Genomic DNA, 121,905 nt, shown 5'->3' with positions numbered 1-121,905 from the left:
AGATATTTATATTGATAACTTTGTGAAATAGTTTACGGTGTTATCAGTCTTATTTTTTTTTCCCTCCTACCATATATATTATATATTTATATTATATACTATATATATATATATATATATATATAATATATTAGTATATATATATATCTATATATATATATATATATATATATGTATATTTATATATTTGTCTTTGTCTGTCTGCCTGCATCATATCATAAGCTGTTCATGGCTTTACATTCGGACCGACTTTTCAAAATGGAACCTTTTCATTTTGTAAATTCAACTCCGCTGGCTCCACGATAAATAATAAGAAGTAGGCATATATTTAAAAAAAAAAATTGAGGCTTGACGAAGATATGAATGAAGTGACATAACGAGAAAACCTGCAGAGGACAAGAAAGAAAAATACAAAAAAAAAGAAGAAGAAATAAGGACAAGTAGAACTATTTTTTTAGTGCGAAAAATATGCAGACCAGTGTCACCGGAGATAAAAAAAAAGAAATATATTTTTCCATTTTCCCCGGAGCATTGCTTTAGACTGCATGAATGTATAATGACGATCAGTTACGGAATGGAAATAAAAAAAGTTTTTTTTCGGTTCTCCCGAAACAGAAGAGAGAGAGAAAAAAAATCCTTCTTTCATGCAAGGACGTTGGTTGGTCTGTCTTTTCTAAAAACCTTATTGTGAATCATATTGAGACTCCTATGGTCCGTTGCAAGGTAACCTTCTACCCTTCTCTTTTATCCGGTCATGGGGCCTGCAATAGGAGTGCAAAATGGTTCACGTGTTGATTTAGACACCTGTTGTAAACCCTTTCAACCACTTCCATCCTATTTGCATCACAAACAATGTTTAGAACACTTCTGATGATATTTTCAACAGCCACATTTCACTCCCGTAAAGGAGAGATAGTTCAACAATTTCTTCGCATAACTCACAATCACTCCCTTTTTTTCATGCACGTTTAATTTCAGTGGAAAAGACTTCGGTTGACATTTCCTCCATCGATTCAGCCTTTTTCCCCTTTAAGTGGTCTTTGTTACATTGAGTGCCTTTGATTTCATGGCAGAGCGTTTAATACATCCTGCAGTTTGAAACTGAGTTTAGAATTTTTTCCTGGTTGCCTTCAGCATAAACTTATCAATGCAAAAGCGACATCTTCGTATTTAAATTCTTCTTTCGTCATTTGCGTCACCTCACCGAGAAAGCTCGAAGCATTGGGGGCTGAATGACAAAAGCGCAGCCACCTTCAATAAACGCTCAGATAATATCATTCACCGAACATTCATTCATTCCTCAGTATAGCCGCCGAGCTAGTCAGAATTTAATGGGAGCCGCGAGGTCGGATGAGATAATCTGCAGGAAACGTTTCGGTGGTAAAGTGAAATGACACAAAACAGCTCGCGAGCCTTTTGCTCGCACAACATTCCTCTGGGTCGTTTATTCCAAGGTCATCTCATTGGAAAACCAGGGTCAACTTAGCAGAGATTTTCAAGAAGAAGGACCAGGAAGAAATTCGAGGTCTATATTGGGGGTGTTTCTGATCTGCATATTGGTTCAGCGAGTGGAAGATACTTTAGTTTTTTTCCACCTTCTAGTGAGTTTTTAAAACGAGTCGATTACAACGTACTGATGCGTGACGTAGCAGCGACTTCTGTGAACGGTGCACATGCGCACAGGCATGCTCAGGGTCGCCAGAACTTTCCTGAAAACCGCGAATATACTGGAGGTTAAAATGTAAGGAGATTGTTTTCTTGATGGAAGATGCGGCGCACGCTGAGATAACTAGATAAATAAACAGATAACGCCTAAGGAAATGCAAATGCCGCACTCGATGACGATTGTGTTGAATGAAAATCAGAGAGAGAGAGAGAGAGAGAGAGAGAGATGCCATTCCACGCAATAAACCCAGCCGATAGGATAGCAGTCTAATCCATCTCTTTTGCATTATGCAAAACTGTATCTTATATCTTAGACTTGAATTGCGGCTTTATGCGAAACTTGGAAATTCCTGAGGTTCCCCTTGTTACTGAGAAGAAGAAGAAGAAGAGGAGGAAAAAAATAGGAGGAGGTGGTGGTGGTTCGAAGCCATCATACTAAAATTCCTCAGTAGGACCAGGTTTGCAAAATAATGGTGGAAATATTGCCAGAGATGAACATTTTTATTTTTGTTTTGGAGAGCGATGGGTTGGACCAATAGGTAAGCCATCAGATTGGGAGGTACTCAAATAAATAAATCTGTATAATAAAACCCTTAACACACTGTGCTAGAGAGAGAGAGAGAGAGAGAGAGAGAGAGAGAGAGAGAGAGAGAATGTTAAGAGGCAACAAGCGCCGTGTTTGTGGGAGTGTGGATACGCTGCTGATGAGCCGTTTTTATAGAACTTTGGTTGCTTCGGCAGTTTATAAGGGTGACGTGCCAGTGGTTATTATAACCTCTCTCTCTCTATGGTTATATATATATATATATATATATATATATATTAAGCTATACATACATTTATGTATACATATTATATATATATATATATATATATATATATTATATATATATATATATATATATATATATATATATATATATATATATATATATATATATATATATATATATATAATATATATATATATATATATATATATATATATATATATATATATATATATATATCTATCTATATATATATATACATACATAAACGAACGTATAAATCAGTTTACAATTCCTTCTCCTTGTCCTCCCATCTAACATCTATGAAGTTTCTCCCAGCCGCGCCCATGAGCTTATCCTCTTTAAATTCACTCGTATCTTTATTTTCTTCTCCTTCTCCTTCTCCTCTCTCTCTCTCTCTCTCTCTCTCTCTCTCTCTCTCTCTCTGCGCCAATCTTTGTTCGTCTTCTTCTTCTTCTTCTGTCTTCCCCGTTAGCCCTTTTCCTCTTACCTTCCCCTTTTCTTGCCCTAATCGCGTTCATTCCTCCCTCATCACTTCCATTTTTCTATTTCTCTTGTATTTCCTTCCAGGGCGCTTTATTTTTTGGACTTTTTTTTTCTTGTGCAGCTTCGCGCGAAGGAAGGGGAGGAGTAAGTTTCTGAAAATCTAAGGGTTTGCGAATCCACGTTTCAGTTAAATGTTTGTTGTCGTCGACGTTGTTACAGCAGCTTATTCCTGAAACCGAAACAAGAAGAAGAAGAGGAAGAGGGAAGTGAGAAGAAGAGAATATAAGAGGTAAAGGATAGAGGAAGGGGAAGGGAAGGGAATGGGGGTAGCGGTGGGGTTGGGGGGGGGGGGAAGGAGAAGAAGAAGGAGAGGCTTTCTAAAGGTTAGGTATCGATGTTGCCGCTTATTCCTGAAATTGAATAAAAAGAAGAGGAAAGTGAAAAGTGAGAAGAGAATAAGAGGTAAAGGATAGAGGGGGAAGGGACGGGAGTTGGAGTGGTGTTTTGGGGGAAGAAGAAGAATAGGAAGAAGAAGGAGAAGGAGAGGTTTTCTAAAGGTTAGGTATCAACGTTGCCGCTTATTCCTGAAACCGAATAAAAACAAAGAAGAAGAAAGTGGAAAGAAGAGACCAAGACGTAAAGGATAGAAGGGGAAAAGGAAGGGAAGCAGAAGAAAGAGGTTTTCTTAAAGGTTAGGTAATTGCGATACATTGAATCAGATACATCTCAGAGTCATTCAGGGTAAAGTTTCAAAATAGCGCAGCGGCGGGAGCGAGAATGGAGAGAGATCGTGAAATACCTAATCTTCTCCCTCCCTCTCCTCTGATTTCTTTTACATTAAATGAGAGAGGAAAATTAATCTCTCTCTCTCTCTCTCTCCCTCCGCATTTTGAAATGCTGGAGGTTTGCTTGTATATAGTGAATAATGATATCAAATATTATTATTGCTATTATTATTATTCGAAGAAGTAGTGGTTATTGAGTTACTGCTGTTCTTCTCACCTTATGAAATATTAATAATAATAATATTTTTTGTTTGCATATAGCAAATAATAATATGAAATATTATTATTGTTATTATTCGAAGAACTAGTGGTTATTGAGTTACTGCTGTTCTTCTCACCTTATAATAATAATAATAATAATAATAATAATAATAATAATAATAATAATAATAATAAGAAAGTATCACTCATTGATGTCGCAATACCATGGGACACCAGAGTTGAAGAGAAAGAGAGGGAAAAATTGAATAAGTATCAAGATCTGAAAATAGAAATAAGAAGGATATGGGATATGCCAGTGGAAATCGTACCCATAATCATAGGAGCACTAGGCACGATCCCAAGATCCCTGAAAAGGAACCTAGAAAAACTAGAGGCTGAAGTAGCTCCAGGACTCTTGCAGAGGAGTGTGATCCTAGAAACGGCACACATAGTAAGAAGAGTGATGGACTCCTAAGGAGGCAGGATGCAACCCGGAACCCCACACTATAAATACCACCCAGTCGAATTGGAGGACTGTGATAGAGCAAAAAAAAAAAAAAAAAAAAAAAAAAAAAAAAAAAAAAAAAAAATGAATAATAATAGAATAATCGTTCATGTTATCTGATATAAATATTAATTGTTTCCAGACTGTATTTCCATACCAGTTGTGCGTTGGTGTTCTCTTAGACTTATATATGTGTCTATTCTTTATTTTTTCATTCGGGTTCGATAACCTAACGTTTGTCGTAATTTACTGGTCTTGTCTTCTTTGCACGTATACACCCTTCTCTCTTTTGTTTAAAGAGCAAAGGATCTCTCTCTCTCTCTCTCTCCTCTTCTTCTGTCCGTGTGCATGCAGAATCCAGCCACCCGTCTATCCAGTAGTAATCTAACTTGCCATCCTTCAGTTTTAATTTTCTCTAAAGCCGAATCGTTTGTCTCTTTATTAATAACATAGATTCGAGTCAGCCCCAATACCCTCTCTCTCTCTCTCTCTCACTCGCGAGCGAGCGCGCTCATCCACACAGAAATGGAACGCCTGTAAACACAACAGCCTTCAGTGACCCTTTTCGCGTCAACGTTTGAGCATGAAATCACCTCGGTGATGTAACATCAGACTCCACCTACCCGTCCCCATCTTCTTCCTTTCTCCCCCGTGCTGGAGACTTCGCCGTGTTGGGGAAAATGGACTGTAATTCGACGTAACATTCATTCTCCCCTTGCCTTTATTTACCGCGAGAAACAAAGAGGGCATAACAGTAACGTTAAGTTAAGCCTGGTTTTAAAAAATCTATAGTACCAAGAAGAAGAAGAAGGGGAAAACGAATAGGTACACTGGCAAGTTAAGACCAAAACAAAGAAGCATGCGCTCTGACAGTGATTCGTTACATTCTGCGTTCGTAGATTTCCTTCTGCGGGACCTTCGGTTTTAAATGAACTTCTCTAGCTTTTAAAGTACTACGTACGTTAGTCTCAGTCTCACCACCACCACCATGACCTGCTTCACAGCGGCGCTGCGGCTTGAGGGATCTTACGGGCGTCATTCGAACGGAGTTGCGTAATGCCGCGTTCATTCATGGGATTGCGTTGACAGTTTGTTATCTGGTCTAGCAATGAGGCATCGCGAGATTTCGGAATCCGATTAGTGGACGCACAAGGTATGCGATGCGAGACGATTAAGAGGTTATAAAAGGTGTTCTTCATACTACAGACACTTCTTCATCCTATGGAGTATACAGCCTAATTATCCTCGCGGTAGCATAATTCCCTCTTCCCCCTGTCGCATGACACTATTCATCACCCCACTTCAAATTCTCTCTTCTTTCTTGTCTTCTCCTTCTTCTCTGTTACTCATTTTCCGTCGGCATTTACTGTAACCTATAATGTCTCTCGCCCTCGCTCTGTATCAACACACACACAGCACACACACACACTCACTCAGTCTCTCTCTCTCTCTCTCTCACTTGCTCGCTCGCTCGCTCACTCTCTCACTCTATCTTTGTATGTGTGTGTGTCTGTCTGTGTGTGTGTCTCTCTCTCTCACACACACACTCCCTCCTTCCCTTACCCCCCAGGCACCCCCTTTCCTCCCATCCTCCTTCTGCTTCTCCCTCTATCTCTCCCTCCCTCAGCAGTCTGCTTCTCTCCCTCTCCCTTACTCCTTTCTCCTGCTTCGCTCTCCCTCCCCTCCTACAACCCTCCCTCGCTCCCTTCCCCCTCGACTCTCTCTCTCTCCTCTCTCTCTCTCTCTCTCTCTCTCTCTCTGTGGCTGCTGTATGTGTTTGCGTTTGTCTTCTTTTAACTAAAGGCTGCTGATGCTCTCATACGTGAATTTGACGTTCGAGTTTCTGTATGGAAAGTGAAATGTGTTAGACGAACTAAAAGGTGATTTTGCTTTATAGTGGTGAGAGCAAGTTTTAATTTTGCCCCAGGGCCTTCTTTCCACTGGGGGAAATGTCGTTCCCGAAGCCAGTCACAACGAGGAAATAAGTATTATAGTAGATCGTGTTGTTTATCTTGAGTTTCTCCGGAGCGAAAGAAGACGGGGCGATAGATATTACGTTACGAGTTTGGTAATGCAATTGGCAAAGGGAGATCAGTTATGTAATAGTTCCCACCACTTGTTGTCAATGAATTCCAGTGCCATTCGAGTTGACACTAAATGCTGACTGCAATACTTGGGTTTTGGGCACCAGCGTTCTTCCTCGTCAGTAATCCTCGTAGATATGCCCCCTTCAGAAGCCCTTGTGGGAATGTTATCTTGGTGTCAGTCTGTGTAATGGTTGGGTCACTTGAGGTCAACGTTGTTTGAGGTCATGGGTCAAGATGTGAGGGCAAAGCTTCGGAATATGAGGCCAAAAACCACGTGTACTTTTCTCCTGCAGAAGGCACTGAAGGGGTGGGTGGGGGAGCCCAATGGAAGAGCGGGGGGTTCAGGGGAATAGGGGCATATAAGTCAGTATCCTTGCACGTTGATTGGTCGAAGCGGCACTGTAGGTCACGTGACGTAGAAAACCCCTGCTGATTGGCTAATGTATAGTGACGTCACTGTTTTCCGTCACGTGACCAGTCGCCGCCATATTGAGAGCTGACTTACACCAGCTGAGTAGATGGCTCGCTAAATTCTCGCCTTTTCCCGGGCACTTTCGGATTAATCGTGATTGTAAAGTGGTAGTGGTCGAGTGATAAGTGGTAGCCGATGTGGTGATATCAGTGAAAAGTGTGCAAGTGCGTCTTTCCTCCAATTATCGGAAGCTGAAGTTGGATGTGACAGATCCATCGGACGACTGCCTCCCTCCGACCGACCCGCCAAACACCAACAGGATTTTAGCGCGCAACTTTGAATCTAGATATGGCTTAGTGCAACCAGCAACACTGGTTGCAGCCTCTTGTTTTAACCTCATTAAGTGAGTTTCTGGTGAGATATGTAGATTTCGGATCAATTATTGGAGTTAACTTGTATGATGGAAAACTCGTCGGGTAGAATCACCCCGCCGGTGGAGTGTGGGGCGCCGGGCTAGGCATAAGGACGCAAGCCACATGCTATGGAGGAGGGGGAATAGGTCTGTTTGTTATCGTCAAAAGGGAAGTTGCTTACGCTTTAGGACTACGATTTCGTCAATACGGAATGGGTCATCGTTGGGACTCGCCTTTTTCATAGGAATTGATTCTAAAGTTGTGGTTATGATGATTAGGAAGAGGTACTGAGGAAAGGGGAGGGGGTAGAAAATGGAGTGGGCTGCGGGTTACGTCCCTTCTACTGCGTGGAACAAAGCGGAGCGCGGCGGGGCGGGGGAGAGGATTGGGGATTGGACAGAGGGAGTAAGGGAGAGGGGGTTATTTGGGGGAGATACAGGGGGACGCATAAGTTGTACACACACCGCCACGCACGTACACACACATACACGCACACACATACATAGGCGGGGTGAGGGAGGGGCGCAGTTTGGGGTGGTGAGGGAGATCTTTCTCCCTCCCTCCCTCTCTCTCTCTCTCTTCAGTTTTTCATGCACGTCCATGGGTGTACATACGTACACGGCTGGCTCTGTGTGTGAGGACGAGAGAGAGAGAGGAGAGGGAGAGAAATTCATAGGTGAGTGTACGTGGATTGCGACCTTAAAACATACATGTGTTGGTGGATGGGTGGGGGTTTATTTATGACTGACACAAACGCACATACAGATACGGATCCAACTTGTACTTTCTTTGAAACGGACTGACGGGTGACATTGATCACGCTCTGAAGGTTAAGTATATATTCAATTACATTAAATTTCATTGTGATTTGCCACCATGGATGATGATGATGATGATGGGCCATCTCGGGAAATATTTCAGGTCTGTCGATCGACCTTTCCTCTGTAAACACGTGCTTCTGGTCTTTGGGAAGGAACGTGTTTGTTTTTTAGCCTCGCCGTTTGCGCGCACACACAACTGAGGTTCTTAGAACTGCGCTACTAGGCCTACTATTGTGTACAGAATTGCTTAGGCCTACGCATACCAAGACAAGGCCAACGCATATACTAGGAGTAATGGCAGGTGTACCTCTGGGTTATCTGTTGTTCCCACATAGCGTAGCTATGGTGGGAGTTGCTACTATTACTTAGATTAACCCGGGGTTTAACAAATAAGCAAAAAATCATAATTTACATAAAAGTAATCACTGGTTGGTTATGTCAGTCAGTCATCTACATATAGTAAACAAAGTCCGGTTAAGCTAGTCATATTCTAGCCAAATCTGTTCCAGTGGCTCATAATAAATACAAATAAAAATACAATACGCAAGAGTAGGCTCCCATAACAATAATACACCGGAATAGGCCTGAATGAGGTCTAGGCCCCCTTTTACTTTTAAAAAGCAATGTTCTTTAAGATATTGTTTATTATATGAAATAGATTTCACAAAGTATCTAATGTCATTAGCCTGGAATTTGTAGTGAAAGCTTATAGCCTCCAATTTTCAGTGGGCATTAGCCATGTGTAAGATGAGTTGACCTCGGAAATAGCCAGTTGCTTTTTGTAAACACAACTCGGTACTGGTTACTGAAGGACACATTTACACTCGACATGTACTGTAGGTTGCTTGGGGAGTGTGGGTCTTCTTTTATTGTTTACTGTCTTATTATTGTTTAAACATGAAGATTATGTAGCTGTAGCTTTGGGGAGGAGGGTAGGAAGCCATGTTCCATACAGATTAGGCCTAATGTTTTATAATAGGCCTAATTATTTTTCTTTGTCAGGTCTTGGGTATCCAAGGTATGTGTATATTGAGATTCATTGGATCTGGATTGGGCTGCGATTGGGTGATTTAGGAATTTGTTCATTGTAATTATTCATATTTTTATGTATTATAACTACCTAACATACAGTACTTTATGCATTTAGCTTAAGGGCATTAAAAGTAGAGTACTGTTTTGTTCCTTTGGCAAGTTTGTATGGAATATTGAAATGCTAAGCAGTATGCTACTCAACTGTTCATGCAACATGTAATTCTATGAAGCTTCCTCATTGAGATTTATTACACATGAATTATTATCCACCTCTTAAATGTCTTAAGAATTTATTCAAGGTAACATCCTTCCATTTGCCAGACTGTAGTTTGGTAGTAGTTCAACTTGAAATTATTGGTGAATTGGTAGAATGCATCTGTTCAATTAATCCATATGTGATGCACATGATAAGCTCATAATTGAGTTATCATCTCATATAAGGGGTCTTAAATGTGTTGTGTAAATTTTTAATGTGATGCAGAACTGAGTTGCCAGAATCTGAAATCTAACAGTAAATGTTTAATGAAGAGAGGCTGAAGGGCAAAGAGTTTCTGAATTTTAATTGAAATGGCTGATTAACTCCCATGGACAGGAATTGAATTGTAAGTGTATGCAGTGTGTATAGGATGAAGGATGACAGAGAAAATGATCCACAAGACTGAATAAATCTATTAAATCTTATGGTCTGCGAACTGGCAAGCTCTTTAGAGATAACCATTGCACCTTGGAGGCCTAAGAGGCAAATGACACTTGAACCCAATGGGCAGTTTACAGTTTATATGAACATAAATATCAAAATTGCCTCATGCATAGCTCCTCAAAATACCATAAATTGATTTTACTGATTTTAGTTTCAAATTTAAGCTAAAAGCTACCTCTATGTCCTGAAATATAGTTTGCCCTGACAATTTCTTGTTGTCGCCTATTACAACTGTTATTTCTTTGCATTTTCAACTAGTATACTATCACAGAATGTTTTATCTCATTTTTTTCATGATCATATTTGACAAAGAATAAATTGCATCATAGCTTTAGAAAAACCTTGTCATGATGGATTTAAGACAGCGAAACTCCAACCCCTCGAAAGTGTGAATGATTTTATTGAAATCTTGAGCAAAATTCTACCTCTTCCTCTACTATGTCTGAAACAAAAATAAGATTAAAACTGTTACAAAAAGTATATCTTCAGAGTGCATTGTTGGATATAAATGTGCAGTCATAACATTGATAAAAAGATTAATATTTCTGGGTGCAGTCTTAAGTTTATTGATTTTTTTTTTTTTTTTTTTTTTTTGTGATTTCACTTCCAAACAAAGCAATTTAGAAAAATGGCCAGATGAATTTCTCATGGATGACCTTGATGAGGTGTGGTAGTTGTTTATATCATGCACAGATTCTTGAAATCTCTTTGGTGGCTTATATAGATATATACTCAAAGGGATTTGTTGTTGATAAACGAAGCCAGAATGTTGATTAGCCAAGCATGTCATTGTGTAAGTACGTAGCACCGTATGTAATGATTTTGATTATTTGACAGTGATTGGTTAACCTTCTCACACACTTCTTTTGCTGTACTTAAAAACTACTGCACTTCTTGAAAAATGAAAATTATGAGTGACTCAGTTGTAAATAAATAGTCTAGATGTATGGGAAAGCAGGTGGTGAAATGACGAAGAATATCTCATGTACGTAGCCAAATCAGTAACACAAAAATAAGTAAGATCTGTACTTAGCTATGCACTGGCAGCATGGACATAAATAAATATACCATTAGAACTTTGAGATGTCATTATAAAGTAATGAGATTCAAGGTTGCATTGCATCAGGAAAGTCACTTGTACAGACGAGGAATGCTGAGAGATTTAGTGCCCTAGACTGGAAAATTAGTTGAAATAGTTTGTGCATGTGATTAAAAGTAGATGAAAACCTGTACTAAATGGCAAGTCAAGCAGAATGTGCGTAAGACAGGAAAGTGACAAAAAGACACCAATGGTGCTGACTAGAGTCATTAGTGATGACTAGAGTCATTAGTGATGACTAGTATGTATACATTATTATTGATGACATGTAATATGAAGTACTTGACCTTGTTCCACTTGACACAAAGTAGCTGCAGTTATAATTAGTACACCTATGTTTTCAACAGTGATCTTAAATTGGGGAAAATATCTAGATTTAACCCACATTACCCATATCAGGGGTTTGTTAGTGTCATAATTAGGTAATCATTTGTATTTATGAATTCTTTATGGAAGTACACATTATCAACTCTTATGTACCCTAATAATTTTAGTGTTGAGAAGTACGTAATAGTTGTTTGCTTCACATCAGGGGATAATTTTTGCTTCTGAAATCAGTCAGACTTAAAGTTGAAGTTACTTTACCATTTTTTTTTTTCCCTCTTAAATGTGGTAACCTTATTTTAAGGGGTGGGGGGTGGGGGTGGGTTGGTTATTGCCAATAACCACTTGCCTTTTTCTTTTCTGCTGTAATCATTTTGAAATCCTCATCTTTACCCTATTTTTCATAATCTTGGCTATTCCGCTTGCTGGCAGTCTGCTAAATTTCCGTGTTTACTTCATGTTTACCTGATCCCCTCCCGTTTCAGTCATCACTTGCACAAACCATATTAGGCTTTGAGATCTGGTGTACACTAGTGTGGCTCAAAACACCGGTACAACATTGCGGAGCAATTATCCTTACATGAAGCAGTCACAAAACAATTCACTACATAGTGTTTTATTCATTAAATTTGTTGTTTCTCACTTTTTTTTTTTTCAACCAGACTTGGTGTTAATTTGGTTTTTTATTTCATAATACTGGCTTTGCAATCCATCAAGTTTTCATGAAATATAGAGTGGGCCACCTTTCCATGGTCTTCGCTTCTTCCTTTGCATAATCCTTCTCACCTATTCCCCTTATATTTACTCAAACATGAAATATCCCATACCCCATTTATAGTTTTGAGGATAAATTATTTGGAATGATTCTTACCTACTGTTATTAGATGGGACAATTTAGCTATTTGTAACTGCATGTAAGTAACAAAATTATAGAATTTATTATGTAAATATACAGATGCTCTAATAATGTGAAGATTAAACCTTATTTGATATTCACTGAAAAGAGTTAGGACTTGTTACAAAAAAAAAAAAAAAAAAAAAAAAAAGAAAAAAAAAAAAAAAAAAAAAAAAAAAAAAAAGAGGAGGCAAAGTAGGAAAAACTGTGAAAATGATATTTACAGAATATTGAAAATGATAATGACAGAATTTTTTTATGTCCAGTGTAAAAGCTAACGTTTTTATAAGAAATGTGCTATTGCATACATTATTTTGTATGTAAAGTTATTTATTTCTTAATGTCCTCTTGGGTGAGAATGTAAAAAATGAAATATATTCAGTAACTTCCTTAAGTAACTGTGGATGTCTTTTCTTCTTAGTAATAAAGTTTGTACGGTTACTTCAACAACACATAATTGAGATATCCTAACAGTTGCTTTTTATGCTTCATATAAATGAGAAAGAATCTGGCATCATAAAACCTAATAGTAAAGGGAAGTTGCTCTCAGAACATTGTTGTGTTACTAATAGAGGAATGGACGATGTTTATTTTGAATTGGGCATTTAATGACCATTTTTCTTGTGGTTGAATTAGAGGCTTTTTAGGCTTTGTTTGCATTGCCTGTCTTTGAAATATTGCTCTCTCTTTGCTTTCTATCTCAATGACCTAGATATCTATAGGTATAGGATCCATGACATCAGTGGAGCCATTTACAGATTTACGGTTACCATGGTGTCAAATCTGCTTACATAATTATTCTGTTAGATGACTGTTTCCCCTATTTCTGACATGTAGCAAGTGTATATATAATTTAATAACTCACAGTCACTGTCAAGTGTATAATAATTTATTAACAGTTTTTTTCTATTTTTCTAAAGTGTAATTAATGGGAAATTGGTTAAAAACAGTTCTATTGTTCTCAAATAGCCTGCTGTGTGGTGTGCTTTTAATGAGCAAACCACCTCTGATTGTTTGTAGTTTTTATCTTTCTCAGTTGTGAATTTTGACAAGTAGTACAGCATTGTCAAATTTATCCTTGTAGAAATTAATTTCCCATGTAAGATTGATGGGTCTCAACTTTTATTTACTGAATTTGAAGAAATCTGTACAGTATATTGTGAACAATCAGCAATCATGTTGCTAGTTATTACAAGCAGAATTAATTAATGATTACAACATGTTTCCCAGAGAATCAGTTTCTGTTCTTCAGTGAATACTAAATCTTTACATAACAAACATGGAGATTTATACCTTCTTTTTGAATCTTGGAAAAGTACAAGAGATTTACTTTACGATGTTAGTTATACATACATATATTAATGCCATTTGTCTTGTAGTAATATTACAAATAAGGAACTGGCAAAATGTTTATGTGAAATTATTCTTTTTGAACACCCCTTACTGGCATTCCCCAACACGTTCCACACATCATCTTAAGGCCACCTGAGGTCAAAATATTTTTTAATAATTTTCGTTTGTTAATTGGAATTGCAAGGTATAAAATTTGTTTGCATCATCAGAATTTTAAATGTTGAAATGGGAAAACTTCTGTGAGAAGTGAGTGTAGATAGGTGTATTTCATTATGTATATAACTACGTATAGTTAACACTATGGCCCATTTTAGTGTTTTAATTAGGTTATACTGAAAGAAAGGTTTTTGTTCCTTATGACACAACTTTCTAGTAATAATGCAACAGTCATACATATGAATGTTGTGTGATCTATTTTACACTTGTGGGGGGGGGGGGGGGGATCTCTATGCTCTATGGGATGTGGTTGAAGATTTGTCTATGAACAAAAGTGTGTTTCAGTATTTAGGTTTCATTTTTATAGTGTTCGTGTTTTGGGATATTGTTACTCCAACTTGGCATTTTATTAATTTCTTGTCATTGCAAAAGGGATTTTTGTGATATACGGACACCACCATACTTATGAACGAGTTACGTTCTGGACAGACATTTGTATTTTGAGTTGTTTGTAAGTAGGTTACTCTACTCTTAATGCCTATTTAAGTACGTAGAGTATGAAATAAGTCTATACATTACGGTACTTTTATTCATCCTAAAGCACAATACTGCACTGTTCATACATTACTGTATGAACAGAGTAGACACGCAAAACAAGATTTGAACTCTTGAGGTGGCTAAGGGGAGTCCTTGAACACAAATTTTAACTCGCAATTTTGTTTGCTTGTATCTGAATGTTTGCAATTGAATGTTCTTAAGTAAGGGAAGGGGGGTATCTGTATTAGAATTGAAGGGAATTATAGCATAATAAAAATTTGTTTGCAATGCATTTCAATGTTATATGAGAGATATAAAGAATAGTAATTATTTACATATTGAAAAGCATCATAGACAAACATTTTTAACTCTTTCAGATCACCTGAGATGTCGGAAACCGAAGCAACATCAGAAATGGAAGAGTCGGTGGTGTTAGGTTGGTATATTATATCTGTCAGATTATATGCATCTAAATTAATGTGAAATTTACTGAAGTACATAGTGAACATAATTTACCACAAGGTATATGATAAGCCTGTTTAGGTAGAGTGTTAGGTGCAAAATGTTGCTTTCATTGGTAATTTTTATTTATTTATTTATTTTTTTTTTGAGAAATATTTCATAAGCTATTGATGAAAACAATTAATGTAAATAAGTGAGTTTTATGATTTAGTCTAGTTGCTTATCAGAAGATATTGTACCTTAACTGTTAATGAAAGGTCAACCACATTCAGTCAGGTGTCAGATATGTTTGACATGCCAGCAGTTATGAAAGTTTGAGTTATGGCAAATGTACTCACTTTTATTAATTTTCTAACTGAACATTGGTCATTCTTGAGTCTAGAGGAACTTAGTTTGTAAGGCAAGTTAACCCTTTGAAGATATGGGGCTGTCATGGTGTTATTGTAAAATTGGATGCCTTTACATATTGTAAAATGTTGAATAGAAAACAAAGAAAATAAAAATATTGAAATCACCTGTTGACTTTGGACCAAAAATTTATGAAGATGACATCTTCTGAATCTCAACAGTTGAGAATGGGATGATGATATCACAATCTCAGAGGGTTAATGTATAACTTTATTGTATGTAAAATGACATTTTTACAAGACTTAACAGTTACTTTGTTGTTTTTGCAGAAGGTGAGAAGGTGAAGGTGATGAATGGTGTAAAGGAGATGGAGGATAAAGAAGTGAAAATGCAGAATGGAGATTCTGAGAAGTCGCAGATAAATGGTGATATTGAGAAAATGGATGATTCAGAGGTTTCGGAAGATCACAGTGCTAGTAGTGGGAATGACGTCAGTAACAGTGATGAACGACCAACAGAGCCTTCTAGGTCTGAAGAATCGTCTCCAAAGCCTGACACTAAGGCCAGTTCGGAAAGTAGTGATGCGAGTGCTAAAGTAGATTCTCATGATAAAGCTAATTCGGAGCCTGTTAGTGCAAAGAAAGCAGGTGAGCCCGAGCCCACCAAAGACAGTCCTGTTGCAGAGAGTACCTCTGCACCTGCAAATGAATCAAAGGGGGAATCCAAAATGGAAGTTGATGAAAAGAGTGAAAAGAAAGATGAGGCTATGGATGTAGATAAATCTGAAAGTGGTGAGAAGAAGAATGTTAGTAGTGCAGTGGAAAGTGAAAAAGAACCCAAGAAAGAGAGTGAAAAGGCAAAATCAGAAAGTGATGACAAAATGGATACAAAAGAAGCTTCATCAGAGAAAACAGATGTCCCTAAAAATTCAGAAAAGTCAGATGTGAAAGATGCAGAGGGAGACAAAAGTGATAAAAAGGATTCCTCCTCCGAGAAAGATGGAAAGGATCCCAAAAGTGCAGTTGCTGTGCCAGAACCAACGACGACCCCAGTTGGCCCAGTTACCCCAGTTACCCCAGTTGGGAAAGGTAAAAAGGCTAAGAAAGAAAAAAGTGAAGACGTTCAGGAAATTTTACCTACACGGCAACTGAGAGTGAGGAGAACCCCAAGGAAGTACACTGAAGATGACGATGACATCAAAATAGAGAAGGAAGTCATTAAAGATGACAGTGGGGATGATATCCAAATGATCGAGGAAAGTGATCCCTTGGCAATTAGTGATGCTGATGTCAAGAAAGCACAACTCAAGGATAAGAAGGAGGTATGTAGACCCATGCTGTCAGTTTGCATGTACATATATGTTTGTGAAGGAAAATTATGTAGTTGTGCCTATTAAAAATTTAATGAATAAGATGAATTGATGGTTTAGCAGTACTATTTTTAAGATTTAGGTCTTTTGGATTCATATAGTGTGCCAGGGTAGTTCTTTCCATAATTTTTATATTTTTTTCAATCAGATGATATTTTTTATACTAAATTGCATTGTAGGTGATTTTTGGTTTTTCAAGAACTATGTCTTACAACTGAAACGTCGTCTGGAGAGCCTTTTTATGATTTTAATTAAAAAATCTGCCATATACAGTATGATGGTCAAGTCACTTGGTCTGTACTATTGTTATTGGTAAATTTAATCACATTGACTGATTGTATCAAAGTTTAGTATGTACTGTGTGTACATGATTAAGCTACTAGTTATTCTGTCAGCTTGAGAAGAAGAAACACTTGTTGCTTGTATTGTTGGGTGAACTTGAAGTTTGAGTTGCAGTCAGCTTTGTTATTATTTAGGTTGAATTTCCATCACTTGTGAAGAATTTTTTATTATTTCTAACATTGCTGAACCACTTCACTCTGCTTGAGGGGAGAGTTTTTAGTTACTACTTTTACTAGTTTTTACAACAGGTTACTGTGATGCACGTTAATATAATTGAGAGTGAAGTAAAGAACCTGGGTTGATGACCTTTTGATTAGAGTTCTATTCGGAAATTGGTTTTGAATATGAACATTTTTGGAAAGATCGTAAGCAGCCTTGGTTTGTTTCAGTGGTGGAGAAAAAAAAATCACATTGAAGCTTTCGGTGCAGAATTGCATGAAACTACACATGAACATTACCTATAAACATTTGTTCTGGTGTAGTGTTCCCCTTTTTCTCACTTACTAAGGTTGGGATGGGATTTAGCAAAAGCATCCTACTGGTAGTGTACATAGTTGGTAAATAGTTATTTCTGACAATAAGGATTTCTTGTCATTAATTTTTCAATAATGTTGGCAAGTGACACTATGCCGTTTTGTGTGCAGCATAGTTTATACAATTCAATAATGTGTTCTTCTAGAGTATTTCCTCAACTAAAGCTACTGTATTTTGTGTTTAATGCTTCTGTCACTCCTTTTTCTTTTTCCACATAGCTGTCCAATCCCTTTAATTCTCACAGATTTCAACCACCCCCCCCCCCCCCCCCATCAAGTCATTTTATGCAGATTCTCTCACCTCTATATCAGACTGCTTTCACATGTACCGTTGTCTTACTTTCTTTTGGTCTGTATATTTGCAAAAAAAAAAAAAAAAATTTTTTTAAGACAATAGTATTCATTGCTTAATTAGGTAACTTTGAAGTGATACATTGTTATTTATTCAAGATGTTACGTATTAAAGCAAAACAAAATGGATAAACATTTTTTTTATTTATGAATGAAAAGTTTGGATCAGGGTGTTAAATGAAAGAAAGAAAAGGAAATTAATTGTCTAAGTGATTAAGTTGAAGTTTGATGTTAACAGAAATTTTATAGCCATAAAAAAATTTCCAAAGAATAGATTATTATACCATGCTGAACTGTTTATGAGATGTTAAAATTATAACCTCATTTAATGCATTGATATTTATGACAACTGTTATGCATATGCGTGTGTATATAATTCATTTATTCACCAGTGAAACACTATCTAGTGAGTTAGAAATGAATTACATAACTAAATGATATAGTACATAGCTTAATCTTACAAAAATGAAAATATATAAGAAAATACAAGATGACCTTTCTGCTACATTATTGTTATTATTCAGGCTATGACCCCTATTATATGGAATGTGCCCAAAGGGGCCTTTAAATTTAAATTCAAGCTTCCAAAGAATATGGTGGTCATTAGTAAAGAGGTAACCGAAGGTAATGCAAAACAATTGGAGCGATTACTTATTAGAAAAAAATAATTGAATTACAGTAATAAATAGATAAAAATATAAGTAAATTATTAAAATTTAAGGAGAATTGTTTTAGGATAGTAATGCTTGCACCTGTGCTTGAACTTTTGAAGATCCAATTGCATAACATCCTCAGGGAGAGGGAGACCGTTCCACAGTCCAACAGTGTGAATTGTATGCTTTATTGTTCTGCCAAGTGTAAGGATTTGATTGACTACGACTCACAAAGTACAGTATTGTTTTCCTAGCTATTTCTGTAAAGTTACTGATCAAGATGGGACACTAAACTTTGCTTCATTTTGAAGCTGAATTGTTCATTATCAAAGTCTGATGGAAAAAGAAAAATAACCATCTAAATGAAAAATTACATTTGACCAGTATCAGAAATTTGTATACTTGGCCATGAAATATTTGTCAGACACAAGGTAATAGATATATGTAAATTTTTTGCACCATGCAAGATAATAATTCTCTTAATAGATTATTTCTAAAGCCACAAAAAAAAAGAAGACAGATTTCTGGTTATTGTAGCTTGAGAGAGAATTTTGAGTGCAGCCTACAAGTACTATGAAATTAACCTTCATTTCATAGTGATAAAATTGGTAAAATTACATAGGAACATATATATTAACAGTATACGTATTAATGAACATTTTTGCAAGCCAACTGCTATACTTATGTCCATATATCTTGCACAAATGTATTTGATATTGTCAGTCACTGGCCAGTGTGTTAACTTCCTTGCATTCAGCTGAATGCAAGGAAATTAACACAGAATCCTGTGATGTCAGTCTCATATGAATAATCATTATATGATGACTATTTAAACAAATTATTTTTGTACGTATATCGTATAAGATACTTACATGTGTCATTGGATTTTCTGTGGTTGAATTGTAAATGGCACATATATTCAGTAAATTAATATCCATATCTCAAATGCTTTGACTAGTTCCAATGTCTTTTGGTTTTTTAACAGTATATCCTTTGTAGTATCCCTGTTAGTATTTTGGGCTATGTAGGTAGTTGTTTATTTAAACAAAATTGTGATACCTCTATTCTAATTCTGTACAGTAATATTCCACTCGATTATATGCTTCAACACAGCAAGAATTTATTTGTAAGTTGCTCTTACAATGAATTTTGGTTTTGTATTTTTTGTTTTTGAGTCCTGCTGCTAGTCTTTGTCCTTTTTTCTTCTATAATTAGGGTCATGGCTAAATTTTAGTACTATTTCACTTTTTAATATATTTGGATTTGTGCTCAAATTTAAGTGGTAGTTCATTCCAGTGGCCCAGGGTGTACCATGCTGAAAGCTCCATGGCGTTATTGGTGTTGAAATTTAAGAGGTAGTTCATTCCAATAGTCTGTATATACCATGCTGATAACTCCATGGCATGATGGGCTGCCCATTCATGCTTCTGCCTCCTCAGTGCACACTTTGGTTAGAGATATGTTTTGCCCATTTATGTAAAAAATTATGGTCATGTTGACAGTCATAAGCACCATCGAACGTCCTGTCAACTCATCTTGGAAGTTGTTCCTTGTGAATAATGCTATCCTCATCTTGACTGTGATGATGTGCAAGCAAATGTTTTAGTTCCAACCACCTGAAATGGTGTTCAGGGGTGTTCTCCACCCTGCCTTTGACACGTCCAAGAACAGCAGCATCTCTGGGGAAGAGGTGTTTAGAGATATCCCACTGTTAGGTTCCTGTCATCCAACTTCTATCCAAGGTCTGGCTGTGGGACCTGGGGTGATGTGATCAGTCGAGTGACAATTCTTCCTTCAAAAAAAAAAAAAAAACAGGCCATACATAAAGCAACAGCACTGTTGTTGTTGTTTTTTTATTATTATTATTTAGGTAGATGAAACCTATTCACATGGAACAAGTACACTAGGGCTATTGACTTGAAATTCAAGCTTCCAAAGAATATTGGTTTCAGTTGCCCACCACAGACCCCTCACTGCGGCAGTAACTGATCATGATACAGAGCCAGTGATTCTTTCGTCGCCTTGTGGAGCCATGAACTCGCGACATCTGAGCTGCGTGTCATGACTCTAGCTACCATACCAGCAGACCAGCTAATTTTCACAAGACTTCAGGGAAGGAGTATCAGGAACTATAAGTGCCGTGGGAAATTTCGTTGCATCTGATTTGTTGAATATTCTTCTTAGCCATTTTGAACACTGCCTTTCGCCTTTGCAGAGGAGGGAGGATTTACAACTAATGGAGGTATGGAGTCTGGAGCTGGTATTGGAGTGGAAAGAGGAGGTACGGAGGGTGAATTCCCTTCTCAAGACACTAATGATATCCTTGCTTTCCTCCCTCTTCAGTCATATGTCTCACTGGGAGACCAAACATTCTTGCCTACTGTGTACTGGACGCAAAGATTGAGTTCAGGGTCAGTGGGGTGGGTGCTGCCACAAATCTTAAACACATCTGTTTACTATGATAGCATAGGTATGTGTTGGTCATCCTTTGAGATGTATAATTCTTAGGCACTATCTTGCTGAAATGGCCAAGTGCAAACACAGCACTATTCTGGCAGAGACCACCTATATGGGAATTCTTTGAGATTAGTTGGTCTGTTGTATTGAGCGATGGGGGACGGGGGGGCATAAGAATGTAACCCCTCTTTTAGGACTAACAGCAGATACCAAAAATAGGTTTTTTGTACACCAGAACTCTTCTTCTTTTTTAATTTTCTATAAAATAAAATCTGTGCTTAAAAAAATCATGGAATTTATAGTGGCCAAGTTGTATATGTGAATAATGTTGCTTACCCTTTCTTTTCCTGTTACCAGTGTTGTGTTTATATTATCAAGAATTAGGTTGGAGTAGAGCGACCAATCTTTATATGGCCTCTTGGTATGAAAATTTGTTTTAATTTATTTCATTAAATCATTAGCAATATGCAGATTGTTTAGTTGAATTATTTTAATCAGAAAAGAGCTAGCTTATCAGATGATGCAGGCTTTGGATATGTGATTGTGCTGAATTTCCTTTATCAATTTTTGTGTGATATTGATTTTAGCATTAATTTAAAACTTGTCTCATATAACTTTCCAAAGGTTGCACTCAAGAACCTGTTTGAATTAGTATAAAAGGTCAAGGTTAGATAGACCAAGGTTACTATGCAGCTCCTCATGGCATCTGTAGTTAATCTCAGCAATAAATTAATCCTTATTCCCCCCTCCCCCCATTTTTTATACAGTACTAAACTTTATTTTTATTTTTTTCATGCATCAAAACACTTTTGTTTTTCTTTTTTTCTTTTTTACTCAAGGAACTATGAAATCTTTTATTGTGGAATGATGATAATGCTGGTTGTTGGTCGAGTACCTATGTATACCATGAAGAGGTCAGTCATTGAATAGTCACTTGGGATTTTTGGTTGCCCATCTTAACTGAGAATGAGTAGGGATTTTGGCATAATTTTTCTACCTTTCTGAAGTAGGGAAAATTTTTAATTGAAATTATTGCATGTTCATTTATGACCATGATAGAAGTAGTACCATGAAGATGACATTATTGAAGTTTTCAGAGATACTTGAAAGGATTTCTGAGGCCGTTTTATGCCTCTTAAGTACAGTGACAGTTTTCTTTAAACCTTAGAGGAAAGAGATTAAATGCAGTCTATTTGTTGAATTTCAGAATGTATAGGAAGTATGATATTATAAAGATGATGTAGGCTATCATTTGAGTTGGTGGTTAGTTCAGTCGACTTATTGTCCCTGTAAATAAACTTGAATTTTTGTAGTACGTGGCAAAATGGTTATTAAACTTAATGTTTTGGAATTTTGTAGACATTTTTATCTGACACTACTTTATGGGGTCTCGTTTGCATTAAGTAATTTTTTTCCTGATGCTCACTGAATTAATGAATGCCAATTTTACGGGTAATTTTTCTTTTTGTATATTGTATTTAATTACTGCTCTTATAAGTGAAGTACATTGATGTTTCCTCTCTCTCTCTCTCTCTCTCTCTCTCTCTCTCTCTCTCTCTCTCTCTCTCTCTCTCTCTCTCTCTCTCTCTCTCTCTCTAACTAGAGTACTGTAATATCATTGATGAAGTGGGACTGTTAAACAACGGTAATGGGTACATTGTTTATAAGTTCTGATTTCATGCTAGTATATTTTATTTGAACCCATATGGGTTTATATATGGCAAAAGATGATCTTTTAATATACGAATTAGGCTGGTTAGATAGTCTGTATACAACACTAGAATTAGGTTGTCACATGTGATTCTTGGTGTGGAAAAAATTTGTTACGGTGATTGTACCTAATTGGTGAAAACAGTCACAAAAAGGTTAACGTTTTGGATAGGTAATGCATTCAGTTTAACCTGTGCTAAAGACAAAATTATTCTTTGCTACTAGATAAGGTCACATAGAGAGAGAGGTTTTGTGATCAAAAGAAAAGTAAAGATTAGTTGTTATTGGGTGGAAGACACATTAGTAGAACTTGCCATTACAGTATAAGAAACCAGTACTACAGAATATACTTTTTGCAGCACTTTTGATGAAGGTATGCTGAGAATAAGCAAAAGTAATTGTTAATGGCTGGTATTAAACCAGTACGTATTTTGAATTCATATTATAAGAGGACTTTCATATAAGCATTTTATATGATTTTATGTGAAATATTAATTGAGATGGGTACCTGCTTTTATCATATTAGTTACTACCTACTTGTTATGTTATAATATGCACTACTACTAGTTTATGGTAATATGGCTCTATCAGCATTCCTCATGCTTACGTCTCCCAGAGTAAATATTCCATCAAGGTAGCAGATGCGTTAGTTAAATGTAATAGGTACCATAAGGAAGAGTTCCCTCTTCCCTATGTAATTTATATGCTTGGTAGTGATCTTAATCTGTTGTATTTTATTTTACGCTCAAAATTAAAATACCAAAGATATTTTCATTGGAAGGAAAGTCAATAAAAAGTATTTATTTAATAAGTAACTTGTGCTAAATAACAGAAATCTATGATTTATGATCTTTTTTCACCTTGAAAAAGTTGCAGTTGCATTATCATTCACATGTCCTCTTATAAGGTGAGAATTTAACCACCCACAACCTCTGTGTAAAAGGTTGTAAAACATAATTTACTCTTTAATTAACATGTGTGGTGTGCTCTTTGGTTATAAGTGAATTTGCTGAACTATTCAAAATCCCAGTTTGGTTTACGTACTTTTAATATTGGTTTTGTGACTTGTGTTTTTGTGCTCACTTGCATTTCTGTTGTTGCCCAAAAGTTTTTGCAAAGTTGAAACACTTTCCTGGAGATGGAGAAGTTATCAACAAGTAAGAAAACTATTTAAGTTATACAAAAGTTGTATCATATTTTGTTTTTGTACGTTAGTAAGTTTTCATTATCAGTACTATGTATGTAGCTTTAACAATGAAGTAAGGATTTATTACGTCAAATGTGTAATTTATGTGGCTGGAGAACAACTTCCTTCATAAGTAACTGTAAGAAAGGATAATTGAAATGCAGTTAAAAGAAGCAGGAATAGCATTGGAATAATTTTCAGTGAAATTTATTTCAGTCTGTGCATACGTACGTTTAATGTTTAGAATTTGTGGATGCATTCTTTTAAGAAATATTTTTCAAGTTTGAGGTGAAAGTGAGGTAAACTAAAGTTTAAGAAGTTGGACATCTAAGTGGGGAAAAACCAAAGAGACCAGAGAAAAACTGAAACCCCAAAAGCAATGCAGCTGGGCTTGTAGAATCACTGCAAAGAACTGAAATTAGTACTCACAGCAGGTCGAGATTTTAAAGGCCTGTTGACTTTTAGAAATGGTTACATACTCCTGACTGCTGACTGATAGTATTGATTGTTTTGGTGTGTAATGGGCATTGGTAACTTTGGCTATTCTTTTTGCTTAGTTCTTGGTCACTGTCTCTTTTGTGAAGTTGTTTTAGTGTTTACTATTTGGTGGGAGCCCAGGACTCACACTGAGCAGTTGCATGTAAAATCTAATCCTGAGTTCATTATATATACTATATTCAGTTGAAGGGGAAAACATAGGTACTGACATAGATACCCCACCCACATGAATATAATACTGCCCTGTTATACACAAGTCAGCAATCTTTCACTCTAAGGATTTCATATTTTTGGTCACAGTTTGCCTGTCTTTCACACTAAGAATTATTTAGTTATGTCCAGTAATAGCAGTTGAATTTAAAAGGTCTTCCTGTACGTAGAATGTAAATTATATTAATCTAAAAATGACAAGTTATTTTATATTGATGAATCATATGCAAGAGCTTCATATTCTTACTGTTGGTAAATCACAGAAGTTTTATCTTGGAAGCCCTTTCTTTTCGCTTACTTGGGGAGTAAGCTTACCAACAACCTTGTTGTTGTTGTTGTTGTTGTTGTTGTTGTTGTTGTGTGGTGGTGGTGGTGGTGGTGGTGGTGGTGTGGTGGTGGTGGGTGGTGGGTGGGTAGGAAAGTTCTATGGAAGAGTCTAGAAACATCTTAAAAAGGTGTTTTATGTTGTTGAAGATACAGGAATTTTAAAATATTTATAATTTATTAGCATGAAAATATAAAGATTTAATGTGCATATTAAGGGGACCGGCTGGGAACCCTTATATATGGGGGTATAGGGCGAAAAATCCAGTCATGAAAAAATTCATGGAGCTTCATATGGCAATTGAGAATACGTATACTAAATATTTCGTCAAAATTCCTCTTACTTTCGTAGTTACAGGGTAATTAGTTAACGTAACTCAATAAGCCTAAAACATTGATCCGTACAAGAAAATGCAATATTTCTTCTGTTATCGTAAATTTTGATAATTATTGTCAAAGAAATTGGGAGAAATGGCATCTGTAGACATTCCCCGAGACGAGAAGGGAGACTTCATTCAGGTACCAAGTCCAGCCATGATCCAGTACGAGCACAAACTTAAAGTAGTCTACACGTTCGATTTCACCTCTGACATTCGCTTGCTTTTATGTATGTTTATGTATATTTCGGCAAGAATTTCATCATGCCAATGAGGAAAAGACAAGGAAAACATCTCGCTAACACAGACGAAGAAAAATCGCTCAAGTATTTTTACAGAATATCATAATATACGCGTAGTTGGTGAAGAGAGAGGGGAGGGTTGTGTAGTAACGCCCCCGTCTTACCTGACAGCACACGTCACACTGTGCCCAAGGCTACGATCTTCGAGCAAAGAGATCTTCATTTATGATAAATAACATAGTTTTGGTTTTTTAATACCGAAATGAAATTCATAATAAGCATGATTTATTAAATTGTCTTTGTGAAAAGAGAGCACACCTTCGAGTTTAACCTCTTACATTCTCTTCCATTTACGTTTGTTTATCTTTGTTTCGGCAAGAATTTCATCATGCCAAAGAGGAAAATACAAGGAAAACATGTCGCTAACATACAGAAGAAAATTCGCTGTAATAAGCCGAGTTAGTGAAAGGGAGAGAGAGACAGAGAGTGAGTTGCGTAGTAAGGAGTGCCCCATCTTGCCTCAAGCAGTGCCTCAGGCTACGATATATGAGCAAAGGGATCATCATTTATGATTAAATTATGATAAATGAAATAGTTTTGGTTTATTAATACACAAAAAAGAAATATACATTCATAATAATCATTATTTATTAACATTGTCTTTAGTATAGAAATACGAAGGAAAACTTTGAACGCCTGAATCTCAAAACTATACTTATTGACCTTCAAAATCTATCTTCTCACTTAGTTTTAAAGCTATAACATTGGAATTTGGTATATAACTCAGAAAGTTTAAAGCTATAACATTGGAATTTGGTATATAACTCAGAAAGACATTATAGAACAATCAAATGAAGCCCTTTTTTCCAATCATTGTTTCGTCTTTTTTTATAAATTTTTTTCTCCTGATTTATAGGGTTTATTTTTTTACCATATTGAAAAATTCATATCTAGCAAAAAAATGACATTTAGAAAAAAAACTCCTCATTCAATTGGAGGTCTACATCAGGTCTATATATGGTAGTAATCCTAGGTCTTAATATTAAATAGTATCAAGGGAGGAGATAGAATTTGAAAAATGGTTATTTTCGGGATAAATCGCCCTGGCGTCACAAAACCGAAGGTCAGAGGCGAAAGTCATATGCGGTTTGGAGATGTCCCAAGTCACCTTATTAAGTGGTATGAATATCAAAGTCCTGTCCTTAAAAAATGGCATTAGCCGGCCAGCCCCCTTAAACACTAGAGAAAAATTATTTCTAATCAAAATATAGCTTATTTATTTTGATTATCATTGGTGAGGCAAGACTGTATTTGACCTTAGATTTTACCATGATTTATTTTTTGTACTAAATTTAGACTGTTTCTGTTCGAGTATTCTGTTTCCACTTACAAATGAGAATACATGAACATGTTTAATTTGTGTTGTTTTTATTTGATTCTTGTTAGTATAAGTACAATGAAGACCAATTCATATTAAGTTAGGAATATAATGTTTACAACTCAAGCAGTACTTTTAGAATTTGTTGATAATTTTTTTAGTAAGATTGCACATGCCCTCTTAATTTACATCACTTGAGTTAGAGAATTTTTAATTTATTTTGATGTCTTTAATGTATTGAAACGAAATGGATAGGTAACTTTTTACCAAAGTATCGTAATTGTTACTAACCATAGTAAGAAAGCGAAGATGTACGTATAGGTAATCTTTGACCAATGGTACAATATTTTCATTAGCAAGCTACCAGACAGTAATTGATGTTTCCTGTGCTTTGTAAATCTTAGTCTCCTTAATGTTGCCCATAATATCAAACAAGTACATACTGTTGGAATGTTGTATTGTTTGTGGAGTTCAATAAAAGAGTTGAGGCCGCTTCCACACCGAGTACATGAATGGCCTAAGGGTTTTTGTATGATCTTTTACCAGACCCCAAAGACCTGTTGTAAGTTCTAGTAAAAATGCTTTTGCATAAACAGTACAAGGAATAGTCGTCGGTTCTACTCGTAATCTTGTTGAGCCTTTGGGCCATCTCCAGGAGGTTGCATGTCTTTCCATAGCTATGTAGTTAGTAAGGCCAAATTAACTGAATTGAGAAAAGTACCTACTCGGCAAGGAATAAAGTTTATGAACAATTAGTACTTTAGCTTATAAAAAGTTTAGCAATGATTTGGGTTCTTGCACACACCTTTAGAACGGGAAGAGCCAATTTGTTGAATCTAGTATCTTGTTAATAGAATAAATAAAGATGAAAGTTTTGTTGCAAGCTAAACTGGTTCTCTGTTGTTGACATCATTATTAGACTAAGATGCCCCCTTTTCCTTGATACTCTCTTCAAGGTTTTGATTTGGGGTTTTTTGTTTATTCACTGTCTTCTTTTGCAGTGAGAAATGAAATACATGGCTTATGGTTGTATCTTGCATCTCTGTTATTGTTATGTAAAAGTTTTAAGAGGTTACCTTAGTTTCTGAGTAAACTGGAATTATTGGTGGAAAGGTTCAAGTTTTGAGAGACAGACACCCTATAAAGTTGTTTTGCTAGAAGGTGTAAAATAGTTTCTTTCATTATTTTTCTTTGGTGAAATATGTGGGTATCAACTGAAAATTTTGAAGGAATTAGCATCTGTTGCATAGTTTTATGAGATGTCTTTTGTACCAGTGTGATACTGCATCTCCCCAGATGCAAATTTTTTAAGCAAATTGGATTTATTTGTGCATATTTACTAATTGAAAACGAGATTATGATTTGCATGTAAAGTATTGGAAGTTCATCTCAACCCATAAGATTCCCTGGGGTTCAGAATGCATTTATGGTAAAACATACGTACTTGCTTCTGGCTTACCACGTATACACTTACTGATAATTTTCTTTCTATCATATACTGAGATTTATTTTCTATGAAATATATTGATTTTAGTTGTATTTTGAAGCAAGTAAGTACATTTATTGTAGTTTTTAAAAATGAAAAATTCCCTTTTCTTACTAAAAAAAAGGTATAAAAAGCAATAAAGATTTTGTTGTCATCAATGCCTCTCACTGGATTAAAAATTAAGTAAAACTGCGTAAAAAGTTTATGATTCACCAATTTTCCCCATTTAGCACTGGTTTACTGGTAATAAAATGTATTACTTTGATACTTATCTACTGTTATAGATAGTTTATATATCCCTGCCTATTGGTGTGGAGGTATAAACTATCTTTAACTGTAGGTAAAATTCATCCCAAAAATTTGTTTAAAATGTGGAAATATCACTACCAAGGGTATCAGATGGAAAGACTTCTTTGTTCCCCTTTTTCCTGTAAGTAGGAGATGTAATGTATCCATCAAGAATAAGGATTTCTTGGTTTAAAAGGAATAAACAATAAACATATGAAACCTCCCCTAAATTTTAACTAAACACTTATCTGGACCTTTTTTTCTTCTTTTTAGGTTAGTTATGAATTTTCAAGAGATTTATCTTTGACAAGTCACCATTTTCAATTTAGATCTTTTCTTGAACAAGAAATAAAACATCATTGTAATTTTAAACAAGAATAAGAATGGGCTTTTTGTCTTACAAAAAAAATTAATGTGAATACAGTACCTATATAGAGAAAAAAAATCAGGAATACTGTGTGTGCATAGTAAGAGAGACACCATTGTTATTTGTTCTCAAGGGGTACTTAAGTGATTGGGTTGGGGCCATGCAAGGGTTATAACTTAGGGGTACAGAGATAGTATTTCTCATTCACCTCTATAAGAAATTATTAGTTGCATGATTACTACTTTCAAGTCAAAGACATGACAATTTTTGGTGCTTTGATGATGATTTTCTTTCTTGCTGATTATACAATTTTTTAGTGTGTAAGAGGAAAGCCACTTTGTTAGAATGAATCTTATTTGCTTGTTCACTGATATATTTCATTGGAGGAAGGTCTTTGGGGTTGAAGTTTGTGTTTAGGCCATGTTGAAGGGGACAATAACTGATTCTTGAACCAGTTTGACAATGGAATTTTGGAGGGTCGCCTGTCATGCCTCTTACTGGCATAGTTTGTCTGTATCTAGATAACAGTGGCTCTTCAGTAACATGAACAAGTTGCTTTGTTTTTTTTTTTCCATTTTTACAATTTTTCGTCATATTTCGTTGACCCGTATGTCAAACTCCTTTCTCTTGTAAGATTTTCCTGGTATATAAACAATGAAGTTTTGATCTAAATCTCAAGTTTATGAAGATTTAAAAAAAGTGACATGCACTTAGATTCTTTGTTTGATGAAATGCATTTAGATATGTAAAGTAAGTTTTAACAAATCTTAGTAAACCAAGCTGCTTTAATGTTGTACAGTTCTTTAAATTTTGTTAGCAGCAGAACATGAACAGTTGTTATTGCCACAGTTAACAATACAGCCGCACAGATATTTTAAGTTCTAATTCGTAGTTATTACCACAATTAACAATACAGCCACATAGATATTTCATAATTACACCACTATTATTTATCCTAGTGTCTAGGAAGAGAATTTTAAACTTGTGCCAAGTCAGGTGATATTTGTTTGATTTACCCAAGCAAGTCAACAGTAACCTTGCTAACATTTGGCTGAGTATATTTGAAGTATGTAGTGGAGAACTTGAACCAAACAACTTTAACTTTTAACTGTAGTGAAAAATTGTTGCTTAGGCTTCTATGAGAGAAGCAATGTAGTTTAGGTCCTCTTTATCTTTTTAGATATATTTCAGAACCTACTGAAGATAATAGTAAACCATAAGTATCACGCTTATGTAAATGTGATTTGTGTACCATGTATCATAATGCTTAATTGTAATTGTGAATGCACAGCAAATGATGAACATTATTAGGATGATATCTTCTTAATGTTTTAACTTAACAAATCAAAACCACCTTTGAAATGTCGGAACAAATCAAAACCACCTTTGGAATGTCGGTACATGTGACGTTTGTTTTATTTGGATCATATCGAGAACATTTTCTCACTAAGACAGAATGTGACATCACTAATCTTATGCTCTGTGATCATTGTTATGACAAGCAAGGGCTTTCTAGCTCAAACAGATAAATAGCAACAACAAATGTGTGATCATGCTGGATACAGTCTGAGAGAAACAAAGGAAGAGGAGTTATATGCTGTATGGTGCTGGCCATGGCATGGCCCAACAGCTATTATGTTACAGCCTGCATTTTCTTGTTGGGTAGATTGAAACTTATGAATAGTTTACACTACTGTTGTTTTTTCTTATTCCCCTTCCACTTAACTGAATTTTTAGCATGCATTTTAGGCCAGTAGAGGAAGTTGAAATGATATTACAGTTTTGCAATTTTTTGCTAACAAAGTTTATATTTCACATTCATGTTCCTAGTTTTAATGAATGTGGAGTTTTTAGTTCTAGAGGTGTGTAAACCCATTCAACCCATTGATTCATGTTGAAACTTGTGACTTCTTGAACATGCTAAAAAAAATGGTGTTGCTGGTTTGATGGTGAAAACAGGTTTTGCTTGGTCATTACTTCATTTGCTTCTGGGATCACCACATAAAGATATAGCGTTGGTACTGTCTGTCATTCATCAATGGTTCTTTTTGTTATTTTAATGGATTTTTTTTTTTTTTATAATTTTTTGTTCCATATCCTAAGCTAGTTGGTTATGTTACTCTAATACTGAAGTGATGTATGGTTAAATATCAATATAAATTGATACCGGATTGACGTTTTGGTTCAAAGCTCATTTCACTCGTTTACATTGGCATGGAAAACAGACGTACAGTGAATAACTTCTTGCTCTTTATTGGGTAAGTTGTAGATAGTACTGTTTTCATTAATTGGACATTTTCTTCATAGGATGTTCCATGTATGATAGGTTTCATGTGTTACACATACGATCACCTTTGTGTTATGAATTATATATCAGTATATAATCACCATATAATAGTATCTTTGAATCACATGAGGTTACTCAGAAGAATTTATGCTACGAGAACAAATCACTCCTGCAGGAATTAGACTGAGAAGGTATGGGAATGTTCGGTGTTTCTTGGTGCATACTACCACAATTTATATTGGGGCTAAAAAAAATTATAGATGAAAGTTATCATCAATTATGTTATTTTGATTGAAACCTTTCACTATCTCCTTGATGTAAGAGCTCTGCCAGATACACCCATTAATAGTATCAGGTAGGAATGCTCTGATTTCTGTCAGTTGACTGTGGAACTTGTTTATTTTATACAAGACTTAATACCAGTTGTCGCTCAGGTTATGGAAGTGATGGATAAGAATTATAAGGAAACAAGGTCTTTATAACAAAAAACAAGTTTTCCTAAACAAACCAGTTGTTGCTCTTTTCTAGGTCTCCCATGTTGTGAGATTTTTATAGTATGTTGACCAAAGAGAATTCCTATGCTGTAGGTAATCACATGTTCCTTAGTTTGCAGTTTGCCTTTCACAAGGGTGGGGTGCTTACAGTGGTGTTTAAAGTTTCCAGTTTCTTACAGAAATTGCGAGATTTTGTAGTCATGAAGTTAATAAAATTGGTCTTGAAGACCTCTTCAAACTTCATCTAGTATAATTAGTGAGGTTTTCATTGTTTTGGGTGGTGTTGGGAACATTTGATCATTCAGTACCAAAAGAATTTAGCCAGTAAATGTTCTTCTTTTTAGCTGATAAAATGTCAAGCGACTACAGGGGAGTAATCTCTGGCCCACTTCTTTTCGTATTCACAGTACCTTGATAACAATATTGTTGCTTATGTAGGTAGTAATCAGTCCCATTTTTAGAGTATAGACTGACATTACTAGATTGCTTTACTGAGGTTTTGTTAATATTAGTTTGTGGTTCAGGTTATGGAGGAATAAGTTGTTAAATTTTTTGCCAACTTTAATTTATTCAATTTATCCAAGATTTTGCTATTAGTTTTTCATAAATCTTATTTTTTTTTGTATTTGGATCTTGCTTGGCTTTACCAACCACATAATTTTCCAGAAGTTTTATTCCGGCTGTGACCTGCCAAATTTTTTAAAATTTGTTAACTAGGCTGACATGAGTTTCTCTTTGTAGTTTTATTTATCTTATATTTTTTTAATATTCACCTATTTGATTTTTAATTAGTTTTAGTTCTTACTGGGTTGCTCTTCACATGTAGCATTAAGCTTATTACCTGTAGGTTATTCACCCTTTAGTGTAAGCAGTGGTTATCCTTCCAGTGCAGTTGCTTACATTACCCTTACTGGAAGCAGAGATCCTTCCAACCCAAGAGCCCTGATTTGCACTTTTGACCTACGCAGGAGCCAAGCAAAGTTAGAATTGTGCACAAGAGATTCTCCTCTCCTCAGATAGCATATATTCATAGAGTTTATTACAAGAAATATTGAAATTCTTGGAAGAAGATTTAAGTAGAACTGTGGGTTTTCAGTGTTTTGTTTGGTGTGCATTGCCTTCCCTTTTTAGAGACAGTCCTGCTGCTGTCACCTCTGTTGGTTACCTTCAACATTTATGCCTATGACACGGAGAAGTATTGGGCTTTAGATAAGGAGGTAATTTTACTTGTTACAAAGGGAATTGAGTCACCGGGGTTCTACAATAGACATCTTAGTCTTTATAGAGGCTTTGGTAGGATGGAGGCCAGTTACAGACCTCTGTCAGCTCAGCAGATTTCTTCGACTTTTAGATGGTGAATGTGGATCCCTGAAGAGATTGGTGATGAAGGGTTACTTTTTGACCTCTGGATCTAAAGAACGTGTACTGTACGTGTGAAAGGTTGAAGTTTACTTGTTCAGAGTCCTCTGCTTTGGCTTGCTGACAGCTCCTTAGTTTTACTAAAACTCTGGTTCCAGCCGCTGCTTGGTCCTACAGTGAGGATGCATTTCCACTATTACACCGATGACTTACTGATAATGGCTTTGTCAAGGCAAGATCAGGTTTCAATTATCCCTTTTTCATGTCTATAAAGCTCTTTGCATCTGCAGTGAACTTATGGCCATACTGACTCCTTTCTTGAAAGTACTTCTGGTTGTGTCCATCATGTAGTCCACTGGCATGCTTGCCTGACTGCCTAGTCCTAATTTGCTCTGGGTTCTAATGGAAAAGTGTGTACCTCACAACTTTTAGGATTCACTCTACAGTTCCAACTAGCCTACTTTTTTAAAGTGTTATCATTACATATTTTAGGAGTATGTATCAATTCATGCAGTGAATAAGGTGATTTTGAGTGGTAGCAGCCGGAAGAGAATTTTTAGGTAGGAGTTTTGTAGTCCCACCAGACCCAGAAGTTCTTATGTTCTTGGGCTTACTGGGTGAAGGTTGTGGTGTTCTTTCCCTGGATCTCAAGTGAGAGGAGCTTTGTCTCAATAGGAACAATTACTGATACACCTCTTAGAGCTAAGACTGTTTTTTAGACCTCCAAGAATTTGTGAAGTTAATCAAAAGGGGAGAAAACGTGGGTTTGTTAAATAAGATGAATTTTTGTGTGTGAATATAGTTTCTTGAAAGCTTGCATATTCGTAGCATTTCATAACATTATCTTTGCACTTAGTGGTGGTACATTCTTCCATTCATAACTGACTTGTAGAGGTATAACAAAGTGATTATTTCATGGTTATCTTTTGGTAGTCAGATGTTGCATAGCTTATGATTTATCATTTCAGCTGTTTATTGACCTCCTCAACAAACTACATTAATGAGAAATTAGACATTTGTAAATTTCTCTTTGATTATCCATATATTAGCTCTTTAAAACCATTGTTCACCATGAGATAACCATTGAGGCCTCTGTTCAGTTTAGCATAACCAAAAAGTATGGATTATTATAATTTTTATCTACTAATTAGGACTTCCACAAAACTGGGAGTTTAGAGTTATTACTTCTTTTGGAAATGAAAAGTTATACATATAGCTACAAGCAAAAATTTGTTCAAATTTAAAAAATTAACTACAGTATCTCCAATTAGCTATCTCACTTAAGGAGTAGTCATTTTAAATTTTAAGATCTTAATTTTGGCCAGTATTTTTCACTTATTTGCGAGATTTATATTCTGTAGTAAGTTTGATAGCTTGCGCATAATGAGTGAAAGCTATCTTGAGTTATTTTCCTACAGAAATATGCATAGATGAGCAATCATTATTTGAGGAAGTGAAATTGGCGAATACGTAGGATTGGACCAAAAATAGGAAAAATATTAAATTTCAAGTTATAAAAACTGTTAAACAAAAAACTCAATTCATGAAATAAATTATGGAATTTTTTTTCCTGATGTGATTTTTTTTTCTGATGTGATTGTCTTTTCTTATGGGATCAGCATTTCTTAAAACCTTTCTCAATATATATTCAGCAAGCATACATTCTTAATTAGTCCCCTTCCAAAATGGGCAGCAGCAGTAGGTTTTACCTCTGTCTGTTTGTGTACACTCACTTTAATATCACAGCTCTACATGGCTGATTTGAACAGAGTCCAAACTTGTATAGGTAGACCTTCTCGCATAGGTGTGCAGGAAGGGTTATCCACTTGTCGCTTCAATCTTGATCTCAGTCATTGTGCAATGATGTGTCCAAATTCTTGAGAGTATGTACAGTACTCAACTTCATATTTAGCATAAATGCTTCTCTAATCAATCCCAGATAACAGCAAGGTCAGTAAACAATCTAAATTTAGCTGGGATTAAGGGCAATTGTATCACAAACAACTTTGCCGTGAGAAAATGTTCATGAGTTCTTTACCTTTTCAAAAAATTTAATAGTTACATCAACGTAATGTAATAAATTGGTTGACTCATAAAGAGCAGTTGTTTTATGCAGTATCAAGAAGACTGACTATGGCAGAAAAGTATATAAACATTGAGATATTGTTGGCAAGCAGTTTTGTCACCTGAGCTCAGACCCCTGGATTGAAGGGGACAAAATTGTCATTGTGACAGCCCAAGGAATTACAGGTTGGCAGTTGTTGTTGCAATATTATAAAGTACTGTAGTAATGTTTTGAAACTCAGATCAGAATACTGTGGTTTCAGCTAGAAATACCCTATGGTTAGTAATTTTTAGACATACAGTAATTGGTTAAGACCCCAGCAATAGGAAGGAGTCTTGGTCTAGTCATAAGAGGTAAATGAAAAAAAAAAAAATAGGTAGATCCTTAATCCTAGGTATTAGTGTCTAGTCAAATTTTTCAAAATTGATTTTTGTAAAGTTTACCACCATGCCATGACTAGACTGGTAAAAATCACATTAACATTTTTTTTTACTAGTAAGCTAATTAGTATAGTTCATTCATAGTAATTTATTTTTTTTCAGGTGGTGAAATCAAAGGACCCAAATGTAATCATCATTGACACAAATACGTTACTGAAGAATCAGGGAAATTTAGCAGCAGCAGTAGCACAATCATCTTCATCTGCACCAGTTGTTTCTACCCCTCCTGCCGTGTCTACAGCCTCTGTTGCCACTGCAACCACCTCTATAAATGCATCCGTCAACACAAGCCACAATACTGTGTCAAGTGTCAATATACAGACAGCGATACAGGCAATTACTGGTGGGGTGCCTGCTCAGGGATTGCAATCTGCTTACATCACTGCTTTACAGCAGGTAATTGATATGGTACTGTGTATGATTTGGGGAAGTATAATATAGTGCTATTAATATAATTTCTATTTAGGTGTATTGGTTTAGTATTTTTAAATTTATTGAATCTAGTGCATTAATTTAGAATAAGTATGTATATTATTTCTGAAACCAGTAAATATTACCAATTTAGTGGTTGATTAAGATTTGGTTATAGTAGCATAATTGGTAAGTTACAGTTGATTTTAAATCTGTTAAAAAGTTTAGCCTTTTTAGTACTACATTGCATAGAAGCTGTACATGTATGGTATCTAACACTGAAAGGTGTTCATGCCCATCCCTTGCACTTTGCCCTGCCCAAAAGCCTAATGGTGTTGACCTGGATGGCCTTTTACAGGTGCTGTTGGCTCAGGGTGGTCAGGTTCCTATGAACTCTCAGCATCTGGCACAGCTGCAGCAATATTACAACAGTTTAGGTCATTTACAGGATGATGCTTATGTGATTGAGGCGCCCTCATTCATCGTGCCATACGTTATGGAAGGGAAACCAAAGGTAATGATGAAGTGTGCCTTTTTGTTGTTGCAGTGTTGTGTGTGTACACCTGTGTTTTGCATAACTGTTCAGTGAGAAAGACTTGAATGGACCATTTCAAGACTTCTGTGCCTTGCCAGATCCCCACTTATCATTATTGCATAATACTGGAAGGTACTGATTTCTTTCCAGTTAACATTAGGAATTGTACGTATCTTCTCTTTTGTTATGTAAGTGTAATTTTGCAAAAAGAAAAAAAAATTGGTGAGATTTTTTTTTATTCAATAGAGAATTGATAAATCCACAATATATAATATATGAAAAGTCAGTGGTTTGGGATGCCATTCCACTTTTAGTAGTTTGATTTTGTAGCCTATGAATTTTGTCAAATATTGTTCATGTTTACAACCCCTCTCATTTTATTTAGTCTCACCTCCATGCAGTGAAATCCAAGGCTCACCAACTAGTATGTACTATACTGTTTAAGATCAGAAGGCCCCAAGTGTGCATGCTTGATGAAGCACAAGAGGCTACTTTTTTTTTTTTTTTTTTTTTTTTTTTTTTTTTTAATTGCCTTCTGTTTTTCAGTGGGAAGAGGGTGCTACACCCATGCCTTGTTGTCATTGTTACAGTGTTGATTTAAAGTCGTCAAGTGTTCATATTCTGATTGAAGATGGGAGGAAATTGTGTATCTAATTTCTCCTTTTTATTAACACATTTTTACAAATGAACAATTTTCAAGACTGCCCTTGCTTATGATAGTTCTTACTATTATCTTCGGAGTTTATTCGGATTAGGGTGCTGAACTATTGCAGATAATGTGAAATATTTTTCATATAGTTCATCTGTAGATATGTATATCTAACAAGAAGAAAATATACATAAATTTCACTAAATGGGACTGATTCTTTTATCATCATTACTATTATTAGGTATTCTCCTGGAGCAAGTTGAGAGGCCAGTCAATTTCCCAGCAAGCTTCTTTAGGATAAATTTCCCTTAAGCAAAAAATAAAGAAAAATTTGTAGAACTGAATTTACAGTGTTATATGAAATTTAACAAAGAATGAAATAGAATATATGTATTGCAGTAAATCAAGATAAAAATTATAGGTTATGTACAACAGATACCTTTGAGAAAGAGGTTGGTTTGTGGTATGTCAAGGGAACAGTCCTGAATTAGTAAACTTTAGAATAAAGAGTTATTAGGAATATTGTTTGTTGATATTGTTCAAGTTTGCAATAAATTAAACAAAACATCATTAATAGGATGGTAAACGACTCTCCTAGCCATATACCTTTCGATAATTGTATTTGTTTTTTGTCTTTACCATTTACTTTTCTTTAATGGCTAACTATATCACATTATTTTCCATTTTACAGAATTTGGGTGATTCATGTCGAGTTTTTTCAGGAGTCCATCTTTGCAATTGTGTTTAGATGATATTGACCAATTTTTATATTTGCAGGAACCTATTAAAGCCTTCCTCAGAAGAATAAACAAAGAATTAGAGGAGTATGAGAAAGAGAAAAAGAGAGAGGAAGAAGAGAAGAAAAGGAAAGAGGAGGAAGAAAAACGGAAAGAGGAGGAGGAAAGGAGAGCAAAGGAAAAAGCAGAGGAAGAGGCAAAGAGAAATGAGAGTTCAGAAGGGGATGCTGGTGCAAAAGATGAGAAGGATGAAGCCACAGAGAAAAAGGATGAAAGCAAAGAGAAAGCAGAGGGAAACTCTGTTGAAACAAAAGATGAGTCTTCAGAGGCCAAAGGTGAAAGTAAAAACAATACTAAAACAGTAGATGAAAAGAGTAAGGATGCTAATAAAGAAAATAGTAGTAAAGAAGAAAATAAAGAAAACAGAACTTCTAGTGTTACTAGTGGCAAGGACAAAAGCTCAAAAGACGATAAAGAAAAGAGTGATACTGATAGTGTAGTGGAAATGGAAACTGAAGAGAAGAAAGAAGAAGATCTCACTCATTTAGGAAAGTAAGTGGAATTGATGATTGTCACATAGCATTACTGGAGGGTGTTTGTCATCTTGTTTGATATAGACTGTCTTATAGGTCTTTAACAACAGTATATAGTATGTAACTGCTTTCTGAAATTCCTTGTTAATAATTACACTATTTTGAGTTCCTCAGTGGACGAGTGGGTGTGTACTTACCTATCAGTCTGGTAGCCTAGGTTTGCTTCCCGCTGCTCCCAGTGAGGAGCCAGAGGAATTTATTTCTGGTGATGAGAAATTCATTTCTTGATGTGGTTCGGATCCCACAATAAGTTGTAGGTCCCATCACTAAGTAACCAATTGGTTCCTAGCCACCTAAATAAAAAATCTAATCCTTCAGGCCAGCCCTAGGTCTGGTTAAACTAAGATATACTTAACTTTAGCTTAACTTACACTATTTTGAAGAACATGTACCCCATTTGAGATGTTTCCACTTCTTCCTAATCCCACTCTTTCATCTTCACTCTTAAGTAGGGAAAAATTCATGTGCCATACACAGTGCCACATGTGTCTTTCTGGTCAAAGGTAAGGGAAAGGTTAAGTAAGTAGATACCTTCAGTCACCTTTCTTGTATATCAATCAAAATGAAGTTTCTCCCCGACAGCAATGTCCACAAGTATTTCCAGTGGAAGGAGGAAAATAAGAGTACTAATGCATATATTTGACTATGTAATGAAGCATACTATGGTTCAGCTAAGGTATGCAGCAGTATAGTTTGCCATATTTTGAGATAAGAAAAGAAAAATACCAAAAACAATTACAAATTAATGTACTGATGAATTTTATCTGTGCATTTTACAAGATACAGTAGAAAGTTTTACCTGCAAGGTATTAGAATTCAGTTAATTAGATGTGAGGGATGTAGAGAAACATTGCAAAAATTTTGTTAAGAAATTTGGTTTAAATGTAGCAAAGTATACAACGAATTATTAATGGAGAGAAGCAACATAATAAGCATGAGAGCTAACCTCTTCATTATGACTGAAAAATATAAGAGGTTCAGGGAGAAATTTTTATTATATTGAAGATGAAACATGGGTTAATCAAAATTATATCAGCAAATTCTGGACTGATGAAAAGTCTCCCAAAGCAACTGTATTAAAGCCATTATGAGTTTCATCTCTTATTTGCATATTTATTAGTAATGGTAAAATTGTCAACGAATTTTAAGGTTGGGTTATTGGGTGAATGAAAAGGATTCAAGAGGATGTAGCAAAACAAGAAATATCATAACAATTATGTACATCCCGTATGGAGAAAGGCTGAGAGCTTGAAACAGGTTACAGTAATATGTTTCTGGAGAAGTAGTAATATTTAAGGAGCCCCATGTTACTAAATTTTAGGGGTATCAAACTAGTTTAGATACCTCAGGTGCCACTATGTAAGTGCTAATTACTTCAAGATACCCTAGCTTTCCTAGTTTAATAAATAAGATGCTAGTGCCTTAAGTAGTGTTTTCCATTTTTAAGTCATTAATGATCATTTACACTATGCGGCTGTGACCTTGCACATGACTGGGTTTATGTACTTTTTTTTAACATAGAGCGATTTGTGACCAGATAGCATTTCTGTCGTGTGAGGAAGTTTTGACAGTATAAATGTGTGTGTTTTTCTAGTGCTTTTGGTTTGTGAAGTGCACGAAAGGACTTACTTTCCAGTTGTATTTGGAATTGAGAATTTTATCTAATACTATCTGTATTTTTTCTAACTTTCTTGTATTCAGATATTTATGGATACATTTTTTTGACAAAAATAGCTATTTGTAAGCAATGAACAGTCCTTGTGTTTAAAAAGAGGATCATTTTACCATTGACTGGCTATAATACCAGAGTTCAAGAAGATTTTTTTTTTATATAGTGTTCTTACTTTGTGAAATTGGGTTTGAAAAGTAAAAATATTATACCAGCTTACAGTATTTGGATTGCTGATTAATTTGTGGTTTTGCAGTTCTTGAGACTGATGTAAGTGCTTAGGAAATTTAATATGTATATTAATATGACATGCCTTTCTAGCTGTTGCATGTTGTAGAATTCTGAAAAAGCAGGAAATTCAATGGTGCTAATAGACTATATGTTTGTTGGAAGTGCCATGTAAATTAATTTGGTAGTAAATACAACCTTGCAGTGATTGCCTTGAGGCGTGTCAGCTCCCTTTCCAGAAACACTTCAAAAATAGTCCTTGCTTGCTGTCTATACATATGGGTTCCGTAGTTTTTCTGCAGAAAATGGTCATATCAAATGTGTGTCATTCTGGATAGACCTGTTAACTTTGCTCCCTATTTGATAAGCGCATTAAGTGCTGCTTCTTGGGACTTCCCAGTGAGTGTCATGCTGTTATTGCTTCTGCTCACTGCAAGTCCCCTTTTGATTCTGAACAACCTTTCTGTTCCTATATTAAAAATTAGATAGGAATAAATCTCCATGTAGGTACTAATTTTGGCAAGGTATTTTAAGTTGTCATCGATAGTTTAACAGCTCACTTGTGTTTTGTTTAGAGTAGTTCTCTGATCTTTGCTATGCTTAGTACTTTTTTTTTTTTGCACATGTCAATAATGTATATTATGTTATATGTTTTTGCAAATCATATTGTATTTATGATTTTCCATATTTGGGCTATTTCATTGTTATTTATATTCATGCTCTCTTGTTAATGTAATTATTACTTAGCAGATTTATGATTATTGTAAGCAGGAGCTTTCTTAGCTGCTTAGTTTGTGTTATTTTGTGACAAACTTGATAGTATATTGTTTGGTTACAGACGGTAAAAAAGCATTTTATATGACCATTATCTTCCAAAAAAGGAATTTGCAGGTGGTAATTTTTCATGGAAAAAATATGTAGGTGAATTGTTTAATTGTAGGATTAGGTATGAAGTGAATACAAAATTCAGGGAAGTAAAGTAAAAATGAAATAGATGTAAGGATAAGCAATGCAATAACAAGCACCAAGTATATAGATAACGAAAACAATAAAGTTCAGAAAACCTAACTCTCATAGGGCTGGCCTGTAGAATTTGTCTTCAAGAATAGAAATTAAGGTTTAGGATGAAAAAAAAAGGTGGGAAACATGATAAATTGATAAGATGAAGATGCTGAGAAGTGAGGAAGTCTGTTGAGTGGCTACTACTTTTAATATATAGGTTATTCATCTGAAAGTTTTATGTTCAGTAAGTTGGGAAGTATTCCATGCACTATTAGATATACATAATACTGAAATAGTCTTTTTTTATGTAAATGATGTTATTTTGCAATTTTCCAGATGGGAACCATATTATCGTAGCTCACTAGGAAAATTCATCTTGGATCTTGGACTTAACCAAGCTCAAGAATTTCTTCAGTCAGATCTTTTGCGTATGCAGAAGAAGAAGTTGGAGAAAATGAAAACTGTTCCGTCCAAAGAGGGAATTGTGAGTACTGTTGTGTTTTTACTGGGTCATCTCATGATTCACCCTCTCTTCACTTGATTGCGTGAAGTAGTTGTTTTAGTGATTTAATGAGTAGTTATTTATTTATTCATTGGTTCTTGGTAAATATACCTTTTGTAAAGTTTATTCCTTTATCAGTCCACCTTTTTTCCCCTGTAACTTTTTCTCATGTCTAGCTTAGATTTTTTCATTTATGTAAAATTTGTTTCCTAGTACATGTCTGCCTCAACACAAACCATTAATCAAATGTGTAATTGCCTTGTTTCTATAACAAGATTCATAACATGTCTTAACAAGAAATCTGTAAAAATCGCACAGTCTTACAAGATTCATAAAAGTCATAACAAGAAGTCTTCCACTTGGCATGTGCTCTCCTGCGTACTGGTAGTATTACCTATGTACCAGCCTCCCTTTTTTGTGGCACTGTTGTCTGCATCATCTATTTCATAGTATGCCTTTTGCCAGCAGCAGTGCCATCATTTGAACTCAAGATGGTCTCTTATATTTACATGTATTCAGTATTGTGTTATATCAGCTCCGTTGAATTTTCTTATTAAAACTGTAGTACTATATTAATGAATGTTTCTTACCTTTACAACATTCCCTGTTCAGGATCATAGTGGCCACCATTAATTAGTTTTCTCTTACTTTTCATTAGTTTGTGCAACTCAATTTTTTTTTCTCACTCACTGGTACACTTTCATAAGCATACTGATGATGAAGGAGTTTGCAACTGGCCATTTTGGGGGGAGGGAGGTTAGGATATTATTGCATCTCACTAGTTAATGTGCCAACAAATTGATTACGGTTATTGTATAACATTTTGTAGTTAGTAATGCAGAGCTTCACTATGTATTTAGTGTTTTCTTTATTATTTTTCTCCTGTGGCTTTGTGTCTATTTCATTACTGTCCTCCACTCCCCGTTGGCTTTGGGTACCAGGAAAATCCTGCTGTAGAAGCCTTTTGTCGGACTGCATACTTGTTGCACCGCTCCTTTTTCCATCATCTTCTTCACTTCGTCCTGCAGAATCGTGGCCTTCTGAGATTTGTGGGCATAAGTGACGTGGGGTAATGGTTGATCTGTCAGGGGCGGGTTGGGTTACCTCGAACGGAATCAAATACCCGATCCTGAGAACATCCACCACCCACTGCTCTGCCCCTAGTTCCTGCCACACCTTCCAGTGATTTGCCAGGCAACCCCCCACTGGTGTGGCCGAGTGATGGGAGGCGCCCATCCTATCTTCTTGAGCCTCTCCCCCTTCCCCTATTGCCCCTTCCTCTGTTGTTTCTATTGTGAAAGGGCCGATGAGTTATCCTCTTTGGGGAAGAGGGTCTTGTGACTCTATTAGGGATGCTATGTCTCACTGGTTTCTTTCGAGACATCTGCTGTTGTCTTCCCTCCAAAGGAATAGTTTGACTGTTAGAGGTTTTCCTAACTGCCTGTTGCACCAACCTATCGTTAGTGTCCATCCTTCTTCTATCTATCGCTTCTTCCAGTATGACCTCTGGCAACAGTAGTTGCGATTCCAAGATATCCCCATTCCTCATTGCTAACAGGGATCCAAATCCACATTGCGGCTTAGTCTAGCCAATGCTGCATCTCTCCTCATTAGCAGGATATTTGCCCAAACATTGGCACTTACGTTTGTCAGGTACGCAATCGCCTTGGACCCTGACTGTAGTAATCTAATGAACAATGGTTCATCTACTACTTTCCTTGTTGCTTCCGAGGATGCAATTTTCGCCACTGCTGTTGACCAAAGGTCTAACCAGGACGCAGCCTGAAAGACAGAAGAAGCTGTTGCTTCTAACATGGCAGCCTCTTGGTACGTCATCGAAGGGCACTCCATTTTAACCTGATCCAAGGTTAATCCAGGCCTTAACCTTACAACATTAGGGTTCATTTGTCTAGACAGCAAAGGGACCTTCGGTGTCGTATAATATTTCCTTTGCTTTATCATTGGAGGGGGAATAAATTTAAATGATCTATTAGATCTTAAGGAATTATCCCTCCCTGCAATCTTTGCGTTTACGTGTGCAAGACCGATTCCGCATGACTCGAACAAGGCAATTCATACGACACCTTGGTATCCCTCTTTAGTCCAAACGCCATGTCAATTCCAGGAGGAAGCATACTGGCCGGTGTTTCTGTCTTCTCCGAAAGGCTATTGAATTGACGAATCAAATCAATAACCTCTGCATACGAGGCCAGAAACTCTTGGTTTTCTCCTTCCTCCGGCTCTAGTGTACCACTCTCCGTCACGAGAGATGTTGTCTCGCCTCTATCTTCTGACAGACGGCCCGGAATTCCACGGCCGCCTGCCCCTACGGCCGCGGCCTCTTTGATCTTTGCTGGCCGCTGTTGGCTCGATCCCAGATAGTCAGCAGGGGAACGAGAACGTCTCACTCTTTCTCTGCTCACGGATCTAGAGCGAGAATCGTCTAGATCTCCAAGATGAAGGCTCCCTTAAGACAGAGGTAAGTTCGTCTTTATTAGCATTGGCATCGTTTTCGAGCGTCGGCGAGCCCGGCCTCGGCCTTCTATCCAGACGGACACTGCCTTCCACGAACGTATCCGCCGAGGTTGCCAACTCTCTATTTTTTGTACTTTTAATAGGAGCCTTATCGTCCTTCGTACGTATTTTGAACGGCCTTACGGGCGAAACTGGGATCTGCATTCCATCCTCTGCTGCACCTTTCGCCGCCAACGTCGATTTTACCAGAGGTATCGCAGTTTTTGCGATCCGAACTGGCAACTCCGCCTCGGCCGCTAGCTCGCCGGCCGTCACCTCTCTCGCTTGTTCGGACTCTTGCGAACGGCTTCGTCTGGCAACCTTGTGCTTAATAGCCACTGATTTTCCGACCTTCTTGCTGACTTGGAAATGACAGTCTTCGTCCGAAGGGGAGGAAGAATTGATTCTTCTCCTCTTGGCCCGAGGATCCGCTAGGAACTCCCGAATCCTCCTCCAACGCTTGACTGGCGCTCGCCGTGACGTTATCGGACTTAGCGATGACGCCGAACTAGAGGAAGAAGACGAAGAAGGCGAATCACACTTTTTCTTTTTGTCTCTCTTATTCATTCTCTCCTCTATATCCTGTAACTTCTGCATTACAGTTTGCATTGACGGATCAGAAGGCGTATTAGCGTCTGGGTGCAGCGAAAAAGGCCGAGAATCGGTCTGTGACGTCATCACGCCTGCCATCTCAGAGTGTGACGTATGTTGAGACGTCATCGCTCTCGTAGGGAGAGACTGAGAGGTTTCTGCTGGTAACCGCACGTTTGCTGCCAAATTACCTCCCACGTTCTGCATCGCTGTAAATACTGAGTGGGATGGAGAAGCAGCGGCATTAATTCCCATAAATTGCAAGCCCGGGGGATGAGGAACATTCAGCGCTGCCGGACCCTGCTGGAACCGTGACGTCATATAATGCGCAAGCAGACCATCCAAGGTTGGTACGCCTGGTAGGCCTAGCGCTGACCACGTACCATCTAACCTATGCGCTTGCGTAGCAGGAGCCTGGAACAAAGATGGCGGATCTCCCCCTCTACTTGCTGGGAACAAAGGAGAGTGCAAATTATTCATAAAATTACCCAAGGCCCCTCCTGACGTTTCCGATACAGAACCGCTAGGAGAAACCGAAGGGGTATGAGACAATTCAAAAGCAGGTGGAGAAACATATGGAGCAGCCTGGTTTATTACCGATACAAAAGAAGCCGGTAAGGTTTGGTCATCCAAAGATGGCGTCACCCCCCCCCTTTCTTTTGTATTGGCTTTTCCCATAGAACTTCTTCCACTGTTCCACCGACCAACCGCGACAAACAGAACACGGATTAGTAACCGTACATACGCTTTTCCCTGCACCTACTACACGTTGGATGAGGATCCGTCGACACCGAGGTTAGGAACCTAGAACAAGGGAAGCCACTGACTCCTGGGCATTTCCTTTGTCTCCTCTTCGAAGCGGTAGACGATCCCGATGTTGAGGCAAAATTCTCCATCATACCACGTATACACTCTTACCACACACTGATCACACTTGGAGAAAGAAAAGGAATGAAAAATAAAAAAATGAAATGGATAAAGAACGGGCAAACTGAAAAACCGGCTTTAAATGAGATAGACAGTAACACGTCTTATCTTAAAGGCGGTAGGAAAATAACTGATGGGTCACAGGTAGCCGTGGGCATTCTGGGTATACATGCCCCGTGACCTGGTATAGATGCCATTAGTCCCTGGATCTCACAAGTGTAATTTTAATTCTACCGGTTTCCAGCTTGGCGCTAGTAAATCCTAATGTTAAGACCTCAGGTTTGTTAGTTATGAAAAATACAAATTAGTTACAAATTTGGTATTTTTTACCATCTTTTTAAGAAAATGTGAAAATTAGTAAAATTCTTTTTTTTTTCAGGTATCAGTTAAGGTTTTAGAAAAACAGCTAGAAATGACTAGGCAGAAGAACTCCCACTTGCGTGTACCTCTTAAGACCTGTAAATTCTGTAACTTTAAAACGGAGAGCGAGATGGTAATGGATCGCCATCTAGAATCACCACATATGGTCAATTATACCTATAAGTGCAATTTTTGTGATTTCGAAACTCGTGGACCTCAGGTAAGGCTTGTAAATCATTTAATTTGTTGAATATACTTGAGACTGATTAAGAGGAAAGAGTTTTGATTTATGGGACCTGTTGAACTACCTAAGAGTGATTGAAAAAAAGAAAATATGTGACTACCATTAAGGAAAACATTAATTTTTGTTTTTTTATAGTTTATAACTTCATGACATTATAACTTTATTCTTTATACCTTTTATTTAGAATGATTCCCCTATCTGCATCTTGTTTTCCACAGCATAACCCCATTTGATATTGCTTAGATAAAAATTTTCCATTGTTACTTTTTTGACATGTGTACTATCTAACCAGTGAATGTTCCCTTGCCCACAGGTAATCCTTTTCCATATGGAAGCGGAACACAACATTCGCGGACGCCTTGAACGTGCCCCTGCGTTTTTCCAGTGCTCATTGTGTCCATATGAGGACAATAATAAAAGTAAAATGACTAGACATTCCTTCTCCTGTGCTAAGAAGTACAAACCTGAGAAGAATTGTGAATTAGCTGACTGGGAACCCCCAGCTAAGATTCCAAAGGTATGTTTGAGTGCCATTTATATTTTATCAGTATAATACAAGTTCAGTCTGTTAATTGGAAGTTCCCTACCCACAGAATGCAAAATTTGATCAAGCAAATTATGTAAAGGGTGGAGTCGTATCAGGTGAGTTGTACAGCTTGCTAAGGAGAGATGTTACTTGGGAAATTTATACTTAATTGAAAATTACACGAGAGTTAACTGGACCAATAAGCCTGTTGAGGGTCATATGGTCTTAAAAAAATAAGTTCAAGGATTTATTTTGCTGGAGAAGTGTTCCATGAGGAATAGCATTTTGTTAAAAAAAAAAAAATACAACTAGACATTTTAAGATGTGTTGGAAATAGGTCTTTTTGTAATTGGTGTGTTCAAACCAATGAGAACTTTAAATATTGTGCTTTATTTTTTCAAAAGTTTTGAAGTGTTCCACTATATTTTTTAGAAATTTCAAACTTTATTTACAAAACAGGACTCTAGGGAAAGTGTAAAAGAATGAAAAGAGAATTATATTTTATGTTTGGAGTTGTGATGTACTACAAAAATTTTGGAGTTGTGATGTACCACAAAAATTATATTTTTATGTTGCCTTTTTTATATTTAAAAATGAGGTGGAAATTTTAGGTCACCATTTTGCTGGTCTCTTATTACTTTATTTTCTTTCCTTTAGGTTCACCGTGGCCGTCCAAACACCCTAGGGAAGGCTTTTGAACCTGTGAAAATGCCAAATCTTTTACCAAAGGGCCTAGCTGGCATGAATATAAACCTACAGTCAGCAGTAGCTGCTAACCTACTGACAACTGCCTCAGCAAATACAGCGGCTTTGGCAGCTGGTCGAGGAAGAGGGCGGCCTGTTGGTTCATACAAAACTACTGGTCAAATAATTAATCAAGGTCGAGGAGGTATGGTGAAGATTGATGAGGATAGACTTTTGCTTAAGTTTGTTTGGTTTTCTTTATTAATTCATTGGATATTGTTTAGTATTTGTCTTGTTAAAGAAAGATCCTTTGCTGTAGTACTTATTTTTTTTAAATTGGAGAAAAAAAATACTCAGGTGGTAGCGGTGATTTTGAAGGTTCACTTTTGATAATTATTAAAAAAGAATATTAGAATGCTTGAAGCCCTTCATTTCGTATTGTTAAATGAAGAATTTTAGTGTATGTAATTTACTCTTTTTGTTAATTTATTTGTTACAGATAGGAATAATTTTTATAGTAGTTAATGTAAACATCGGAAAATATGCACATGAGAAAGGAAGGTTTCTTGTTGGGTACTCCCATGGGTCAGGAAGTACATGACTCAAGTGATTATTACATAGCTTGAAAGATTTTGTTTAAATAGATTGTTAAATGATTGTATCTTGTGTTCATAGAATTAAAAGCATTGGTGATAGTATTTTTTTAAAAGATATTGATATGTTGACTGTAGATTGCTAAAATAACTTGGTGCTTAACTACATCCTTCAGCATCCCCTGCCTCGCTGTTGTATTCCACAAGAGGTGTAACTACTGGTAACCTCGTCCAGCAAGTAGGGGGGAATGCTCAACAATTCACTTTAGGAAACCAGATGTTCCACGTGAGTACTGTACTGTTGATTTTTTTCCATTGAGTTGTATTTAGGATATAACGCATCCACAGTCATATTTGTGAAATTTTATTAGTTGTCGTTTCAATGAGTTCTTTTGGTAGGAATCTTTAAGTTAAGTGTGAATCTATTTTTGTACTGGATGTATATATGACTTGATGCTCAAAAGAAAAATTGAAAGAACCACATATGATCAGGTACCAAAATTACTTCAGAAAATTTCTGAACTGCACAACTGGAAAATATTCCATTTTCATTGCCATACCTGATTTTTTCCATTTTGTAGATACTTTGTTAATGCATAAATAAATTTCCAGTTATTTTGGTGGTGTTTGGTATTTTAAATCTATTTCTATTTTATTTATTTATTTATTTTTGTAGATAACTTCATTTTTTTGTAGAGAATGCCAAGTTCAGCTTTACTCGTGAAGTTTTTGAATGTTGTTCAAGTCCAAACATATAGATTATAGTACATTTCCCACCAATGTTCCATGACAAAAACTTCTCTGACAGGACCAGCCAGAGATTGGCCAAGGTTGCCCTGATATTAAATTTTTGCTCTCTTCCCAAACTAACATTTTCATCTCGTAGTATTTGGGCAAAATCTTACTGCTCTTTTTGTATTTGAAATTCTACTGAGGATGTATAGTGTTTTTGACATTCAGTGTGGTTTCAGGATTGAAAAAACTATAAATGTTTTGGGATGGCTTTTGTCATCAGTCAGTGCCTGTTTGGGTGTTACAAACCTTGATACTTGAGTTGGTGTAGTAAGACATAAACTTTTATTGTACTATATTCACTTAAAAGGTTTTACATTTTAATTTAATATTCAAGATTTCCTTTGGATTGCTTCAGTGTAGTTTTTGTTTGTATTTCTGGTATATCTTTTTGTTAAGCAGTTTCTGGTGTACATGTTGAGCTCTGCATTTTAATTGTACACAGTTTTTTTTTGTACTATTTTGCTGTCATTAAATTTAGTGTCATAATTATTATTGTGAATAATTGCTTATTTGTACTGGAATCCATTACAATCACCAACATCTTTTGGGTTATAGGGTAGTTGGGAAATTCCATTTTTGATCTTGCTATGCAAGTCCACATCTCTCTTGGCATGGTGCTGACTTTCTCCTCCTTCCATCAGAGAATTTTTTGACTGAACATTTCATGGCAGTCAAAAAAACGATTATGTACTATAAGTTACATGTTTGATTCGATAAATTAGCTTTATTTGTGCTCATAAAATTACATACAACAAGGTATTTTGTAGCCTATCCTTAACTCATTAGTTAAAGTCCCGCAGGGTCCATATTCTATTTCTTTTACCTACTTATATATGAATGCCTGAATGATGTGTATAGTATTGCTGAATGATTTTCATTTCTATTTTTTTCTAAGAATTTTCCCTGTGAGCATTTCATTGCTTAGGGCTGTCAATATTCTTGTTGGTTTTAGCTTTTTTTTTTTACTTTATAGATCAATAAATTTTAATTTGGTGAGATAACTGCCAATTAGCCAAATGGATATGAAAAAAAGAAAGATAAATTGGATATTTTGTATACTGTGTTTATTGTTGGTTTACATAAAGAAGTGTCCGTTGAAGTAGTATTAATGGTTTATGTTTTGTTTGTCATGTTAGGTTACTTGTTTTTACACTTGCATGGGTGAAGGCCTTTCTTTCTATTTGACTTAAACCTGCATGAAACTCCTTTGTAATTTAAGTAATTCTAAGAGTTTATTGCTTGGTATATATGCATGCATGCCATATTTTGTATCACATGGATATCCTCATCACGGCTCTTGATTGTTGGTGCCAACCAGTGAGCCTGGGATTATGCATAAATTACGTCAAGGGAATAAAGTAAAAGGTAGAAATTATGAATATTCCTGTAGTTAAATAATTGAATGCCAGTTCCGTATTAGGATATGAAAAATTTTAATTAGTTCTCTTGCTGTCATTGAATGGGGAAGGTGGGCTAAGCTGATATTTACCATTTTTTTTTTAAGGAGATTAAATGAAAGTGTATAATTACATTAGATTATAAAGATCTTGGAGTCAACCCTGCATACATTTTTTTTTTTTTATTATTTTTATGTTTTTATTTAGGTATTCCACTTCCTTTTGCAAGATTGTCATTATTTGTGAATTGTTTTTGGCTTTGGGTAGGTTAGTTTTATCAAGGTAGTCTACCCTTTTATTTAAGCAAGATTGTCTACAAGAATCTTTGCTTTTTTATTCCATTTGTAGAAGTTTTTGTTCCCCTTCAATTTAATGAAAACAAGTGATAGAAGATTGTTAAGGCCAAGGTGATATTTACTTTGGTTGTAGATATTGTATCCTATGTTAGCAGGTTAGCTTAGGTGTTTTGCTCTAAAGTTATTTATGATTTAAACATGATTATGGTAATTTGATTATATGAATTAGGTGAGTTTCCAGATGATTTTTGATTGTACAGAAAGGTTAATCAGGTCACCATTGAGGTTTCATGCATAATTTCAGAAAATTTCAGCCTGTTAGGATGAAAATATATTGTCTGATTAGGACCTCCTCATAAAGGTGTACTAATAGAAGAGTCATGTGTTTTTTTTATGCTTATTTTATTTAACACTTTAGCTTTGCTTGGACTCTCTTCAAATAATAAACTGAAATTGCAGTAACCCATTAGGTATGCCTTGAGAATTTTATTTTCACCAAACTCGTGTGAGATTTTCCTAATAATTTGCTTGTTTTAACCCAATAGGATATGCAAATTAGATTAAACACTCAGCTTTGATTTTTTTCATCTCACTTTGAATCTGTTAGGTTTTGTGCATAATGTTATTAATGCATGATGCATCAGTAGTAGTAGTAGGAGATTTTAGAAGAGTTGAATTAACAGTGGTTTTGTCCTGTATTTCAATAGTCGAATTAGCTTTATTGACAGTTGAACGCAATATCTTTAGGTATGAATGTCATCATTTTTTGTGCCTATCTTCATGCAGCTAAAGCCAAGAAAATCGTATTAACCTGTTAAGAAAGTTTTCTATGAGTTGAGTGCTCATATTTGCATAAGAAAGCAATGGTAGGGAGGACGTAATTTGTGTATTTCCCATCGTGTGAGTGATAAACATTATCGTGTGTGTTGTTGGCACCCCACAGCTGGTCAATGGCCACCTGGTTCCTATGTCGAGTGCGGCAGCCTCAGTGAGCAGTGTTTCCGTATCTTCACAGTCTACGGGGCGAGTGCCGCGCATCTTACCGTCCTCGTCTGCCTCAAACGTCAGCCTCATTCCAGGACTGGCAGCCTCATCATCCATCACCATTCAGGTACATTTTTCAAGAATTATATTCACTGCAGTGTGTTTTAAATAAATAGAAATAAAATATCCTATGAAATTGGTAGTAATGAAAAGTTTTTGGCACAGGATAGAGAAAATTGTGTTTCCAGGTAAGTGTATACTGAATTATTCTGTCTTTAGTATGCATGGCTTTTAAGGATGGTTTACACCATCAGTAACTGCCATTGTTTCTGGCACTGCCAGTTTTAATGACAGTAAACAGTGCACTCATGAGTGTGATTCCCTAAAACTCTGGTAGAAAGATTTAAAAATTTTTGAAGAATGGTGTTCACATGTCAGTATGAGGGAGGGGCTTTCAGAATGATTGAAATCTTGTGCACTACTGACAGTTATGTGTGTGTGTCAAATTAGCCTTCATAAATGCAGCATGGCCGCAGTAACAACTAATTTTGAAAATTTATTGAAAGGGTTTCTTGTAACAATATATTGATGTCTCTGAAGACTTTGTAGAACTGTGCCATGCATAGTGAAAGCTATATGTGAAAAGAAAAAATAATACTATGCGTGAAAGACTTTTAAAGGATTTTGACTTTATGTTAAAGAAAGTACCATTGGAGATTTCCAGTTTTTTTACAAAAAAGTTATGAAGGAATTAAACACATCTAGAAGAGAACTTAAAACAAATCCATGACTGAAAGAAGTGTTGCTAGTGTAGAGAACTCCCTTTTATGATGGATCTAGAAAAGCAAACATAATGAAAGATGTAGTAGAAGTAGGCCTTTACAGTTTAATGTTTCGACTTGACCTGGAAATTATAACTGAATAAAATGTTAGGTTCACAGAACAAATAAACTCATAAAAACAGTACTTGAAGTAGTGCAGCAGGACAAAGGCTTTGAAGAGCTAGATGGAAAAAATATTGTATATATGTTACGCAATTTAAAGTTGAAACTTCAATACTAGTACGTATCTAGATAAAATGCAGGTTGACATAAAAATGTCGGTTAAATGGTAATAGTAAATGTAGCAGGCCCATAAGTAAGTGCTTTTTAAGGAAAATCAGATTTTACTGACATAAGATAGTATATTAAAAAAAATAATAGGTTCGTTCACATGAACCCATGAAAAAAAATAGATCCATGCACAGTATAGTAGACCTGATGGTAATTAAAAGTGATTTTTATGTTTCTTTCTATTGTGGTTAGTATACTAAAATAACACAAAGGATTTCTTCAGTTCAGGCATATATTTTGCAGTGTAACTTGGCCTTCATCAGAAGAATAGGTGCAATCTTTATCTGGTAGCTTTAGTATCTCTTGTATTAATATGAATAGGTATTTGTAATTGCAATAAAGGGTCGCGCTGAATGGCCTTTGCTGCCCCAGTGCTTGGTGTTACACCTAAAATTTATAAAACCAACCAACCAACCAATAAAGGGTCCTGCATGTGTGTAACCTATAATTTGACCAGTTTTGATAATTTCATGTACTACCCTACTATTTTAATTTCAGTGCACACTTTCACTCTCAAATGAAAAGGTTATAGTAATAGTAATTGTTGCTTTATTTGGGCAAAGGTTTATTGGTTTTGGGAACTCCAAAGAGTTTTTTTGTGAAATAGAATTGTTTAAACTTCGGAGTGGTACAGATTTGAGAAATTGAGAGCCTAACAGGCTAAACATAGTGGTATTGTTGCCTTGTACCTATTGTTTTCATGTTGTTAGGCATTTGTCTTTATTAAGCCCACAGGCATACTAGATGATAGTGCAATTTGTTGCAGCATTCCTTCACTTCTAAGTTCACAGTACATAATTTCTCCAGGTGAAATGAATCTGTTATCAGGGCAGTAAAATGTAGGTAATTTTAAAGCTTTTGAAGATATGGTACAAGTTTAATGTTCATCAACTCCTCTTTACAACTAATCACTTCATGGATTTGTGAGCATTACAGGTTGGTAATGGATATTTAAGGATTTTGGAACCACCAGCTCTTGGTCCTGTTTCTCTTCATAATTTTGTAGAATGTTTTGTGATGTATTTGGTCTTTAGCTGCACTAGGTCTTTCCTTTTAAATCCCTTTATTTTAAATGTACTAGTACTTGAGTGGAAGTTAGTTTACTGTCATGCTTTAGTCATTGGTCTTGCAGAGTAGGTAATCACTTACGTTCCTTTAAATGCCTTCTGGACAGTAATCAATCGTAATGTTTTAGAATAAAGCAATGGTTCTACCAGATAGATTGTGGAAGTCTGGATCTGCCACTAATCAGCCCAACATGATTTAGATTCAATTCTTTGTGGTAGGTTGTGAGTCATCTCCAAGCAAATCATTGCACTATTGTAAGTGGTGAGTCACCCTTTGCCCTTCATTGTATAATTCTATAACCATTAGGAGTACTAGGAGTATACTGAAATAGAAGTAAGTCCAGTAGGACAAAGATGAGTAAAATTCAAGCTCATACTTACTTATAATACATACTTAAAAGCATCCAGGATATCATTAGCAACAGAACAGAATATATTTCACAAATAGGTTTTCACAGTGCAACATATAAAGATGGTTCTAAGTTTCTCTCTGGTTTGAGATTTACTTCAATTTCCTGAAATAGCCTGCAGTTTTCACAGGAGAATTGTGTACAATCCTTCAGGCTCTTAAGATTATTAAAAATACTTACGCAAGTTTGTAACTTTTATTGACTGTGTCATGTAACTTTTATTGACTACATAAGTGTCATAGAAGCTAAATAAGCTCTCTTGCCCTCCACATTATATACGCTTTCTAAAAGTTACAGAAAACTGGCTTATTTTTGAAATGTGCTTTATGTTTATGCAGGCATTAAAAATGAAATGCTTATAAAACCATGTCTACAACAACTGTGACTACATCAAATCTAAAAATCCCAGTAAACATCAAATCTAAAAATTCCAGTAATCAGTTGTTAAATTTCTCAAATTCGTCATGATGAAAATATGGGGCAGTTCGTAGAATGATGAAACAGAGTTTAATAAACTGAAGCAGATTGAATCTATGTAGGTTTATGGCCGAAAATGTACAAAATGAAAGAAATGTTGAATTGGCATTGCCCTGTTTGAGAATTGGACACACAGTATACACTTTTGACCCAGTTCTTTTCTGTAGACAATATATACAACATTAATAAATATTTCTGTGAATGTCTAAATTTTGATCAACAGAAAATTACCAGTACTGGTTACAAATCTTTTTCTCAATCATTCAATATTTTTCAGTTCACTCAGTTAGAAAATGTTTTTAAGCTTTAATTCATATCAGGTAAACTGGTCAATTGAGATTTGTATTCTCTTGATCTGTAGACTTGATCACCTTTAGTAATCTGGTGTATATCAGAAAGGTATGTCTTTTCGACTTGTCCTTTTATACTGGAATTATCCCTTCATGTAAATATTTATATAGTCATTGTATAATGGTCATTTTTATTGTCTGTCATGGCTAAAAACACCATTCAAAATAAATTCATCCCTACAGAGTGTACAAAGCAAAGCAGGGAACACCAAATCACCACAGCAGCCCAGCATTTCCATCACGCCATTACCCAGAGGAGGACAGCAGCCACAGAATGTTACCAAAGGGACCACGCCTACCCGAGACGCCAGTGGAAAACCGTCCTTCGTCATATGTGAAATCTGTGATGGTTATATTAAGGTTTGTGGACTACTGTATATGGCTGATCACTCAATTCCAGAGGTCCTTTATTCCTCACACTGTTGAACTGTGAAACAGTATCCTTGAGGATGTCGCACAACTGGAACTTCAAAAGTTCAATTGAAGATGCAGTGCATTACTCCCTTCATGCTATTCTTCTTGCATTTTCATACATTTTTATCTATTTGCTAATATATTTATTTTATTATTTTGATAGGTGAGATCTCTTCTCTGTATTCCTTTACCTTCCCTTACTTCCTAATGAGCACCATATTCATTGGAAGCTTGAATTGCAAGTCAGTGGCCACTGTGGGCTTCTTCCATATGAATATTGTTCATCTTCTGAATAATAATAATAATAATAATAATAAGGGAGTAAACCTTCTCTAAGGGCTGTGGGATTAAAAATCATGGCTGTTTCATGGCATTCAATTTATATAGAGCCTTCTCTATTCTTCTTGATATCTTATCTTCATCAGCGTGCAGCTGGTTTATCAGAAAACAAGAAGAAAACTTTTCATGCCCTTTGGAAATCTGATACATTAGCTACTCACTGATGAAAAGAAGATATTAAGAAGAATAGAGAAAAGACTATGTAAACTGAATGTCATAGAAACAGCCATTATTAATAATATAATAATAATATTTGTACATAATGAAGGAAATGGTTGGAATTAGGTTATGAATGTTACTAGTTGGAAAATATAAGGAAAACTACTTCATTGTGCAAGACCAATTATCATTGTCATGGAAATAGCCAGAATCACTAGCTGGAAAAATACTTTTTTCTAAAAAAAATATTTTGGTTTATTAAGATATTTGAAAATACTTTTATTAGATAAATTATGAAAATATATAAAAAAAATTCATTTGACCAAAAATTCATGGATATTCAATTTATTAAACATGAATTTCTGTAAAGCTTGACAAAACAAACAGTAACTCTCATGACAGCTCAGAATAAGTGATTAACAGTTAATAAATTGTATGTAGTGATTTTTTAAAAATAAAATCTTTTTATTGCACTTTCTTCCTACTTACATTTTATAGTACTAAAATAGTAGTATAATGTTCAGCAGTTGTCTTTTTGAAAATTTACATCCAAGTTACATTTAGGAATGTTGCAACTGTTTAATGCCATTGAAGATTGACTGGTATATTTTATATACAGGATTTGGAACAGCTGAGGAACCACATGAATCTGATACACAAAGTAAAGATCCACCCAAAGATGATATACAACAGGCCTCCATTAAATTGTCAGAAATGTCAGCATCGATTCTTTACAGATCAGGTGAGAGGGTGCTTGTGTTCTTCAGTGTTTAATAATGCCATGTTCATATAAATGAAAAGAAAACAAGTTTCAGATAAGTTTGGAAAATGTTTTTAATAATTTTCTAAATTTTTTAAAGGGTTTAGAAAGACATCTTCTTGGTACGCATGGTCTCGTAACATCATCAATGCAAGAAGCAGCAAATAAAGGGAAAGATGCTGGACGTTGTCCCATTTGTGGCAAGGTGAGATGACATGTCTCTGAAATTTCAAATATGAGCTAACTCCATAGAATCTTATGTATCCTTTGGTATTCTTGTTGATTTATTTTTTTCTAATGTGTTGCTGGAGTGAAAAATATTCCCATTTAATCTTGGTTTTAAAATTTTCCTTACTTTTTCTTTGTTTTGTAGACTAGCTGAAAGATCCTGACAAAAGGTTTTTCAAGGATTAGTTTCTGGTTGAAAACGGGACAGTCACTAAAGATATGTATATCAAGTTTATCAGAAAAAACTTCTTGACTTGAAAGAAATTTTGTCAGTGCCTCCAGCATTTTCAATTTAGCCAAATGTATTTTAAAGGAGGTCCAGTGTATTGAATAGGATGTAATGTATTCATTAAGAGTATATTTTTTTCAGTCAGCCTTATGGAAGTTAAGAATAGTAACTCACTAGTCTGTTTAGAGTATTTATTATACTATACTTTTTAAATGTATTTTTTTTTCATTCTAGGTATTCCAGTGGAAGTTACTTAATCATGTGAGCAGAGACCATAAAATGACCCTCAAGCCAGCTCATCTATCTTACAAATGCACAGTTTGTACAGCGACATTTAATATGTACAGACTTTTCGAAAATCACGTATATTCAGCTCATTCGGTAGTAAATAAAAACAAAGGAGATAACAACAAGAAACAGAGTAGTGGAGGTAAGTTTATGTTTGTCAGTTTGCAATTTTTCCCACTTACATTTTCACATTTTCAGAAACTAGCATTTTACCATATGGAAGTCCTATACATTTAGGTTACTGCTTTGGTATAAATATTGTTGAAACTATATTCCTTTTTTATGGGGCAAGAATTGTTTACCATCAGTGTTAATTATATGGTAAAAATAAAAGTTCATATTTTGTCATATTTTCCCTTAGTTGTGTTAGTGTGATGATTTGTCTACTCTTCTGTCTTGTTCACTTTGTTGAATTTTGCTCTAGTTTTGGTTTTTATCTAAATTCAACACTAACCTAGGCTTATAGCAATACTTTTCTCAACAATTGTCAGGACCTTCCTACAGGTCATCTTTCTATACTCCAGGGGGGGGGAAATATGTTGGATCCCAGCACACGTGGGAATAAAAGGAAATGAATATGCAGACTCTGCTGCCAAATTAGCCTGCACTATCCCTCCGACAATTTCATATGCCCCAGTGTCAGACTGGGTAAAATCAGTTAAAACATTAATTTACCAGGATTGGAAAGAAGAATGGGCCTTGGTGCCAACAACAAATAAACTTAAAAATATAAAAACTGAAGTCTATGCATGGAGGACATCCTCACAGGAGGAAAGAGCAAAAGAGGTGATCCTAGCAAGGCTTACGTATAGGACAACACAAAGATTCTCACATGGTCACTTGATGTCAACACCACATGCTGACCCAGTGAAATGTAACAGATGTCAAACACCCATGACAGTACAGCATTTGCTTGTTGAGTGCCCAAATTGGACCCAGCAAAGATCTATTTATCTGCGGAGTTCGGAAATGAAAAATATTCTTGCGGAAAGCAGGGATTTTTCAATTAATAAAATCATAAATTTTTTAAATAAGACGGGTTTAAATCAAACAAAATAAAGTCTAATTTTTTTTTTTTTTTTCTTTCTTTCTTTCTTTCTTCTCAGGATTGATCCCTGAGAACCAGCCCGAGAAGAGTCTACTTGAGACTCAGAGGTCTGGAAAAACTAACACCTATTAATAATAATCCAGAGGGGGGGGGTTAGTGTACCTCACTTAGTGCACTATAATCATTACTAACGGGTGTTTTGCAGTGTCCTCTAGACCCGTAGCTGCTTCCATATTTTAGCCTTTTTACTTAACCTCCATTCCTGCTTCCTTTCTTATATCTTCCTATGTAACACCTCTTAACTGCTCTTTAAAGTGTAACTGGGTTTTTCACCGAGCTTCACCCAAAGATCTTTGTATTTCATTTCCTCTATTTTCTGGATCTCTTATCTTGCTGTCCAACACCTCATGTTGTGCATTGTAGACATTATTAAAGGGTGTTTCAAGTATCCTTTTGGTACCTAGCTGCATCTGCTTTTTAGCCTTTTACTTTACCTATATTCCCACTTGCCTTCCCATGACTGTCCAGCGCTTGCTCATTGAATGTCCAAATTGGATTCAACAGACGCATTTATTTTCGTGATCCAACAATGTCAGGATTTCTCGCTGAAGGCAAAGATTTCTCCCTTAACAAAATTTTCTTCACCACACCCAGTAGTATTGATCAACTATTCTTCTCACCCTTTTGTATTATGAGCCAACATTTAGTTATGATTCCAGCATTGTAAAGCCTTTAGATCATGCATCCAGCTTAGAGAAATAATTCTTTACCTTTATTTATTATATCTCATCACATCTTTTGTATGTTTGGTAATTAATGTATGTTGTTTCAGGTTCCTCTGATCCACCCCTGAAGATAAATGATGAAATTACCATCATTCCCCAGCCAGCAGCCAAAAGTTCAAAACCTGATAACATGACATCACCAGGAAAAAAGTCTGGCAACTCGGTAAATATCCAGACTTGATTTCGAGTATTCCATGGCGACTATAGGTATTGTATAATGCGTCATTGGGAAATTTTATAGGATTAGGATTCCAAAATTAAATTACGTATTAGTCTTATGTTGTCACGAACCACTTTTGGGTTCAACAGGTTCTTAAAAAGAAAAAGAACAGGACTGGAAATTCTGGCAGTAACTGAGGCAGACAAAGGAAGGAGGAGCTTCACAAAACCAACAGGTGGCCTTAAAACTAATTTATTAGCATCCATATTTACAATTATACAATTGAGTCAGGTTCAAAAGTTTACAATACAAAGATGAGTCACTAGAAGAAACGGCTAAAGCAAAAACCCAACACGTCCATAATAATCATGAAAAACTGTGTTAAAACACTTTACCCCTGTAAAGCCCTCACACCGAAATGTTAATGAAATATAACAAAAGCATACAGTATACAATAATGCTAAAGAGGCAATAAGACATTACAGTTATTGTGAGCTTTATCACAATGAACATGCTACCTCCAGTAATAAGAAATAACCATAAGAGGGTTAACCATACAAAACCACAACAAGGTTCACAAAAACAATCGCAACTGACCAAACCATGGAAATTACACCGGCCAGGTACCGTAGCAGAAACTATTGCAGAAATTATTGAAAATATCAACACAGGTAAGCTGCTGCCAACAAGGACTAAGTGCCACACACCAGATAAACTTGGGTGAGTTGTCGAGACAGCCACATGCTGCCAAGCGGGACAAATCCACACACAGACAAACTCCAGCGAGTTGCGAGGTATAATGCAACAAACGAATGTGGCCAAACATTGATGAGATTGCTTCAAAGGACATTGATCCAGAAAAAGTCGTCCATCCTAAACAGACTCGGGTAACCATATCTGCTGCTGCTACCCAACTGCTGACTTCTCGCTGCCCAATTACTGACTCTTAGCTACCACAATACTGACTGAAGACATCGGGCCCAGTGCGACAGATGTCAGCTCTCCTGCTAACGTGGCAAAAGAAAACCATTGGTGAAACCACCCTTAGAGGAGAGCAATCACAAAACAATTGTTCCAACAAAACTGCCCAAACGTGACACTGCATACCGTTTTAAGATGTAATACCTAAATCAGATGAAATACTCTGCCTTGATTTGATCAGATCATTGATTGGAAAGCCATTGAGCAGTAATTTGATAGCTTTCTTTTTATCATTGTGATTTCACATATAAACTTATGGTATTTTATTCCCAGTTATAATACAAATTTTTTTTTCCAGCCAAGTGTGAGTAAGGAGATAACAATCACCAAAGTGGGATCTCGCCCTACACGACGTAGTGGAGGCAGTAGTGTGGAGGTGATCAGTTTAGATGAATCTCCCAAGAAAGCTGACAAACGGACCAATAAGGACAATGCGGGAAATTCGGCCAAGAAAGTTAAAGCAAGTAGCTAATGCTTTGTGATGCCAGAGTGCAGTGCTCATTGTATGATGTGGACATGATATAATTTATAAAGGCAATACAGTATATTACTGTATATAAGGATGTTAATAGACCAGATTTTTGTGTAAATGAAAAGCTGGGACAATTACCTTCACTATTTGTGGAGCTGATGACAAAATATTGCACTACCGGTCAAGTGCAATTGACTCTATTGAGAAGTGTTGTGAAACCTGGGAAGTGCTGGCGTGGTAAATACAATTTGAAAAAATTATCTTTTTGTGTGTGTGTGTGTGTGTGTGCGCGCGCATGTAAATGTGTGTGTGGAGAGAGTGATGGTGGGTTGAAGCGGCCTTCAAATCGATGCTTCAGATTGTTTGCAAGGATAAATTTGCAGTACTCTAGTAGTACAAGTAATAACGTAATGTGTACTACTGGAGAGCGAGTTGATACAGACTAATTTATATCTCAAATTGGTCTGAAAAGTGAGTGGTGCTACTTCCTTATCTGTACATAAGCATCTACGAAAGGGGTAGTGACCAAAATATATTTTAGAAAGGATTTTGTGTTAACATGGTGGCATTTTTTGAGCTCAGATTTGCACATATTTTGTTTTGTTGAGCCTACATACTCATTAAGTCTACTTTGGCGGTTTCCAGGAATATACTGTATGTTTCCCACTAGAGTAAAAATTGTTTTAAATGCAAAAATCACAGTTGTGAATTTACTTGTGGAGAGTAGGCGATAGTGGTGTACCTCATCTTTGAACCAAAGTCTGCCGCACAAAGTACTGCATATTTATTGGTCTCACGGAATTAATAGTTTCAATGGTTACAAAAATTAGTAGATATAAAATATACAGGTTTTTTTTTTTCTTTTTTTAATTCAGTGACATTACTTTCTGCAAGATGTGCACATAATATCTTGCCCAATCATTGTGATAAAATGTCTAAAAATTTCAGTCTTTTGTTTAAGAATAGCTATGTTGTAAATATTTAGTTGAGGAGGCTTCAACTATTTAAAAGATTTATTTTAATGGAGTTTTGTCAAATTTTTCAGGAACAGAAAACACTTCAGATTTTATTTTCAGTATTGTTGTAAATCAGGAATGATTGACAGAACCTTTAACCTGTGTTATTTTAAAGGTTTCACTGTTTTAGTTTCAGTCTTTGGTAGTACTTTTCTATTCTGTTATCATTCCTTGGTGCCAATCTGAGTTAAGCAAATAAAAAGAAATATGAGATGAATAAGGGTATGTATATAATGACTTTCAAATAGTAATGCTAAACGTAGTCCTCTTAAAACAGTATCATACGTGGCTGCTTTACCTTACTGCTCAACCCAGTTTGATGAGTATGTGATCCCAACTGTGAATGTTTTTTTAAGCTTTTGTGTTTTGTTAGATAATTCCATGACATTGCAGGCATTTGGTAATGTCTTACAAGTTTATTTTTTTTAAATATAATTTCATTGGCTTTGTGATAAAACTTGACAAAATATTTGACAGGTTTAGGTGGATTTTATTGAAGGTTAATATTATGCCACAAAATTGCACAGTAAAGTAAGCATTACTACTAGAAAATTTCCAAATAATGAGAAATTATAAAATTTTTCTGAATATGGAGGCCATGGTAATTCACACATTAATTTTCTTGACAATTACCCAGAGCTATTAGAGTATGGGGTTAGATAATTGACAGGTTAACAAAATTTATCGATATTTGTTGACATTGGTAGTCATGATAGCCAGAAAATGTGATAAATAATCTGAGTAATAAATGTCCTGCAATTTCTTTTTCAAATGTCCTGCAATTTCATTATTTCTTTGTGATGTACATAGGCTCAAACATGCTGGTTTAGGATATAAAGTAGCTAAGGTAGTAGCCATGGTGATACAAAGGGGGCATTATAATAATAGCCTTGATGGATACCTGTGACCACCACCTTCTTGTAAGGAAGTCTTGACAAACTGAATGTTTTCAAGCATACATATTTTGAATGTTACACAAATAAATGTTAGTCACTAGTTACATACATTTTTCCTGAATAGTTGAAATTAAAGATGGCATGGCACAGTTCGAAAACCTTGTACATTGTGACTTTATGCTCCATTAAGACTTAGGTTATTAACTTTGTTTTCTGTACACAATGCAATGAATGTAATATGCTAGTAGCTTAAATTTTATTTAATTTTTCTGGATGAAAGTGTTAAATGTCGTAGTATATGAACACTTTTTTAGGTGTATTACACCAATAAAATATTATTTAGATGGGTTTTCTACTTAATCCTCTAATCTTTTTGTCAGCATATCAAATTCAAAAGTTTATTGCTAGGATGAGCTGATCTTGAGCAGACTTCACACGATTTCTTGATAGGAGCCTTAACATAATTTCTACAAACTTGAACAAGACTATCACTAAGGCCAAGAGATGACTGGACTTCCTTCAACATCAGAAACATGGCTATGGGCAGGAGAGTCATATACTTGGTCGGAAGCTGACACAGGACTATTCTGAGATGGTCCTAAGACTAATCTTGCAGGGAGTGGCGACTTAAGTCCTTATTCCTCTGTTTGATGGGAGGACTGATCAGACAAAGATTTAGATGAAGACAACAAGGAGAAAAGCTTTCTCAAGATGGTGCCTCAATCTTCCTCCTGTGTTACTTCTTGGCCAAGATCCTCCTCCAGTGCTCATGAGTCCAGGAACAACACTCAGAACAAGGATTAGTAACATTACATACATTAGCTCTTCATCTGCTGCCAGTTGAATGAGGGTCAGTCTCAAATAAGGCAAGAAAACAAAAGCAATGGTAGTTCCCAACCCCAGGACATTTTCTCTTGAGGCATAGTATTGGGTGGCTTAGATGAGTTTTGGGTTTGCATTTTCAAAAAATTTAAGGTGTTTTACTGGTATCCAGCCAGCACTAGAATAATTTATCTTTATGTTAAGACTGAAGGTTTATTAGGTATGAAAATACAAATTAAAAAATGTCATATTTTATAGGTGGAACACTTGACACAAAGTGGGCTGCGGCTGTCTGCTGACTAAAATAAAAAAACCAAGTGTCTAACACTGAGGCATACAAGTCACCTGTGACCTGAACTGGGTTAAGCTCACTGTTTAACTTCATGGCTCGGAGAGATTGGAACCACGTAAAAACACCATACAAACCAAACCAAACAAATTATAATTTAATTTACTTGAAGATTAATCTCCATTGACACCTTTTAATGGAGGTTTTAATACCCACCCAAAAACATGATGCATTAAAAAACTATTCATTGGATGAATCCAACTGGGTATGGGACGCATTTAGCAAAGGTGGAGAAATACATGAATCAGCATCACGATTAGCCAGAACCAAAGATGATGATGGCATTCATCTAAAGATTGCACCGTTTTCCTTCTCCTTTACTGACCTTTCTCATTAATTTTTTCCATTGTTCCACTGACCAAAAACGGCATACAGAACAAAGAGGTAAAAAGATCCATGATATCCAGATACCCACCCATACAAACCCACAGGAATCACACACGCTGAAATGCAGTAAGAAAAAATAATGGGCAAGCTCAACCAGCTTTAACAGGACAAGAGAGAAAACAAGTCCTCTCTTAAAGGCGGTATGAAAATAACTGATGGGATCACAAGATGCCAAAGGCATTGTGGGAGATCCCAAAGACATAATCAAGCACAGACACCAATAGTTCCTTGCGAACACAATTTTTATTAATTTTACCAGTTCTCCAGCTGGCATTAGAAAATTTATCCTGATGTTAAGAACTATGGTTTGTTTTGTTTATGAACAACATAAAAAAAAAACTCACAATGGAAGATTAAGACAATCTAAACAAAAGGTTTAACAAAGATGAATCACAATCTACACAAGCAGGAAACTTAACAAGGCATGAAAATAAGTGACATGCCAGAACATTTTTCATAGTAAGCAGCAACAAGAATCTAGAGGTTTTCATAAAATAAAAAGTTTAATAAAATCCATTAGATTTTTAAGTGACAGAAGATATTAGAGAGAAAATTTTGTATATGTAAACTAATTAGGTTGTGGCGTTTCACACTAACAAATCTACTTCAGGAGAGAAAGTTTATTTTAAAATGATCAAACATCTAGCACCGTATGTTAGGTAATTATTTTCATAAATTTATTACCAATAATAAATATCTTCTTTGATATGCAAAACGCCTATGATACCACATGGAAACACTGGTATAAAAACTTTTATAGGATAATAATATACATGGCCACTTGCCAATGTTCACTAAACTCTTACAGACTATATCTTTCTTGTGCAAAAAACTTTCCCAGTTGAAGATGTAGTTACGCAGGCAATTAGTAGTCGCCTACCATTATGAATAAAAATGCAACTACACAGTATCAAATATATATGCTGAAAGTATCAATAACTCCAGTAAAAATACTCATGGCCTTAACAGGTTTCCAGTTCATAAAAATGTGAAATGTATAAAATGAAGAGATTGGCTTAAAAGATCTAAGATTATCGTATACTACACACAAGTCCAATGGCACACTTCTTATGCATTGTCTTTGGCAGACACTTAAACTGGAAAGCCAAGATAACCTATATAAAGCCATAAGCAAAAATGCAATAAATCTGGGAAAAAGATTGACTTGCACAAAGTGACAACCCTGATATTGCTGCATAAAACAACTGTTATGTCTGCTCTAGACAATGAGCTTAGATTTCCAGTCGAGACCCTGATTCAACTTGGAAAAATCTGGATCCAAATCATTATGAGAAACTCGGAATATGCACTGAAGCTATTCCAGTTTTTCTAATCTGAGAGCAGTGAACCACCTGTATCACTTCATCATGACTTATTAACAATGTATACTGCTGTAAAAATACAAGTGATTCACCAACAAAAACCATTTTGATCTAAGAAATATAAATAATCATTAACCACCTTTCCCAATTAAGAGCCAATAGAATTAGTAAAAAAATATAAATATAAAATTTCCACCAATAATAAAACCTCTTCCATGCAATATGCATGTAGAATATGTAAGGCATCAAGGCTTGCACTATGCAATATATACAGTAAGGTCCAAATCTTCAACATAATATTAGATTTAAAGCCACATCACCCATCATATCAGCAATTTTCCTTGCCTAACAATGGCCCTGTTTCCACAACAGAATTATATGCAATAAGATATGCCATTAAAATGAATGAAGACATTCACTATTAAAGAAATTTGTAATTTTTAGCAATTAGTAATCTCGAGAGAAGCTCGGCAAAAAAAAAAAACATACGTATATGTAATATCTGCACAACCGATTAAATTTTCACTTCACGACTTATATGAAAAAGGGAAAGTTGTAGAAGTGCATTGGATTCTTGCCCAAGCGGGCATCAAACGAAATGGAACTGATAAATACTATGACGAGCACACAGGTACGGACAGTAACATATTAAAACTTTATCAAGCTCCAAAGTTGGAATAGAGATTTCATCAAATAAAAACCACACCATTGTAGTAATTCAGACCCATCCAAGAATTGGTCCCTTTCGTTTGACCATGGATATTTGATGAATAGTCATTTATTCCAATCCCTCTTTGAAGACTTTAGTGTAACACTAACTTCTTGGTCATAAAATGAAACTAAAATTTTGGAAACAAAGAAATTGTCAGAAATTCTGTTTTCAAAATTTTTTGCGTGCAAGTTCATAATAAAAAAATTAAAATATGGGTTTGGAAACAAATCAGTGATGTAGGAAAATCCATTTTCAATTTTGACAGTTGTATAATTTTTTTACAAATCGTAATAAACTTTAATATTCATAAAGACAAATTCTTCAGGCCAGCCCTGTGAGAAGCAAATAAATCACAGTAGTAAGTGGTCTAGTTAAACAACTTATTTGTCAACATGACACTCAATTAGCAAAGGTGTACAGAGACTCGAGGAACTAAAGTGCTGGGCTATTGTTAAATGTCTTTGTAAGGGTTAATTGTTATGCAATAGTCATCTTTCTGACATTGACAAAAAGTCCACTATCAACATTGGTAACATTTTCAACATAACACAAATGCAACCATTTACCTATGGAGAGCACTTCCTAAAGTTCACAATGATTTCCAAGTTCTTCTTTACTTGAAATGGTCAATTCTAGCCTAGTGACTATAAATTAATCCACTAATTGGTGGTACTGCCTGCCAGGGAAAAAATAAAAATCTTAAGTTTTCAACTCATTTTTATGAAAAAGGATAATGTAATACTATGACAAATATTATTTGGTAATAATTTGTGAATTACTGCACCCAATATATAAAACCATATTGTACACCACACTTAAAAGTAAGCTCAATAAAGACTGGGTAATTTTATATAATACTACATTTTCATGATTTATAATTAAGCATCTGATTTCTTATCTCTACACATGAAGCACCATCAATAAAAAATAAAAATAGATAAAGTGTAATTTACATCAAGAAAAAAGTAACAAAAATTTACATAAATATAAAAAAATAAATCCTACAAAATATACTTGGAACTCCTCAAGCATCTTTTTCATCATTTTAACACTTGAAGGCCACATTCCAAATGAAATAAAAATGGATACAACAGAATGGTTCTCCGTCATAAATATCACGGCTTCCTTAAGCAACATACTGTAAGATATATATATATAAAAAAAAGGATGACAATAACATAATCTAATAATAATTACAAAGGAACATCTATATGTTATTAAATAGTACAACAACTACAACTACCCACTTCAACTCTCATCAATCAACATTTTCAAGAAAATTATAGAAAAAGAAACCCCTATAGTAATTAACAGAATCTGTCACACTACCATTAACTGCTAAAAGTATGAGCATTTGTGTACAGTACTTTCATATGCATTTCCCATTCACAATATTATTTGGATTTTTCCATTTCCTAACAACTATTTTTGTGTCTTGCATTTGTACAAATGGCATAAAAGTATTTTTTAATAATTGTTCACTGTTACCAAGTGTCAAAGGTCTTAGCAACAGAAATTCTACAAATTGCATGAACAATGATGATTACTCAAATTCACTTCCATACAGAGATTCTTACATAGTTTTCAGTAGTTCTACAGTTCTTAAGTGCCTTCAAACTTCCTCTTCACATTCTGGCACAGCATGCTATTTGAAATAGCCCGTTGTTTTCCCCTGATTAGAAATGTAATATTTAAAGCACTGCAGAACTAATACATATATTATGATTCAATGAAAAATGGGTCAATTTGAAATTCTAATTAGTTTCTAATACACAAGAGCATTCGTACCACTTACATTTCACAAGGAAAAACAGGGGACTGTATTCATCGTAACAAGGCAGTGTTGTCATAAGTGTTTACTAATTCACAAAGTAGGCTGGACTGATTAAATTACCTTAGCTACTCCAAAGAACTGTTAAATATTGTATATCACAGAAATTGTGTATCACTAGCTGTCTAAATGAGTTGCATATAATCCATTATTTTTCTTTCCATTTTCAACAAATCTGCTTCCAAATATCACCACATAGAATTAGCATCCACAGTATTAATACAATGGAAGGTTCTGCAAAACCTCATACTGTTCTAATGTAAAGTTATGGTAACTGTGTCCCTCAAACTTACCTTACACACATACATACATGGAAAGAAGTAAAACAAATGTAACTAGAAGGTAGGTTAATTATAGTATGAAGTTCAACCCTAAATGCTCTGGACCTCTGATGGATACTTATCAATAACCAATCATCAGGAATTTGTCATGGAATGCAATCTAGAGAATTTTGGGAACAAACTGCCTTTTTAAGCCACGTCTGCAGCACAAGGCTAATATGTGACATGAACAAAGGATGAAAAAATGAGGTTAACATGAAAGACTGACCAAATAAAGGCCTCTTCCATATTAGGATAACCTTACCTTACTTTACATTATTAATATATATATACAAAATATACAGCAATATTGTTCATATTGTTTTTGGAAAGATCTAGCTTAGGTTCAGAACAGTATCCTCTGTTTCTGTATTTGTGAACAAAAGGCAAGAGCAAAAATACACTACTTTGTAGAATGGGTGGCTCATTTTCAAGTCAACTGGATACTGTTAGCTGCAAATAGTAATCAAAACTATTTCACATCATCACCAAAAAGTTTACTTAACTGTTGCTTCATCCAGTACAACTCTGCTAAATAAAATAAAATACAGAAGGCAGCTTTAATCTACAGGGAAAGTGCGAAAAAAACAATTAAGTTGCCAAAAGACTTCTCTTTTAAGTATTAATAGTCCAACATCTTGATAAAATGAAAACATTTACATGTGGAAAAGCAAGAATTCCATAGGTGGAGGTGAATAAGGGTGAAAAAAATCCTTACACAGAAGCCCATCAATTTGTTATATTTCTAGGAATATAAACCTTTCTGAATCAAGACATTCAACTGTGAAAGGGCTAGTGTTAAGTTCACAACATTGCAATAGAAACATTCTGAATTTAGGCAAGTTATTATCCCATTCATTAATGACATAGGAAAAGCATATTTTTGGCAGCTGCTGTGAGTCCTCAAAGGAGGTACTCTCTCATGGTCCCCCAAGGGCTTCATAAGACAGACCAACCAATTACAAAGAATTCTCTTTAAGTTGGTCTCAGCCAGAATAGTACTTGTTGGCAGTGATAGAATATACATGGCCCAGGACAGGAAAATAAAGGCTATACTACAGTCCAAGCTCAATGGTGGAAACATTGATAAGGCAATCATTTCATGGACTGTGCCTAGTAATAGGTAAGCGGAGGAATATTAAGACTAGAAATGCAAACCTAGATAATAAGGAAAGTAAAAAAAATAAAACTGATGACCACCAATAAGATACTATACAACCAAGAGGAGGGGTGGCAAGGCACTACTTTCATAGAAGAAAGGGAAGAAAAATGAAATGGGTAGAAGACTGTATCATATTGAGAACAAAACACTTGGGCAGTTTATAGTGTAATTACAATGAAGATGAGCCAAGGATAACTTGACAAAGAGCTGACAAGACCTGCAAAGAAGATAGACTACCAAGTACAGAAAAATAGTGTGTGGTACAAAGAAAAAAACCAAGGCACACTGAGACTATAATGTCAAGACTATCCATACATGTTCCAGGACCATGCGTAATCTTGGTATGTAAAGAAACCAAGAATGTATCTTATACCATGGAACACAAGTTAAGAAAAAAGCAACAAAACAAAAGTAAAAAGACTTCAAGACAAAAATAAGGCTATGATAAGCTGAAGTGGTAATATTATCCCTAATCCTGGGAGATTTAGCAAAACTGGAGAATTTGGATGCACAAACCATGAAAAAGGCTGACTCCAAAAAAGTGAACTGCTGGTCACACAAAAAGGTAACTAGGAATACAGTATACAGTAAAGGTCCCCAGTTAACAACGGAGATTCCGTTCCCAGCCAAAGCGCCGATAACTGAAAATAGTTAACCAAAACATCACAATAATTATGGTAATAAATGGCGTTGACGATGCCAAAAGCATCGATCAGAAAACAGCTAAATTCCATGGGTACTTTACAATTCTCTGAAAATGCCTAAAACTGCCTATTTTGATAGTTCAAACACCAGAAAACCCCTCTAAAATGCTAACACCTGCCTGTTTTAATACGTAGTTGTATCATGAAAATTTTTAGTCATGAAAATATGAAAATATATACTAATTACTGAATATTTCTCCATGAAAATTTCCACGAACAGGCGAATTTTCTGCAAATAATGTGGATATACGTTCCACAGAAAAATCTAAGATAAGTGAAGCCGTGAATCCAGAACCCCAAATAGGTGAGCTTATTCGCAATGAATTAGTTTTAATTAGTGTCATGGCTTGAAGGAAGTTTCTAGCGCTGTTCAGTTTTCTTTTTTCTGTATTTACTAATTGTAAAATGTATGTGTATTTGCTTCATAATGCAGTAGCTTATAAGGGTAAAGGTTTTTGGGTAAATTTTCAAAGGACTTATAAGGACTAGATTGTTTTTCAACTCAAGTCCTATGTTTTGTAATGAATTACCAGCTCAGTGCGAGGTATTACTGCTTAGGACAAAAATGACAAGGTTCTCATTATGAAGATAAAAAATTTCAACTACATTGCAGCAAAAATACTTGATACCACAATTTACACTGGAAAAACAGGTAAAATGCAAGATATGATCCTAGTCTTCTCTTGAAGTACTCTGTAATAATTAAATATTGAATATATCTTTCCTTAATACAAGAAATGTTCCTATTAAAACTGGAATAAAATAAAAATTTACTTATTTTATACTTACTTTACTTGAACCAATGCATTATAGATCCATGTAAATATTTTAAGATTCCCACTTTCAGTGTATTAATTATTTCTATATTTTCATCTTAAATGTGAAGACAACTACATGATATACACCTGTGCACAAACTATGGTGATATTGATGATAGTCAAGTAATATGTATACAGGGAAATTACACTCTTAATGTACAAAAACACCAAATTACAAAAAGGAGGAGAGAAAATACTACTGCAATTCATGGCTGAGTGAACTACCAGTTTCCTATTAAGGCTGAGTAAACTATGAGGTTTCTATTTTTAATAAAGAAGCTGCCTAATGCTGAGGTGTGCAGGGGATGGAAACAAATTTTAATGACCAAGATGGTCTGGTTTTGTGAAGAGAAGAGATTATTAATTGTAATATAAGATGTGAAAGAAGCATGACAGAGATCAGTAGGTAAAGCAAAGAAAAATGGAGGAAACCTAGATTGAATTCAGAATTTTGTGCAGAAAGAGCAAAAGTCATGATATGCCTCTCCCTGTAAGAAGCAAAGCTGATGTAAAAACACTAATTAAAAAGTTGAAAAATATCTGACATTGTCTGTCATACATTAAAGTTAAAACACTCTAATGTTATACCTTTACTGGCATGCAAGGTTTTTACTTACCTAATAAATCCATTGTTAGACCAATCAATGTCAGTTTTGTAAAAAAGTACAAACACTGAAAATAACTGGTTTTAGTATCATTACATAATATCAAAATACCTGTCATCCAAAGCTGCACTGTAAAGCACAACTTAAAATCAAATAAATTAATACAGCATTCACACTAAATTGTAACTATGGAGAGAGAGAGAGAGAGAGAGAGAGAGAGAGAGAGAGAGAGAGAGAGAGAGAGAGAGAGAGAGAGAGAGAGAGAGAGAGAGAGAAATTTGTAAACAAATATACTTAACAGGAATACCAGTCTACAAATGCCAACATACTTTTTAAATTAAACATGACATAAGAGTATACGTACTATAATTGAAGAGTAAAAAGCATCTTTACCATAAACTTCTCTATGAAAAGTTGAGTTATCAGAAAGCAACTACTCACTATAAAGGCCTAATATCATAGGTATTCCATTTAATCTTAGCATAATAAAAAATGGTGAATTGCATCTGAAGTATAATACATTATCAAAATAACATTTTAACAAAAGCAACCTCACTAACCTGTGTACATCACATCTATAACAATACTTTTTCTTTCTCAAGATTCACCAACTAAGGTGAAAAACTTAAATATAACAAACTAAAATGCTGATTCATAGATCTGAGACACTCCCAAGGTTACAGTGGTCTGTTTTATTATATTTTGATTTCACAATGGCAACAGAAATAATACGTACACACTCGGCACAAACCATTTTCGAAATTTCAAGTTTAATTTTTTACTAGTCTGCCATGCAGTCACATGAATTTAAGATGCTGTAAAATCTTTTAGCACTGATCAAATCCACAGTCATCACAAAGAAATGAGATGGGCCAATTGATGAGATGGAGAAATTACTTTACATGGATGGAAGACCAGATACGAGAGCACGTCACTCAGCCTAATGTCAACTTGGGCAAAAGCATGCACTCTTATTGAAGCCATTAATGAGCATGTCAGTGTTCTTAAGTATACATAGCTATTTAGTAAATATTTAAACTTTCCTTGTTAACAAAACTGTAGAAATCCATGACCTATATGGTTAAATATGATGTACATCTGGCTGTAAAAAACACAGAAATAATAGGTAGGTAACACTGAAAATGCCGACATGATACTATTCCATGTTTTGTTGGATTTTATATATTAATGTAACAATTTAAACCATCATGCACTCCAACTGACATCTGGAAACACTGAGCTGTATAAGGAACCTTTTGGAGACAGTGCCTTGCTGTAACAACAATCATGGCTTACAAGGCAGCATTGTTGGAACTCTTTGAGGACTCAGTGGTGCATTGTACAAACCTTTTCATATACAGTATAGTATTCAAATTGAGAATTATATTTTGTAACATCTGTGAGTGCTATTCATTGTTAATTAAGAACTTCAGTGGAATAAGTTGAAGATATTCAATAAAAAAGATAAAAATGTTAATTGTTGCTACTCAGACAACTATTCTGTTTTTATCTTTCAGTACATTACTCTATAAATTACACAAGATATTCAACACCATTATAAAATAGGCTTTGCGTTTATGATTTTGCTCAACTGTAAGACAATGTAAGTGTTCTGAGCATGTTTAACATAGCCCAGGCTTAAGTATAATTTATGTTGGGTTGTGTACATATTATAGTGCATTTTTTACTTATGATATTTTTGCCTTGCAATATGTTTACTGGAACATAATCCCACTATACCCTAGGAGGCATTTTTAATTAGCTAGTCAATTCTGTTTAATTTTAGCACTCAATGATGGAAGCCTAGATAATGCCTTCACACAACCGGCTAATATATATAAAAATATAAATAAACAAAATATTTTCCCTTGGGGTAAAGACAACATTGAACACCACTTTAAATTAAAGAATCACAGAACTCGTAATGAAAAAAAGGGAGACTTTCAAAGATAAGAATGAATGGAAAAAGCAAATGTTTAAATTACCTTTGCTACTACTGAATGTTTTTGCTGTTACATCACTCAAAATCCTTTTGAAATTAAATCTCATGATAGGTATTCACAATGTCAAAATTAAGCTATTTACAAATTACTGTAAAATGTTATGAAACAAAAAGTTCTTCTTCCATTTAGTTACATAAATCTTGTCGTTAATTAAAACTTCTAGATATGTGTCATCTAGCAACATTCAAGTAACAGTTGTCTGATCCAGTAACATGTTCATTATTAATCTACTGGGCAATTCTCTATTTCCTTTGCATATATGAAATTTAGTATACTGTAGATAATCATCCCACTGAAAAGTTTCTTGTTGAGAAAAAGAGACAGAGGACATGCATTTAAAACCGAGATGCAGCCAAGTGGAAATCAAGATTTTACTGTTGGTAGAATCTTGATTTCCACACAATATCTTTGAAAAGACATGAAAATGGCTAGCCTATATTGCTCTCTTAACCCTTACAAACTGAAATTGAATGGCATAATATAAGTTAGAAAGTAGAAAAACATAATTCCCTGAAGAACACAAATCACAATTTTTTAAAGTCAATTGTATTTTTCCTAACTATACAAACCTGAGGTCCTTTACATAAGGAATAGTAATTCCTTATGTAAAGGAACGAGGGTTTGTATAATGTGTCGGAACAAATCACAGTTTTTGAAAGTCAATTGTATTTTTCCTAACTATACAAACCTGAGGTCCTTTACATAAGGAATTACTATTCCTCATGTAAAGGACCGAGGGTTTGTATAACGTGTCGGAACAAACGACTTTAATAAAATAGCCTCATCACCTTGCTGTTGCATACATTAAAGCTGGCCTATCCACAATGCAAAATTTTACTAGCAATACTTGAGGCTTCATGACAATTTTGCTGAAGTAACCAGAAAAATTTTCCCGATAATGAAAATGTACCCTTACTTTTTAAACACCACAATGTTTTCCTTTGCATAAACTTCTAAGTAAACCTCTTCTTTTAAATAATCCAGTTTCTTGAAGATAAACTTCAGTGACAAAAATACATTTATCGAATAAAAATGACAATATGATTTCTAAAATATTTTAGATGAGTTACAGTGAAATCATGTTGTAGGCCCTATTAAACTCGGTGGGATCTAGAATGTTTAGGCCATTTCAGAGAAACTACATTGAATATCCAGTTTAGATGAGAAAGTTTTTTTTTCTAATACAAAGTGTCAAGATTACGATGGTAGACTTTGTAACAGTAATTCACAACCTCATAGCACAAAAGCCTCTGTTTAGTGACATGAATCGTTAGGCTCAAATTGTATGTAGTCAACACACCTTTTTGAAATACAGTACTAAGTATGTGTTAAAATTCCCTGCATACAATTACAAGTTGCTTATCCAAATGTTACTTTATTGTATTTTTTGCAGTGCTATTTAGAAATTTTGAGTAAAGCTCATCCACATATACCTGAACTATACAAGATGAAGTAGCCTTTGAAGTCCACAGGATTAAAAGCATAATTTTAAGAAACCTGGTAAAATTAAGTTATTTTACTTATAACATAAAAATATTAAGCCAAATATTTTCCTTTATATGCTAAGATATCAAAACACTATCCCAGTTTGCAAAATACAAGAATTTACTTATCTCAGAAGGAAGGGGGAGGGCAAAAGGAGCCAGTCACAGATTACCAAAGCAAGAAGAATAATGAAAGGCTACCAATGACAATAACTCTCACCATTAATGGATGAGGTCCACCTAAAACTATACCTCTATAGATTTGCCTCAGCTACATTATATTAATGAAAGAAAAGTCTTGTCTTATGAAAGCCATAAAAGTGAAGTTCACAGCTCCTTGCTCCTTGACAAAATATTACAACTTTACACTATAGTACTTTACAGTACTAAACAGAACAAAGACAAAAATAACTATGTGCCAGTATAAATACTTAACAGGAATGCAGTATAAAAAAAAAAACAAGCTTCAAAACCAATATTGTTTTACAATACAAATATACGTACATTGGTTGAAGTACACATCAATAATTAAACCTAAACTAGTTCCTTCCAGAATACTGTAATTTATATACAAAATTTTGCATTTTTATAGATTCACAGTTCTACGCTACTGAGCGAGTTATAAACTGTTGTCCTGAAACTGTTCAAAGACTATTCTTCCCTCAAATGGCCACATTCCTAGTTCAAGAAATGTTTTTCTAACATTTCCATTAAAAATTCTATTTCTTATGGTGCTAATAATAAATGGGGCGAAATTCTCTTCCATGAGTGATTGTGATAAATTGGCTGTGCACCACTCCCTCACAATTTTTCCCCAGTTACTAATGAAATAATGGACTACTATCTTCTCAGCAGGACTAATGACAGATGACATGGCTCTGGGTACTAAGAGAAGATGAAGACCATGAGGCACAAAGTTTTGACACATCTCTGTTAATGGGACACTGGAAACATACTCACTTGTAAAGAGGGCTACAGGTTTTTGAACCTCATGAGATTCAAGCCATGGCATAAAGACATCACTAACAAATTCCGATATACAGTCACTATATAACCATCCATTTGCTGATGAACCTATCACCCACTCATTTCCACCTGAAGTGTTTTTGAGGGAAGCAAAAAGTTTCTCTGGGATTACCATACGCGGGAATATTATAATCCCAGGCCCAATCTGTCCCTCAGCATTAAAAGTAAACAAGACAGAAACAGTATCTTTTTCATTTGAGCAAATTTTACTACTAGCAAACATCTTGTGATATTTGATCTGCCTTGTCTGTCTATCAAGGAAAAAGTTGAGCTCTTGCATGTAAAAAATTCTACCATCATGAGCACTACAAAATGGTAACATTTCACCTTTAACCTTGTTAATCCATAATGCCACCTCATTTTTTGCAGGAGATGACAATTGCTGTTTTTTGGCTTTACTGTGGAACAGATGTCCATAAGAAACACTAAACTCCTCATACCACTTTTGAAGATCATCTTCCCAATTCCATTTATTTCGATAACCTTCAACTTCCATGAGCTGTACTGCAGTGTCCTTTACATTATCACTTGAAGATGGTAATCCAATTTCTAACAGCCTACATAGCAGAGGCTCTATCTTGGCCAGGTGTTCACGCAAGTTTCCTAGGAAATAGACGTGGAATATGCACAGATCAATTCAGTCACTTTAATGACATTATATATATATATAACACTGGTTTTTATGCAATCACATATACATGCCTATATCCATGTTTAAAATATTCACAGGTTCACCCCAGATCTTAGGGGATGTTCCAACCAATTCCATTACTTTTCCTGAATAATGAATGAGAGGCAGGAAGAATTAAGGACCAGGAAGGACCCTAATTGTATGAACAATGGGTTTGTATGGAAAAAATTTAAGAATTTTTTACACACAAAAAAAATCTTCACTGGACCACATATTGCCTATTTCTAAGGACTTAGAAATCACATTCCTATTACCAGGGATTTGAGAATCCCTTTTACGTATGGGATTATGTACTTTACCATGTGTAAAAACCAAGGATTTGTATAGGTGTAAGAACAACCAAAGTTGAGTAGGAACAAATATACTAAAATTCCTATCCTACCTGTATGAAGTCAAAGTACCGTGGATGAACACTGTCGTAAAAGAATATCACTCATTCAACGACTGTCATAAGGGTTTCAGAGAACAATCCAGTTCATTCAGATGTGGTTGTTACCGGAAAAGGAAATTGGATGCTCTAGGAAATTGCTGTCAAAGTCGCCTTGGATGAACACTGTTTCACTCAGACGTGATTGCAAACTCTCAGATGTGAGCAGAGTACAGCTGCTGCTCACAGCTCCCACATCTTAAAACACCCATGAGGGTAAGCAAGACATACCCACTATTCAAATGAACATGGGTGGATGCAGCCCTCCAGACATTCACGGGAAACCCACCAATGACCCTCAAACACCATTGATGCCATTCGTCCGACCATGGAGGTAGAATCGCTCTCAGAAGGGGAATCTCATTCACCAGGGGACTCGTCTTAAAAGGTGGAGTAGAGACACAACCCCCAAGAGCTGTGTAGATGTTGATGATCTTGATCGCAACTTCATGAACTGGGAGGTGGGGGGAAGGGGGGGTGGGGGGGGGGTGCTGTTATAGATGTCCCACGGATGTCAGCCAACAGTCCACGTAATCGTGATGGTGAACAATCTCTAAAGAGCGGTTCATCCACTATGAAACCTGCACATGAACAGGGGAAGAAAATTCTTAGTAGAGCTGTCTTGTTCTTCTCTAAACCTCCACATGAACATGGATGAGGGTGTGGCCAAAGCAGTGCCCTGCCGTGGCAACATTTTTAAGCAGGAATGTGAAGGAATGAAGAAGCATCTATATACTTGACACTCACTCAGGCGAAACAGAGGAAACCCCAAGCCTATGTCCATAGACTGGGGAAGAAAAAAAACAGCAAAAGCAATCAAAGGGTTATATCTCGGTCATGCAACAACTGCATAAAGGACCTGCTAGTGCAACATCTGCATAGAAGGGCATTTTCATCTTTGCAGAGCGAATCTTTGCTAAGGATGAACAGAAAACTGAAAAAAAAAAATCTTTCTAAGGATGAGTGGAAAACTGCAGAGAGAGAGAGAGAGAGAGAGAGAGAGAGAGAGAGAGAGAGAGAGAGAGAGAGAGAGAGAGAGAGAGTGTCATGGCTGTGCAACATTGTGGCAAAGGCAAGGCTACATCTGCCTACCACAGGCCTCTTCTCCTCTTCCTTGTACAACGTGAAGCAAGAAAACAAGGCCATGCAACATTGCACAGCCATAATTTCTTCCTTCATCCGAGAGCGTATCTTCAGCTTAGGACGTCTGGAAACTGCAGCAGCATCACTGAAAATGGTAACCAGGAACTGTTCTTGAAAGAAAATGTAAGGAAAAGAAGTGCAGGAATGATGGATGATGCAGTGGCCATTGAGGCTATGACACAGTAACGAAGCGCGCACACCCAAACCAAAATGACTGGCCAAAATCGGCTAATTGACCTTCTCATCTTTCAAAACAGGAAAGAGAAGAGAGGAGGGAGTGTAAAAATGTCTGGCACAACCCGCGCCCCCCCCCCCCCCCCCCAAACAAACAGAGTTCAAGAACCGTGTACAGAATAGGTAGTGGTCTGGGAGACAACTTGTCAAGATCAGAACCTCTGCCTAAAGGTCCTGCAACATAAACCTCCGCTTCTTCCTCGTGTCAAAAGAGAGGGGGAGCCATGCTGGAAGGCAAGCAGGTTTCGTACGCCTGTTATGAAACCACCACATTGTAGCAAGAAAACCTTCCTCCGTCTCTGTGTCTCAATCTCTACAAAGACCAAAACATTACAACATTCCAAGTAATTGTGTAGTTGAAAGAAAAAAACTGCTAGTTCAGAGAAAAATTTCAGAACAAACAGAAACAGATGTAGAATTAGGAAGTTTGATAAAAAGAGGTTGATTAGATGTCTAAAAATAGAATGGTTGGCAGGCAAGAGAGGCCTCTCCTTGGGTGTGTAATAGAAAAAGATATACATAACAGAATACAAGAACAAACACCAACACTAAGACCAAGCTGGGTTTGCATTAAATCAAAAAGACAAAACCAAGAGGGAATTAAGAAAAAGGCCCATGGGCATAAAACGAGTTACAAACAACTATGTAAGACAACTGTAAAAAAAAAAACTATGCACCAAGAAAGAGTAAAAATAACAAAATGTTAACAGAACAGAACTTGTTGCATTTTTCAAAATAGGCAAAATATCTAAAAACCAAAATTAAATTCCAAAACCAAAATGATAAAGAATTTTAAATTCAAAAACGAAAATGATAAAGAATTAAGTCAAATGCCAGGAAGCAAAAGACACATCTGTCTAGACTTGCCCAAAAAGTAAACTGGATGAAGGGGATTCCTCCCCTTATGTCAGTAGCCAACTACCAATATCCACCTTGTTTTAAGTTAAATGGCCGGTTCCAGCTTGCGCTGAAAGTAAATCCCCTATGTAAAGTCCAAGGGTTTGTATATGTGTAGGAACAACTACAACTGAATATGAGCTATGTATAAGATTTCACAGATGTCATTTGAACACTGTCAGAGAAGTCTAGTCTTATCTTAAATATCTTGATAAACACTAAAATGCATCACAGGGTGGGTGATGGTAAGTTTTTAAAAGATGAGAGAGAGAGAAGAGAGAGAGAGAGAGAGAGAGAGAGAGAGAGAGAGAGAGAGAGAGAGACTACCTTTAATGGCACATAATGAAAATTTCTGAAATAATTTCTTCCCAATTATCTACACTGGTATTTTGTCTGAAATTTCTGAATTACTATCATAAATATTAAACTATTTACCAGACTGCAACCTAATTGTCACCTGACTTTACTTTTTACAAAATAAATAAGTAGGGACTTTTAATTCATTTAATTTCCTGTATATATCAATTCTTTTTGTTGCTAGACATTATTCACTATATTTTCAATGTCCTACTTGTAAGTCTGTGTTCTGTTAATTATTAGCAAGTTTAACAAGGCAACTCAAGTTGTATTTCTGAACTATTAAAAGGACTACCTTTAAAGAGAGGATGGTAAAATTAATGAAGCTGAATGGTTAGAAGATTCTGATTTGATTTATATAGATTTTTGGCATTAAGCCAAGCACTGGGCCAACTAAGGACATTCAGTGCCGAAACAGAAATTAACAGTCAGAGGTCTGAAAGGTGTTACAAGAGGAAAACCTCGCAGTTTAACTATGAAACAATTGTTAGGAGAAGGTGGAGGACAGTACGATGGAAGAAAGATTATGAACGGAGGTACAGTAAAAGGAATGAAAGTAGTTGCAACTAGGGGCCGAAGGGATGCTGCAAAGAACCTTAAGTAATGCCTACATTGCACCAAATGAGGTGCACTGAAGGCACTAACCCCCAACGGGGGAACGGTTGGAAGAGACTAGAGTGAATGTATGTATGTATACTTAGTAGTAACGGAGAGGGCAGTTGTGCTGGAATTGAAGGTATTCTGCGTGGAACAATATACAACCATACTAATGCTACTATCACACAGCAAAACTAAATTAAGGTGGTGTATATACATACCTCTGAGGGTTCCAAAATCAGATTCATCCATGGCACTCTCTTCCGATGTGGTTTGTATTGTGTTAGGTTCCTGCAGGATATCCTTGCCATCAGACTGCTGACTGATAGGTATGGGGTTATTCTGACGATCCTTGGATACTTCTGCTTGGTTGTTCTCTAGTTTGTCAAACAAACCATCTTTTTGGTAACTACATTTATCAGTGTCTTGTAAAATGGAAGAAATATTCAAATTTTCCTCTAATCCAAACCTGGAAACATTTATCTGATCTAAGTCACATGGCAACTGCTCCTGTTCAGTTGTAAAAGTGCTATCTTTCTCAGAAGCATTTGTTTTAAAAGTTTTTGATACACTTGTGGAATGCATATCCTCTGCAAAAGACTCATTAGAATGAGACTCACTAACCATCACAGAATCCCGATTCCTCTCAGTACCCATCAATGCCTGTGATAATACACCCCGCCCTCTATCATGAGATTCCCTTTGAGTTTCACTACTTGCCCAATCATTCTGAACATTTTTAACATTATGAGTCTGTGTTTCAGACACATGAACACCTTCTCTTTCTCTTTGATGTTCCTCCTCCAACCTACTGTTGGGCTCTACAGAGGACAACTTTTCTCTTTGAATGTGACAACCATCTTCTTGAGACTGAGATACTCTTCCTAACCTTTCATCAAAAGTGTTAGTGCTTGAAAACTTAACTTTTCCTGTGGAGTGAGAGGAATCATTTTGAGAGGATGCCTGCATTATAACACTCCTAGCTTCCCTGTAGGAGCTTGGTTCACCTGTATTCTGCAATACATTATACTGAGTAGCACCACTATTCTCTGGCTTGTGCAGCACACTTGAGGAATGATTATTACTGCTGGCCTCCGCAGTACTCGAATAACCTGGTGTATCTAATTGATCTACTTGGGTTCTTTCCAGATGATCATTTGATACTGGATGCACATACTGAACTGGCCTATTCCAAGCTTCTTGAGAATCCACTGCTTGCCTCTGGATGTTTTGGGTGGAGCAAGTAGTATTATCATTAGACACACTCTGTAAATGACTACCACCAGGTACCTGCATAGTTGGTGGGCATTCCTGCGGAATACTTGGACCACGGTAATGCTGTTGAACTGGAAGCATGAGATTCTGAATACTGTATGACGATGATGACAACTGTTGGTTAGAAACTTGACCCTGGGTATTATAATGCATCTGACTAGAATTGTATCCCTGCATATTGGGGATCTGATTAACAGACTGTTGCCTTGGCATCAAATACAACTGATTCTCCTGAGGATGATTTCGTAGCTGCTGATTTATAACTGTATGAGACTGTAAACCATGCATTTGCTGATTAGGATATATGTATCCTCTAGCATATGTCTGACTAGATACTTGCTGATTTGTTAGCATATGACCTGGTAAATTATTATGACCAGATACATTATGTGGTATATTTGATTGTTGCTGGTGAGTATAGCTGTGCCCCTGTACATGATGTGGTTGATTGTATAACTGCTGACCTGCTACACCGTGCGCCTGAGTAGTACGCATTCCTGATTTGGGGTCAGTACCAGGATGCTGTGTATAATTATAACCAGGTCTTATACTCATACCTGAATACTGCCCATGAGAGTAATGCATTGTATTTTTGTACAGTTGGCCTTCAGTGCTATGTGGCTGTCCTGAAGATGAAGGTACTCTCTCCGACATGTTCACTTCTGCACTTCGTGGTTCACTACTAGGTCGCTGCTCCAACAGAACATGACCTTGTGCACTGTGAGGTAAACTAGATGGTCGCTGGTCAGTTACATGACTACGGACATTGTGGACCTGATTTAGCTGTCTTTCTAATACAGGAGCCCCATGTGCAGGATGGGGAGCACTTGCATACTGATGAGTCTGATGAGACATTACATGTACAGGCATAGTTGGAGGTTGCTTTGGCATCACCTGTCTTGTATGATTTATAGGTACAGTAAGGGGTTGCTTTGGCATCACCTGTCTTGTATGATTTATAACACCGTACTTCCTCATTGGGGGAGCTTGGTGATAAGAATAGTCCACATTCCCAGGCCACTGGCGTGCATTAGCTTGTGACATACCTGGATGTAACGACTGTCTACCCTGGGACTCCATGGCAGAAGGACCCATGAATGACAAAGGTGGTGGCATTGGAGATCTTTGAGCTCTAACATGAGCTGCCATTTCTCTCAAAGTACTTGCAAATCCTGGAACATTTCCACCCATAAATTGCAACCTTGGGGGTGGTGATGCACGATTGCTAGGTCCGGCTGCTGTGTTATCTTCACTCCCTGAAGGAATAGATGATGTGGGTGGCTTGTTGAATTCATGCGAGCTAACCTTAGGGATCATAGATGTTGGTACTGTGGTTGTTGGTGCTATTGTCGTCTGCACGGGAGGGAAAGGCACGGTTGCAAAAACTTTACCCTGACTAGAAATAGTTATAACTTTTGAAGTAGCTGAAGATGCACATGCCTGGGGAACTGGAGGAAGAACAGCAGGAGCAGGAGGAAGAGGAGGTAAACTTGGTGGATAACCCTGTGGTAATGCCACAGGCCTTGCAGCAATTTCTGAATTGGAAGTAGAGACAATAGTAGTTTCATTTGGAGGTTGAAATATTACTGTGGTTCCTTTCTTACCGCCCTTTACATTCTCAATCATAGTCCAACTAGATGGATCAGGATTTTCTTTTAAGCCAAAGAAACTCAAGTCCAATCTCCTGTTGCTTCCCTCAACACGGTCTAAGCGCCTATTTTTACGAGCTCTTTTAGCCAAGTCTAATCCTATCCAATATGCAAATCTTTTCTGACCTACAGTTAACCTTTCATTTTTCATAAGGAGATATTTGTCTTTCCTAGTGATTACTGGGGTAATTTTTTCACTCTCTAATGCTGGCGGCGCTTTTTCACAAGATACTTGTTGTTTTTTAACAGGATATGGTTTGCTTCTGGGTCTGACAATGCTTGATGATGAGGAGGGAAGGCTTTCTTCAATAAAAGCCTCGTCTACACCAATACGTGCTCCCAAGAGCATTTCTTGTACTGCCGCAGATTTACTTCCTACTGGTCCAATCTTGGGTAACCTTTTACTCCGCAAGGTTGGGATAGGAAACACTTTCTTCCCTCCAGACCGAAGAAAACCTGAAAAACAGCAACAGCAACTTAAGTTTGAACATTTACCTTGAAAATTCCATAACACTTACATTACAGTCAAAAGATTCAACATTTCAAAGGGGAATCACGAACACTATTAACAGCACAAACCAGCACAGTGAATCAATAATTCATAACTTACTTCTGATATCCCAGGTTCTCAGACTCTGACGGACTCTCAAGCCACTCCTCATGTTAATGCGATGTCTCTTCATGAAAAGATTAGTCACCTGGCAGTGTCGAAGCTTCTTCAAACAAACAACCAAGGTTGCTACATGAACTGAAAAATTAGAAAAAATCTTTAAATCAATAAAGAATAAATAAAGAAACTTAAAAAACTGAATCACATTTATATCTAGAAATTTAATATACACTGTATATGAACACCATAACATGACAAATTTTCTAAGATAATTTGTATTTTTCATAGCTACAAACCTGAGGTCTTAACAATAGGATAATTTCTAGTGCCTTGCTGGATCCGGTTAAATCGCAGATGAAAGCAAGGAATCTTGTGAGATCTGGCAATGCGTGCGTATATCAGGTAAAGAGTGGTCAAGGACCACGCACCTACGCCACCGCATCGGTCTTTCCCAACTCAGGATGTCTTAGCAGACAGAGGGGCGGCTAGATGTGGGCAGTATAATGTTAAGACCTCAGGTTTGTAGCTATGAAAAATACAAACTGTCTTAGAAAACTTGGGTAAGACTTATACTTGGAGGAAGGTACAAGACATCCTAAACCCAATATAAGCACCCGTTGCCAGATCTCACAAGATTCCTTGCTTTCATTATCCTATTGTTAAGATCGAAGGTTTGTTCGCGTATGAACAAATCCATATTGCAAAAGTACAGATCAAAAGTAATCACCAATAAGCAAAGTAAATGTAAAGTTTTCAAAACTCTCAAACTTCCATCAAAATAAGTCTTCCATTATTAAAAACCATTACTTTTATCCTTTTTTACCAGCTGATCTTTAGCTGGTCAGAATCCATTAGTATGGCCAAATTTCTAAAAGATCACATTAGTTTTATTTGGTGTCCATAAAGTTTAAATCCCTTACCAATGACTTAATTTCATCTGATTTCTTATGGTTTTAATACATTTCTTTCACTTAAATTTTTTTACGTTGTTTCAAGTATAAAAAGAAAAAATCTCCATATCCCCCTCTCATTAGAAGCCATCTGACAGTCTCCACAGATCAACCGTGTCCACAGATATTACAGAATGTCTTTCATAAAAACTGGAATCCCTTTTAAATATATAAATAAAATCACTTTTGAATGAAATAAATGTAAACTTAACTTTGATGGAGTATGCTATTAGTCCTTCTAATGGATTTTATAATGAAAAAAGTGGTTGGAGATGGAACTGGTTTAGACTGAAAACAGAGCCTGACAAAGTCTAGAATATGCATGATGCAGTTTTAGGGAAAAAAAAGCACAATCTTAAGATAGCTTGCCTAAAAAGGTGCATCATTTACCTAAAGACTGTATTCAACAAAAAAAAATAAATGTTGAAAATAATGGCCGATTCAGCTGTGTTCATTTTATAAAGACCTTCTTCTCAAGTCGTCGTCTTGTTGATTTTTCAGCACTGCTTAGCCTGGCAAGCAATGTACCAATGGAGGACACGTCAGAAACGATTCAAGGGACAATTATTTTTTGCATAAAAAAATCTCTCTCTCTCTCTCTCTCCCCTATTAGGAGTCCTGCAGCATTTTATACCAGTGGGGGGTGCATCAAGGCTATGCCAGAGACACCAACTTTGGAAACTGTCGAGGCAGCGAGTAAGCAGCCAATGGCAGACAATCCTGGCAGCCAATAAAAAATCAACATCCCGTTGCACCCCGCTGGCACCACTGGTATAAATTACTGCAGGACTCCTAACAGCATCAGTCCAACTTCAACCTTCACTTGGGAGATGACCAGCAGAGCCCAAGTCGAAACGTTGCAAGAAAATAAGAAGGAAGAAGAGAGAGAGAGAGAGAGAGAGGAGAGAGAGAGAGAGAGAGAGAGAGAGAGAGAGAGAAACAAGATTGATGTACTTCTATGCAGAATAATAGTAGTTGTCCCTTGAATCCACCATTTTTGACAAGTCCTCCATTGGCACATTGCTTGCCAGTCTAAGCAATACTGAAAAATCAACAATAAGGAGACTTGAGAAAGTCCTGTATAAAATTAATGCAACTGAATCAGCTATTATTTTCAACAGTAGTAGTTTAAAATATGGTCTACTTTCCAAAAATAATAATAGAATAGTTTTTAATCAATTTGTATTTTTCATAGCTAACAAACCTGAGGTCTTAACAATAGGATAATCTTCTTGTGCCAGCTGGAGACCGGTGGAAAACAATCAAGAGATTGTAAAACAAGGAATCGCTCCATTACAAATCTTACTACAGTATTTTGTAGGGCAACATGAACTAATGACAATCTTTTTCTGATTCTGGATTTCTAGTTTCTATAAAAATTTTGCTCCAAACCACTTGGGTACTAAGCAAGTTCTAGTAACGGAGAACATATACAGGAGGGGACATTCTACGTTAGAAAAATTTAATAACAAACCACAAGTACTCATTGCAAGATTAACAGCAAGATTCTTGAAATAACAATGCATAAAACCATACCTTTTTTCCCGCTAGCTATCTTAGCTTGTATCCACTCAGTCAGATGATTTGAAGTTGTGTTTGACTCTGAATTGGAAGCCTCAGATTGACCAATTATATGATCTGAATCTGATAAAGCCACTAAAGGGCCACCAGAACTTGCAGGTAACTCAGCTAAGGGTGCCTCTGAATTATCAGGAATGGGAGGCATCTCCCCTGAACTTGAAGATGCCTCTACTTGAGCTGAACTGGAGGATGCTTCTGCTTGGGCTAAACTCGAGGATGCTTCTGCTTGGGGTGAATTTGAGGCCTCTTCATGCACCATGCTTAAAGGTGTCTCAACTACAGTACAACCTGCTTCAGCCTCTGCATGGGCAGAAGCCGAAGGTGCCTCTGTTGCAGCTGAATCTGAAGGATTTTCAACTTGGGCAGAACTTGAGGGACTCTCATCTTGGGAAGAACTTGAAGGTGACTCAGCATGGGTAGAACTTGAAGCCATTTCAACATGGGTAGAACTAGATGGTCTTTCAAGTTCAACAGAACTTGAAGGTTTCTCAACCTGGTCACAAATAGTGGATGTCTCTACTTGTTGATTAGTTGATTCTGAATTGCACACAGGAGCCTCTACTTTTACCGATGAACCACTCTCTTTAAACATGTTATTTAATACCAATCTACCATCAGGCAGTTTAGTTGTATTTATCAAATGGGCCAGAACTGCTAGAGAGCTAGTAACTCTAACTGTGGAGTCATCATAACCTGACAGGCCTTGGCTAAATTCCTCATTTTCCTCTGTTACTTTTCTGTCAGGTACCTGAAAATTATGGCAACTATTAACAAAACTGTCCACTGAAATCATAAGTTTCAGTAAAACAAAAATAGAAGTAAAAATAAATATAATGAACTCATTTGAAACACTTTGTGAAACCTTTCTAAAGCTAAACTCAGACTGATTGTGCTTACTTCATTGATGGCTGAAGTGGAATTCCCTCTACTTCGCTTCCTGACTCTAGATTTGGGAGGTTTTACGTAAGGCATCTTGACGTTTTCACGAAGTCGGATATGACAATAATGCCATCTCTGTTGCCCTTCTACTGCTCTATGTCGGCGGGTAGTGACTGCTTCACCAAATACTTTCCTAATTATGGATAAACTTTAGTATAAGCAAACAAGGCAAACACTGCGCAAGAAAAATAAATCTATGGTAATTTCCATGGTTTTTTACATACTAACTGTTGCTTGACAAATTATTTTTTTTTTGCCAGTCTTAGATAACAGACCATTATCAAATTTAAAAGTCTAACTGGGATTACCTGATGGTTGAGCTCATGGGTAAGATTACCACAGAGAACAGAAAACCCCTAATACATCTGTCAACTCAGTTACTACTTGTCAACAAAGTAACAGATGACAGCAGTAGTTAACTGTAGGGGTGGGGAGCTCATGGAGACTTGGCTACTAACTACAAAACACAAAAATAAAAATATTTTAAAAACAATCTTCTGCAATCCATTAACCACAAAACGAGGCTTCATCTATTAGAATGGCTCCTTCCATTCACAGCAACCTGAAAGATCTTGTGGGGAGACAAGACCCACTGCACATGCCCAACTCATGATCCAATGGCCAAGAAGGGAAGGAAGGTTTAATTCCTCCATGTCAACCTCCAATTCAGAGAGCTTGATGAGATAAAAGCACTAGAAGTTTTAAGGGGTTTGCAGAAAAATTTTTTATCATAAAAATAGTTTGTTCTTACAAGTCCACAACACACAAAATAACCTGTAATGCAATTTAGGAGGGAGGTCAATGCAGCAGAAAAGCCATAAAAGAGGAGATTAGACCTAGAAGTTAAAAATCCAGTAGACCTAGAAGTTAAAAATCCAATCTCTCACAGCAACGAGATGGAGAAACAACAGACCAATCACAATCATAATGATTTTGCATGGGAAAATAATTCCAAAATAAATAAGGCATAAGATGGGTACCTCAGCAACACAAACTTCCAAAAGTGTCCCTCAACCATAAGGGCTGAGATCTGACCTAGATCCCTCTCGACTGGTAAACCATGATTTGCTGTAATAGTATGTATGTATTACATAATATATAAGTAGAATTTAGCCAATATTGGCAATGCTGAGTACCTGCTGTAACAATGGCAGGGGGCTTCAAATTATATACTTAAGGGACCAAGGAAGAGGGCAAGAAGATTAACCTTGATCTTGGAAGGTAGGGAAAATTTATCATTTTTTTTCTTTCACCAATCATGAAATGCAAGCTTCATAGTCACATACATGAACAGGAAAAGGGTGACTAGAAACTTCCGAGAGAGAGAGAGAGAGAGAGAGAGAGAGAAAGGAGACGAGAGAGAGAGAGAGAGAGAGAGAGAGAGATGACGGAGAGCGAGAGATAGAGAGAGATGAGAAGAGGAGAGAGAGAGAGAGAGAGAGAGAGAGAGAGAGAGAGAGAGAGATTCTCTTGATTTTGTGCCTTAGACAATACACTTCACTGTCTAATGCACATTGAGTTGCTACATGTGTTGAGCAGCCAACACAGGTCCTTGTGTCCAAAGGCTTATGGGAGATGTCCCTGACATTTTCAGACTGTACCAATTGTTTCAATCCAAAAACACCTACATGCACTACATATATGAAAACAGGCACAATGAGAAAGAAAATCTATCACAAACAGGACACTTACTTCAAACAATTCAGGATAGGTGGTGGTTGATTGTGTTTCCGCCCTTTTGCACGCAAGTACATGTTGAAATGTCCTTGAACTTTATACTGTTCTACATCAGCTCCTAGGCACAATTCGTAGTTTTCCTTCAGCCAACCAGCAATAAAGGCTTCCAGTTCTTCATCAGTCTGTGAAGAATAGATATCAGATTGATATTTTTATGATTCAAATGCAATTTTGTGAAGCTGTCCTGACCATGATCCAATAAAGTGAATTTTCAGATTTTATCCATATCACAGCATTCTGGTCTTTTTCAAACAGGATGCCGCATAATTAATGTTCTTCCAAAATACATGGCGTTAGGATTAAATAGTCTACCAAAAAATAATGACCAACAGCTTGATACATACATAATATATTGGCACCAACTTATGAGTATACTGATTTGTTTTGATTGTTTGTATGGTGCTTTTACGTTGCATGGAACCAGTGGTTATTCAGCAACGGGACTAACGGCTTTACACGACTTCTGAACCACGTCGAGAGTGAACTTCTATCACCAGAAATACACATCTCTCACTCCTCAATCGAATGGCTGAGATTCGAACCTGCGACCACCGAGGTGGGACGCTGATACCATACCAACCACGCCGCTGAGGCGCTAAATATGAGTATACTGACCCCCTTACTCTTATGAAAAATTAAAGACAACATAGATGGATATCTGTAAATCACAAGCAATGACAGTAGTAACACAATCCTAAATTTCACAATTTTTTTTAACTTCTGTTTGCACATGTACAAGTAATGTCTCTGGGAGGATACCTCATAAATAAAGTAGCTAAACTATCCAATACAATATTGTTAGGAACAATGTTGTTAGGTGAAGTTTGATAATACAGTACAGTACTGTCCTTTACTATATAAAGTAGCATTCTATAACTTTTTCATTCTATATATATATGCACAGGTGTACATGTACATATGGGTATCTTCTTGTAAGCATACCTGATTCTGTATTGCATTCATTTTTAGAATAAATTAATTTCAGATATTGTTCTGAAACTGAATGGTAATTAATATTTCAGATTGAAGGAAAATTGCAAAATACCAATTAAAATGATATTGTTATGATACAATAAAGTTTCATACATACTTACCTGGCAGATATATACTTAGCCAAGACTCCATCGTCCCCGACAGAAATTCAAATTTCGCGCCACTCGCTACAGGTAGGTCAGGTGATCTACCGCCCTGCCCTGGGTGGCCCAACAGACTAGGAACATTCCCGTTTTCTATCATATTTTCTCTCTTCACCCTGTCTCCTGCGGGGAGGCTGGGGTCATCAATTTAAATATCTGCCAGGTAAGTATGTATGAAACTTTATTGTATCATAACAATATAATTTTCATACAATCAACTTACCTGTCAGATATATACTTAGCTGATTGGCACCCTTTGGTGGAGGGTAAGAGACAGCTAATTACTGGAATAGACAGGTAAACAACATATGTTGTAGGTATAAAGAAAAAACCTTGGTTCCTACCTGATAGGTGGTAGACTTCGTGGCTGTAGCCCGGTAGTCTGCATCACCTCAAGACTTTAGCGAGGATATTAGATCTATGGCTAGAGTTCTTGTGGGTCTGTCGATGGGTATATGAACCGCTTACTCGGCAGAGCCTAAAAGGACTTTGTCAATGGGTACTGGACCACTTCTATGACAACACACCTTGTGAAGGAGCATAACCAATCCCGACCACCTGATCCTAACCACCATGTTAGTACTAAAGATTGTTAAGAGTTATCCCCCAACTCTTCACAACAACCAGAACTCGAATAACACAGTACACACACATACATAAATTTTCAAAATAAAAATACTGTTCTAAGAAAAGATATCCACAAGAGGTTCCTTGCTGAACAATAGTGGAACGGCTGCCTGTGCGAACGTCTTTAAGATAGTGAGATGCAAATTACCGAATTGCACCTCCAATATGTCGTATCAATGATTTTCTTTAACGACATATTCTTCTGAAAAGAGAGAGACGTCGCCACTGCTCTAACTTCATGGGCTTTTACTCTTAAAAGCGGAAAAGAGTCGTCAGGACAGAACTTGTGAGCATCTGTAATGACGCTCCTAATGAAGAAAGCTAATGCGTTCTTAGACATGATTCTTGTGGGGTCCTTAATCGAACACCAAAGACTTTGTCTAGAGCCTCCCATTTGTTTCTTTCTTTGTAAGTAGAACTTCAAGGCTCTTACCGGGCAAAGAGACCTCTCTGTTTCTCTCCCTACTAGACTCGATAAGCCTTTGATCTCGAATCTCTTGGGCCAGGGATTCGATGGATTTTCATTTTTCGCTAGAAAAAGAGTTCTAAACGAGCAGAAGGCCGAGTCTTTGTTAAAGCCGACTTCATCTTCCAGGGCATGAAGTTCCCCAACTCTTTTGGCTGTCGCCAAAGATAGGAGAAACAAGCATTTCCTTGTTATATCCCTGAACGAAGCTACATGGGGAGGCTCAAATCTGTCAGACGAAAGGAACTTGAGAACTACATCCAGGTTCCAGCTGGGAGGAGTTAGTTCCTTAGATTTTGTCGTTTCAAACGATCTAAATCAAGTCGTGCAGATCTTTATTCTCAGCAATCTCTAGGCCTCTGTTTCTGAAGACTGCCGAAAGCATGCTCCTGTATCCTTTGATCGTCGATACAGACAAATGAGAGACCTCTCTCAAGAACAAAAGGAAATCAGCGATTTCGGTTATAGAGGTACTGGAGGAGGACAACTTCTTAGACTTACACCACCTTCTGAATACCTCCCACTTCGACTGATAGACTCGTCTAGTGGAAGCTCTGCGGGCTCTAGCGATAGCGCTTGCAGCTTCGCGAGAAAAACCCCTCGCTCTGACAAGTCTTTCGATAGTCGAAAGCAGTCAGCGCGAGAGCGGGGAGGTTTTGATGAAACCTCTCGAAGTGTGGCTGTCTGAGAAGATCCATCCTTTTTGGAAGGGATCTTGGGAAGTCTACTGCTCCACTCCAGACCTCTGCAAACCAATCTTGTGCTGGCCAAAACGGGGCTATCAGGGTCATCCTTGTCCCGTTGGACGCTACGAACTTTCTCAACACTTGTCCCAGGATTTTGAAAGGGGGAAAGCGTACACGTCCACATGAGACCAGTCTAGCAGGAAGGCGTCGACCACGAGAGCTCTTGGGTCTTCCACCACTGAACAAAAGACTTCCAGCCTTTTGGAAAGGAATGTGGCGAACAGATCTACGTGAGGAGTGCCCCAAAGATCCCAAAGACTCTGACACACCTCTGAATGAAGAGTCCATTCTGTGTGAAGGACCTGGCTTCTCCTGCTCAGTCTGTCCGCCCTGACGTTTCTCGTACCCTGAACAAATCTTGTCAGGAGGGAGATGTTTCTCTGTGAGGCCCAAATTAGCAGATCTCTTGCTATCTCGTATAGAGACACGGAGTGCGTTCCTCCTTGCTTCCGAATGTAGGACAGGGCTGTAGTGTTGTCCACATTCACTTGGACCACACTGTTCGTCACCAAGGGTTCGAAGAACTTTAGCGCCAAGTGAACTGCTAGAAGTTCTTTGCAATTTATGTGCCAGGACACCTGTGCTGCCTTCCAGGTGCCTGACACTTCTCTCGGTCCTAGTGTTGCTCCCCAACCCTTCTCCGATGCGTCTGAATACAACACTCGGCTTGGGTTCGGAACTTCCAGAGAAATTCCCTTGTTCTCTTTTTAGAGGGGACAACCACCATTGCAGGTGTGGTTTCATCTCCATTGGAAGGGAGAAAACTGTCGGAGAGAGAAGTCCGTCTTCCAGTTCCAAGATCTCCCTTAGGAAAAAACTGAAGAGGACGAAGATGCAGTCTTCCTAGAGGAAAGAACTGTTCAAGCGAGGAAAGGGTGCCTAGAAGGCTTAACCATTCCCTCGCCGAAGTCCGTTCTTTCCCTAAGAAGAGAGAGACTTTCCAAGCCTCTCACGATTCTCTCTTGCGAAGGAAATACTCGAAAACCCCGAGAATCCATCTGAATCCCCAGATAGACCAAGTTCTGTCTGGGAATCAGCTGTGACTTCTCGAGGTTCACGAGTAGTCCCAACGCCTTTATCAGGTCTAGGGTCAAAGAAAGGTCCTCCAACACTGTCTCTCTGTTCTGGCCCTGATGAGCCAATCGTCCAGATATAGAGAGATGTTGACGCCTTTGAGGTGAAGAAACCTCGCCACATTCTTCATCAGGTTTGTGAAGACCTGAGGAGCTGTGGACAGGCCGAAACACAAGGCCCTGAACTGAAGATCCTTCCCCCCGTCATGAAACGGAGGTACTTCTTCGACGAAGGGTGAATCGGGACATGGAAAATAGGCGTCCTGGAGATCCAGCGACACCATCCAATCTCCTTGACGCAAAGCCGCCAGGACTGAGGCCGAAGTCTCCATAGAGAACTTCTCCTTAGAACGAACTTGTTCAGAGCGCTGACATCTAGTACTGGTCTCCAGCCCCCCGAGGCTTTCGCAACCAGGAAAAGCCGATTGTAAAACCCCGGAGAGTTTTGCTCTAGAACTAATTCTATAGCTCTTTTGTCCCACATTTGATTCACCATCAGACGAAGAGTATCCCTCAGTACAGGGTCCCCTGTATCTGGCTGACAGTTCCCGCGGAATAGTCGTTAGGGGAGGACTGTCTTGGAAGGGGATAAGATATCCCTTCCTGATTATGGACATCGAAGAGGCGTCCGAGTTTATGAGTGACCAAGCGTCTGCAAATTCGAGAAGCCTGGCACCCACTGGTGTTTGGATTGTCTGTCTCATTCCCTTTCCTTTAAAGGGACGGGAAGAAGCCTTACCTCTCCTCTCAGGACCTCTTCTCTTAGAGGGAGCTCTGGAGAGAGGGCCTCCTCGAAAGGGCTGAACCGTAGAAGTCGGTCCTTCTTGTCAACCGAAACAAGTGGTCTCTTCTTCCTTGCAGTTTGCAGGAGAAGATCCTGTGTCGCCTTCTCAGTCAGTGATTGAGAAATGTCCTTCACTACTGAGAAGGAAACAGGAAGTCAGACATGGGAGCGAAAACCAGGGCTGCTCTCTGTGAGGGAGAAAACCGCCTTGGTTAGGAAGGAACTAAAAATACTCCTCTTCTTAAGGAGTACCGCTCCGAAAAGAGAGGAGATTTCTCCCGATCCGTCTTGTACTGCCTTGTCAATACAAGAAAGAATACTCAGAATGACTTCGGGGTCTAGACCTTCCGAGTCATGAGCCTTCTTAGACATCACCCCAAAAGGGACCAGTCTAGGAAATTAAACACTTCCAAAATATGGAAGAGGCCCTTGAGGAGATGATCCGTCTCCGGAAATTCGCCCAAGACACACGAGCTCCATTCAAAGTGTGTCTCCGTGACGAATCAACCAAGGTTGAAAAGTCCGCTTATTTCGGCTGCCGCTGGGAGAGAAAGGCCCATGTTCTCCCCAGTTCGGTACCAGAAACCTCTCTTGCCGAGAAAGTATGGCTGGAGGCATACAGAAGGTGGTTCTGCCCCAGATCCTTCTTTGACAACATCCATTTGTCTAAAGACTGAAGCGATCTCTTATAGAGATGTAGGTCTATCTTCAAGACCGACGAAGACTTAGGTACAACCGCACTCGAAAACAGTGATCGAGGCGAAGGAGGAGCCGCAGGAGTTAAAAGAATCTCCGTATTCCTGCAAAAAAGAAGGTCAGTCAGAACTTTATAGTTAGAGACTCCTTCTCTACCGTCACCCTCTTCTTCCGAATCTCCTTCTACAGCTTGTGGAGAATCGGCCTGAAAAACGAGAGGATCTTCATCCCGTTCTCTCTCTACTGGTGACAAGCTCCTACTAGGAAAGGGACTCATAGAGTGAACAGACTCTCTCTCAAGTCTAAAAGAAGTCTCGCGTCTGTTTGACTTCTCACGCTGGAAAGCTCCTCGCGCTTGGCTGGCGCCTCGCGCTTGTCTGGCGCCTCTCGCTTGTCTGGCGCCTCGCGCTTGGCTGGCGCCTCGCGCTTGGCTGGCGCCTCGCGCTTGGCTGGCGCTTCTCGCTTGGCTGGAGCTTGTTGCCTGGCTGGCATCTCGCGCCTGGCTGACGCCTCGCGCTTGTCTGGCGCCCTCACGCAAAGCTGACTCCTCACGCCTGGCTGGCGTCTCGCGCTTGGCTGAATCCTCGCGCCTGGCTGGCGCCTCGCGCTTGGCTGAATCCTCGCGCCTAACTGGCGCCTCGCGCCTGGCTGGCGCCTCGCGCCTGGCTGGCGCCTCACGCCTGAGCGTATCCTTATCTAGAGCAACTCGCTCGGATAGCTCCTGACGCTTGCACGACTCTTCGCGCCTGGAAGACGTCCCATGTCTGGAGGACGCTTCACGTCTGGCCGGTGAAAGAAGAAGAGACTTCTTAATAGGAAGTCTAGCGTCCTTCTTGCGAGGGGGATCCCTCGAAAGAACTCCAACCAAAGAGGCTATCTGCTCTTGTACTGCAAGCAATATCCTCTTGGAAGCCACACCGGCGTCCTCTTCAATAGAAGAAGCAGGAGAACTCGAAGGAGTGCGATCCTCAAATACTGTTCGAGGAGGCGTCGAAACCAGCTTAGCCTTCTTGATAGAAGAAGGAGCTTCCTCCGAGAAGCGTTCCGGGCTCGAGTTCGAACGCCAGCGCTCTTTCCAATGCCTTTTCAGTGGCCTAGAAAGATCCGAGTCCTTCCACCCTCGTTTAGGTGAAGGAGAACCGGACGACGAGAAACAATCTCGTAGGACGCTTCTATTAGAGCGGTCCTGAGCAGACTGTAACGAAACAGAACCTGCTGAAGGGACGCCTGACCGTTGGGGATTCCCCACAACCTCCGTACGACTTTCGACTTTCCTACTCCTCTGGGTATGTGAGTTTGGAAGAGGTCTAGGCCTGGGAGCATCGCAGGGACGGTCAGACGCCCCCTCCACAACACTGGGAACACTCACTTCACTTAGTAATTCACAATCACTAGCCTTACCTTGCATGGCCGCCATCTTTGTCTTCATTTTACGAAGAGTAGCCTTCAGATTGGCGATTTCCGAAGCCGAATCCGAATGCAAAGCCTGTGAGGATTCAGATACATAGGGAGAATCATATTCATTAATAAAAGGAGAGTTAGACTCAGAAAAAGGCTCAATAGGCCTTGTACTCACACTCTTTTGTGCAGCCCGTCTAATTCTATCCCTCTCTAACTTCTTCAAGTAAGAAGTTAGAGTCTTCCATTCATTAGCATTCAACTTTTCACACTTAATACAGGTGTTAGCCAAAGAACAGTCAAACCCCCTACATTTACGACATACAGTGTGAGGATCAACCGAAGCCTTCGGTATCCTCACCTTGCAGCCTACATTCACACACACTCTCACACTAACACTTGAATCAGACATTCTATTAGAAAAATCAAAAGCAAGTCCAAATCCAGTCCACAGTAGCGAATGCCAAAACAACGATCCAGTACGTCCCCAAGAAATCCAATATAGATGATCAAAAAGTCTTGAAAAGCGAATTCCAGTCAGGAGGTAGTAACAACAATGTTGATACCACCGGCGACAGAGAAAATATGATAGAAAACGGGGATGGTTCCTAGTCCTGCCGCCCAGGGCAGGCAGGTAGATCACCTGACCTACCGGTAGCGAGTGGCGCGAAATTTGAATTTCTGTCGGGGACGACGGAGTCTTAGCTAAGTATATATCTGACAGGTAAGTTCATTGTATGAAACTTTATTGTATCATAATATAATTTTCATACAATCAACTTACCTGTCAGATATATACTTAGCTGATTGGCACCCTTTGGTGGAGGGTAAGAGACAGCTAATTACTGGAATAGACAGGTAAACAACATATGTTGTAGGTATTTATAGACCTTGGTTCCTACCTGATAGGTGGTAGACTTCATGGCTGCTGCCCAGTAGTCTGCATCACCTCAAGAGCCTTTAGCGAAATATTTGATCTATGGCCAAGAGTTCTTGTGGGTCTGCCGATGGGGTCCTATCCGCTTACTCGGCAGAGCCTAAATGGCATTTGTCAATGGGTGCTAATCAACTTATATGACAACACACCTTATGAAGGAGCACACAACCGATCCCGATCACCTGATCCTAACCACCATGTTAGTACTAAAGATTGTTAAGAGTTATCCCCCAACTCTTCACAACAACCAGAACTCGAATAACACAGTACACACACATACATAAATTTTAAAAATAAAATACTCTTCTAAGAAGATATCACAAGAGTTCCTTGCTGAACAATAGTGAACGGCTGCCTGTGCGACGTCTAACACTTTTGCCAGCAGAAAGTCTAGAACATATCTAATAGAAGGTACGCACAAAATTAAGGATCGTTGCTAGCTCCCATACCCAGGATTGTATCCGCAGACACGAAAGGACCCAGAGAAAAACATTTCTCGTAGGTCACACGAACGTCTTTCAAGTAGTGAGATGCAAACACAGAGTTGCACCTCCCATATGTCGCTTCCAAGATATTCTTTAGCGACATATTTTTGTGAAAAGAGAGAGACGTCGCTACTGCTCTAACCTCATGAGCTCTCACTCTCAAGAGTCTAAACGAGTCATCAGTACAGGTCTTGTGCGCGTCTGTAATGACGTTCCTTACAAAGACATAGGTCTTGTAGGATCTTTAACCGAGCACCAAAGACCCTGCCTAGAACCTCCCATCTGCTTCTTCCTCTGTAGGTAGAATTTTAGCGCTCTTACAGGGCAAAGAGACCTTTCAGCTTCCCTACCGACGAGACTCGATAAGGCTTTAACTTCAAAGTTCTTGGGCCAGGGATTCGAAGGATTTTCGTTCTTTGCCAGAAAGAGTGCTTTGAACGAACAGATGGCCGAGTCTCTTTTGAACCCCACTTTATCCTCTAGTGCGTGCAGCTCACTAACTCTTTTGGCTGTCGCTAGTGACAAAAGAAACAAACATTTTCTTGTTAAATCTCGAAACGAGGCCAGATGAGGAGGTTCGAACCTATCAGAGGACAGGAACTTCAGGACTACATCGAGGTTCCAGCTAGGAGAAGCTGGATCCTTAGACTTTTGAAGTCTCAAAGGATCTTATAAGATCGTGTAGATCCTTATTATCTGCAAGCTCTAGGCCTCTATTTCTGAAGACGGCCGAAAGCATACTCCTGTATCCCTTTATGGTAGATACAGAAAGATGTGAGTCCTCTCTAAGGAACAGCAAGAAATCAGCGATTTCGGTCACAGAGGTACTGGAGGAGGACAACTTCTTCGACTTACACCATCTTCTAAAAACCTCCCACTTAGATTGATAGACTCGCATAGTGGAAAAACCTCTCGCTCTGACAAGTCTTTCGATAGTCGAAAGGCAGTCAGAGCGAGAGTGGGGAGGTTTTGATGATACCTCTTGAAGTGAGAAGATCCATCCTTCTTGGCAGGGATCTGGGGAAGTCTACTGTCCACTCCACTACCTCTGTGAACCAATACTTGTGCCGGCCAAAAAGGGGGCTATAAGGGTCATTTTCGTCCCCTTTGAAGCCACAAACTTCCTCAGCAGCTTGCCCCGAATATTGAATGGGGGAAATGCGTAGACGTCTACATGGGACCAGTCTAGAAGGAAGGCGTCGACTGCTAAACTCTGGGGTCTTCTACCACTGAGCTGGAGAGGAATGTGGCAAACAGGTCCACATGAGGAGTCCCCCATAGAGACCAGACACTCTGACAAACTTCTGAGTGGAGGGTCCATTCTGTGTGAAGGACCTGGCTGCTCCTGCTCAGCCTGACTGCCCTCACGTTCCTTACTCCCTTAACAAACCTCGTCAGGAGGGAGATGTTCCTTTGGGAGGCCCAAAGTAGTAGATCTCTTGCGAGCTCGTACAGGAAAAACGAGTGTGTCCCTCCTTGCTTCCAAATGTAGGCAAGGGCGGTGGTGTTGTCTGCGTTTACTTGGACTACATTGTTTGTCACTAAAGGTTCAAAGTTCTTTAGAGCCAGGTGTACGGCTAAAAGTTCTTTGCAATTTATGTGCCAGGACACCTGAACTGCACTCCAGGTGCCTGACACTTCTCTCGTCCTAAGGTTGCTCCCCAACCTTTTTACCAACGCGTCGGAAAACAATACAAGGCTTGGGTTCCGAATCTCCAGGGAAATTCCCTTGTTCTCCTTTAATGGGGGCAACCACCATTCCAAGTGTTGTCTCATCTCCACTGGAATGGGAAAACTGTCCGAGAGAAGTCCTTTCTTCCAGTTCCACGATCTCGAGGAAGAACTGAAGAGGACGAAGATGAAGTCTTCCTAGAGGAAAGAACTGTTCGAGCAAGGAAAGGGTCCCTAGAAGGCTCAACCATTCCCTCGCCGAAGTACGTTCTTTCCCTAAGAAGAGAGAGACTTTCTCTAAGCCTCTCATGAGTCTTTCTTGAGAAGGAAATACTTGAAAACCCCGAGAATCCATCTGAATCCCCAGATAGACCAAGTTCTGGCTGGGGATCAGCTGCGACTTCTCAAGGTTTACGAGTAATCCCAACGATTTGATCAGGTTTAGGGTCAAAGCAAGGTCCTCCAAACACTGTCTCTCTGATCTGGCTCTGATGAGCCAGTCGTCTAGATACAGATATTTTGACACCCTTCAGGTGAAGCCATCTCGCCACATTTTTCATCAGGCTTGTCAAGACCTGAGGAGCAGTGGACAGGCCGAAACACAAGGCCCTGAACTGGTAGATCCTTCCCCCCGTCATGAAACGGAGGTACTTCTTTGACGAAGGATGAATCGGGACGTGAAAATAGGCATCTTGGAGATCCAGGGAAACCATCCAATCCCCTTGGCGAAGAACCGCAAGGACTGACGCAGAAGTTTCCATGAAGAACTTCTCTTTCTGAACAAATTTGTTCAGAGCGCTGACGTCTAGAACTGGTCTCCAGCCCCCCGAGGCCTTTGCAACCAGGAAAAGGCGATTGTAAAACCCTGGGGAGTTTTGATCCAGCACTAGTTCTATCGCTCTCTTGTCCCACATCTGATCCACCATTAGCCGAAGAGTATCTCTCAGAACAGGGTCCTTGTATTTGGCGGACAGTTCCCGCGGAGTTGAAGTTAGGGGAGGACTGTCCTGGAAGGGGATGCAATATCCCTTCTTTATCACAGACATCGACCAAGCGTCTGCACCGATGAGTGCCCAGGCATCCGCAAATCCGAGGAGCCTGGCACCTACTGGTGTTTGGAGGTTCCTTACATCACTTTCCCCTTTTAAAGGGATGGAAGGAAGATCTACCTCTCCTCTCAGGCGCTTTCCTTTTTGAGGGAGCTCTGGAGGGAGGGCCTCCTCGAAAGGGCTGAAGAGACGTACTCGCCCCTTTCTTCTCCCCCACTACCACAGGTCTCTTCTTTCTGGAAGACTGAAGGAGAAGATCCTGGGTCGCCTTCTCAGTTAGTGAACGGGAAATGTCCTTCACCAACTGAGAAGGGAACAAAAAGTCAGACATGGGTGCAAACATCAAGGCTGCTCTTTGTGAGTGAGAAACAGACTTGGTAAGAAAGGCACTGAAAACAGCCCTCTTCTTCAAGAGTCCTGTTCCAAAGAGAGAGGAGACTTCCCCTGAGCCATCCTGTACCGCCTTGTCTATGCATGACAAGATACAGAGGAGAACTTCAGGATCGAGGCCCTCCGAGTCAAGGGACCAATCCAGGAAATTGAATACTTCCAATACATGGAAGAGTCCCTTGAGGAGATGATCAAGCTCAGAAAGACCCCAAGTCACACGAGCCGAGTTCAGGCCATGCCTTCTTGATGCGTCTACCAGACTAGAAAAGTCAACTTCCTCAGAAGCCGGGAGAGAGTGTCCCCTATTCTCCCCTGTCTGGTACCAAATACCCCTTTTGCCTGTAAGTCTAGCAGGGGGCATACAGAAGATAGTTCTGCCCAGATCCTTCTTTGTCTCATCCAGTTATCCTAAGACTGGAGAGCTCTCTTCATAGAGATAGTCGGTCTCATTTTCAGAAAAGACGAAGACTTTGGCGTCTTGGAGCTTGAAAAGAGAGCGCGCGGAGAAGGAGGAGCGGCAGGAGTTAAGGAATCTCCATATTCCTGAAGAAGAAGAGCTGTCAAAACCTTGTAGTTTGAAAGTCCTTCTCTACCACGAGCCTCGTCTTCTGAATCCTCGTCAACAAAAGGATCAGAAGGAGAATCCGCCTTAAAGTCTGGGGGGTCTTTCCAAACATCTCTCTCTGCGGGAGACAAACTCCTAACCGGAGAGGGACTAAGAGTATGTACAGAGCCCCTCTGTAACAAAGCTGGCGTCTAACGCCTGGCTGGCGTCTCGCGCCTGGCTGGCACCTCGTGCTGGCTGCCTCGCGCCTGGCTGGCTCCTCGCGCCTGGCTGGTTCCTCACGCCTGGCTGGCTCCTCACGCCTGGCTGGCGTCTCGCGCTTGGCTGGCTCCTCGGCCTGGGCTGGTTCCTCGCGGCCTGGCTGGTTCTCGCGGCCTGGCTGGACGCTCCTCGCAACTGGCTTGGTTCCTCGCGCCTGGCTGTTTCCTCCGCCTACGGTTCCTCGCGCCTGGCTGGCTCGGAAGGCATCTCACGCCTGGTTGACGCCTCATGTCTGGCTGGCGCCTCGCGCCTGGCAGGAGAAAGAGGACGAGACTTCTTGACAGGAAGTCTAACGTCCTTCTTACGAGGAGGATCTTTCGAAAGGACTCCGACCAACGAGGCTAACTGCTCTTGAACAGCTAAAAGGATCCTCTTAGAAGCCTCTCCAGCATCCTCTTCAACAGGAGGAGAGGGAGACCTCGAAGGAGTTTGACCCGCTCTGTCGGAACAGGGAGACGTCAAAACCACCTTCGCCTTCTTGATCTAGGAGGGAGCTTCATCCGAGAAGAGCTCGGGGCTCGAGTCAAACAAAGGCTCTTTCCAGTGCCTTTTCAGGGGCCTGGAAAGGTCCGAATCCTTCCACCCTCGTTTAGGTGAAGGAGAACCGGACGACGAGAAACACTCTCGGAGGACGCTTTTCCTAAAGCGGTCCTGAGCAGTCTGTTGCGCTACAGAGCCTGCTGAAGGGATGCCTGACCGGTGGGGATTCTCCACAACCTCCGTAAGGCTTTCGACTTTCCTTCTCCTCTGGGCTTGAGAGCTTGGAAGAGGTCTAGGCCTGGGAGCGTCGCAGAGACGGTCAGACGCCCCCTCCACAACACTGGGGGCACTCACTTCACTTAACACGTCACTTTCACTATCCTTACCTTTCAGGGCAGCCATTTTGGATTTCATCCTTTGAAGTGTAGCCTTCAGATCCGTGATCTCAGAAGCCGAATCTGAATGCAAAGCCTGTGAGGGCCCTGATAAAGAGGGAGAATCAAATGCATAATTTACAGAGGAGTTAGGATCAGGAAAAGGCTCAATAGGCCTTGTACTACCCACACCCTTAGATGCAGCCCTTCTAATTCTATCCCTCTCTAACTTCTTCAAGTAAGAAGTTAGAGCCTTCCATTCCTCAGCACTCAACCTTTCACACTCATGACAGGTGTTAGTCAAAGAACATTCAAACCCTCTACATTTACGGCATACAGTGTGAGGATCAACTGAAGCCTTCCGTATCCTCACCTTGCAGCCTACATTCACACAAACTCTCACACTAACACTTGAATCAGACATTCTGTAGAAAAATCAAAAGCAAGTCCAAATCCAGTCCACAGTAGCGAATGCCAAAACAACGATCCAGGTACGTCACCAAAAAGTCCGATGAAAGAAGATCAATTGCCTTGAAAAACGAATCCTAGTCAGGAGGTAGTAACAACAATGTTGATACCACCGGCGACAGAGAAAATATGATAGAAAACGGGAATGGTTCCTAGTCCTGCCACCCAGGGCAGGGCGGTAGATCACCTGACCTACCTGTAGCGAGTGGCGCGAAATTTGAATTTCTGTCGGGGACAACGGAGTCTTAGCTAAGTATATATCTGACAGGTAAGTTGATTGTATGAAAATAGGATATTAATTTACTTGTATGAAATTGTTACATTATAAGCTAATTAATTAAGTTGTTTTGTGTACTATATAGTGTAGGACTTCATTACTTACCAGGGTTGGCACACCCTCAAACTGTCACCAAGTTTCCATGCTGAAAACTAATGTGAAGAGATAACTATGTACTGTAAAATAATTCTTACCACAAAACCAAGAAGCCTGTAGTTCCGTTTGGTTGGTGTTGACACTTGTGATTCATTGACAACTGGAGGCATTTCAGACTCAGTAACAAGTGGAGATGAAGAACTGGCTGTCATTATTACTGAAGTCAATGTGTGAAGTGAGGCTGGTGGTATACTCCTTTCATCAAACTTCTCAGCATTATCTGAAGTTTCAACAGGCTCTGAAGACTTAAGAAACTTTTGTTTGTCACCTCTTGAGATCCCACTATCAAGACGAGGCAAAATGGAAGATGATACAACTCCTACGGAACGTTTTTTGAAGGAAGGACTCTTTTTAACGCTATCACCAAGAGATGGCTCACTCGATGCTTGTGCTTTTTCTACTACATTATCTCGGGAACAATCTGGGACTGGAACTGTGGATACAATTGTTGGCATAGATGATGGTAGAAGTAAATAATAAAGCTGAGATTTTGTAGTGGAAAGACTCTGGCACCCATAGTTTTCTGGCTTTGCTACTTCTTGAGGTGAGTAAACAGAAAAGTCTTGATGTGAAGTAGCAGGTACAAAGGGGCTGGACACCTGAGAGACAGAGGTTGGTATCTCGACATTATTTGTAGAAGAGTTGCTTGGTACAGGCTTCACTACACTTGAATGTGATGGAACTATCAAAGGTGTACCAGGAAAAGTGGGAACTACTGATGATTTTGAACGAGACTCGACAGAAGAGTGTTCTGGTACCATAATCCGAGGCGAACTAGAGGCAGTTTTAGAGGAAGGTATCAAAGAATCCTGTGGTGAAGAGTCTGCCACTAAAGGGGAATTATCTTTAAAAGGTATAGAGGATACAGAAGAGGAAGTATGGGAAGTGACGGGAGGTCTTTTAGAGACAGTGGTATATTGTACCATATGTTCTTGCTGTGGCATAAGGGGCAACACACCTGGGCCATGGGCTATACTCTCCATAAATCTATCTTTCAAAGTACTCGAGTTCCATGTGTCTTTCAAGTCAACTGAAGGTTGATTGATAACTCCATCTGGTTTCAAATTCTTGACATTACTGGACACATCACTTGTACTTGGAGCTTGGGAAGCAGACAATTTATCTGAACTTGAGACTCCTGTGGTGGTTGAAAAAGAATTTGTACAGACAGACTGATTTACTGGTAACTGACAGCTTTGTGTGCTTGTTGATCCTAAATGATAGGATGCATTAGACAAAGATTCTGAAGTCTTCTGGGAGGATGCCTGAGTAGTCTTCCCTAATAACGGGGTAACCGGCTTCCATCCATCCATTATGCCTGAATGTGGAATCTTTGAAGCTAATGGAGGATATGTAATCATAGGTGGCGGCTTTGTCCTTTTTTCAGACTTCATTTTCAAGTCTGGAGCAGGAGGCAAAATATCTGAAGGAGTATTTCTGATTTGTGCAGCATAATTGTTTGGAAGAGACACTGCGTGCTGTGTAGGTGGATGGTATCCTCCCAGTGGCACAGATGCTTTGCTACCAACAAGCAAAGGAGGGGGGCCAGGGAGGCCAGGAATTATACCCAATGGTGGGTTAGGCCTCACTGCAGAGTGGATAGGTTTTAGTGGTGGTGGTCCTGATGCAAGGGAGCCATCAAATGGTAGAAATGGTCTGGGAATTCCCATGGGGCTAGGTGGTTCTAGTTTTGGCAAATTAAGCAATGGAGCAGGTGGGAGAGGTGCCCTTGGTCCCAAAAGGCTTGGGAGGTACTTTTCTTCCCATGAGCCCAGCTTATGAGGTTCCTTTAAGACACTGGATCCTTGAGGGCCTGAAAAATAAAATGACATTAATGATACACATAGGAATAAAAAAAATCTTAATACAAAATTACCATTTTTTTCTAAGCTGCACATTCTATATATAAGCTTAGGACTTAAATTTATAAAGCATAAAGTTACAACCAGCATTAAGTTACTGACAGTTTGTTTGGGGGGTACACAGAGTACCACCACTCACGACTATGGGTACATGAAGGTGGTTCGCACATAAATCAAAATGCCCAACCTTCCTCTTTTCAACTCAAGACCTCTTATGATTCAGTTTGGCACAAAACAAATAGTATTTGATGTGCTCGGGAAGGTGGTAGGCACTGCAAGGCATACGATGAAGCAAAATAAACATTATTGCTGGCTATCTAGATTCAGACATTTGGATTTAACTGTGTAAACATACATGCACACACATACATATATTTAGATAAACTTTAGCATTTGGAAAAAAGTGTAATCTCTCTGAAATAGATGAAAAAGTTACATGGCAACACTCACTCATGGTAGTATCAAGTGTAGCAACTCTTGAAAGGGAAGTTAGGGACTTGGGGTACGTCATTTCGCTTTGCACTTTTATGGCAGTAATCATGGAAAATATTGTAAGCTCTGTTTATTACAATGATAAGTGAAAAAAAGATGTAACCAAGAACCAATGTTTGTTTTTTTTGTTTATTACAATGATAAGTGAAAAAAAGATGTAACCAAGACCCAATGTTTGTTTTTTTGTTTAATACAATAAGTGAAAAAAAAATGTAACCAAGACACAATGTTTGTTTTTTTGTTTATTACAATGATAAGTGAAAAATGATGTAACCAAGAACCAATGTTTGTGTTTTTTTAGATACAAAAGCATGAAAATGTAAAAAATCTTCTAAGCAAGTAGTATATAAAACCATTTGTTATTTTGTTTTTCTGTGTTTCTCTTATGTCTTCCTATCTGGATACTCTTCAGTAAAAAGTTCCTACATGAAGAAGAATAATCATACTAGCCAGGTAAGACCCATTTACTTTATACTTATTTCATTACTGACAATATCGGTTTGGCAGTGAATGCAATGTTTAAGTTTTTTAAGCTTCTCGGTAAAGAGGAGGTTAATCACACACATCTCAGCTGACATTATATAGTAGCTCAACATACCACCAAGTCATATTGCTCGATCCTTTTTTGGATTGTTTAGTGGCTAGATGAACAGATAATATTGAAGATTCTGCCATATTTTTTTTATACACAAATGGCAATGTATCTGCAAGATCCAACTAACATTTTAATTCAAATGTCTGAAAATTTGTTACCCATTTGTCAAAATAGCCAGCAACATGGAGAGTCTGTATATTAAAAAAAATGAATGTCTTTTACTGTAATACAACAGTATGTATAATATAAAGATAAAATGACCATAAAACACTATTTGAGATAAAAGGCCCATAAAACACTTTTGAATGTTGCAACCATATTGTTTGAGCACTCCCTGCATACCAACAGAGTTACTACCACACCTACACATGCTTTGTAAATATACCTTGTAAGACACCATCTATCCTATTTTACCAATGAACAGGGGCACAGAAGGAAGTGCTCGAAATATATGGTTGCAACGTTCAAATGACAAATTTCTCATCAATTTGTATTTTTCACAGATAACAAACCTTCAGTCTTAACAATAGGACAATCTTCTTGCACCAGCTGGAAGCCGGTTAAAACAATCAAAGATTGTAAAAGCAAAGCATCTGTGGAATCTGACAACTCATGCGTATACGAGGTAAGAAATGTATGACACTGAATACACTTACTTGGGTCGGAGTTTTCACCCAGAGGGAGCTTCTCCTTTTTCAATTTCTTCTTGATTTTCCCCTCTGACTTTGGTCTCTTCAATGGACTTCCTATGCCTTCATCCTGACTATGACTGGGCACTGCGACATCTGATTTCCGAGATGGCCCAGCAACACTGCTGTCTTTTATACCATTGGTCAAATTTTCAAAAACAGGAACTTGCACTTTTTCACATTCTTGTTTGATGAAAACTTTACCTTCTTTAGCCGCTCTGATAAATTTTCTCTTTGCCCTCTTTCTAGCATTTCGTTTCAACCTTGTTAATTCTTTGCACAGATAATCTGCACAATCTTTATTGAGAAGCTCACAATCTTTCAGATCTTTAGTGTCAAGTCTGTGCAACTTGACAACAGGCAAACACAAGTTCACATTTGTATTCCTGGAGAAGAGTCGCATCAATTTTCGATGTGTTGTGGGGTCAAGAAGAGGTGCTTCCCCATTCTTGAGTTTTGATTTTTGAAGTTCATTACTCATTTGTTTCTCCATTTCAATAACTTCCTCTGCTCGTAGTGTTTCACCCATCTTCAGCTCACATCATCCAAATCTGAGGAGTAAGAATAAATGCAGTCAATTACAAAATTACTGAAAAATGAAAAGGAAACTCTACAAAGCTAAAATGACAAATTTTCCAAGACAATTTGTATTTTTCATAGCTACAAACCTTAGGTCTTAACACTAGGATAATTTCTAGCGCCTAGCTGAATCCGGTTAAATTGCAGATGAAAGCAAGGAATCTTGTGAGCTCTGGCAATGCGTGCATATATCAGGTGAAAAGTGGTCAAGGACCACACACCCATGCCAGAATGTTCAGTCATGCCCAAATCAGGATGTCTTTTAGCAAGACAGTTGGGCAGCTAGAGGTGGGCAGTGCAACATTAAGACCTCAGATTTGTAGCTATGAAAAATACAAATTTTCTTAGAAAATTTGTCATCTGTCCATACGCGAACAAACCTTCGGTCTTAACAATAGGATAGACTTATACTTGGAGGAAGGTACAGACATCCTGTTAACATGATCAAAATTAAGATCTTGCACGTCCACCTTGTTATTCTAGTAACATGGATCATTTTCTGGATATCTTTAGGCCTATCATGCTATTCCACTAATCCAAGTCACATTTTCAGTCATTCCAAGTATTTTTTACTATTGACATGTTTCGTACCAACCTCTTGGGGATATAAGAGTAAAAATATTTTGAAAATGTTAAATTTCTCATCTTCAAATATAAGTCAATTTATTTCACCTGTACTGTATCATAGACACCATTATCAATATTGTAAAAAATTGCAAAAATTGTCAATAAACAATTCATATTCCCATGTAGAGCTCTTCCTTAGAATTACCAAAAAATGGGAGTTGGAGTGGTGGAATAGTGTGATAAAGATATCCACAAAATGAATCGTGAAGAAACATCAAAGCCTAGTTAAAGAGGCTGGTCAAAAAGATAGTAAGGAAGCATCCCAGGGGGCGAAGGGACACAGCAAGTACCCTTTGGTAACACAAGAGGTGCATTGACAGCACTAACCCACTTATGGGTTACAAGCTATGCCTACATACAGTTGGCTAATATGGTATGGGCAGCCTATTAACCTTGAATTCAACATAGGCCTATTCTAATATGGGTAATCTTATGGTTTAGAAGTGCAAATCCACTGCTCTCTTTTTGTGTGTTTAAGTTCTCTTTCCTGTTTTCAATTACTTCTTTCGACAGATATGACACCAGAAACATTTTGCAGTAGCATATTTGGCCCGCCTCCCCACCCCATAAAATAGTAGTAGTTTTATCTGCTTAAAGAAGCGAGATTGACGATTTTCTCAAAGTTCCATGGGTCCGTATTCCCAACGACACGTTTTTCGTTATTAAAGTCCCCCTTTAATTTTTTATAATCTCTGCTTCTGTAAGCAGATAAATTACTAATTTTTGCAAATTTTTTCATAGTTTTCCATGATTGAATACCTAATTGATAAATTTGTGATGATCTTGACATTACATAATGCAGTGAATTTGAACCATTCAATTGTAGAATTACCAAACCTGGATCCTTAAACTGTAGGATTAATATGAATTCAATCAAAACTTAATCATACGGGAGACTAAGGATAACATACAGGATATTATTATTATAAAAATAGTTTAGGACCACACCGCTGAGCTGCCCTATAGGTAGTAGTCTATATATAGTAGTATGTCAACTTAACACTAGCTAACCTCTGTACAGAAACTTTTAGGACAAGAGGGTCGCCTATTGTCAGCAACAGGAGCGTGACTAGGCCTGGTATCCTCTTAAAAATTATACTAAAAATTCTGGTCCTTAAAATACTGGTAAGTAGGATACCCTTATGTTAAAATGACCTAGGGCAAGGGTACGACGGCCTGGCACCGGTATTAAATCGAAAGGGAAGCCTGGGAATATCCTAGTCACATAAAGGCTGACCTCCTGACGTGTCGATTCTAGGGTCGTGACAAGACGTGAAGGGAAGGGCGTCTACTATTAGGGGCGTCTGAACGTTGCTCGAAACCAGTCGACACTGACAACAGGCGAAACGTGACGACGACAACAAGTGCCATTGTACGCGAACTCATGTTTAATTAATTAACGTTTGTTGTGAGGAACCTGAGGAATCAATGCGAACTCCTCCTACTCCTCCTCCTGAGGGGATTTTATAGGGGCGATCTCCCGTCAATTGCCGGCTTTAAAATTCGTGGCAAGGGCTGCAAGTACGACACGCGACACGAACGTTACGAACCCGAAGGGAAAATCAGCGGTAACCCGTAAACATAGGCCGCTAAATGGCAAAAGGTAGCAGTAGACATCGGCTGCTACGAAATTCCCTCCGAGGTCAACAATCGCCAGGCGAAGACAGGCGACTAGACTTCTGCCCCTGAAAACCGCCCTTCTCAAGGCTCTAAGAAGGACTAACACGAGTTATCTGCACGTCTAAAGCAACGTACGTGTTCGTGTCTATCGTTGTCACACTTGCAAACAAAGCGGAATCTCCTCTTGAAGGTTATATCAGGTCTGAGTGTGAGCGTACTCCCTCATAAACAAGTCTTGCGCCATTTGCAAACTACTGAAGAAAACAAATGCTGCCTGCTGCTTCAGGTTAAAAAACGTCCATGTTGTCGTACTATTTCTTTCATAGCATCCCAGGAAGCGATAGAATGTTCATATCAACACCGCATTTGCTTAGCATGCGTTCTTTAATGTTGTTAATGTTAATACCAACTGGAGATAAAGGGACCATAATAGGTGACCGCACACTACTACTACTACTGCTACCTGATCAATATATCATGAGAGGCATTTCAAGGCTTTCATTTTTGTTAACGTAAATTAGTTGTTGTTATTTACAGTGTATTTATAAACATTCTCCTAATCGTTTGCGCCATTCCGAACATGATTTTCTTAACTCGCTATTGTCCTAGCATTACCTATCAACAAAAGACTCAACCTGTAAGACATGGCCATCACATTGCCTCCCTGCCAAACGTAAGATACAGTTGGAATGATTGCCTTTTGTAAAAGCCATTTAGGTTTAATCTTTACATTTCATTAGACTTTAAATAATTTGTCCAATGGGAATTTATAATAATCATTGTATATAAATTCTTATAATGGATTTTTATAAGCATAATCTACCGTTCAATAATCCGTAAAATGGCTCTTACAAAACAAACTAAGATATTTCGCTCAGCAGCTCATTATTATATAAAAACAAATAATAATATCATTATATATTGTTACAAGCATCCTTCTTATACTTTCTTTCTTAACCTATTTCCCTCTTTAAAACATACAGAGATTGCTTAATAGGTGCAGAGAGTGTTTAAAAGAACATAAGAGTAAAACACAGAGATGCACAAGCTGTTTTGACTTGTCCCCCTTATGCTTAACGACATCCTGGATGTGAAAATACGGAGACCATTAGACACCTGCATAAATGTCATTTTAATGTCCTGTCATTCGGTGTAAAGATATTACTTCTGTGTACTACTGTATACGGTATTGATATGTCAATTTTCCCGACTTACATTCGGAGGCTACAATTAACCCAGACTAGCCAGTACATAATTAAAAAACGTTGGCGTATAGGCTAATAAATGTATACTCATAAGCCTAGGCTAATAATCTTCATTTTTGTAGTTTTGTAATTAAGGTTGAGGGAAAGGCTGACTCCCGCGGTTTCTTTGATAATATCGAGATTAGCAATCTATAAACTTACATTTTATTTATGCGGATTATGACAGCCATATGCTTCTCATTTTTCAAATAATATTCTCCGGCCACTGCCACCAGTGTTCTCTTAAAGGCAAAAATCATTTACAATTATTGAAAACAAAAACCTTTATTTTCACTTCTCACACGAAATGTTGCCATTCACATGATAATAACAAAGCAAACTGCAGCACTATAGGCCTATCTGGAAATAACAATCATGCTGAGGAGGAATGTCTTACAATAAAGGAAAAAAATATCGCATGATTGTTTAAAACTCAAACATCAACTGAACGCAAGGAAACTAACCAGTTCCTGTTAACCTGGTAGTCAAGTTCAGTGTGGATGGGATAGGTCAGGGGCGCCGCTGGATCGGAAGGGACGGCGCGGAAGGTTTTCTCTCTCTCTCTCTCTCTCTCTTTTCTTGAAGTAGGTGCGTTCTCGAGACTCCTCTTGAATGGCCATATAGGAAACCAGGAAACGGAACCTTCCGACCATCTTCTTGTGAGGGCTACACAAATATGTTGGATTTATAAACAGTAGTTAGTGGTTCTGACTGTACACATAAAAATGTATCCTGTTCGGTAAGGCAGTTATTGCAAATGTTTAAAGTGTCATTTAATACTCGTGGAAAATATCCTCCATCAGTATTTGAGACAAAAAAGTGGTGTAATATTGATGTCCAGGACTGTAGATATTTATGATGACACCGCTCATAGCAAGCGATATATATATATATATATATATATATATATTATATATATATATATATATATATATATATTATATATATATATATATATATATATATATAATTTATATATAAAGATAAATGCCACGAAGGAAAAATAAACGAAGTCGTGGCCTTTTTTCATTTAGACCCTTGTATCTGTAACATGTTTAAGAATGACCTTAAAGATATAATTACTGACTTAAATAACAAAAATCAGTTGCCTTAGGAGTTATTAAATTTTATTGTAATGTATGTCTGTCATGTTTTGTGAATATGGTTTTGTTTACCAAGTTCCGAATAGCTGTCACCTATAATCCTTTAATTGTCTGGAGATTGTATCTGAGATGATTGTCTTAAACCTTTAATTGCACCCATTGTTTATGCTTGTTTTTGGGAAGGTTTCTTATCTTTCAGGTATGTCGGATTCTAGATACTAATCCCTTTATAATCCCTATCTGTCAGTTATACGAACCTTCTTGTATCGTCTTTTCTCGTATTTTGTCAGTATCTGCTCAGTAAAGGACTTTTAAAGTCGAAAGATCTTGCAGACTCCTTCGTTTATTTTTCCTTCGTGGCATTTATCTTTATTTATGGATTTATCACGTTCCTAACTTTCGTGATTCAGTTTCAGTTATACATACACACACACACACACACACACACACACACACACACACACACACACACACACACACACACACATATATATATATATATATATATATATATATACATATATAAGCGAATTCCATAGGAAAATGATAGTCCAGAAAATCCAAGCACTTTCGTCTTTACTCAGACATTGTCAAGGAGTTAAAGAGGTACAATTGGAGAGAGAGGTCTCAAGTACAACTCAAGATCAAGAATACAAGAATACCAGATGGTTAATTGTCAAAAGGGTAAAAATTAAGAGATAATCCAGGATTATCGGATATCACACGGTCACAAACCTTAACAGATTGACCCTAACCGAAATTACAAAGTTTCTTACAGTCCAAAACATGTAAAAACTGAATATATTAATTTTGTTGTTTATATTTATCTACAACTTTTTCCATTATGAAAGCATCAAGTTTAAATAAACCAAGACTTAAATTTAGAACATTTCTATTATTTGACTTGATGAAACAAGATTCAATGATATTCCTTTTAACTGTGTCATTACATGGGATTAAGGCTCTTGCTTGACTCCAGTTAATAGGATGGTCTAAATCTCTCATATGTACGAATAATGCATTCGATATTTGCCCAGTTCTCACAGAATACTGATGCTGTTTGAGATGTTGTGAAAGAGATTTACCAGTTTGTCCGTAATAGACTTTATCACACTTTTTGCAAGGAATTCCATATATGCAGCCTGGAAGATCTTTAGGAGAATTTTTTATTATTAAACTCTTGACATTAATATTACTGAAAACAACATTTATGTTAAAAAGCTTTAAAATTCTAGGAATATCTAAAAACCTTTCATCATAGGGTAATTTTAGAATGTTATTCTTACTAAATTCAAGTTTGTCATTAGTTGTATAAAATGTTTTTCTAGCTCTTTTCCATGCCACATCTACAAAAGTCCTTGGGTATTTAAGTTTCATTGCAATATCATAAATAGTTTTAATTTCAGCGTCAATAAACTGCGGGCTACAGACACGTAACCCTTAGACAAACCAGTAAATCTCTTTCACAACGTCTCAAACAGCATCAGTATTCTGTGAGAACTGGGCAAATATCGAATGCATTATTCGTACATATGAGAGATTTAGACCATCCTATTAACTGGAGTCAAGCAAGAGCCTTAATCCCATGTAATGACACAGTTAAAAGAATATCATTGAATCTTGTTTCATCAGTCAAATAATAGAAATGTTCTGAATTTAAGTCTTGGTTTATTTAAACTTGATGCTTTCATAATGAAAAAACTTGTACATAAATATAAGCAACAAAATTAATATATTCAGTTTTTACATGTTTTGGACTGTAAAGAAACTTTGTAATTTCGGTTAGGGTCAATCTGTTTAGGTTTGTGACCGTGTGATATCCGATAATCCTGGATTATCTCTTTTAATTTTTACCCTTTTGGCAACCAACCATCTGGTATTCTTGATCTTGTGTTGTACCTGAGACCTTTCTCTCCAATTGTACCTCATTAACTCCTTGACAATGTCTGAGTAAAGACGAAAGCGCTTGGATTTCTGAATATCATTTTCCTGTGGAATTCGCTTATTTATGAAGTCACGTGCATCTACTGTGATTTTTAAGCACACACATATATATATATATATATATATATATATATATATATATCTATATATATAATATATATATATTATAAATATATATATATATATATAACCTTTTTACCTGCAAGGTTGACCTTCATTGCCTTTATTATGCAGTCCCTTAGATTTATTTGAAGAGCTCAATTGCAAAGTTTACCCAGTTCCATAGCAGATATACGTCAGCGGGTTTCCAGAATATGAAATTCAAGCTTTTTTCGTAGTAATTTTTTGTGTTTTATGAATTTAAACTGGACGTAGGCGAGAAAAGTATAACATTCTCCTTCCGACTGTTGGTGTTCAAGTTTTCGTGCTTGTGAGCAGCAGTTAGGAAAGGCTTCAGAAAGAGGTGGAGGAGAGTTCCTCCCCTACCACCCCCCGCCCCCCATTGCCTGGAGGTAGCCTGAGGGCTGTACAAGGAAGAAGACCGTGAATCCTCGGCCTCGCGACCAGGTTCCTAAGCGGATTAGCGGATTAAGTTGGGCAGAGTTGTACTTTCATCTCGCGTCTGGAACTGTCGGAGGTTCCCAGTGAGGGCAAGAGCCGCAAGACCCTTGGAAAGCTGACAGGTGGATATTGATTTATATCGCTCCCGTCGGGGCAGACCGAATTCAGCACTGCTCAGACTGCTTTTTCAGGGATTCTCGAAGGAGCAAGAGAAGATGCGCTGAATGCTAGACGCTGTCGGTACATTAACTTAATCCCAAGAAGGATAGCACCTTCTGGAACTCTCTCTCTCTCTCTATATCTTGACATTCTGGCCAAAACCTCTCCACTTGCTCTTACAACATGTCCATACCATCTCAATCCGTCTTCGAGGCCACAGAAGTGATCCTATGGTAGGTCCCAAGCACAGGTAAATGAGAGCCAACTGTCTTGCTTAGTACATATTATTATTATCATTATTTCAGTAGATGAAACCTATTCACATGGAACAAGCACACCGAAGGGCCTATTGACTTGAAATTCCAGCTTCCAAAGAATGATGGTTCCAACCACCCACCGCAGACCCCACACTGCAGCAGTAACTGATCACGATACAGAGCCAGTGATTTTTCATCAGTCTTCTGGGGGAGACGAGAACCAGCGACATCCGAGTGGCCTGATTCAAGCAGCAATGTCTCATGTTTTAGTTTATATTTTCAGGCGTTACAAATATATAATAATAATCAGAGGTTGACCTTGTTTAACTCAATCTTGTACAGGAAATGTGCCCTCGTTGAAGATTGGTCCAAGACTTTAGGCATTTGGTTTGTGAGTTCGGCCTATCATGAAGATAGATAGCTTCCCTGTAACTCTGAGCACAGAAGGGAGCTAGAAGGACTTTGATAACTGTATATAAATGGGATATAAGATTCCGTCTATCATCCCAAAGTCGAACCATGAGGGCAAAACTCAGTGGAATATTCTGGCTTCTGAGGCGGTGAGCCGGTGATGCTGCAGACAGTTGATTAAGCAAGTGGTCCGCTTGCTCGCTCCTGAGAACGAAGAATTCTGTAATTAAAATACGTAGTTACTGCGTAGCTACACTAAACGAAGGAGTGATAAAAAGGAAAAAAGTCAGAAAGAAGAAACTGTCCCATGAATAATCGCTTTTTCATAATGTATGGGACCGCCATCGATTTTGCGACCAGCAGGTTCCTCTTCTTCATCTTTTCCGATAAACTTTGCCTACAAATCAGAGGGGGACTCTCTCTCTCTCTCTCTCTCTCTCTCTCTCTCTCTCTCTCTCTCTCTCATCAAGATACGAACTCTCAAATTAAAAGAGCATATACTAGTTTTGTTCCTCGATTTAAAAGTCTGCAGAATTTTTTGAAAATTAACTGAATGATCTTGTAAGATGGCAGCGATATAAATTTTAGTAGACGCTGAGCTAACGAGCATTTCCTCCGTTTTTTTTTTTTTTGCGCGTGACTCGTGCTGTACGACTCTGGAAGGCTTTCATCATAAAACATCATTCGCTAAAGATGGCGAATTTCTGTTGTGCAATGAACGATCTGCTGTAATTACGTATAAACCGAACATAAAAATCCCTTGACTTTCGCAACTGCGTTTTCTTCCCTCAGCATCACTCTAAGTTTGCAACGCCATTAATTATTGCACTTATCGATTGATGAGTTAGGGACTTTTGCGCGGGAAAGTGCACCAACTTTTTCTTTTTGATATTGTTCCGAGCATTAACAAAAAGCAAAATATTCTTTATTTTTTCACAAAAGATAACTGATGTCAGAGCTTGCGAACTTTCGGTGTCATAAAATGTAATAAACGTTAGAATAAAGATGAAAGACAACGGAATTCACGCAACCATGCTAAGCAAGTTCCCGGAGAGCTAGACCGTCTTGTTGTCAAGGTTCTTCTGGAGGAGTCAATCTTTCGACTCTGATTAAAAATGGATTCGCACTGATCAATGCACTGCTGAGTCACCATTTTTTCCCTTGCATATTGCTGAGAAATATTAAAGAAATTGCCGACTGAAGAGAAGTAGAACGCATTTTCAGCATGGAGGATTAAGTCAACAGGCACCAAGACTTAGGTCGTATGACACTGCAGGAACGTCATAAATGCTTTACAAATTGTATTACCTTTTGTGTGAACGATGTATTCATTCTTGAAATATTTTTCAAATGTCTACATCGATAAAACAAAGTTCATGAATTCCAAAATTTAATATTCAGTTTGTCAGGTTACCTATACTCTTGTTTTTTTTTTCATCTGTCCATCCCGGGCTTTAAATAGTTACGCTGTGTGTAAGTTTTAGGTAAATAAAAGGATATCTGGGTGTACATTTGCAACTGAAAAGTGTTTTGATAATTTACTGTATGCGAATTACATCGTTAATATTCGAAATGGGATATTGTTATTATTGTTGAATGTAAGCTGAATGTAAGTATCTAAAGACCGGGACGCAGTGTTACCATACACAAACACCACAGGCGGGTGGACAGATGGAAAAAAACCGAGTATAGTACTAGACTATTATTATCATCCAAAGCCAACTCTTTGGGACGGTTGAACCTTATAAACGTACTGAAATAATTTATTGATTTGTTTTCCTCTTGATGCTCCTGTTTCCCTACGAAATGTTTGTTTCCTTACGAAATGTCAATGTTGAAATATCCAATTGCAGTGTGATGTAGGAAGAGACAATAAAAGCAGCGTAGGAATAATGGAGTCCTTTCAAGATGCAATAGTAGGTCTGCAAACTAGACCTATTGATCGTTAACGCCCACAACTTTGTCCACTGGAGGATCCAGTAAAATTTCATGCAGTCAGTCCTCGACTTTTTTAACCTTCTTTGCTTATTGATGCATCCTTGTGACTGTTTATCTCTCTTGTCCCAAGGAAGAGCACGTTTCATAATTAAACATTTTTAAATGAAACCGTGGGGGTGCCGGTAGACAAAAATGCCTAGCACTTTACGTACCACTGAAAAGAAATTTTCTATTTACTCTCAAATGAACGTTTAGTGCACACATACTATATAGCCTATATAGTAGAAAATTTGTTTAGCCAAATACAATGATAACTACACTGGCTATGTGTTTTTCTGATATCTATCATCACATTTTCATGCAGTATAAACTTACTGTACTTCATACTGAGGAAACGGAAAGAGATTTGCTTCCAGTAAGTCTCCCAGGAAAAATGTTTTGGACAACACAGAATATGACATCTGACATTAAAATTCATATTAATCCTAAAATTTTTGTGTTCAGTACTTAAAAGGTTTAGTTATAATATAATGGTAATGTAAGCTATATTGATCTGCTATTTTAAAGTGATTGTGAAAAGAGAATGTTTGTTGCCCACCTCTGAGCTAGGCTGAGTCACTCCAATATTAAAGTATGACACTTGTTTATATAGTTTTTGATATCTATGAACCTCACTGTGTTGTTATTTCAGCTTTGTTGTCATTCCAAGCGATGTGTACATGGTCACTTGTTGAATGTGTTCTTCGCTGTTCTTGAAGGTAATGAAGGTATCTCTTGTTCTGTTTATTCTTTGATAGAAAAAAATAACGGCTGGTGGGAACGCCAAGGTGTGTTCACTGGCATTTTCAGCTATTCCTCTCTTTCTAATCCCCTTAATGGCATCTATGCTGGGGTTCAGGTATCCTTCAGTAAGCCTCTTTGGTGTGAGAGAGAAAAGAAAATAATTAGGACAAGAAGAGGAAGGTTGCGAAGAGATGGAAGTGGATGAAAGGGATTGGTAAGTTAATATATGCAATAGGAGAGAGATTAGGCTTTTGATGAATTGCCTTTTTTATTAATTTGTATTTGTTTGATTAGGCCAATAGCTGTCCTTTTAATTACTCATTCCCTACTGGTATCCTAAAGTTCGCATAAGCGTTATTTACCAGCTTTGACAGACTCAGCCAGTAGCCTAACTACCAATAGAAGATTCCACCATATCTTCTATACAAGATACCCCTTTCTTTATTTTCAATGAATAGACGAATGCAATTTCCATGTGTGAAAATACGAAAAGTAGAGAAAAGACGCAAAATAAAAGACATGACCAGAAGACCATTTTGCCGTGGAAATGGCTGTCTGGAGCAGCTAGAAGAAGATTATTCTTATTCCTTTTTTACTGTTGTATATTCTTACTAAACATGTCGAAAGATTCCACGGACCAGTGAGAGAAAAACAAAAAACAAAAACAGAGCCCTCAACATTGTATGTCCTTACTCTGTATGGGTGATAGTACTATCGATGAAATTGTACATGATTAACCCCACAGTGAAGAAAATGGTTGTAAGTATTTCTAGAGACCGAAAACCCAATAATATTATGATAAATAAGAGCCAGTGGGCGTCAAGGACACGAAGAGGTAGGTGAGCGCGAAGGGGGGGGGGGGGGGGTGGTGAGGGGACGACTTTGGAGGGTGGAGGGTAGAATCTCTTTGGGAGGAGAGCACTTGGAGTTTTGAGGAGTGGGCTCACTGGGTGCCTGGGTCTCCCTTCCACGGACCCAGGATTAATCCTGCCACGGACCGTGGGTCTGGAAGCCTGGAAAAGGTCGCCAGAATGACTTGGAGAAAGGGGCTGGGCTGGAAGGCTGAGAATGTCGAGAGAAGTCTGAGTGTTGAGAAGGCTGGCTGAGACTGCTTGGCTGCATGGGTGCCTGCGCGCGTTTTTCTGTAGGTGGGGCATTTGAAACAGCCTCGCAACGGGTTCCATACCCTCCAGCATATTTGGACAAAATGAGAAAACAAAATTTCAATACATACGTTTTTTTCTACAGGTGAGACGTCGTTCCAGAGGAATTCAATTGATTTCCTGCCGTTAATCTCCTCGCCTCGAGAGACAAAACTCTAACCCAATGTCAATGCTACACTGACTGACTTTTCGCTGTCTGTGAAGCAGGTATCAGTAAGAGAGTGCCTCTCTGAAGGCACAGCGTTAGTAAAAGGGCTTCCTCACTTTAAAAAAAAAAAAATCAGACTACCACTCTTCAAGCTGTCTACCATATGCACTGTATTCCAGAGACAATACATTGGTCTATTTTTCTTCGCTCAGCAGAGAGTAGACTGACAGAAGGCGGATGGAGATGTGCACCTACAGAAAAATGAGGTCTGGGAAATAACAAAATGAGTTTTGGGAATTAGCGCCTCACAGGGTGTCTGGGATCGTGATTGAAGGCATAACAAATGTTGATAAACAGGCATATGGGGGAACAGATAGAGGAAAATATAATGAAAGGGTGGAAGGTAGAGATAACGTAAAGATGGAAAGTGAGGCAAAGAATCCATAAATACCTATTCTCAGTACTGCTTATTCCTACGTTCCTTTTTTGCAGTAATTTCAAGATTCACTCAGCATTTCAGATGCGATGTGAAAAAAATAGAGCAATGAACATGGCTATTACGTGATTTGAGTTAGAAAGAAATTATTATTATTATTATTATTATTATTATTATTATTATTATTATTATTATTATTATTATTATTATTATTATTATTATTATTATTATTTATTGGAAGGAGACCCTCTTTCAAACAAGTCTTATTGAAAGATATTGCTGCATCAGCTGCATTCAACTTGTAAATAGTCTTCTCAAGTTGAATGCAGCTGATGCAGCAATATCTTTCAATAAGACTTATTATTATTATTATTATTGTCCGTTAGGTAACTTAACCTAAATGATAAAGTTCCTTTTAAAGTATTGCTGACGCATCTGCCGTACCATAGGGTTTCATCAGTTATCGCATTCTCCCTCTTTCTCCGGGTTATCATCAACTCTCTCCTCTCTCTCTCTCTCTCTCTCTCAGCAGCAGCATATTTTCAGTCGGGCGTTCATTGTTCAAGGAACGTCAAGTCAGTCTTCAATGCTCCGTTGTTCCTGGGCCAGTTAGGTCTATGTGTGTAACACCTGCCATGAATAGGCCTCTGTGGTATGAGTCACCGCTATAATAGCGCCTTTATATTTCCCCTCTTGGTCACTCTTGATTTTTTTAACGAGGCTTCTCCCCTCTCTGTGGGTACGAGATACACTATACGCACACACACACACACACATAATATGTAAGCGAATACCACTGGAAAAATAATAGGTAGAAATTCGTACCCGCGCGCTTTCGTCCTCTAATAAGACATCGTCGAGGCATAGTTGAAGAGAAAGTTACAAGGTAAACAAAAAGATCAACAATACCAGGTGCGGTTAATTGTCAAAAAGGTAAACATCAAAGAGATAATCCAGGATGATCGGAGATCACACGGTCACAAACTAAAACACGTTTTCCCTTAATAGATGATAACACAGTCAGAGTTTGTCGAAATATAACCTAAATCGCGTAAATTCAAAGGTTCGCGCTTAAGCAAGCGGTTTTAACCACCATAGTACCTCAACCAGGCACTTCACATGACGTATGAATTGTCACTGGCATAGGCCTATACAGGGTAAGTTTATATTTGAGATGGAGAATCCAAACCCCCCCCCCCCCCTCAATAGGTGGTCGTGATCCATTACGGTAGGTCAGAAGGTCTAAAGGGTGAAACAAAGTAGAATGGGTGTTTTACGTCTTCCCCATGTGTGTGTATCCACAAGTGTAGTACTATATGGGCTTGACATCGCCCAGGTTCATTACACACACACACAAATATATATAAATATATAGTATATATCTATATATCTATATATATATATATATATATATATATATGACCATTCTTTATTAGTATCATAAATGTTGAAGAGGAATCTATTCGCACAAAAATGCTACGCATCTTTTTACTCAAAATATATGAGGAAACAAGATCATATAAAATTCAAATAAGCTAAATAATCAACACAATGAACAAACAAGACGGTGAATAAGCAAGCGAAGTTCTTTGTAAGATGAAAAGTTCTGCAAAACTCTCTCCCCTAAACCCACTGTTGATATTATTCGTAGTTGATGTGATCATGTGTATCGACTGCTGTGATTGACATCGGCCTACGTCAGCGTCT

The 121,905-nt window shown here is 37.6% G+C and overlaps 2 protein-coding genes across 6 annotated transcripts; one reads left to right on the top strand and one right to left on the bottom strand.

Annotated features, from left to right (window-relative positions):
• Positions 1–6,979: 6,979 nt before the first annotated feature.
• On the top strand, positions 6,980–63,260 carry LOC135204185 (uncharacterized). Of its 5 annotated transcripts, none has more exons than XM_064234254.1 (18): positions 6,980–7,335; positions 14,640–14,698; positions 15,402–16,393; positions 35,591–35,884; positions 36,348–36,413; positions 37,861–38,372; positions 41,649–41,796; positions 46,226–46,426; positions 46,764–46,967; positions 47,634–47,865; positions 48,430–48,539; positions 51,685–51,852; positions 55,325–55,501; positions 56,673–56,795; positions 56,914–57,018; positions 57,505–57,700; positions 59,439–59,554; positions 60,831–63,260. In XM_064234254.1, exons 2-18 carry the CDS (start codon positions 14,650–14,652, stop codon positions 61,002–61,004), a joined length of 3,867 nt encoding a protein of 1,288 aa, XP_064090324.1. In that variant the 5' UTR covers positions 6,980–7,335; positions 14,640–14,649; the 3' UTR covers positions 61,005–63,260. The 5 variants fall into 5 exon arrangements, with proteins under 5 accessions (XP_064090324.1, XP_064090323.1, XP_064090320.1 ...); XM_064234253.1 differs by having other exon boundaries at positions 36,258–36,413; positions 51,757–51,852; XM_064234250.1 differs by having other exon boundaries at positions 36,258–36,413.
• Positions 63,261–67,212: 3,952 nt separating this feature from the next.
• On the bottom strand, positions 67,213–110,487 carry LOC135204184 (uncharacterized). Its single transcript, XM_064234249.1, has 9 exons — positions 110,187–110,487; positions 107,193–107,776; positions 103,626–105,400; positions 89,504–89,670; positions 87,770–87,944; positions 86,828–87,620; positions 84,342–84,479; positions 81,029–84,187; positions 67,213–77,064 (listed from the first exon to the last, which is right to left on the bottom strand). Exons 2-9 carry the CDS (start codon positions 107,752–107,754, stop codon positions 76,055–76,057), a joined length of 7,779 nt encoding a protein of 2,592 aa, XP_064090319.1. The 5' UTR covers positions 107,755–107,776; positions 110,187–110,487; the 3' UTR covers positions 67,213–76,054.
• Between the last annotated feature and the right edge of the window lie 11,418 nt (positions 110,488–121,905).

Source organism: Macrobrachium nipponense, chromosome 44, assembly GCF_015104395.2.
Source record: "Macrobrachium nipponense isolate FS-2020 chromosome 44, ASM1510439v2, whole genome shotgun sequence".
Lineage (NCBI taxonomy): Eukaryota > Metazoa > Arthropoda > Malacostraca > Decapoda > Palaemonidae > Macrobrachium > Macrobrachium nipponense.
This window is presented reverse-complemented; position numbering and strand designations above follow the sequence as displayed.

What these genes read in the sequence shown, in the direction of transcription:
- LOC135204185 (XM_064234250.1), top strand. Translation starts at nt 14,650, where the DNA reads ATGTCGGAAACCGAAGCAACATCAGAAATGGAAGAGTCGGTGGTGTTA. An exon ending in TTCCGTCCAAAGAGGGAATT is followed by an intron (nt 41,797 to 46,225) that starts GTGAGTACTGTT and finishes TTTTTTTTTCAG; the next exon opens with GTATCAGTTAAGGTTTTAGA. An exon ending in TCTGTGATGGTTATATTAAG is followed by an intron (nt 55,502 to 56,672) that starts GTTTGTGGACTA and finishes TTTTATATACAG; the next exon opens with GATTTGGAACAGCTGAGGAA.
- LOC135204184 (XM_064234249.1), bottom strand. Translation starts at nt 107,754, where the DNA reads ATGGGTGAAACACTACGAGCAGAGGAAGTTATTGAAATGGAGAAACAA. An exon ending in GGGTGAAAACTCCGACCCAA is followed by an intron (nt 105,401 to 107,192) that starts GTAAGTGTATTC and finishes TTTATTTTTCAG; the next exon opens with GCCCTCAAGGATCCAGTGTC. An exon ending in CCTATCCTGAATTGTTTGAA is followed by an intron (nt 87,945 to 89,503) that starts GTAAGTGTCCTG and finishes ATCCATAATTAG; the next exon opens with GAAAGTATTTGGTGAAGCAG.